At 37.0% G+C, this 137,121-nt stretch overlaps 8 protein-coding genes across 14 annotated transcripts in view; 2 read left to right on the top strand and 6 right to left on the bottom strand.

Moving 5' to 3' along the window:
* pmela (premelanosome protein a) overlaps positions 1–7,963 on the bottom strand; it is an 8,532-nt gene extending 569 nt beyond the window's left edge. Inside the window, exons 1-12 of the mRNA XM_083534127.1 lie at positions 7,793–7,963; positions 6,313–6,408; positions 5,883–6,029; positions 5,345–5,485; positions 5,050–5,211; positions 4,078–4,380; positions 2,996–3,478; positions 2,548–2,706; positions 1,891–1,993; positions 878–1,080; positions 638–728; positions 1–267 (exon numbers count right to left, since the gene is read on the bottom strand). The exon at positions 1–267 is cut by the window's left edge and continues 569 nt beyond it. Coding sequence (XP_083390253.1) covers positions 114–267; positions 638–728; positions 878–1,080; positions 1,891–1,993; positions 2,548–2,706; positions 2,996–3,478; positions 4,078–4,380; positions 5,050–5,211; positions 5,345–5,485; positions 5,883–6,029; positions 6,313–6,408; positions 7,793–7,847 — 2,097 coding nt within the window. The 5' untranslated portion in view covers positions 7,848–7,963 and the 3' untranslated portion in view covers positions 1–113. The remainder of the gene's footprint in view (positions 268–637; positions 729–877; positions 1,081–1,890; positions 1,994–2,547; positions 2,707–2,995; positions 3,479–4,077; positions 4,381–5,049; positions 5,212–5,344; positions 5,486–5,882; positions 6,030–6,312; positions 6,409–7,792) is intronic.
* Positions 7,964–23,701: 15,738 nt separating this feature from the next.
* On the top strand, positions 23,702–36,619 carry mmp19 (matrix metallopeptidase 19). The gene is made up of 9 exons (XM_083534232.1): positions 23,702–24,117; positions 24,286–24,377; positions 24,857–24,990; positions 25,712–25,921; positions 27,658–27,903; positions 28,148–28,273; positions 28,370–28,534; positions 32,127–32,254; positions 33,092–36,619. Exons 1-9 carry the CDS (start codon positions 24,022–24,024, stop codon positions 33,326–33,328), a joined length of 1,434 nt encoding a protein of 477 aa, XP_083390358.1. The 5' UTR covers positions 23,702–24,021; the 3' UTR covers positions 33,329–36,619.
* LOC310721979 (transmembrane protein 198-like) lies at positions 32,818–57,205 on the bottom strand. Of its 2 annotated transcripts, none has more exons than XM_083534261.1 (6): positions 56,930–57,205; positions 44,111–44,322; positions 42,470–42,744; positions 40,097–40,397; positions 39,254–39,334; positions 32,818–38,221 (listed from the first exon to the last, which is right to left on the bottom strand). In XM_083534261.1, exons 2-6 carry the CDS (start codon positions 44,256–44,258, stop codon positions 38,160–38,162), a joined length of 867 nt encoding a protein of 288 aa, XP_083390387.1. In that variant the 5' UTR covers positions 44,259–44,322; positions 56,930–57,205; the 3' UTR covers positions 32,818–38,159. The 2 variants fall into 2 exon arrangements, with proteins under 2 accessions (XP_083390387.1, XP_083390386.1); XM_083534260.1 differs by having other exon boundaries at positions 39,186–39,334; positions 56,930–57,199.
* Positions 57,206–63,882: 6,677 nt separating this feature from the next.
* On the bottom strand, positions 63,883–90,923 carry timeless (timeless circadian clock). Of its 2 annotated transcripts, XM_083533946.1 has the most exons (31): positions 90,673–90,923; positions 90,385–90,459; positions 89,760–89,887; positions 88,681–88,834; positions 87,788–87,902; positions 86,225–86,287; positions 85,909–86,010; positions 85,013–85,168; positions 84,744–84,877; positions 81,954–82,041; positions 81,482–81,658; positions 80,860–81,077; positions 80,660–80,763; positions 79,930–80,099; positions 78,287–78,409; positions 77,226–77,377; positions 75,971–76,068; positions 75,711–75,834; positions 75,009–75,210; positions 74,521–74,660; positions 74,129–74,214; positions 72,052–72,172; positions 71,521–71,603; positions 68,621–68,769; positions 68,296–68,515; positions 68,133–68,201; positions 67,659–67,777; positions 66,911–67,154; positions 66,764–66,809; positions 65,670–65,758; positions 63,883–64,547 (listed from the first exon to the last, which is right to left on the bottom strand). In XM_083533946.1, the coding sequence occupies exons 3-31, from the start codon at positions 89,842–89,844 to the stop codon at positions 64,420–64,422; spliced, it is 3,759 nt and encodes a 1,252-aa protein (XP_083390072.1). In that variant the 5' UTR covers positions 89,845–89,887; positions 90,385–90,459; positions 90,673–90,923; the 3' UTR covers positions 63,883–64,419. The 2 variants fall into 2 exon arrangements, with proteins under 2 accessions (XP_083390072.1, XP_083390071.1); XM_083533945.1 differs by lacking the exon at positions 90,385–90,459.
* Positions 90,924–97,476: 6,553 nt separating this feature from the next.
* Positions 97,477–110,872, bottom strand: prph (peripherin). The gene is made up of 9 exons (XM_083534230.1): positions 110,023–110,872; positions 106,255–106,315; positions 103,272–103,367; positions 102,922–103,086; positions 102,395–102,520; positions 101,299–101,519; positions 99,017–99,066; positions 98,799–98,872; positions 97,477–98,224 (listed from the first exon to the last, which is right to left on the bottom strand). Exons 1-9 carry the CDS (start codon positions 110,538–110,540, stop codon positions 98,165–98,167), a joined length of 1,371 nt encoding a protein of 456 aa, XP_083390356.1. The 5' UTR covers positions 110,541–110,872; the 3' UTR covers positions 97,477–98,164.
* Positions 110,873–125,046: 14,174 nt separating this feature from the next.
* LOC310721953 (tubulin alpha-1A chain) lies at positions 125,047–127,480 on the bottom strand. 2 transcript variants are annotated; one of them, XM_083534221.1, is made up of 4 exons: positions 127,340–127,480; positions 126,615–126,837; positions 126,368–126,516; positions 125,047–126,271 (listed from the first exon to the last, which is right to left on the bottom strand). In XM_083534221.1, exons 1-4 carry the CDS (start codon positions 127,340–127,342, stop codon positions 125,291–125,293), a joined length of 1,356 nt encoding a protein of 451 aa, XP_083390347.1. In that variant the 5' UTR covers positions 127,343–127,480; the 3' UTR covers positions 125,047–125,290. The 2 variants fall into 2 exon arrangements, with proteins under 2 accessions (XP_083390347.1, XP_083390346.1); XM_083534220.1 differs by having other exon boundaries at positions 125,047–126,516; positions 127,340–127,467.
* Positions 127,481–129,603: 2,123 nt separating this feature from the next.
* Positions 129,604–133,239, top strand: LOC310721952 (tubulin alpha-1B chain). Of its 2 annotated transcripts, XM_083534219.1 has the most exons (4): positions 129,604–129,742; positions 131,475–131,697; positions 131,785–131,933; positions 132,030–133,239. In XM_083534219.1, the coding sequence occupies exons 1-4, from the start codon at positions 129,740–129,742 to the stop codon at positions 133,008–133,010; spliced, it is 1,356 nt and encodes a 451-aa protein (XP_083390345.1). In that variant the 5' UTR covers positions 129,604–129,739; the 3' UTR covers positions 133,011–133,239. The 2 variants fall into 2 exon arrangements, with proteins under 2 accessions (XP_083390345.1, XP_083390344.1); XM_083534218.1 differs by having other exon boundaries at positions 129,607–129,742; positions 131,785–133,239.
* A 1,162-nt stretch (positions 133,240–134,401) lies between these two features.
* suox (sulfite oxidase) overlaps positions 134,402–137,121 on the bottom strand; it is an 11,908-nt gene continuing 9,188 nt past the window's right edge. For 2 of the 3 annotated variants that reach the window (XM_083534172.1, XM_083534173.1), the window contains one exon: positions 134,402–137,121. This exon is cut by the window's right edge and continues 509 nt beyond it. In XM_083534172.1, coding sequence (XP_083390298.1) covers positions 136,161–137,121 — 961 coding nt within the window. In that variant the 3' untranslated portion in view covers positions 134,402–136,160. The other variant, XR_014532242.1, reaches the window with a different exon arrangement.

Genomic DNA, 137,121 nt, shown 5'->3' with positions numbered 1-137,121 from the left:
ATGCAAAATGAACATTAGTCACTAATTGGACATGTTACATATGAATGTAACATTAGCACAAATATAAGTGTGTTTGTGTGTGTGTATATGTGTATGTGCATGCGTGTGTGTGTTTACACCACTCGTCCCTGCAGCAAAGGGCGGCTCTCTGCAGTGCTCTGTCGGGTCAGGAAGTTCCACATTAACATTGGAACAGACTTAAACCCAGAAATGCCCATGATGCCATGTGTCGAGTCGTTTTTGAGCACCTGGTATGACTTCAGTCGCCTTTGAATGTGTTAATATTAAAGGGTTAGAAAAATTATATATATATATATATATATATATATATATATATATATATATATATATATATATATATATATATATATATATATATATATATATAAACACATTTTAAAATGTTTTGTAGAACTAAAGGATGTAATTATGGAATTAAACAGTATTTTACAAAAAAGAAATGTAATACCAGTTATATTACTACTTCTAGTACTACTTTCTTATATTCCTCCTTCCCCCCTTCTCCCTCCTACTACTACTACTAATAATAATAATAATAATAATAACAACCATACGTATAGCTCCTTTTTATCATTTAAAAGCAGTAAAAAGACATAAAACAAAAGACAGTACTCACCTGTAAGTTAAGGCAATTGTGGCTACAGCACAGACAAGCACAAGAACGCCAAGTACTGCAGTGGCAGCACCAGCTGAGGAAGAGCCTGAATCTACATTTATAAATGTGTAAAACATAAAAATATTCATATTAATATTACAGTAAGGTGGATAAATATATATCTAAATTAATTACTCACTAACAATTAGAAACAATTTAAACTAAACGTAATGATATATACAGTATTTGACAAATCCTTACCCACAGTGACACTGAGCCTCGCAGTTGCTACAGCAAAACTGACATCATTAGTCAGAGATACATTAATGCAGAAAGTTCCAGACTCATTAAAGAAGCGCCTCAGGATCATCTGGCACTCAGTTGGAGTCACAGCATTACACTCTGTCTGCACAGGACTGATGCAGTCTGAGTCCATCACCATGGTACACACTTCACTCGGCAAGCTGAAAATATTGATCAAATATTTAGTATTTTGAAAGTATTATAAATAAGATACTTTTACTCATTTTAAGCTTCACATTTTTTTAATTCTATGTTTAATTCTACATTTGCATAAAGCCTCCATAGTTGTCCATGGCCATGTTGATTAGAGTATTAAAAACTTGAAAAGTATTCATTTAAGGTACATTTATAACAGATAAAAATGTGCGATTAATTTGATAAAATATTTCAATCTATTGATAGTCCTTGATATAATGAAACAGATAAATAATACGATGAGTTGTAACTGTGAGTATAGTCTCAAAAGCTTACATTTTCTAATCTCAAAATGTTTCTGGACCTTAAATTTAACTAATAAGCATAAAATTCATCTTTTTAGAATCATGGGCCCAAGTTCCAGGCTTTCTGAGCTGATGCTACCTGGTTTAAGTTATTTAGCTAAAAGTCCTGGATTTATTATTATTTATTATTTATAATTCATGGGATTAAGATCATGTTTCAAGTTCCAGTGTTCCTGGCCTAAAGTAATTAAGTAGAAATAACTGGGTATAAGTTCCTTTCTTTAGGTTTTTTAAGGTCAAAAAGCAAGGTTCCTGTAACAGACCTAGATTCCTCAGTTTCTAAAATGTTTATTCTGAACCAATTTCCAAGTTTGTCTTTCCACTTCCTCATTCTCTCTTTTATTTTCAATTTCTCATGCCATTGTGGTATTTAAAATTTTAGGGATGTGTTTTTTTTATTAAATACATTTTGGTTTAGAGGTAACTGTAAAAAAATATTGGTTAAGGGTTCATGTGAAATGTTTTCCTGACCTTCCCTGACAGGTGACGGTGAGATCCACAGCATTCTGCTCCACATTGGTGGCCAACACGGCAACATTACTCATCTCCACAATCTCCACACTCTCAATTCCCTCTAAGGAAAGAACGATAGACAAACAAATGTTATTAAAGGTTAGAATCTACTGCATTAAAGCTGCTAAATGTTTATATAATTCTTATATAATTGTTAAAATCAGCTAACTGTGCAAAAGTTACACATTTCATCTGAGAGAAAAATAGGTATTTAAAGCCACAGTTATTTGCTTGGTAAACACAAATTTTAATTTCTATGTAATTTATACTGCCTGGTTATGATTGTATTTTGCACAATGGGATGAAAAGAAAGAACCCTGAGGCAAATCCAAACGAAGAATGAGAACATGCTAAACTCCACACAGATCGTAATCTTAGGTTACCATGGAGCTATGAGGTGACATTAACATGATTGTTACTCAAATGAAAGTAAACCCTAAAGCAGAACTAAATATTGTGATTCATTATGCATTGACCGGGTATACAAGTCTACATGTTTAAAAGTAAATGTCCAATCATATGTAGCTATATTGTTGTACTCCTATGCTCAAGCATATATTTACAAGTCCAAATCCAAAAGCTTTGGAATGCTGAGTAAATCTATGTGTCACTTACGAACAACATCCAAAGTTAAGGAAAAAGAGCCATAGCGGTAAATCATGCAGTTTCCCTCTGCTGGAAGTTCTGGAGCTTGACGCTTTGCAATAAGCAGAGCAGCTTGTGTTTCCTCTGTCTCATTCTGTGTTATTGGAGATATGGTGGAAATAACAGCAACTAGATAAAAAAAAAAGTTGTTAGCAAAAAGGTTTTTTTCCCAATTCAATACTGTCTTATCCAGACCACAGAAAGTAGGTAGTGGACAAGTGATTATCATTAGCATAAAACCCGCACTAAATCAATAACAGAAAACCTCTTGATTCAAACAAATACAGTATATTAGTGCCATATTTTCTTTTCCCAGATCAAGAAAATCTCATTTGTGTTGAAATCTCCTTTGTGGTAATTACATTTATGATCTGTATATGAAAAGTGTTTATTTAATAAATCAATAACACATCCTCACCTGTAGCAGTATCTGTAATTACATCAGCTTCAGAAATGACTTCATCTGGGGTAGCATCATTTACAGTTTCCACAATCTCAACCACTGGTACTATAGATGGCACTGTTTGAACAACTGTAGCATCTGTGGCCACATTATTAAGAATAACATCAGCAGAAGGTGCTAATGTGTCTGGCTCTCCAGTGGCAACTGCTGCAGCTTCCAATGCGGCATCAGTCACAGCTGACTCTGCTACATCCTCCTCGTTTGGGGTAATAGAAGCAGCAGCATCAACAACTGCAAGGCCTTCGGTTTCTACACTGCCATCTGTAGGTGTTTCACCAGTGGCTGGAATATCAGAAACCTGATCTGCAGCTGTATCTGCGGCTAAGTCGTTAGCTGCTGCTGGAATTGCAGAAATTATGCTTTCTTGCTCAAGTACAGGCTCAGGGGAAGCATCCATATTAGAGGGTTGTGCAGCTGGAGCTTCTGATGCCACTGTCACTGCTTGGGCTATGAAGAAGGGCAAAATACGGACTTAAGTAAATGTAATTGATTTTTAGAGGATCTAAATTTTTAATGTGTTTGGTTAATTTAAATAAACTGAGCCTGAATTCAGATTGACCACACAAATAGTTTGACTTTGCAATAGTAAGAAAGAAAAATGTATATATCAATCTTTATTATATTAGCCACACCTACACAAAACCCAAAAACACCCCCTCAATTTTCAACTACCTGTTACTTCTCTGTTCATAGAGTGATGTCAAATTAACATTTGAACTATAAGCCATAAGTGTAAAGATCACCTATAACTACTTTTAAATTAGTTTATAGCACTATTGGCTTTAGATCAGTTAATATACAGTAATAATATTCATAGTACATAGTACAGACCATACAAATTGTGTTTCATAATCAATGCTAGCGTTATCACTAACATTGGATGGCTAAATGGTTGCTAGGCTTGTGGCTATTGTCTGCTGTTTTTGCTGTAATGCAATTTCACACTCCCCCCATTAAATGTCATGAACTCTCATTGCAGTGTATTTAAAGTCTTATTTTAGTCCTTGCATGATGTTACAGAAGGTGATGTAACTCACCTGCAGTTATAACCCCAGTGGTTGGATTTGGGACACAGCCACTTGAGATAGCAGCCATCAGCACAAGCTGTGGAGTAAATGAACCAGTTGCGAGGTAAGTGTGTGTAACAGAGGGTTGACGGGAGATAAGTGTTCCACTGTTGTCACCAAAGTCCCAGGTAAAGGTAAGGTCAGACCCACTGAGGTACTTGCTGGGGTCATGGACACCAACGTTGAAGGTTACAGGCCGATTCTGGATAAAGCTCTGATCTGTCTGGTTAACATCACCAGTCTGTGACAGAGTCACTATGAATGGAATCTGATCTAAATTAGGAAACAAAAGAGTTCAGGGATTAATGGGTGCTTATGTCTAAAAATTCCTGTATGTGTATTTACATTAGATTTACCTGTAACATCTCTCTCATTTGTATTAGTGCTACTTCATACATCTTTAATATATGTTTTATTGATTCTATATGGCATAGAATTCTAGAATTATACTTCATGACAGCGGGAATATAGGGCACTGAGAATGGGAATAAGAGAATCCTGACATTAGAAATAAGGGACCATGGGAATACAGTAACCTCTATGATTTTAGAATGGGAATACTGAATGGCATAATATAGAATAGTGAAATATGGAACACTGGGAACAGGAATATAAAGTACTGGGAACATAGAACACTGCAAATAGGAAACTACTGTAGTAATAAATTGGAAATACAGGATACTAGTGAAATATGACACGTAGCTTGATGGAAATGTCAAACTCTACTAAATAAACACAGGAATACAGGACTCATAAAATATAAACTCATAGAAACATAGAGTGGTAACAATAATAAAACATGAGGCCCTGTTTGTTTATTTTTCATTGTAAAAATCCCACATTGTTGCTTTAATTCTTGATTAGATACAAAAAGCCTTTGCTACAATTAATACTACTACTGAAAATAAATCCATCTTCTATATTACAAACACACCCACACACCTGTGACAGAGAACTGTGTCGACGCATATCCAAGAGGAATAAACCTGTCTTTTCCTCGATAATGATAAATAACCACCTCCATGTTGTAAGAGCCCAGTGGTATATTGTCTGTTCCAATAGTGAGGGCAGAGGAAGGACCACCAGCCACCTGCCAATATCTACCTTCAGAGATGAAAGAAGGAGTCATGCAACAATGTTCAATATAATGTCTTAAGATATAAGATTATTTATCTGTGTTCCAATATTAGTTATTTCATTTTACATATTTAAAATGTTATGAATATGCATATCTTACCCCAAGTCTTCCACACAAAGATGAAGCGAGGTCGCCTTGCCAAAGTTGTAGTGAATGGTGTTCCATCAGGAAAAAATCCTGTCCATTCTTGGGTAGTGTTGAATTCTGGGTAAACATGTTCGCCCTTGGTGTACTGGGTTTCTGAAAGCAAATTAAAAAAGAAAATATATGTTGAGGGTAATCAGGAATTATCACTAGTTAAATATTAAGGTCAAGATTTTAGGCACTGAAGCAGTAAAGAATTTAACACTAACTGATCATAAATTCCATCAATTTGCATACAGTAGATATCACACTATAGATTTAATTTTCCCCACACAAGATATTACATGCTTAATGTTCACAGGAAATAAAATTATAGGATTCATCATGTTTTTTCTGTTTTGTAAAGGTTACTTTTACTTTATATGTGGTGCATGTGAAAATGCAAATATTTTTATAAAATATGTATAAAAGATTTTAGATTAAATATTTGAAAACTAAATCATTTAAAATGACAGAAAAGGCTTTATTAAAGTACTGTATTAATTGTGCTAACCATTAATAGTGCAGTTTTGGCTCCACACCACTGTCCCATTAGGCAGTACTGTTTGATTCCCAGGTGGAAGAACATTGATATTAAATGTTGTTTTGGCTCCGATCAGGGTTGGGGCGTCATTTTTTACGTCAAATGTTACCTGTCCACCTGTAAGAAATATTAGTGTGATTAAGCTATCTTGATCTTGAATACATTTCTGACTTTTACATTACAATTAATTTTGAACAGAGGATAAATGATAAATCAAAGATAATCAATATATCAACAGCTGTTAGTTATAAATGGTCACAATGATGTGATGTATACGTAGTAACCCGATCAAAAATGGTACATATGAATTGAAAGATTAATTTGAAGATATTTTTACAATTTACAAAGTAATATTCTGGTTCAATACATAAAATACATTACAATCAGCTCAGCCCCACACCTTTCCAACAGTCCCTGTATCGAGGGTCACCATCTCTCCACACTGGGTACATTCGTGAATTCCATGAACGGTAGCGTGTAAAATGGGTTCTGGCACCTGAAAGAAAAAAACAATACAGTCAGAAATTGCTGTAGTGAAATTGTGATACAGTGAACAGATGAGACACACTGATTTTGAATTTGTAATGGAGAGAAGAAATGCAAACTTCTCTGTACATTTGTCTTTTAAAATTCACAGTTCACAAATTAGATTATATAGAGTAAATTATATAAAGAATCTTTAAAAGTCTGTGAAAACTATCCATTTTCTAATAGAATCTTTCAAGTCCTGTAGCGACTCTGCCTTCAGATTATACATTGACCTAAATGAATGTGATTGGATAACACACAAGATCCCTGACAAACAAACCAATGTGACACTAGACAACAGAAGAGTATGTGTACAAATTGATGCATGGGTGTCTACAGCATAATTCTATGATCCTTAGGAAGGATGTTGGTAAATTGACTGGCAATGACTATGAATGAGAATTAATTGGGGCAAAAATTTAAACAGAAAGGTACAGGTAATAATAGTCTCATGTATATATTTTTGCTTAATGATAAAGAAACAGCTTATTAATTTTGATTCGAGAACTACTTTTTAAAAACACATTTTTGGTTAGAATTCAATCGTTTGATTGAAAACATTATGCATTCATAATAGAGCATTCTCATTAGACAGGGTGATTATTCAGACACTTCAGTAATTTAGATGAATCATAAAGTTAAGAGAAGAAAAAGAGGGATGAAAGAAAAACAAAAGCTGAAGGGGGGAGGGGGACGGGGACACAACATGTTCCCGGCTGTGAGAGTCACAAGTCATGTCCAATCCTTTTCTATCCTTCTCATGTGATTCTCAGATGACTGCTTACATTCATAATCCCAACTTTAGGAATAAGAAAAGCCTAATACAACCAACTGAGATATATATATATATAGTGTGTGTGTGTGTGTGTGTGTGTGTGTGTGTGTGTGTGTGTGTGTGTGTGTGTGTGTGTGTGTGTGGTGTGTGTAAAAAAAGAAAATCATGAATAAAATGAAATAAATACAAATACAAACAAAAAATATCTTAAAACTTTTGTAAAAAATTTGCCAAAAAGTACAAATAACAATAAAATCACAATTGTAACAATACAATTTGCTATATCTCACTGATTTTAATCATATCAGTGTTAATTACAAATTAATTAGAGCTTATTGTCAGCTTTGCATCTTTGGGTGTGCAATAAATAAAATGCATAGAGATGTAATGAATACAATATATATGATGCATCTTTTAATATAGAATGATTGAAAGAAATAATACTGGATTCTTTTTTGCTCTTGTCTATTGATTAACAAGAACTGTAGCTTCTGTTCTGGTAACATACAGTTTTGTAATGTAAGCATTATAGATTTGAACTTATATAAAAAAATATATTTTATTTAGTGATACTCACTTGAAATTGCAGCCAAAGAGAGGGTCAAACCCAGGACTGTAAGAGCTGTTCTCATTCTCCAAGTCTTCCCCCACCCAACAGGTTCAATCCTCAACAATTCTTGAAACGCAGCCCAAGTCAAGAACTTTGAGGAGTGCCAAACCTTTTTTAAATGAGCCTGAGCCTTTTTAATCAACCAAAACTCCTGACTCTGACATCATTCACTGGATTATAAATGGAGACTCCACCTATTGCCCAAAGGATTAAGATAATCGCAAATTTTATTTTTGCATTTTAATAGCAAAAATCAGTCGCAGGAGGTGTTAAGACTGGATTGGATCAAGTTTGACTAGGGAATTAATAGCGCAGAGAAAAAGAATGAATGGTCCCAGCTAGGTTGGTGTAATTGGGCTGAATGGTACATACAAGTAAAAAAAAAAAATTTACTTGAACACTTTGTTTATTATTAAATATACACTCAGTGCATATTTATTCTATTCTATTTTATATTTCATCTTTCTACAAGTTTAACACACAGGAGGTGTTTGGCCTGAAATATTAGCATAGATCCACAAAAGTTAGTATGTATTCATAAACAATTACAGAAATGGCTTAATAAGAACTACATTCATAGGAATGGACACTATATTTAAATAAATAAATATATAAAAATAAAGTTATAGATATAAATTCTGCAAATTGTACCTGGTTTCTTTTTTTATATTATTCATGTTAATGTTCCATTCAACTAATAGCCATCATGTTAAAAGTGCAAAGGCTGTAGCCAAATCAAGAATGAGTGAAAGAATAAAAAAAAGTTGTCATGGTGTGCTGATACTATAAAAATATACAAACAAAAACTAGAAAAATCAAATGTAATAAATAACAAATACATTCATTCATTCATTCATTTTCTCCCGCTTATCCGTAATTCGGGTCGTGGGGGCAGCAGTCTAAGCAGGCCCCCGCCTTCGACTGCTGCCCAATCCTCACAGCACCGTCCCTTACGGTCCCTCCTGCAGGTGGTGAGCCCACGGGAAGGCAGCCCCACGTCACGCCGACGTCACGGACCTTGATATTTCCCTCGTAAGGGACACCCGGAGCATAGAGGGTTAAGGGCCTTGCTCAAGGGCCCAAGAGTGGCAGCTTAACAAATACATCAACAATGCAATTTGTGCAAGGTATGTTAAACTGAGGCAATGAAAATTTTATTTTCCAAATAAATGTGCAGGGTTGCAATACAACAGTCTTGGTTGCTTGCATTAATGTAACACACATGAAATAGAAGTGCAGAGTTTACATTAATAAAATCTAAGTGTTTATGGAGGAAATTAGAGATAATGATGGGTCATTGATATTGTTGACAAGGTCAGTTGCGGAAGGAAAGAAACTCTGTTTTTTTTGGTGTTTGGGCTCAGCCACAATCGTAGCTGCCAGCTTCAGGGTCCTGAAAGTGTACAAGTTGTGTAAGATGAAAATTGTAGGCAATCACCTTCTTAGCAGAATGAATGACATGCTGCAGTCTGCCTATGTCTTTATCAGTGGCAGCAGTGTTCTAGATGGTGATGGAGGATGTGGGTATAGACTCAATGATGGAGGTGTAGAAGTGCACCATCATTGACTTTGGTAAGTTGAACTTCTTCAGCTGATGCACGAAGTACAATGTCTGGTGTGCTTTTTATATTCATAGAGCTGATATCTAGCTCCCACTTGAGGTCCTGAGAGAAGATGGTTCCCAGGAAATGGAAGTAGTCTACAGTGTCGGCAGCTGAGTCACACAGAGTGACAGGGGAGAGGGGGAGGGGGCTGTTGTTTTTTTACAATTCTGAAACTATTAGGTCTTTATGAAATAGTGTTTAATAAAAAAGAGTACTCTAATTCCAGTTTGGAAATAGAAAGTCCCCAAGTTTCCCATTTATGATTTGCTTAACTGCATGAGTAATATATTTGTTAAAGTTTGAGCACTTAAACGCAAATGTGCTCATCAAAATACATGTATTCACAGACAATTAGGAACAGTGGCAAAACAAAACAAAAAGGTTATGAATAGTCATCGAATTAGGAATGTAAATATACATGTGTACTGAAGTAAAAGTAAGCTTTCACTAACATGCCACCAAAAAGTCCAACAGTGATCAAAAAGTCCAGCATTATAGTTTTGTTTTCTTGCTTATATGGCAAAGGGCATGTATATTACCTAATGTATGTGTTAATTTACATGCCCTTTGCCATATAAGCAAGAAAACAAAACTATAATGCTGGACCTTTTGATCACTGTTGTAATAGTGTAATAGTTAGGTGTAATAGTTAGGTGTCCACAAACAATGGTGTGGCATGCTATACCAGCAATTATAGCATGCCACACCATTGTTTGTGGACACCTAACTATTACACCCCTATATGGGTTTTCCCAAACTGCACACAATTACCCTGAGCAGTGGTCCACAAGCGTTTTTGCATCATTGACCAGTTTCACGCAATATAATTTTTCCACAATCCTGGGGTGGGGTTGTCATAATACACAATAATGTGCATATGATATCATATAGTACATATTATAGGATTAAATTATTACACACACACACATTATATATATATATATATATATATATATATATATATATATATATATATATATATATATATATATAAAATTATTAATTTAAATACAACTTTAAAAAATCTTTGTGTGGCACAAAACCAAATGATCCATGGTCCAGTATAGGATTGCAGCCCATTGGTTGAGGACCCCTGATCTAGAGTCTCTTTGTGTACTGCACCTTTTTACTTTTTTATTGGGGCATAAACAATAGTGTTGTGCAGGTAGCTTTCCAGCAGGCTTTATTATAACAGGAGGGGGACTAAATCTGAAATGGAATTCACATATGGCTGTGATGGTTATGTGTCCACAGACTTTTGGTCATATAATGTATACATTTCTACAGAGTTTGAAAACAGTGTGATTGTCTGAGGTTAAAGCGTATTGTGTTAAAAGATTTTGCACCTTGCATATACAAAAAGAATGTAAAGGCACCATTCTACAGACATCTATGCATCTTTGCTTTTTTTATTCTAGTAATTACTTTAACTAACCTCATTGGAACCTTAAAAGAAAAATCAAGCTCAGTAACACATGCCTTAGTGTATTGTCATGTTAGCCTATGTACACAAAAACAAACATGTAACAAAATTTATTACACCAGTAATATATATGACATAGCATCATACTAATATATTATTTATCATATTCAACCTCATATTCATACTAATTATTCTAAATACTTGGAGCTGTGGTGATAATGGCTCAATGTGTCTGCAAGGTTTTGAAATGAAGAACTCCATTATATAGAGTGAGGAATGTGGGATATGTGTCTCTGAGTCATGCTGCTTGAGAAGTCTTGCGGTGAAACCCTAGAGGCTGAAAAGAAGCAGGTCACGAGATGAGAGTCTGTCGAGGTCCATCAATGGTCTCTTTCATCATTTCACATTTTGCTCTCTATCTTTCTCATGCAAAACATTTTCATCTAACATTTAGTATTAGTTAGTACATCTATTTTACCTCATAGAACTGAAAATAAATAATATATATTTTGCAATCCCTATACCATAATTCACGCATGTCCTGTATGTCCTTGTTGACTACCATTCATTCCCAATTTGTTGTTATAGTAATGCTGCACTTCTGTGAAGCCTCTCTACAAGATTATTGTTGTGTCGGCACAGGTTTTTTCCCTAAGGAGAATTCTTTAAGTTACAGCATACATAGGCATTTTATACAAATGTGTGCTACAGTGGGAGCAGCTTAGGGAAGAACAAATGTGATCAAATGGCTACACACATTTGACCAAACAGTGTGCATATATTACACTATACATTTATTCAAATTACGTAATTATGCAATTACTAATCTGCCATAGATTATCTGAAATATTCAAAAATACATCCGTGTCGTGTACGTGTTATTTATGTAATACAGAAAGAGAGAGAGAGAGAGAGAGAGAGAGAGAGAGAGAGAGAGAGAGAGAGAGAGAGTGTATCTCACAAAAGTGAGTACACCCCTCATATTTCAGCAACCATTTTATTATATGTTCTCAAGGGACAATACTATAGAAATTAAACTTGGATATATTTCAGAGTAGTCAATGTGCAGCTTGTATAGCAGTATAGATTTACTGTCGTCTAAAAATAACAAGTGTCAATATTATGTGTGAGCACCATTGATATCTAGCACTGCCATTGATATCTAACCCTCCTGGCATAGAATTCACCAGTGCTGCACAGGTTACTGCTGGAATCCTCCAAAATGACATCATAAGCTGCTGGATGTTAGACACCTGCCACTTTTCCACCTTCTGCTTGAGGACCAACAGGTGCGGAATAGGGTTTAGGTCTGGAGACATACTTGGTCACTCCATGATCTTCACCTTCAGCAAGGCAGTTGTCATCTTGGTAGTGTGTTTGGGGTCGTGTTCATGTTGGAAATCTGCCATTTGGCCTAGTTTCTGAAGGAAGGGCATCAAGTTCTGCTTCAGAATGTCACATTACACATTAAAATCAATGTTTCCCTTAATTAAACCACAGCTTCCCAGTACCAGCAGCACTCATTCAGTCCCAGACAATGATGCTACCACCACCATGCTTGACTGTAGGCAAGACACAATTTTTTGTTACTCCTTACCAATGTATTGCCACACATGCTGGACACCATCTGAGCCAAACAAGTTTATCTTAGTCTCATCAGACCACAGGACATGGTTCCAGAAATATATGCTCTTGGACAGGTTGTCTTTAGCAAACTGTTTGCAGGCTTTCTTGTGAGCCAGCTTCAGAAAAGGCTTTCTACTGGGACGACAGCCATGCAAACCGACTTGTTGCAGTGTGTGGTGTATGTTCTGAGCACTGACATGCAGACCTTTAGCTTCTGCAACCTCTAAATCAATGCTGCAGCACTCATGCATCACTTTTTTTTTTTTTAAACCAGCTTCTGCACCTGATGCACAGCACGAGAACTCAACATCTTTGATTGACCCTTGCGAGGCCTGTTCCGAGTGAAACCTGTCTTAGAAAACGTGGGTATGACCCTGACCAGTACTGTAACTCAGTTTCAGGATGTTACCGATCTTATAGCCTAGACCATCTTTGTGGAGAACAACAATTCTAATTCTGAAATCCTCAAAAAATCTTTGACATGAGGTGCCATGTTGAACATCCAGTGGTCAGAATAAAAGAATTGTACCTAAAGCACCAAATTTGCTCAAACTGCTCAAATACAATTTACACAAATTTGTATGGTCTTGTCAAGTAGACAAAAACATGATGAATAGGATGTGTGGCCTTTCATGGTTACATAATGTACAGTCACTTTTGTTGCCAGCTATTTTGACAATAATGGCTGTATGTTGAGTTTATTTTCAGAGGATAGTAAATCTGTACTGTTATACAAGTTGCATATTGAATACTCTAAAATGTGTCCAAGTTTCAGTTGTATAGAAATTTCAAATCTATATATAAAATGGTTGCTAAAATGTGAAATAAAATAGGAAGTACGTTTTCTTTATTAGAGATCAACACTAAATATACAAGAGAAAATAAGAGAGGTCTCTTAAAATGAACAAGTAATTTGTTTCCTTTTTAGAAAAATGTACATACATATACAAGTGATAAAGTTATAGTTATAAAAAGTCGGAATTGCGAGAATTAAAGTCATAATGGCGAGAAATAAGGTTTAAGGTTTTTTACTGTCAATGCCACTAAATGTGCGAACACAGATAAATCAAAATACTGTTTCTCCTTTTTCTTCAAGTGTTTACATTGTCAAAGCAATGATTTCAATGTGTGTGTGTGTGTGTGTGTGTGTGTGTGTGTGTGTGTGTGTGTGTGTGTGTGTGTGTGTGTGTGTGTGTGTGTGTGTGCGTGTGTACTAGCCTGTAAAATATACTGTACTGTGCATATAATAGTCTTTCTTAAATTCATTTTATGTAGATAAATGCTTTGAGTCTGTTTTTGGTAAATAATTTAGTGGGTGATGATGGCCTCTATCACAAATTCACACTAATAGCAATTCTGTTTTTATTATATAATGTATTATATAATACAATTTTTTTTTTTTTAAACTGCAAATAAAAATTTAATCATGAACATGATTCATTATTAATTAATAAAACCATCTAAAACCACCAAAATACAATTTTATAGTATTTAAAAAAATATTAACATTCAAAGCAATATTTGCATGTTAAGGAAAGGGATTCACACACACACACACACACACACACACACACACACACACACACGCACACACACACGCACATACACACGCTTCACAGGGTCATTAGCTGCACATGTGACTTTTCATGTGCTGATCATCCAAATAGTTCATCTTGCCCTTTCCATTCACCCTATAAGGCACCTGATCAACCTCACACAGTCTCACACAAGCATTACCACACACACACACACACACACACACTCACTCACATGTGCAACTTTCTTTCTCACACACAGCTAACCGCAACTGAAAAGCCTCATATACCTCATGTGACCACAAGTTGGTTAATTACTGTAAAGTGTATGTCCAATAAATGATTTTGATGAAATCAAGTATATATCAGACTGAATATGTTATTTTACATGGACTGTTTATTACTATTTATTCATTAAAAAATTTTCATCAGAATCATGATTTAACTAGAGCTTATCCTGCAAACTCTGGACACAAACTGAATGGGAGGTCAATCTATTCACATGCTCATTTATAGGAGGTGGGAAGAACTCTCTGGAATGACCCTCTGAGTAAAAGTCCAATATCCTAACCACTGAGCTATGATGCTATACAGAGAATTTGCACACAAAAAATCTGATTACATTTTTAAATGCATCCTGCATTTATTTTTTGTGCCTAAAGGTTTACCATCTATAAAGTCTTGCATTTAAACACAACTCTGCAGAGTGTGAATTAGTTTAAGCATTACAGGAACAGGTAGGTCTTCACCCGTTGCTTGAAGTCTCTAGAGGAATTTTATTCCACCATCTCATTGCCAAAACACAGAAGAGCCTTAAAGTATACTTACCTCTTACCCTGAGAGAAGGTGGTACCAGTCGAGCAGTGCTAAAGGATCTCAGGTAGCGTGGTGCAGTGCAAGGAGCTGAGGTAAGAGGGTGCTGGTCCTTTTGGCTTTGTAGGGAAGCATCAGTGTTTTAAATTTGATGTGTGCATCTACCGAAAGCCAGTAAAGAAATCGCAGCAGTGGGGTGGTGCAGGTTGAACACAAGTTACGCAGCTGTGTTTTCATTTGCAGATCAGTTGTAGTCAACAAATAGAGTTTAAAGGTCGACCTGCGAGCAGACAGTTGCAGAAGTTCAGTCTTGAAATGACAAGAGACTGAACAAGCACCTGTTCAGCCTGTGTGGACAACAATGGTTGAATCCTTCTGATGTTGTAGAGATGCAACCCGACAAATACGAGACACATTACCAAAATGTGAGGAGAAGGACAGTTGATTGTCTATAGTTCCCCCATGGTTGCAAACGGTGGCTAAACAGAGTTATGAAAGTTATTCTGAGACCCTGACTTGGAGATGATTTAGCTTGGATGACCAGTTCGGTTTTGCTGGGGTTGAATTTTAGTTGATGAGCACTCATCCATGAAGAAATGCCCATCAAGCATGCCGAGATCCAAGTGGAAGCTGTGGTATCTGATAGAGGGAAGGAGAAGATGAGTTGACGGTAATCAGCATAGCAGTGGTAAGAAAAACCATGTGAGGATATAAACACCTAGAGAGTGAGGCACCTGAATGTAGACATGAGAGTCTTATGGCTTATGGTTGAGAGTCGAATGCTGTTGAAAGGTCTAGAAGGATGAGTACAGATGACAGTTCGGATGATCGAGCAGCATGTAGTTTCTCAGTGATCACCAAAAGTGCCTTCTCTGTAGAGTGTGCTGCTTTGAAGCCAATCTGGTTTGGATCTTGGAGCTTATTCTGTGACAGATTGAATGAAATGAGAGAAGTAATATTTAGTTGTAGTTGTAGTCTGTAGTTGATGTCCGATGGATCTAGAGTAGGTTATTTCAAGATGGAAATAACGCTTGCACACTTGAAGGTAGTTGGCACATGGCCGGATGCTAAGGACCCATTGATGATCAGGGAGATGAACGGCAGGATCTCTTGTAAGATGGTCTGAAGTGTAGTTGAAGGGATGGGATCCAGCGGGCAGGTGGTGGGATTGCAAGATTGAATGACTTGCAGTATCTCTTCTTCTGCTATGGTTGAGCAACTTGACAGCAAAGAAGTAGGGGATTTCTGGATGTGTAGTGTAGGCATATTCAGGGAGGAAGTAAAGGTCTGGCAGATTTCCTCAATCTTCTTATCATAGAAGGAGGCAAAGTCTTTGGCAGTCAGGCTGGATGAAGCTGGTAGAACAGGGGGTTGAGTAGTGAAGAGATGTTGTGGAACTTAAAAAGAATCTTGTGAAGAGGCCTCAAGCTTGTCCTTGTAGAAGGCAGTCTTAGCAGAAGTCACATCCAAAGAAAATGAGGTCAGAAGTGCACGGTAACATGCGAGGCCTGCGCCGAATTGGGATTTTTTTCCAATTCCTCTCCGCTGATCTAAATTCTCATACTTTAAATTCCTGCGCAAAACTTCTGACAGCCATGCGGCAGGACAAGAAGTCTTCTTGGGTTTAGTAAGGAGGGGACAGAGGAGGGGAAAGAGAGAAGATAAACATATCAGTGGCAGAGTACAAGGATAGAGAGGAAAAGGAGTCAGAAACATATAGAATACTGGAAGCAACAGAGAAGGGAGAGATTTAGTGGAGGTTACAATGGATAAGAGAAAATTGCTGGAATTTGTTTTTAGGTAGGATACGGAAAGTAATTTTAAAGGAAACCAGGTGATGATCAGAAATAAAATGTATAATTTCATATACTCTCTAACTGTATGAGCAACATTGCTTGATACAGGTAAAACACAGGTTACCAAAATTATTGTAAATATTAACAACAATAAAAAAATGCAGGTGACATACTGAAACAGACTTTGCAGACTTAGACATTGCCACACAAAGTTTACATCTTTTCGCTAGTTTCAGTGTGCAATTACTAATGTTTGCCTTTGTAGTAGAAAATATATTTACTTGCTAGTAGTAGGACTTTGGTTCAAAAACTGTGCCGGTTCTGTGTAATTATCAAAAGCCAGTGTCACAGGCCAGTAGTTATTATATTACTGTAGTACAGTCATAGTTTAATTTAGATTCATGAGAATGACTTCATTACCTCATATAAATTGCCATTTCTTTCCAGTACATTTGCACTTTGAATAACTTAATCATTTTGCTTGACCAATACAGAATTTCCCAAACTGTAATAAAAAAATATAGTCTGCAGTGTGCAGCTTAATGTTACTTAAAAAACATTTTAAAGAAATGTATATCAATCAAATGCATGTACAATGTAAAACAAGTAATTCACTTTTAGATTGATTGAGATTGATGACTTTTAAATTAACTAAGCTCTACAACATCATACTTCTCTGTTACGAACAAAAACTAAATCTAATTAAAAACTTTTTTTTTGTTGAGACCATACGGTGGAATCCCAGCAAAGCCACAGCTATCTGCAAAATCGCCCATAATTTATTTTCTTTGTCAGCAAGCTTGATACTAGCAATCATTTGCATCTGTGAGCTTATTTATACAAAACAAGACATACAGTATAGTGTTTTTCTCTTAATGTGTTACACTGCCCTGTCAGCATAAGCAGCAGTTTACAAATAGGCCTGCACTCATGTATTTCAGAGAAAACATGCATTAGCCTTTACCCATGCCAGGTAAGCCAAATTTCACCTAACTAATAGGAGGTAGTAGTTAGTAGGTGAGAAGTGGCAAGATCAGTAATCAATTTTGAGAACAAACCTTGACTTCTTCATTCATGCTTGTCAGTTTTTCGGTGCATCAAACTCTGTGAGGTGAGGACACACCCTGAATAAGATACATTCCACAGGGCACCATGCACACACATTCACATTTGGGGTTAATTTATCATAGCTAATTAACTTACTCCTACTCTGCAGATTTAGAATGAAATTATACAAAGTTCATGAAAAAAGCAAACAGTCGATTATTCATAATATGCTCAAAAGCCATGTCATCTGACCCGGATTTCAACCAGATTAGTATTTTTATGACCAAGAAAAAAGGTTTATATATATATATATATATATATATATATATATATATATATATATATATATATATATATATATATATATATATATATATAAAGCTCAAATACCACTGACTGACTCACTCACTCATCAAATCTCAAAAACCACCGCACGGATTGCAATGAAATTTGGAACATACCTTCCTCTTGGGTCTTAGGTGCTCACTAAGAAAGGGTTTTGAAAAATTCGGCCTGGATCGTGGCTAACTCGCGGAAAACGCGATTTCTCACGCATTGTAAATTCTTTGAAATAACATTACGGATCCTAATGAAACTTACTACATTGTTTCTTATTAGATGTTAGATGCACGATAAAAATTATTTTCACAGTAGTTTGCCCTGTATTGGTACAACAAAGGGGTAGTACGTTATTTGTTGACGTTACGTTCTGATCTCTGATCATCCAGTCCTGCTCAGTGCTTACTGCTTATTGCCATATTGCTTAGCGTTCTGCCTTCCGTAGCGAAGCACGGGTACTTTCAGCTAGTTTATTATATAATAAATAACATTGGCAATGCTCACACACAAATACTATAGACAGCACATTATTCGTTAAGATGAAAATCTGTACAAGATATTTCATGTGCAAAAAGACTTTTAAAAAAAGTACTGTTTAAAAGTCTTAGGCATATGCAAAAAATGTTGTAAAGTAATAATAACCTTAAAATCATGAAAAAATTTTATGCTTATGAAAAAAGTCCATATTTGGTGTGGCAACATCTGACATGTTGGAGATAAGATTTGTAAGATAATATCTTACTTTCAAACATTTTTTCTTTGCAAGATAATGTTTGGGATATTTTTTGTACACAATCTGTAAATCATAGAATAATAATATGCACAAAATAGATTTGCACAAAATAATTTTAAGGTTAATAAATGTCTAAAACAAGGGTTAATTTGGCATTTCAATGCTAAGACTATAATATCATGAAAATATGCTCTTCAAATTGTTTTTGTACTTTTGAATAACAGTCCTTTATACTTCTTAGCCTATGCGACATAGTGTCAGCATACTTGGCTGATCCAAATTGTAGCTGATTTAACAGCATTTAACATTACAGAAGAAATGGAGTTCCCCTTCAGCAACTCGAGCTGTGTCAACAACGCTTTGGGAATGCTTCTGTGTTGTCCATGCTCTGAATTACATGTGTAATCAGTCCAATGGAAAGCGCGGCGTCACCGGCTGTGTAACGTCACAAAAAGAAAATTATTAAAAAGCACATCGAGTGAAACCGGTGCTAGCTTCTGTTTGTTCAGTATGCGCTCTATATGTGTTTGTCATATGGTAAGTGGTAAATGTCTAAAAAAAATAAGAAAATAAAAGCAAGCAGCAAGAGAAAGCACTCTTTTCCTGTGTGTTGCTTGCTTGGGAGCTTTCTGACATGTACTTAAGTAAAAAGTAGTTATTACTTTTACCTGTTTTAGTGTCACACTGGTAACTGGACCTTACATCATGTGGATGGATAAATGGATGGATGGATGGATGGATGGATGGATGGCTGGATGGATGGATGGATGGATAGATGGATAGATGGATAGATGGATAGATAATTATTGTTATTGCATTGTACAGGGAACCTTTGCTATGTTTCCACACGGACAGTTATTGAAGTGAAACTGGAGAAACTGCATCTCTTCAAGTCAAGTCAAGAACCATAGACATTTTACAGATTTGAATGATGTATTGTTTTTATCTGTACGATCAATAAAGACAGTAATTTGAGTTCGTTTCGCCATTATGAGGGAAAAACCCACAAAACCGGATTTGGTGTTTGGTTTGAGACTTAGCACAGAAATTAAACAAATCTTTACTGATTAAAAATGTATTTTTCGGTGGAGTTTATTTCTTTATTTTATATCGAAGTAAAGATAGGATGTCGTTAATAATTGTATGTTTTGCTGAAGGTTTTTATTTCGCCTCTTTCATATTTGGTTATTTATTTATGTATTTATATATTTTTTTTAAATGGTTAAAACAGAAATTAGCGCTGAATTGATAGCGCTTTAATACAATTTCGTGCCGTTTAAAATAATTGTTAATTTGACAGCCTAATATATATAAATAAAACCAAAACGAATTAAAAAAGTTGTTACCTGATGAATGTGTCCAGTCATGTTTACATCACTGACTCCCTCTGTCTCATCCACGTTAGCTTTACCCTCTTGTTGCTTTCTGCCCTGCTCATTCTTAGCTTCATAAACTAGTCTATGTCTGTGGTGAGTGAGAGACAGGACATTATACACCAGTGGATTGAAAAAAAACGCACAATAACAGGAAATCTGTTGGTGGGCTGAAATGGGCACGCAGTGAAAATAAAAAATATTGACATTTCACCAAATCAATGGATTAAAACTAAAGTAACGAGCCGGTTTTAAAAATGTAAGAAGTAAAAAGTACAGATATTTGTGTAAAAATGTAATGAGTAAAAGTAAAAAGTTGTCTGAAAAATAAATAGTGGAGTAAAGTACTGATACCAAAAAAATCTACTTAAGTATAGTATTTGTACTTCGTTACTTCACACCTCTGCGGGTCAGTGCCCCAGGTTGAAGAGACGCTGGCTAGCTATCTCTCCCCAGGTGTCTCATTGTCACTTAAAACCCTGGCGCTGCCCACCAAGCCCCTTCAGAATACTTTGGTGCCAGTGGGCAAGGCTAATGCCTCACAGTGTTGCAGTGTTGCCTATCAAGCTGACCTGCTGCGAAAGCTGGATGTGGGGGGCATCTCGGGCAGCCAAGAGGTTCAGGAGTTTCACCATCTGGCAGACCTGGCTGTGAGGGCCACTAAAGAGACCGCTGGGGGCGTTGGACAGTCTATGGCCACCCTCCTGTCTGCTGAAAGGCATCTATGGCTCACCGTGGTGAATCTTTCCAACAGGGGATTGCTGGATGCTCCTCTAGTGGCAACAGGCCTATTCGGTGACTCCTTCAATACAGTTGTCGACAGGTTTCAGGAGGCCAAGAAACAGTCGGCGGAGATTCCAAGATCCACCGAGCACCTCCCGGCCTGGGAGGTTTAGAAACAGAGCATCGCTAGTCGTACTCCCCTTACTAGGGACCCTGTGCCGGATGCTCTGGGCTAAAGTCATGGTCTTATTTTCAATAAGAGGACTTAGGTCAAGAAATTCTGACACAGGATATTCTGGTGATTTTGCCTCCTTATACAGTGCCGGCCCTGGCACCCTCAGGTTCAGTGAGTGCCCTCCTCGGTTTCTGCCCGGTACCGTAGTGGACCTGGAGGACTTGCCGACTCTCAGGAGGCCCCTAGAGCTGCACCAGGCTGTAGCTCTGGCTCTTGGCTTACCAGAGGTCAGTCGAGTGAATGATTCCCTTAAGAGACTACCTGGCAGCCTGGGAAGCTTTGCCAGATGTGTCTCGGTGGGTCCGGACTGTAGACAGATTCTGGTCTCTCCACCGAGGTTATGGACACCATTCTCCAATCCAGAGCTCCCTCCTCGGGGAGGTCATACACTGCAAGATGCCCCCTGTTCACGGCATGGTGCGATCTGCACCAATTGGATCCAGTTAACTGCCCGGTTGGCCCAATGCTGGAATTCCTTCAGGAACAGTTTGCCAAAGGGGTTGAGTTATGCCCCACTTGCAGGGCAGTCGCTGTGTAGAAACCCATTGGGGATGCGTTTTTTCTGCCATGCCCGGAGGTTGAGACACAACCTACAACCTAGAGTGCATAGCATGGGACTAGGAAAAGCTTAAGACTGTGTCCTGTGTGAGCACTGTGATTAAGTCTGTGGAGCAAGTTAGAGCAGCTGTTCCTCTGCTATGGCCCTCTGAGGAGAGGTCTCCCTGCGAACAAGCAGAAGCTCAGGAGATGGATTGCGGATACTATTTAATTTTCTCATACGAGTCCTCTGGTCACCCCGCTCCGTTCAGGGTCAGAGCACATTTTACCTGGAGTATGGCTACCTCTAAGTCTTGGTCTTCTGGAGTTTCTCTCCAAAACTTTTGCAACTGATTACACATGTTATTGAAAGCGTGGACAATGCGGAAGCATTCCCAAATCATTGTTGATGCAGCGTCTTGTTCCCTTGGGGAACCATGGTTACATACGTAACCTGGAGACGGTGTGTGTTTTCCCAAAACAGTCAAAAAAGATTAACATTTATTTTCAAAATTGGGAGCTTAACTCTCCTGTTTGTACTTACCACTCCTGTTTTCTGCACAGGCAGACAGCTGAAACTGAAACACTTTGTGACTCATGAACTTCACATACTCAAATCAGCAGGAATTAATCAAGCTCTCAAACACACTTTTGTTACTGCACATAAATATGTGGTTTAAAATGACTTATTTGTGTTCATCCCCACAAGTTGTGTTTAGCTCTGTGAGTCAGATAAATATCCTGTAAGCTTTATGGTGTGACGGCAGCAATGTGGACTCGGGGGTTTTGAGGAAAATAAATGCTGAGGATGGCAAATTTAGTGGCCATGATTCATTACAATACTTTTTTGAATGATGCAGATATTCAGCTAGTGAACTCTGCAGTGCCCTGGACAATACAGTGATAAGTTGGTTGTAAGAAAACACAGCCTGTTGATATGAAGCATTGTACAAATTAGAAAAAGCATTCTCCCTGTGGCAGACCACACAGAAACAGACCTCCCCATTTGGATTGTGTGCAAGTACAATACTGCTGCGTGACCTTTATTACTTCCATCTAGCAATTACAGAAATACATGAAGACTAATCACCAGATTTTTTATAACGATGATCTGAGGCTGTATATTCCAAGAGTATATTCCATGAACACATATATCCTTGAATACTGACTTGTACTTCTGTATTTTGCTGCCATGTTTAAGGAGGGAGATAGCATACAGAGACCCAGAGCAGTTGATTTACCTCCATCTAGAGGCAGTTGGCTCACAAACCTGCCTAGGCTCACTTCCAGCTTTTTGTAGATCAACTGCAGAACCATGGGGAAGAGGAAGGAGAATAAGTGTTCAGATTCTGCTTATCTAGTTCCACTGTACGTTTTAGTGTTGACCTGCAGCTAGCATACACAAACCCACTTGAACATAGCTTGTTAATGAGGTCAGTCCAGTCTATATATGCAGAAAAATCAGTAAAACATGCACTGCATGAAACCTAAAGAAATAGTTTTGGGATACAGGGAACAAAGAGTCTAGCAGAGAAGAAGAAATTGTATAAGCTAGAATCAGAAGATTAGAAGCTTCTGTTTATTCTCTGTTGGAGCAGTAATGCAGATTTTTTTGGGTGGTTGAACAGGTGGATTGAACTCAGCTATGGCTTAACTGTGGCTATTCTGCAAGTCTGAACATACAGAGAGGTTTAAATAATAGCACAAGTCACATATGGAACCTATTTAGTAATGACGCTTGGGTAGTTCCGTTTGTTTAAGTATGGGTTTTCTTGTCGAGTTCCATGGTGGAGGCTGGAGCTGCGCTTCATGGAAATTACAGCCTTAAAGACCAAATCAAACAAGCAATGCGAATGCAGCTACTTTAGCTGAAGTCACAGTGGACTGAGCATAATGTGTGGAAATAAACCTTTTTCAGTTGGCAACAAGGAACAGACAACCATTCCACGTTTCTGTGAGTCGTAACACGTGGACACAAGCGCTAGTAAATCTCTCTCTCAGAGCTCCCTGGCTCTGTAGTCTTCCTGCCTTTTCTCTGCCAGATAAAAACATTGGCTCAGGTTTCCTGGAACTCATTTACGAAAGTTTCCGTCAAAGAGAAATGGACTGTTTGCGTAAATCAGTGCAAAACCAGGTTTATGCTTTTGCTCTCTCCAACTGGCGAGGCGGCATGTGGAGGAGTGTACCAAGGAGTGTGTAACATTTTGCAGCTGTTCATTTCTTGTGCATAATCGCTTGTAGTCATAGGAAATGCATCACTGCAGCTCAGCAGATTGCGGATGACTCACTGTGCTCTTTAACATATAAACCGCTGGAAGAACCGTTCACTTCTTTAGGCTGCACATTCTGACTGGCTCTTCTGTCTACCCAAAAAACACTGGAGTATTTGTCCAACTTTGGATTATTGAAAAAATGAAAACCGTGCTTTTACCAGTATTGCTTTTTACAGTCTTCTATGCAGTGTCCTCTTCAGTACTGCAGAGACGGATGGAATTTGATGAGGCAATGGTGAGAGAATAACTTTTGAGGTGTAATGTTTTGGATATCATTACTGCCTTACATGATTGTTAGAGTGTTTGCATGAGTATTGGTAGATGAGTTGTGCAAGCAATTATGCTTAGAAGGGTATCTCTCACAAGGACAAGGTTCTCTCTCATGTGTGTATGTGCAATCCAGACTTACCTGAGGCGGTTTGGCTACCTCGACACTCCACTCGACAAGGAATCACAGGCTGATGTAAGCGACGAGGCTATTAGAGAAGCCCTGAGGTAACACAACAAAAATGCTTGAATTTCCCAGTGAACATAAATACTATAACCGTAATTAGCATTGGGACATCAAAAAGACTAACAATCAATAATGAAATAATTATTGGGGAAAAAACTTGACAACAATATTATTATAGTATTTAAACAGATAATTTACATTCATGGTTATTGGCAGATACCCCTACCAATTATAGTCAAACAACTGAGCAAGTGAGGGTTTAGGGCCTTGCTCAGGGGCCCAACAGTGGCAGCTTATTAGTGAAAGGAGTTGAACTCCTACACTCCTGCAAGCAGTATGACCTTCTGATTAGAAGCTCTTAACCACTTAACCAGCTGACTAACACCTTAACCACTGAGCTGCCACTCTGATGCATGTCCCAGCATTTTAAGATATAAAGATATATATTAATCATAAAATTAGTTTTTATTGAATCAGGTGTTGGTAATTATCTAAATATTATTGCCCCTTCTTTTGCCAGGCTTTTTCAGAGAGTGTCAGGTTTGCCAGTAACTGGAAAAGTTGATACAGCAACAGTGCTGAAAATGAAGCAACCACGCTGTGGGGTTGAGGATCCTTTTAATCAAAAATCCAATAAATATAGGCGTTTTGGTGGTAAGTGTTATCTTCCGTAAGTTTCTGTGGATTGTTGATTGACTTCATAACATTTATAACATTTTCACAAAACAAAGACCACTAACCATTTCCATATAAAATGCCTTTTTAACCCTGAATCCTGAACATTTTCATTAAAGGCTGTGATGCAATACGAAATATTCGTTATACTCAATTAGGTAATGTGACGAGAATCATGAAAGCCACTAATCTTTTTCCTGTAGAAACATCACATTAATGTTATTAGACTACTTTGTATTTTACTTTTACTTTGAGATAGAAATGGCATTCATGTGAGTTAGGTTAATGGCATTTATTTTTTATTTTTTTGCAGTAATTAAGGGTGCAAAACAAACATTTTCTGCTCTAAATAAGTAAAAAAGTCTTTGATAATCTCTAGACTTTAATATAGTAGAGAAAATATTTATATAATATTATGAGAATGCAAAATTTAAGTTGTTGCTTAATTATAACTGTTTATTTAATAATTTTTTGCTTGGTGTTGCTCAAAGCAAGATTCACTCTCAACTAGTGGAATGTTATCTTGTAGATTCCTGTGCTAGATTCCAGGAAATGACTCATGTGGAAAAGTGTGAGCCTTTTTATTTGTACCTGTTGGCATTCTCAAAGCTGTGCACTGTAAAAACGAATTTACAAAAAGAGAACACATTGTTTTAGGAGGTTTTTCACAGTTTTGGTTCGTCATGTTTTCATTTTTTAGGTATTTGGAGAAAAAGGAATCTGACATATCGTATCTATAACTACACACCTGATCTGGGGAAGGCGGCAACACAGAGGGCCATTAGACTGGCTTTTAAATACTGGAGTGAAATCACTCCATTAAGCTTTAAGGAGATTGAATATGGCCGTGCAGATATCAGGATCTCATTTCATGCCAGGGATGGCTGCCTAGCCCCTTTTGACGGACCAGGTATGTCTCACAATGTAACCAAATATAAACATCATACTTACAAAACAATTTGGCCAAAATGTAACATATAAAAAAAATAATAATAATTAACTAAAGAATGTACAATTTTAAGAAAGAATTTTGAATTTTATGCCTGCAACACATCTAAAAAGAAAATTTGGAATGGCGCATCAATGGCTGGAAATGTAAGTGTTACTAATAAGAAACAGGACTAATTTGGCAAATTTGTACTCTGTGATAAATGCCAACAACAAATAAAATTCTTAAATTCTTTATGGAAACCATCTTTCAGAGTAAAGAGGAGAGGGACCATCTGGCTTGTTATCAGCATTCAGTTCAAAACCCGCATCTCTGATAAAAAAAAAAAAGGCGTTGCATATTTTTAGCAAGTCAGTGCTAGACTGCATCTATTACAAAAGCATGGCTTCACAGTAGGAGAGTCTGGGTGCTGAAATTTTCACCTACTAACCACCTATCAAAAAACCAAAAATATGACAAAGAAAGACTTAGGATGGGTAAACAGTTGGAATCCTGTATTAGACACAAATGGGGAAACATTCCTCACCCACAACTGCACCAACTCCTCTCCTCAGTTCCCAGATGTATACAGAATGTTGACTGTTAATAAATTAAAAAAGTAAATTTCCTCAGTTTAAACATTTGTATGTTTTCTTTGTTATACTGCGAATAAAATATGAAACATTTATTTACAGTTTACACCGTGTATTAAACAAATTTTTTAATTGTTTACACCCTTAAACCTTAAAATTGGTATACTTTACACTTGTTTTAAAATATACAGTTTGACTCAGTAATACATTTTGCATTTTATTCTTTAATAAAAAAGCAGAATAAGTCATTATGATACTGACCTGCTGTACACTCAGTTTTACATGCGGCTTCCCTTACCTTTAATCTACATTAGCAAACCTCAGACACCAAACATGGTTTGGCTAATTTGCTATATTTGTTGAATGGGAATTATTGTATATATTTTATGTCACTATTTTACTTTATTTTCCAAATGAGCATTTATGTTATATTTTTAACATTTCCAGATTTGTTCTGTATATAATGGCAAAGGTGTAGACATTCAGAAATTTTGCTTACATATGTTATTGGAGGACCTTATATAACTCTTCTTTTTAGGGATTGCATAAAAATGTCACACTAGAAGTGGAATAAAACTATTTAATGGTACAGGGTGTTGTTTTAAAAGTCTCTAAAATGGGTTTATTTTACAAAACCATTTGACCAAGGATTTAGAGAAGTAACACTATATTATTTCAAAGTCGGTCAGACGTCTCGGTTGGAAAAATGCATAAGCACCGGAGTTAGCTGCTTTCCACAAAACCAATGTTTCTTAAACGATGAGCTCAGACAGTAAGCTAGTGCCAGTGGCTAACCTCTGATAATCTCTATTAAAGGATGAGGTATAACGGAGCAAAGTCATTTCCTACAGGGGTACTATTAACCTACCTGAGGGGCGAAAGGTCACTTGTTTAAGGCCACAACCATCTCAAGATATAAAAGTGGAACCCATCCTCCTTTGACTCAGTTGACATACAGTATAAACAGCTGAAAGCAGTAAACCTACAGTATACCTGATATGCGTAGCTATTTTCTATCCTATATAACCACATCATCAAAATGTAATGAAACTGCACAATCCGACAACATTGTTCTGAACTAAATATAATTTGAGGTTAATCATCTTAATCTCATCCTGTCTGTAGGTAATGTACTTGCTCATGCTGAAGCTCCTCCTTCAGGGATCATACATTTTGACGAGGATGAGTTCTGGACCGAAGGCAAATACTATGGTTCTAACCTGCGAATTGTGGCAGCTCATGAGATTGGACATGCGCTTGGCTTGGGTCACTCTCAGTACAGTGATGCACTCATGGCTTCATATTACTCTGGCTATAAAATAAATTTCAGACTGCACCCTGATGACATCAGAGGCATCCAGGCATTATATGGTAAGGTTGATGTTTAAGGTTTAGTACATTTTCATATAAATGCAAATGTACTATATTGAGGCACTCAGACACATAGTCGTCTCAAGTAAACAGCAACAAAACAGTTACTCAAACACCTCGTTTGAAATTTCACAATTTTATCACACCTTTTTAAGTTCCAAAATATTCCTAGACATTTGTATGGCATCTTTATCATCTTGCAAGTTTTAGGCAAACCTGACTGAATTCCACTGTCTCAATCCAGGTAAAAGAATCTCGAGCAGCACCACAGAGGAGGGCGTTCATGCCGTAGATTCCACAACCACATCACCTGTCCCAGGAGTTGATGTTCCTGATCCATGTGATGCCAAACTTGATGCCATTATGCTAGGTAGGAAACTGAACCCCCAGTTAAACTGTTAGTTTTTAATTTGCAAAACAGAAATCTGGTTAATCAAGAGTCAAATATTATCTCGGTTTGGGTCAGGTCCTTGGCGAAAGACCTTTGCTTTCAGTGGGGATTACATGTGGACAATCACAGAGATGGGACATAATGCTCCAATAAAGATCAAGCAGCTGTGGAAAAGCCTGCCAGGGAACCTGAACGCTGCTGTGTACTCACCAAGAACCAACAAGACTTACTTCTTTAAAGGTAGCACATACTTGTGTTTTTACCACAGAGCACAATTGTTATGGCATAATTCAAACAAGCTTGACAAAAAAGACAGTCAGACAGTTAGACAGACGGACAAAAACACTACACCTTTTGTCATACAATAATACAAAATGCAAAATCTTAAAATTTTTAAGAATCTTAAAACAGATCACTGGCCAGAAAATAAGCAAGAATTAAACAAATACATAAAATAACTATTTTTGCCCAGTTTGATTATTTAAGGATACCTAATCATCACTCTCACGCTATCACGCTCTATGTGCTCTTTGAACATCCCATTCTAGATGTAGTCTTCCCTGTTGTCGTGGTAGTAACCTTCTCTATACTGAGACGGTGTTCCAGGAGATTTTGGAGCGTGACCATTTACGTAGCCACAGGAGCATTAGTTGGTCAGCATAAATGGTTCATTTCAAAGGTGCTCATTGGGGTTGAGGTCCAGGCTTTGTGCAGGCCAATTGAGTTCTTCCACTTCAGCCTTAACAAACCATGTCATCATGTTGTTCGCTTTGTGCACATGGATAGTGGTAGCTCAGTGGTTAAGACACACATTGTCTTCTGAGACTTGAGCAAGGCCCTTAACCATCAACTTAAATCTTAAATAGGGTGTCTGCCAAGTGACATAAATTTACCTGTAAATTTTCATGCTGGTTTGGGTCTCATAGTTCCAATGAAGGAATTCTACAACAATGTGGCAACAGTCTTACTAAGGCTTACATATGGGTGTGATGGTCTGGTGTCCACAAGCCATATGACCATAAAGTGTCAGCTGTTAAAGAGAGACAGAGAGGCTGAAAAAAGTGGACAGACTTTGTCTTAAGTCATCAGAACAGCTTCAGTGCACTTTGGCATAGACTTTGTAACTGCACTAGAGCAATAAACACTGTTCCTCCAAAAGATATTTACTTAGTCTGTATTCTGATGACAGCCCTGTCTAACACTCTATTCCAAAACCATCCTACAGAGATTCATCTGTGTGGAGATTTAATTGTAGAAATCATAGCATATGATATATTATACTTATGATATATTAATGATATGGCATTTATACGTTTTCAACAAGAAACAAATGTTTGCTATTTTGTTGAAGAAATTACCCATTACAAAAGTATACACGGATGTACAATACTATTCCCATCAGCTTAACTCGGGATGCCGTATCACACAGGATGCTGTAAATAGTTAATATTTTGGAGCCCTGGGAAATTTCAAACCCTGGGAAATTTGCCCAGGCTATGTTCCCGTACTCTTCCAAGGCAGTTTATATGATTTTTATTTAGACAGAATAATGACTAACAGATGTGAATCACTAAACTCTAATGACTCAGAGACGTGCCGGTACAGAAAGTGTGATTCTCCTGACTGACTAATTAGCCAGAGATGGACGATTGTTATGTGCCAGGTCTCTTTTCTTGTAAGAGAAATATTTATACAGGAAAAATGAAGAACCTCTAATGGACACATATCTAACAGACTAACTCCAAAATAATGCAATATCTGGGAGCTTCCTACAGTGGGATTACAAATGTATAAAATATTTGCTTCAGAGAGGCAACATCTGTTGACCTTTAGTTGGTAGACAGACAGAGGTAAAAAGTACAGATAGATAAAAATAATAACAATAATAATCTTCTTCTTCTTCTTTCGGCTTCTCCCATTAGGGGTCGCCACAGCGGATCAGCCGTCTCCATAGCATTTTTCTACCGATATACCCCATGTCTCTTCTCCTCCCACTCCACCCTGCCTGCACTCTTTTCTTCACTTCTCTAACACACTCTCAATTACGTTGCACTGTTGACCCCAGGTACCTGAACTCCTCCACCTTCTCTACCTCTTCTCCCTGCAACCGCACCACTCCACTGCCCTCCCTCTCATTCACACACATGTACTCTGTCTTACTCCTACTGACTTTCATTCCCCTTCTCTCCAGCGCATATCTCCACCTCTCCAGGCTCTTCTCACCCTGCCCTCTACTGTCAACCTGTCCATCACCACTGCAAACAGGAAAGGGCTCAGAGCCGATCCTTAATGCAGTCCAACCTCCACCCTATACCAGTCTGTCATTCCTACTGCACACTTCACTGCTGTCACACTGTCCTCATACATGTCCTGCACCACCCTCACATACTTCTCTGACACACCTGACTTCCTCATACAATACCACAACTCCTCTCTCCACCCTGTCGTACACTTTCTCTAAATCCACAAACACACAATGCAGCTCCTTCTGACATTCTCTATACTTTTCCACCAACATTCTCAAAGCAAATAACAACAACAATAAAAATAAACAAACAAACAAACAAACAAACAAAAAAGTCTGGAGACAGACAAGCAGACAGACAGAAACCACCATACAAATAGATATATAAAAATGAACATGCAGACAAACACATAGAAAGAAATAGATACAAATAAATAGACTGATGTATAAGAATCTGTGCATTGAAGCTGATGTAGCTTGTGGTGGCCAACACCTTAATAAGACACTGTTTTATTTTTTTTCTGTAGAAAGACAGTCAGCCAGACAAACAGAGACAAATAGACAGACGTGTATATAAATTTTATATATATATATATATATATATATATATTATATATATATATATATATATATATACACACACACACACACACACACACACACACACACACACACACACACACACACACACACACACACACATTACTGTATAATCAGAGTATACAGTAGGTTTACTGGTCGGCGCTATTTTGTGTATTTTTCCCACACTGTCTTGTGTTGTCTGCAAGGACACTTAGTCCTCCTAGCTTTATGTTGTGTGTTGTAGCTCTATGTTGTTTTATGTAGCACTAGGGTTCTGGAGGAACTTTGTCTCCTTTCACTGTGTACTGTTTCAGCTATATATATATGGTAGAAATGACCATAAAAGCTTCTTGACTTGACTTGAGATAGACGGTCATTATCCAATTGTTTGTCTACCTATTTACCAATACAATGATTCTATGACAAAGAGACAGATATGAGACTGATATTGACCGACAAACGGTCAACACAAAGTTGATGGCACACAATTGTATAGGATATTTGGATGTGGTAGCATTAGATTTTTTAGTTCACTAGGAGACCCAAACCTGTTCTAGCAGGACAATGCTCCTGTGCACAAAGCCATCTCCATGAAGATATGATTTGGAGTAGAAGACCATGAGTGTCCTTCTGTAGAGCTCTAAATTGAAAAGCTGACTCCACCCCAAGCCTCCTCATCCTACAACAATCTCCAAAATCAATTGGAACATCTTCCTAGAAGAGTGAAAGATATTATAATATTAAATGTGCACTAAATGTGGAATGAGAGGTTTGAGAAGCACAAACCAATCGTATGGCTAGGCTTCAAACCTTTGTCGATATAATGTATTTTAATATACAACCAGCAACACTCTTAGTTTAAAAATAATAATAAATCAGGTTTTTTGCTATTGTACTATAGGTTCGGTATAGTTTTGATTAATCCATCATGTATACCCAGACCTTTATTGCATTTGTATCTCAGTTCCTTAGATTTTTTTTTTATTAATCTCTGCTTCTTTGCAGGTGATAAAGTTTGGCGCTACACAAACTTCCGACTCGACTTCGGCTACCCCAAACAGTTGACCAGAATCCCAGCTAACATTGATGCTGCCTTGTACTTTGAGAAGAACAAAAAGATTTTCTTCTTTAAGGTAAAGCAAATGTGGTCCTATCAGTTCCTACCTGATTTATATGATTAAATAAAACACATGACCACAAGGGGGCAGACACGTTACAAGGCAGAAAAATCACTATGCCGTTGAGCTTTCAGCTGATTCTCCAGACGAGATTATTCACAGAGGTAATAGTCTGTATATAATTCACTAAAGGCTTTTTATGCTATTGTTGCATCAGAATCAAATTTAAAAAATACTTTCCTAATTGTGTGATATTTAAATGAATCATTCAAATGAATATTTGAATACAACTCCTTACCTAGTAGTTGTATTATTTTCCTTCGGCGCTCAGTTTTTCACTTTTTTACAAAATCAAAATCAAATCAAATTCTTGGACAGGATTAGAAATTAGTTTATTAGAGGGACAGCACATGTAGGACAGAGAGGCCCGATTGGGATGCTTTAGACATGTGCAGAGGGGGTACATGGGGTATATCAGTAAGAGTTGGTTTAAAAGAGGCAGATGTAGAGGATTGAGAAGGATGATCCTGCTGTGGCGACCCCTAATGGAAGCAGCAGGAAGAAGAAGAATCAGAGAATTTATCTATTATTGTATTTTATTTTGTATTTTTAAAAACATACATCAGTTAAAACAAAAATAATTTTTATATAGAACAATAATTATTTATTGTGCTGTTATAAATAAAATAAATTAATAAAAGAAAAATTAGATGGCGACCCCTCGAAAGTTTTGGCGACCCCTAGTGGGGTGGGGGGATATGACCCCCTGGGTTGGGAACAAGTGCACTAGATTATTTTGTAGTAAATGTTATTTTATATCTGTACTTATTACTGTATCTTTTCTTCCTCCAGGGTTCAGGGTATTGGCAGTGGGATGAAATGATGTACAACGACCTGAGCATTTACCCCAAACCCATTTCCCGCCTCTTTACTGGCATTCCATCCAACCTGGACGCCGCCTTTACATGGACCAACGGCAAGGTGTATTTCTTTAAGGGTGATAAATATTGGCGCATGAACGAGAAGCTGATGGTGGATTCTGGTTACCCACTTAGTAAACGAGAACGGTGGATGAGATGCACCCAATGAGTTTCCTGAAGCGCTAAAAAGAACTTTTAACACTTTAAAACTGCAGAGAAGTCAGGGACATGAACACTGAAATGTGCAATGTGTAGCCATGCTGTTGTAATTTACTCCACTTTCCTGTGCGTTCCTTCACTATATTGTAATCTGTTGAACAGACTAGAGTAGATGTGTCTATATCAACTTGTGTCTAATTATTATAGTTAATAATAGTGTTTTAAAAATTCAACATGTTTATCAGATTCCAGGAAAAATTGCAATGTGTCCTTTTGATAGAAAACATGGCCCAAAAAATAGAAATAAACAACAGCTTTCTCCAAAAATCAGTTGTAAATATAGTGACCACACTACAATGGTTAGTGCTAGAAAAGCTTCTGGGTTACAGGTCATTGGCATGTCTACAGGTGAGTCGTAGTGAATGCTGTACAGATCATTAGGGAGAACAGGAGTCACAAAATTGTCTTTAATGAACTTGTGCATAATTGATTGGCATTTTTGTTTCTTATTTATTCATAAAGAGAAATAGTGTTTAAAGAGCTGAGGTCTGTCAAATACGGTCTATTCATACTGCTTTATATACAAAGGTGCTAAGATTTTTCTTTTTTTTTTTTACTCTTTTCCCCCATTTGGAAATGTACCGATTGCTCTTTATTATCACAAAAGAACAGTATATAAGAATACATAATGCATAGGCTTGGTGTTTGGTGGGGGATGTACAGTATGTATTTCCTCTCCTTGTGTTCCTGCTTTATGTTTTGGAGAATGCGATTATTAATGGGCATTTCGGTTTCTGCGGGTCAATTTGCTCAGTTTAAACTTTCACTTTTGCTAATTGCAGGGACTGTATTGTACTGTCAAAACACTGAGACAGAGGGAAAACATATGAGTACTACACTTCTTATTCACATGATCACATAGCAAAACAGCTGCAGCCAAAATGGACAAATAGCAATATATTAAAGACTTTGATCAGCAGTAAAGTTTGCAAAACTGAGACCTCAACTGCTGCCTTGCACAATTCTCAGGAGCAAAATGGGTCATTATCAAAGCTTTGTTTCTATATTTTATGCGGAGACAATAAAAAAATAAAAAAAAAGTTTTGCCATCAGAGTTTATACCTTTGACCTATATTTTCTTATACAAATGTAGACTTTTTGCATGTGATAAAACTACAGATATGTTCTGATCATGTCCTGAGTAGATCACTTTATAATGCTCTGACTGATTTTGAAGCAGAGCCACAAACCTTTTCAGAGATGCCTCTATAAAAAAATATTTAATATTTTTTTAATTACTATTATTATTTGAGGAATTTTATAACTAGTAATTCTCTCCAGTAATTAATTTACATTTACGGCATTTAGCAGACGCCCTTATCCAGAGCGACGTACAAAAGTGCTTTAAATCAGTTAAGTAATATTTGATATCAGACCATGTTTTTCAATGTTTACATTTGTAAGCGGAAATAAATTTATTCTGAGATGTTTCTAATTACTGCAATGTAATTAAATATGCATCCTGAGCAACACGTATATAAAGAATCAATTTACTTTAGGTGCAGTTAAAATCTGAAAAAATCTAAAAAAGTGAATTATTGATATTGTAGTTTGTCTTTTAATTTATTTAAATTTAAATTGAAGGTGTTTAGTTTTTTTTTAATAAACACAACAGTTGGTATGCTTTATATTTTTTTTAACCATTATTGCTTTACATACTTTACAGTATTACACTACAGTACAGTTATGATTGTCATTACTTTTATTTTGACAGCACACATGCACTCACACAGTCAGAGAATGAGGTCATTGATATGGCTAATGGGAAACAGCAGATAAAATGAGGATTTCAGACCTTTGCATAGTGCTAGAACCTCGTACCCCAAACCCACAGTAAAGCTTTGACTAGGATATTTTCCTTTTTACATTGATTAATTTCATACATATTTTTATGCACATAAACCTTTAAGGGGGAAACCAAATCCGACTTAATATCAATTTTCTCAGCATTGTTTAAGTTTTAACAACTTAAGTTTTCAAAATTGAATAACAAAATAAACTTTACCTGCTTCTCTTAATGAAGGTTCGAGCTGTAAAGCTGTATTGTGTTTGGTTGTTCCTACTAACCGGTCATAAATCAACAGAACAACAATTCTGTATTCAGGAGTCACATGGAGTAACAGGCACAATATTGAGCAAAAAGAAAATGAAATTTTCCGACATTTTGACATAAAACAGACTGTAAAGTGACAAATGAGTTCATGCTGTAGCTTTTTCCTTTAGCCAATATCTCATGTCCTTAAAATGTTGCACTCAAAGTTTTAGTAGGTTTCAAATCAAATCAAATCAAATTTTATTTCACATACACATTTGTCATGTTTCTTGTCTCAGTTTCTACCATAGTGTTACCAGAATAAGATCTTACAAAAAGAAATGAGATCACAATCTTATATAATAAAATATTATATAATAATTGGTACATAAAAAATGTCTGAAGGATAACCTTTCTTGAATCAATCAAATAAAGTATAGTCATGCTAAACTAGCAAGAATTAAATTATACAGATATTTACAATACAAACCAAGACTGAGATTAATGTAAAGTGTCTAGTATATTTAGTTGTCTTTACAGTAAACAATTTGATTATTGTGTACAGATTATTTTTAATGGTAGTGAAATGACATGTTCAGACATATTGAACAGGTCCCAAAAACAAGAGTAAAACCTGGTGTGAAATCATAAAAGGGTCATTTTCTAGAGGGATAACGGAAGCATCTTATACTCAGACCAGAACAAAAACACAGAAAGCACAAAGACTGGTCGTTTAGAGTCATCTGACCTGAAGGCACTGATAAACACAGCTTTAAGTGCAGAAACTCACATCTCCTACTAACAGTCTCTAACGGCTCTTTACATTAAAAACAGAGATACAAGCAGCTCCTATGGTTTAAAAAAAAAAAATGGGAAGATGAGAAATTAGTTTGACAAATATTTTAAGCAGGTAATAACTGTACTGCAGATTCCACATTTCTTTTGCACTCATGTCCAGACATTGCCCTTAAAAATAAAATAAAAAAGAGCTGATCAAACAGTTCACAAAACAACATTTGTGGAAAATGACAAATGCATTTGATCAACACTAAAAGACATGTAAATCTATTATACACTATTGTACAAACCCACAGATCGAAAGAAAATAAAATGTAGAGACGAGTCATTCCACAATTCTCCGAAGGATTTCAAACAGAGTCATAAACATTATCCCAGATGCATGTTTTGTGTGTGTATTCTCTCTCTCTCTCTCTCTCTCTCTCTCTCTCTCGCTCAAACAAATATTACCAATAAGGTAGACCTTTCAGGCAGGAGGAACAGAGAGAGAAATCCTAGATTTTAATGTATCTCCTAGATGCCCTCCGTCTTTTCACACATTCACATCACTTTCCCCTACATTATCGAATTTACTAATACTGTATTTCCCAGAGTATAAGATGCACTTTACACTGCTTGCAATGTTTAAGGTTGTTTTGTTATAAAGCATGTTGGTGTACGTTACATTTGTTTATAGTGCGTTCATCTCGGTAGCTGTAACTGATCCTCAAATCATGTCAGCGTAACAAGTTTCCTACTTCATAAAAACTGCTTACCTGAGTGTAAACTAACATGACGGAGAAAAAAAAAAACGTCCATAGCTCACTGTTCTCAGTCAAACATTTTGTAGTATTTGCTTAAACGAGATGAACACAATAATTATATTCACTTTACTAAAATTCTCTTATTAATTCAATGAATGGAGTTTTTTTTTATTTGGGTACAATTTGGTCAAATAACTTTAAGAATATCACTTCACCGTATAAATCACAATATGTGCAATGGGAATCAAGAAAGCATCTTATAGTCATGGAAATACAGGAACTCTTTTACCAAACCTAATTATCCCAATAGCATGTAATAAGTAGCAGGTTGAACGTAAATATTGTGATGGCATGCCATTCTAAAAAATAAATACTGTTTAATTGGTTTGCTGGTTATTAGTTGCCAACTGATATTAAAAGTCCATTTACACTCCAGATAGAGTGATCTAATGAAGTCCTAACAATTTGAATATGAAAAACCTATTTCTCCCTACAATTAGGTCCAGAGTTCAAGTCCATCCAGGACTGTTTTTTTTTTTTTTGTTTGTTTTTTTTAAACCCATAGGCTTTATAAAAAAAAAAAAAAAAAAAAAAAAAAAAAAAACAGTCACACAGTTTTAAACAGAGGCTGTCTTCAAGATCAGATACTTACTTCAGTCATTTGATGTTATAGAGCCCTCTGTAGTCTGTAAGCTAAATTGCAACTGCTCACCTTCTACAAACATCACAGAAATCACAAATACATTCCTGCTGAAACGGGGCAGAGCTGAGCAGTTCTGTTCCACCAGTGGTGAAAAAAATCCACTGTGTAAAATATAAATGTACAACTGGTCACACACCATGTACAGATTTCTATCTGTCGATGCTACTCACTCCTATTGCTTTCAATTAATAAGACAGTGTCTAATAAGAATCAATGATGAAGCCTTAATTTGAATCAGACAAAACTGTATTAAAGTTTTAAAAGTAATAAAAAAAAAAAACAGTTCTTACAGTTGAGTTTTGGACCTGACCAAAATCTCAGTCATACCATCTAAATTTACTATGAAGTACCACACAATCTTGTTTTCTTCAAATCTCGACAGCTAGTCCGATAACCACTGAGGAACGCAGTTCATATTCAGGTGCGTGATGCTGCTGTGGTATGTGTGAGTGGAACTGTAGATCCAGTATCATAATCCATATCCACCATGGTATGGTTAGCGGTACTAAGGCTGCTCACGGATGTGCCGGTGCCCATCTGACGCTCCCGGAGAGTCTGGAGGTAACTCTAAAGGATTCAATCAGACAAAGGCAAAATAGCAAATTATTAATAGGGCTGTCGTAAAATTTTCAATTAAGGTACATTTAGAACAGATAAAAAATGTGCAATTGAGTTGCATTTAATCCTGAATTAACTCACGACAATCATGCGATTAATCGTGATTAAATATTTCATTCGATTGACAGCCCTGATTACTACATTAATAATGAATGTATCCCTCAAGATTTACAATTAGGTACATTGGATGTGGAGGTATGGTGTGATTTTATGCGATGCGTAACATTAAATAATGAATAATAATGATGAATTGCTTAGTGGGTAAATGTGTATAAACTATTAATGAGACAAACAATGTCTTTTGAGTAAAAGATGATTTGAAGATACAGTTTGGACTATAAGAACCTACAGGCTATAAACTTTACTTATTTAAGACATTTGCTTTGTAGCTCCAGCTCACAACTAAAGAATTAAACCTGTATGATGTCTGATCACCCACATTTTAGCTAAAAGGTTAAAGTCTAAATTTCCTTTCTGGCTAAAAAATTACTCTCACTGCACAGGTCTCATGATCAGTCAGTTGGGGGATTTTTAAGGATCCAAACCTCCTGAGCCTCTGAATAATGTTAGTGTACAAATCTCTTCCCTTGAAATAAATCTCTGATTAACACAAGAAAATCTGTTTGGAATTTTGCATTATTTAAACAAAAGTACAAAAACCTTAGCTGCATTCTAACAAGATTCAGAAGATACGGAAACTAAAGTTGCTGTAGGAGCAGGAATTGGACAAAACATAAATGAATGATCACGTTGCAGTACTAATCACTGCTATAGTGGTTGAAAAAAACTCGTGTGCAAAACGTTCTGTACGCACAGCGTGGTCAGCTACAGTCGAACATCTAAAAACTATTCACATATTCACATTTGAAGAGAATAAATAGATTCTCTTGAATCTATTTCTATTGAAACTAACTGGAGCTAGAAGATCTCCAGCGTAGCGTTTAACAGGAGTTGGTTTACGGCGATACGTCCCCTCCTGACCTGCAGACAGTTGCAGCTTTTTCACATCTTTCTGTCTTATTCTCATCAGCTGCAACCTCCTCTGTCTTCTGTTTATGATCACTGAAAAAGAGAGGAGTAAACTGATAAGATGGTATTTTATAATAGGTATAAACAGTGTAATATACACACACACACACACACACACACACACACAAATGAATATATACATACACACACACATGCATAACATTATGACCTAATATTGTGTTGGTCCCCTTTTTGCTGCCAAAACAGTTCTGATCCGTCGCTCATTAACAGCATTAACCAGCAGTTTGAGCTACAGGAGCTCATCTGTTGGATCGGACCACAGGGACCAGCCTTCGACGTCCTTTGACGTTATTAAAAATAAAAAAGGCGGAGTTAACGACATACGTCACCCGATTTAGCCAATGAAAGTAAAGAATGAGGTGACGTGGATCTTTAACTCAGCCTCTTTTTTTTTTTGTCATGGGACACTTCAGCCAATAAACAAGTAGAGAAACTACACATAGGCTACGCTACTGCAGAACTCTATACTGTACAGTACATGTACTCTATAAATGTGATAGTGTACTTTATTTCTAAGAATTTACACAATTCATATCGCTATATTCTTGCAAATGCTTTCTGTGTGTTTAAAGTGTGTACTAGGATGATTTACAGCTTAAACAATAACAAATAAAAAAGCATTTTGGGGTGGCGTCCGTTTATTGCGTTTTTTTATATGACCACCACGATAAACGGGGGATTACTATATATATAAAAAAACAAGCAAACTGCACTAAAAGTAATTTCTAATCCGTGACATAATTAACTAAAATGCTCAGTAGTATAAACCAATACCTTCAGTGTGAGAAAAACCTTCAGCTGTGAGTTTCCACTGCACTAATGCTCCCATAATACTCAGCATAGGCCATATGCCCAGAATGACCCAGCTGAACCAGCACAGAGGTGCAGACCGGGTGAGACGCAGACAGTCATAAATGTGTGTGACCAGCATCAGCAACTCCACAAAGTAATCAGCACACACTGTCATGATGGCAGCGCCAAACACAGCTGTGGAGATGATTGTGAAAAGCTTCTGCCACTGAAGAGTTAAAACGGCACACAGCATCCCAGTGCCAAGGAGGACACCTACAGGTACCTATATTACACACACACACACACACACACACACACACACACACACACACACACACACACACACCAGTAAATACATATAGAAACATTATGTGACCATGATGCAATATGAACACTAACTTATTAATACTTGTTTAGTTTATTTGCTATTTGGTTCGATTCAGGTCTACACTGTGTATTTTTGAACCAACCATAATGCTATCTACTAAGAGCAATGTAGGAACAAATGGAGATATAAACACACACAGATGTGTGATGACAGAAAAGGGCCTCAATTGTCAAGCTGGTTGTAAACGGACATTCATAAATTAAGAAAGAATTTGCATTAATAAATAAATTGTGAAACCTAGTGTTTCTTTTTAAAATTCATTAACTAAATACATATTAAACATGAAGAAAAAAATAAATAAAAATCCACAAATGAAGACAAATTATCAGAAGAAATCTTGTTTTAATGCTGTACAATACTTTGACACTTTATTAGAGCCAGCACTAAGTGACTGATCTGGTATTTCTCAGTGTGCCATACACTCCTGAGTGTACCACCATCAAGCTTCATCTGACACACGCATGCCTTACTGCTTTTCCCAGCATTTCTGTTCACAAGACTCCTAGTTGACGAGTCATTAAGTCACACAAAATACCAGCTGTCTCCATAATCATTTGCTGCTTAAAACAGAATTGAGCAGTTTTGCATGCACTGTCAGTTGATATGAGGAATTTATCTATTTCGAAACGGAAGTCTTTTACAGGACACTCACATTTGTTTTAGTTGGCACCAATTATGTGCAATTACTTTAATATAACATTTTTTGTTTGCATTTTGAACAAAATGTAAACAGATCAAAGCATTCCAAAGAAGAAAAAAAAAAGTTTAAATGGAATCCTATATAATGCCCTACAAACTACAGTACATAGATTCACAAAATGGGTAGTGTTCCAACAGCTCTAGGGTCTCAGGTTCAATCCCAAGTTTAAGTTACAGTTGGTGTGGAGTTTCACATTGTCCCCATTTGTGCAAGTTTACTCCCACATTCCAAAACATTGGCCACACCAAACTGTCACAGGTGTGACAGTGTGACAGTGTGACAGTGTGTGTGTGTGTGTGTGTGTGTGTGTGTGTGTGTGTGTGTGTGTGTGTGTGTGTGTGTGTCAGAGAAAGAATGTGCCTGTGTGTGTTTGTGTGAATGCCCAATAAAAGATGAGGAATCACATCCAGAGTGTAATTTTAGCTAAAAACATGATCTACAGTACATTGAGCATGTTTAACAGTGTATTGTGTCTTTTCTTACAGAAATATGGGTGTGTTTACCTGCTAAAATTTAAAGTAGAAAATTCATTCTGAACGTCCTCATTTTATCTCCGTTATAATATTGACATATTTAACAGAAAATGACAGTTTTATATATCTAACTGAAAATCATGCACACAATTATTATTAACATATTTTTTAAATCTTATTGATTTATGTTATATGCTGTTATAATTTGTTATTTATGACAGTTTATGTTTTATATCTTGATATCTTGTAGAAAACTTTTTACGGAGCTTGGAGTGCGCATACATTTATATATAGCTCAAATAAACACGAACACTTTTACTTGAAATAAACATTTCACATACTTCAGAAAGTGTATAGTGCTTGGACCTGCTAGACAAGCAAATGTTCAGTTTTAATCAAAAGCAACGCAGTTTATTCAATTACCAACAAGATTATTTTCCTCTACATGTAAATAACTAAAGTATTTGTATTTTCATCTGAAAGTTGTAAACGATATAAATTCATACACTTTTTAAAAAAATTTTTTTTATTGTTGATGCATTTTTGAAAGCATACCCACAAAGTGCTGGGTGTGTAGCGCGGAGTGTCATTTGAAGTTCCAAATGTAGATAGCAAGCTATAAGTAGAGGCTGGACATACATTTTGAAACTAACTCATCAACCCTTGGCATATTTCAGAAAGCACAGTGTGCCCATTCCCACAGAGTGCTGGGTGTGTAGGATGCAGAGTTTTCTCTGAGGTGTATTCTGCATGGAGTGTGTTGGTATATTTCAGGCGGTGCATTGTGTGCTTACCCACAGGGTGTTGGGTGTGTACAGCTGGTGTGTGAGCAAAAGCCCAGCGATGGCAAGGAGCAGGCCAAGCAGGATTCCAGTCATAAAGAGGCCAACGCTGCGCACTAGCATAGTGACGAGGCCACACAGAAGTCCAATGCCCAGGCCAATGCCAGCGCTTGCCTCTATGCTCAGCTGTGTGTCCAACACTCGCTCCTTATAGCACAGCAGGAAAATAATCACAGAGCCAAACAACAGACCCGACAGGAACATGATGGCTTTGAAGCAGCGATAACCTGCAAGAGACATTTAAGATTAGTGGCTGGAATTATATTTTATACTTTGTTTGTCACACAATGACATGCTACAACATATTCGAATTGTTGCCTGCATTGCCAGGTCTTGTGTGTTCTGGGCTTTTGGTATATTACTAGGAGTTTTTTTAATATAGCAGGATGAATATTCTTGAACCTTTTAGCAGAATCGTGTGTCCTAAGAGCTGCATCCTCAGAGCAAAACCTCATCTCCGTTTCATCCAAGTCTCAACTTAAAATAACTCGAGGTGCATTTTGGATTGATGGTTAATTGTCTGATGTTCTCTAGTTGCTCTCTGGTTTAACAACACACACAATTAAGTGAAATGAAAGGGAGCGGTTGCCTTAAAAACAGCACTAGTTCCCATAAAACAGAAAAATGCCTTCCCCACACAAACTCCACATTTTATTGATTTGAATCAGAAACGTCATTATTTTAGTATTTTATACACAGAGATATTTGGATATTCCGAACGGATTGTGCTAACAGGTTTCGCAAGTGTGCCACTTTTAAGGTCCAGCGGCTGGTCAGATACGTAGCTCGTGGGATTACAGACAGCCAGGTCACATCGAGCACCATTTAATACACTTCCATTAACAAACTAAAGAACAATGAACTAATTCAGGTTTTTCTTATTAAGTCCATTTTCTAATAGTTGTGACGCTGAACACCATCTGCTGCTCTAATGCAGAGAACCTTTCAGTGTGCAAATATGTGCTGTCAATAGAAATATTTGTTTATTTAATAATTATTCATTAGGATTAATTGTGTACAAAGGAATTCACATTTGAAATGTTACTATTCATATCATTTACTTTATACTAGTGCAGACTGAAAGTGGAATTTGGTTTATTCATTATACAGTTATGCATAAGGGAACGGCAGAAAGCAGCTGCCTATGTGGCAAACATTTTCATAACAGGTGATTTAAAGCCAATATGTTACTAATGCTAACCATCCAAATACATATGTTTGCATTGCACCATGACCTGCTATGCTTTTTATATCATAGTAGCCATTTAAAGAGATACCGATTAGTGGTCAGAGTGAGCTGATGATCCTTCTCAAAGAATTCGCTTTAAATGCGGGTTTGCCCAAAATAAGGGACTTCGGAAGACAGCTGTCTTTTTAGGGCCCCCCCAAGCAGTGCAGTCCAAATACTACCTAAAAATCCGGACTACCCAAGAAGACTTATTCTGAATAAACATGGCAGTGTCCAGAATGAACTATAAAAGAAATCATCAGCACACCTCTAACTTTGCACAAGACCACTTCGAAAGGTTTATTTTATTTTATTGTTTTAAGTCACTCAGTTTTTGTAAACGAAATCTTTTGATCTCAACTTACCAAAAAAGCAGTAGATGATTCCAAAAAGGCAGCATGTAGAGGAGATAACAGCTGGGACAATTTCATAGTTCCTGACAATTTCTAACAGACATGGATCTTCAGGGCTTTTTGACGTCTCATCAGAGACAAGCCCGTCCGCATCGGCCATTTTAACTGCAGAAGGACGTCCAAAACAAAGCAGGAAATCAGCTATGGTCCTGAAGTCATTGGGACTGAAAACAAAACAAAAAAAAAATTTTTTTATTAGTCAGACACAGTTTAGTCTGTTGTCAAAAGGAATGTCACTAATTACATTCTACACTAGTATAGAAAACATACATTAGGACAAAATTATAACAGTAAATGATGTTGCATTACAAAATGGTGCAACCTTGAGCTAAAACACCCAAAATGCTCAGTTCAGGAAGCTTTTTTTTTTTTTGGCTGTTGTATAAACAAAACAATGGGGGTCCGAGGTACTGCTTATCATTCTACCACAAGCAATCTGAAGACACACTTGCTGACTTGGCATCCTAACCAGCAACAGTTATCTGATTAGTCAGAGGAAATCTACTATACTATAAACAATGGCACCTGATAACATATTGCTCTCTCACATCCACACAGGGATTACCCGACCCGCACCATAATACCATCACAGGCAACCTAGCTCCTTTTATTGACAAAGCACTCAAGATCTCAAGACTACTGAAGACGGAAGCAAACCTATATAAGCAGATATTTTACTCATGCAAATAATTATACATTGCTAATTAAGGTATTATAAATTGCATTTCTATTGCAAAACATTTACAGTTGCTTTTTCATGAGAAACATCACAAATTAAACACAAATCTCAAACACTGTAACCATAAACCTTACTTAAGATTCCCTGTGAATGGAATTTGTTCCTGAGAAGGTGGCATTCTGTATTTCCTGCAGTAGGAACCTGATTTTTAAATCAGTTGAGAATTCACAAAATGAACACTAGCTTTAACACTAAAATATACCGAGTCATCACAAGCCAACCGGAACAGCTGCAAGAAATTCCCGCCATTTATGTAAACCAACTCTCTCCACAAGTTCAGAATCTCACAGAGGGTAAGATTGAATGACTCCACTGGTCATTGTACATGTTTTACACACTTTTAACCCATATCGAACTTGAGTCACTGTCCCTTGGGGATGAAGCTTTTAATGAGAGGTTTATGCATTGCAGCCCTACTAAATCAGATAAAATATCATCATACAGTGTGTGGACTGTACTTGTTGACAGTAACATTGAATGAAGGAATAATACACGTTTTTTGCAGTGTCATGGCAACTGACTAAGTTGATTCCCTTCCCATGTAATTGACCATGGCCTATTTGTCCTAAAGATACATATCTTAATCACCCATGTTTTATGTTTCCGGGAATTCAATTCCCAAAGCACACCTCATCAGATGCAATAAGCATTACTTCCTGATTGTCCTCTAAATGTTTGGTGACTGGTATTTTACTTGTGCCCTCTCAGTTGCTCTCACAGATAGAAACTCGCAGATAGGCACATCTGGCTCAAGTAGGCTGCAATTATGGCATTTCAAGAGGAGAAAAAAAACAGCATTTTGCTTTAAGCAGTCCATGTTCACATAGTCACCCTTCAGCATGAACATTCTATTTATGAACTGAAACTTTTTCAGTACTGGAAACTAGAAAACAGATTTACTAGATATACACTTAGGAAATGTTAAACATGACTATAAATACGGATGAGTACCGAGTATTTTTTTGAACCGCTACGTAATTGGGTCAATACCAAACTACCGATAATTTTCAGGACAAACGGAAGTTATTGATACTTTATTATATCTTCGGCGCTATGGCAAATTAGAAGCTGCTAGTCATTTTCCGTAACTGAATGATGTCACCACATGGCCGTCGTTATATATAGTTGATTGTTGGAACTATCGGCAAAAATCCATACAGATAGTTTTTCCAGGTAGCCTCTGTTGCAGGACTGGCTGAGAAGGTCCCGTCATTACGAGAGCGGCCTCTAGAGGTGAATCACTGATGCCACATGCTGTTTGTTTTTACACGAGTCTGCGTGCTGCACAATGAGAGCAGAGAGAGCGCTATACTAAATGTATTATTTATATTAAACAATTATATTTATTAACATAGAATATTCATATTTCATACAATTTGCTACTAAAGCTGGTACTAAAGTTCAGCAGTAATAAAATAACTTCATTTTCATGTCTTTTTGCACCAAATTATATAGTATTGATAACAGCATCGATAAGCAGTATCAGTATTGATCAAACGTAAACGATACCCATCCCTAACTATAAACCAGATTAAAAAAAGAAAACACATACAACTCACAATGTTCCACAACATGTAACAAGGTATTTCCAAATTCCACATCCCCCACTTTACTGTTTGTACTGCCGCCACACTGATTTAAGAACCTACTGGCATTATTGAGTTCAGTGCTTCCTAGTGCCAAATCCAAAAGTCCCAGTGCCATACATGGCTTACGTTTTAAACAAAACTAATAATTAATGATTTGCTCATGACCAGGATCAGGTAGGTTTTGATCAAACAAATCAGGGAGTTCATACTTTCCATGGGAGATTGTAGGTTTAAATCCTGACCATGCCACATCTATAACATCTATAGTCAAGGGACCAAAATATGCTGTGCTCTCCGGGTAGGAAGGATAACATTTTGTCTTTGTTCCATTAAACCAGAGCAACACTGGGCAATCAAGTCATATATGTTACATCAGTGTTACTCTGCCCTGTGTCACAACATGACCAGAAGTTAGAAAAAAAAAATGCAGTTGGTTTCATGTGTTTTCAAGCACATTTTCACCCACATCTAGTATGACAATGGTGTTCCAGCATGACAATGCCCCTGTGCACAAAGCGAGAACCATGAACATGTGCTTTACATGGGTTGGAGTGGAAGATCTTGAGTTGCCCACTACAGAACACTGACATTAACCCATATTGAACACTTAGGTTGCAGTAGTACCTAATTTTTGTAAAAACCCTTACGGGTGAATGAGCACAAATCCCCACATTCACATTCCAAAATCTAGTGGAACATCTTCGCAGAAGAGAAGAGGACAATATAACAGCAAATGGGGTTAGAGACATGGTTAGAGTAGTGTTTATGGATGTAGGGGTTGGTCATATAGTAAGTGCATTGCACTTGACAGCCTTTTCACCATTTTCTGAATTCAGTCCTATCACGTCCTAAAAACAGTTCTAAAACAAGTCTCCTGCTTACTATTTAATCCAAGTCAAATCATTATTATATATTTCTTTTTTAGATCTTTTTCTATTGACATCACACACCAAGGAAAATTATGAAAGATTAGTGAACTCGATGCACACATAAAGAAACCGTTTGCAAAATTTGAGTACAAAAATATAGAGAAAAATATAAAAAAGACAGTGAATTAAAGCTTTTAAAGACGCAACCGAAGAGACAAACATACATTTCCAACACTTAGTGGGTGTTCTCTAAACAGCTGAAAGAATTCTGTAAGGAAAGGCACTGAAACATGAAACAGTTGCCCCACTGAATCAACTCATTTAGAAAAAGTGCACATTTCCAATTCAAATACACAAGAATGATATCTTTCAGCCAATCAGGATGTAGAAAAAGCTGGCATTTTTTGAACACTGTGCACTTGTCCAATCGTCATCATTCCTCGCACTTTCTCAGCAGGCGTCCAGCTTAACGAACTGACGGAGATCAAAGCCTTTGAATCTCCCTATAATGGCTTCATTCTCCTCCATATATAGAGAAAGAGAGAGACCCACACATACACGGTTTGCATATTAAAGCGAAGCCAAAGAGTAGGAACTTGTCCAGGGTTGTACGTGTGTTTTTTTGCATTACGATAATGTCGATTCACATATCAGTTTGCTTTGCATTCAAACATTCAGGGAGTGACGATTACAAAGCGCATGCTGAAAACTCTGGATGCTTTGTGAAACTAAATTTTTGCCGCAGAAAAGTACTGAACTCTTTAGCACTAGCTTCACGGCAGCAGCTTTGCTAGCAAACGATAAAATCCAGATGGTTGAGTAGAGGGAGAAAAAAAGAGTCGAGAGACTGAAAGATAGCAGAGCCTGACTCAGAGCTCCACTCCATTTTGAGAAAAAGGCTCTCTTTTTCCACTCAGCCCTCATTCTTATACAAATCACGAAGAGAGTGAACTCTAAAGGAGAGGGAGTGAAAAGGGACCGAGAGAAATAAAGAGATTAAAGCCAGGCGTTGGCCGTTCATTCTTTGAGGAAAACATGAATTTATTGTAATCGGATCATGACAGGATGAGATCATCGAGCCTTATGAAAAGAGAGAGGGAGCCCTTTTATAACCCCCACTCATTCGCAGTGTTTACATGGAACTTGATCCGTTGCACGTCTCGTTTAGCCAGTTTGCGATATGGCTCTTGCTGGCTTAACAGATGTTCCATTTACACAAGTTTATTAAGAGCATTTATTTATTTATTTATTTTTTTTTACTTTAAAACTGAAAATTCTATGATGCTAAGGTAATACCATCTGCCAATTTGAGATCCCCAGTGGTACCAAACCACATATTTATAAGTCTGGTTATTTAGTCAAAACAGACTAAACAAACTTCAAATTTACTGAAAGTCTGTTCAGAAACTGGCCCACTTGCCCCATGTTCTTCATCATGTATGAAAAGAGACATTTTGGTTGAACCTTTTTATACTGTATACGAGTAGATGTTTGTGTATGGCAGGGGGGTAAAGGAAGTGAGCACACAGTCACCTGAGAGTTAGAATCAGAATAACAGCTGGCTGACAGATTTCCCATCTTGTGTGTAGCTTGTTTTGTGCATGTGGGGACTGTAGGGGAGCGCCTGTGTGTAGCCACATGGCGGTTTTAGTTGTTTCGACTCTATAGGCTTTTATTTAAATCTTGCATGGCTTTTCCGAAAACTCTTTCAATTCATTCATGAATTGCATTATAGCATTTATTATAGCATTATAGCAACACCACAAGCCTTCGAAATAGCACCAACATGCACGCCAACATGCACAGAAAGCCCTACTTATAATATTTTTATCAACTGTACCTCTAGTGATCATAGAGCTCCATGTAAAAAATATTGCTAGATTTAAATACATTATAGCTACATCATCATGGTATTATTAACTAATAAGTTAACTGAGCTTCCATTAAATATTTACTAAGAATAAGCAGCTACCTAAACACTGCACTGCACAAACCCAGGACCTCAATCCTGCTGCATCATGTGTGGAAACCAAAGCAGGAAAATGTCGAAACGTTATATAGTTAATGAACGTTTCCGTTAACCCTCTGTGACTTTTAATCAGGAAGGTGGCTTCAATTGTGACCCCTGACCCTCCTCTCCTGATCCCAGGATGCTCCAAGCAGGAAGCAGGTCAGCTCTGCTTAACCTTTCCCCTCAGACACGGGAAGTTAAACAGGAAGAGGGGAACATGCAAGGGAAAACTTCAACCCACGATTCATGAACACATTGCCTCTGATAAGCACTCCCACAGCAGCTTTTCCACAAAAGAAGCCAGTTACAGTAGATATAAAAATGTAAGGGATACACACCCCTGCAAAAATAGCAAGTTCTTTTTCAAGATGATGAGGAGATGTAAAATCAAAAAAAAAAAAACCTTTTTTCTACCTTTTGTGAAAGATTTATAATCACACTCAAACCCATATTAAATGCCAATTGGTGTGTGTTTGTTTTATATATATATATATATATATATATATATATATATATATATATATATATATATATATATATAAAAAAACATTGCTATAAATTTAGATTTAATGAAAAAAGATCTAAAAGAATCGTACAAAATTAAAAAGTGTATCAACTAAGAGCACGCAAGATTAACAATTTTTTTTTATTATTATTATTTCTCCTAAAACGATTTTATTTTGCGATTTCCCTTCGAGTTTGTTTCCTCTGAAGATTTCTTCCTCATGCCATCTCAGGGAGTTTTTCCTTGTCACAGTATAGCCACAAAATTAAAGGAACAAACTTATAGGCACTAAAGTTAGACATTCTTTTATACAACTTTATATTCTCCTTATATCTGTAAAGTTTTTTACATATTTTACAATTATTGACAAATAAACATGAATTGAGTTGATTCAGGAAATTCTATAGAATTCAAATAATTTGTGACTAAATTAGGAGTTTGTGCACAATTTACTGAAATATAATTAAAGCTTATGCAAAGATTATGATGTGCTTTTATACATGACTGGATAATGCTTCTTTCTTAAGCATAGCATAAGCTAAAGAAAAAGCATATCTAATCCCAATAAACCAACGCCAAGTTCAGACTGGATTAAATCATCAGAGGAACATCTGTAAGGCCCTTGTGACAAAAGAAAAACTACTGATCTATGTGAACTCTATTTAAATAACTTGTGCAATTCTCCTGCACCTCATCCCTTTTTAAGGAGTGTTGTCTGATTCCACAGACACACAGGGAGAACACACTCCACATACACTCTCATGGGAGCCATTTGGTTACAGCTGTGGCCTTGTGACAGGTTCTTATTTAAAGCAATTTATGGGTTCACTTCAAAGTTGCAAAGAACAGCATGCATTCTCTGAAATGTAGCGGAGTAAAAATACACAGTTACACATTATAGTGTAGAGAGTTTCCCAAAATGATAATACTCCGCTAAAATACAGATACTGTACTTGGAAAATTGGTATGGTATAAAAAAAAAAAAAAGTGAACAGTGTAGCGGTGAAAAAAATACTTTATTGCTTTCCACTATGGTGAGTTTCTAGTGAATTGTACGGTTTGCATTACATGGTCATATAATTATGCTACATTTGCAACAGAGACCAAAGAGGCACTGGAGTAGAAAATAGATGCTGCCTTTTTTCTACACCTTGGGTCAAATCCATGGTTTCAGCGACATGTTTTTTTTTTTACGCAGTTAATGATTACACAATTTTAAAAAACATCAATTTTTCTTCCTGTAATTTTTTTCTGTATTTGTGGCAGTGGTGTCTCTGATATGCACCCTAAGTTACAAAGTATGACCAGTAACAGTAGTCGAACATTTATTTCTACCATAACTGAGATAAGGGTAATTATAGAACAACAACCAAGTCTGGTGGAAAAACAGTAAGATATTTAGCTTGTAATTTTCAGAAGCCAATGAAAAACACTGAAATGGATATGATCTCGACATTATGTGGAAGGTGATAAATGACAATGGTTTACAGTAGTGTATCAGCGATTAGTAGCCTGGTCACCAAGGACAAGCAGATTTGATAGAAAGCACTATTTATTTATTTTTTATAGATTTTTTTAGCAAATCAAGGACGCTAGGACAGTAAACATCTGGTGAACGTTGGGTGGACCTTCTATTGAGAATAGCACAATAAGTTATGCTAAAAACTTTAGATGACAATATATTCATTTGTTTTCATATTTAATTAGTAATATTGCTGTCATCTAGCAAACTAGCACAACATATTACATTACTTTAGCTGCATTAGCAGTAGTTTTCTGGCCTACGAAAAACCGGGGATTGGGAATACACGCACTTCTAATGAGACACAAAGAACCTTGGTGTAATAATGGTGTGTCCTGGATTTGGCGTGAAGTGGAAACGTTTTTCAGAGGGTCCTCGTGAGTTGCGCTGTCTGTTGTATTTATTAGAGACTGGAGGAAACGCTGAATCGCCACTATTGTTCCTCACAGATTGAATAGAGAAAACCTACTGAGGAGCTGGCCCACACTCCAACCGCCTCTTCTGTCACTCGTTCACAAACAGAGAAAGAAAGAGGGGAAGACAGACAGGCAAAAAGAAGAAGAGACAGGCAAAGTATGGCTTTGGCCATGACTGCTGATCAAACCATTTGAGTGAGTGAGTGAGTGAGAGTGAGAAAGAGACAGAGAAAGAGAGAGACAGAGAGAGAGAGCTCTATCCAGTACTGGACTGTGATCTAAAGACACTGTGACAAACTTTTTCAGTAAGCAGAAGATAAACTAAACTATATTTTGGAAAGCAACACAGTCCATGTTGAATATCTCTACATGTACCGGACGAGGGATAAGTCGTAAAAATGGCCTTTGGAGGAGTCTAGGAATACAAATCAAATATATTTAACATTTGTTCCAAAAACCCTCCAATTGTCTGTACTGTACAAAGACTATGCAAATAAGACCTACACTGTAAAAAGCACCAAATCTGACCGCACACGACCCCCTCTCTCTCTCTCAGACACACCGATTCTCCCTACAGCTAAAGCAGTGAACAATAGTGACCTTTTGCGAGGAGGCTTGAGAGCTTCTTACTGCGAATGAGAGGAAACACGATAAAGGGTGTTTTGTTCTTTACTCACATGTTCGGCACACAAGCAGAATTCAGAATCCAACTGTACTTTCAAGCTCAACAGTCGGAAACACACCTGTGAATGAGCGGACGTGCTGAAGCATGAACGTGTGTTTGAGTTACACCGGTTATGGAAGAAATGAAAGGAGTCAAAATGGAAAAGATGCATTGATGTGACTGCCATCCACAATGAGGATGCCATGGTTGCAATAAAAACCTCAGACACTCCTTTATGAGCCATTATACCTTATATGAACTACAGCCGAATTGAATCCGTTCAGATAATTGACTAAAGTTTGACTTAAATATTTTTTTTATTGTGGATTGTTGTTTGTTCTGTTTTGGTTGCCTTTCCAAAAGCATTCACACCTCTAGAATCTATGATTATAAGAGTGCAAGAGCAAAGCAGGGGAAACACCTCCCCTCCCCTCCCCACTACACAACACAACCCTTATTTCATTCAGGAGGAGACTGGCTACACAGGGGTCATATCGAGGCTATGCTGCTCCCATGAGCCCAAGATATTTCTATAGTTATTTATTCATTTAATAATGTGTCTTTCTGGAGAAAAAAAAATCTATTTATTTTTTATTATCGTTTACCAGTTAGGAATGAACATGAACACGACTGTCTAGGTGACAACCTATTTTAAACATGGTACATGTATTGTTACATGACTGAAATTTAAAACAGAACCAGAATGTGGATAGTCATGTTTGTTTTTGAGATGTGAGAGCTGCTGGGTTTAGAAGCACTGACACACACACACACACACACACAAATCTAGAAATGCTAAACGTGACAGATTTGGCCAGTTTCGCTGCAGTGCTGAAGACCATCAGCCCCTCAGGTGGTCATTTGGCAACACCTACTTCAGACACCCAAATCCATTTAGTAGCCAATGCCCAATTCACAATGCTCTTAATCAAATCAGCTGGATGACGATTCAGTCATCTGAAGTAATGGATAAGTAGGAGCATAAGCTATTAAGGCCATTTCGGCATGTATAATGAGTTCCAAATACTATTTACATGCATACATATCCTTGAAACTAGTTCTTGAAAGTTTTTGAACACTAGAATTTTCTAGATTTCAGCTTGATGACCTAAACCTGGAAAATGGACAAAGAGAACACGGCTAAGTTTACAGGTTCAGGTGTGCAACTCGGCAAAACAATCCTGGCTATCAGTCCCACACCTCATTATAGAATCCATTTCATAATCCATTTCTCAATGCAGAAAAGCTTCAGCTTTGGGATGTTGGTGGGTTTTCCGAAGATGAGCCGTTTCCTTAGGTCTTTTCACAACATTTCAAAATCCGTCTGATTTTGGATTGACAATCCAAACAATCGGGGAGAAGGCTTTGCAACCTTTCCCAGCCTAATTAGCATCAACAACTCTTTTTGTGAGATCGTCTGAAATCTCCTTTGTTCCTTCCATGAACATCTTTTGAAGCTCAAACTCTGATAGATCGCTGTGCTCAATCACACCTGATAGACAAATCACTGATAATCCACTTCAATTTGCTAACCACGGAGGATTAAAAGAGAGACATTCGGAAGTACCAGGACAAAAAGTTGCCCATGTTGTGCTGCACTGAGTAGTAAAAAAAAAGAAAAAAGACCACATTGTGTTTTTTTTATTTTTTTATTTTTTTATTTTTTTTAATGAAATTTTATTTCACATTCAACACTGCATGTACTCTAAAACCAACAAAAAATTAGTTATAATGAAAGCCAGCACAGGCTAGTGATTTCTGGCCACTGTTGTGAATACTGGAGGCAGTGTCGTGTTGGGGCAATAACATCAACACCATAGAATAAAACGTATATCTCAAAGACAACTTTGAATTACGGTGGGAAAGATATCCGAGCCAATCCAAATAGTTCAAACCGTGACCTACACAACAAAAGCACGAGGCCACGTATATATGCAAAGTAGATACTAACTTGCAGAACACCACATTTCTGAGAATCATACATTTAAGAAAGACAAAACGTGCTACAGCTCCTGGGTGAGAAGGGAAACAGACTAATTTGTTGTCAGTCAGTAGCCTCTTATAACAACTTTATTTTTAGTAGTATCTGCTTGGATCTGTGTGAACTTTAAATCTTAAAATGACGAGGTAAGATAAAGTTAATCCTGAATAAAATGCTGTAAAAGATCGGTTACACTTCAAATACTGGCCTACATGAAATTCATAATGTGTCATGGGTATCATTTCAAAATGTCAGTTCAGTTTTGAATTTTTTATTTTTTTTCCGACCAACAAAACGAAACAAATCCAGATCCAAAAACTTTGATTCACCGTAAATGCAGCCATTCATTCAAAACAGGTTTGGTATCCCAATTTTGCTTTAAGCTAAATTAACACTGAGCAGTGTTCTGTGCTTACTTGCAAAAACAGATACACCCAATACAATACTGGCAGTAGATAAACAGTGAAAATCCTCCAACAAGAGATCTGCGATAAAGGGAGCACATTCTGTGATCGATCGCCATTATCTGGGCTTGTTTTATATTAAAAAAATAAAAAGAAATCACAAACAAAACCACATTTCAAAAGTATGCCTAAGGCAGTAAGGAAGGTTTTTTTTAGGCTGCTATTGTGTTTTGCCATGGTCACTAGTGTAACTATAGCTGTCTTATGAATTTGGTCTAATCCTCTTCCTGTCTCTTCCTTGGCTTTTAAGTAAATGTCGCAGCAGCAGTCACACTAGGATATTAATGCCAGCATTTTTTCCAGCATCTGCACTCTGTTTTCACAATGGCACTGAATTGGCCACTATTGAAAACGTCACAATATGCATGTTCAAAACTGAACCCAAAAAAAGAAAGTTGCAGTAGTAGCTCAGTGGTAAAGTTGTTGGGTTGCTGATTGGAAGGTTGGGGGTTCAAGCCCCGGTATCACCAAGCTGCCCTTGAACAAGGCCCTTAACCTTCTGTGCTCCAGGGGCACTGTATCATGGCTGACCCTGTGCTCTGACCCCAGCTTCCAAACAAGAAGAAAGAAAAGAATTTCACTGTGCTGTAATGCATATGTGACAAATAAAGGCTCTTCTATACCAAAAGCATTGTATCAGACCTGCTCTGGAATTATGAAGCTTGTGTTCTCAAAGTGATTCAGGTTCTATAACAGACTGCTTATAAGGTTTCTCACACTGTATAACCCACCGTCATGTACAGTAATGACTAAAATAACACTGCTGTGATGCAAACCTGACTTTGCTGGCATTTTACTCCTGAAAACCCTTAACCTGCGTTAAATATATAATATATACTCCTAAAACTTTGATGTAAATCGATAAGGAAAATAATATATTATTCAGTGGATCAAACACCATATGAAAAGAGTGTGTGATCTCAGCAGCTACACCACACACACACACACACACACACATCACAAAACAATAGTTTTGGACAGGAAATTCATGGGCTGTTGAAGTACATTTGAGATAAGCGGAAAATGTGCGCAGATTCGTTTTGTACAAACAAAAACACTTTTTTATATCAAAGTGTAAGGGATTATTGCGAAACAAAGACTTAAATAAAAAGGTATAAGAATATGACAGCAACATCTGGTTTTGTCTACAAGTCCTCACTGGCCTCTCCCCTGTTCTCCGGCCAGGGACGGACTGTCTGAGTTTCTACTCCAGTCCTCCAGTTAGGACCATCTGCTCCAAACCAACTGGTGGTAGTTGCATCTGTGTGTAGGTGTTTCTGTGTGTCTGTGTCTGACGGAGGGCGTAATTGGAGAAGCAATGTGACTTTACCACAAGACCCCGAATTATCTCTGGACCAACACAACAGTATATCCTGACACACGCTTGGATGAAGGTGCATGACTATAAATCACATTACATCACAGATTACATTACAATCCCATGAAGACTTGATGCCACATGCTTTTTTTTTACTTTCACCTCAATTATTTACATATGATTTAAAATGTAGGATTACTGTATAATATATAAATACATACACACAAAAATATATACAGTTTATACAGGATAGAAGAAATACTGCAGGCGGATATACGTTGTGTGAAGTCATGAGCTGCAGGTTTGAGAAAGATGTTCATCAAAAGTGTGTGTATGTATTCCTATAAAAACAACTTTGGAACTATTTTAAATACCCAAAAAAACTAATACATGTATTATATATATACATAAATAGGAGCAAACATGATTAATGCAGTGAACACCAAACTCCTGCCTTAATATCTGCTGTATAACTACACCGTCTGGACGCCAGGTCATAATTAAACACACGTTTTGTTTCTCTTCCTTTTTTGTATTTTTTGCAAGGAAAATATGTGAACACAAACTTTTCGAAGCAAGTGTTTCTCAAGCTTTAAAACAAGTTAAAATAATCATTTTCAAGATGATAAATTATAAGCAATATAAGATCCAGCCTCAATTTCAGAGACTCAAACGGCTGAGATGTGAACTTACCGACGTGGAGCTCCTGTAATCGATAAACCAGAGGAGAAAAACGCCGAAAAGCTGGTCCTCAGCCCGACCTACAGTGCTCAGAGTCTTCAAATACAATTAAAAGTACAGAAGGAAACACCGAACTACTAATGAAAAATCAACATGGTTGGCTTTTAGTTTCTTCAGTGTGAAAAAGTTTGACAGAGCTCCACTCAGCGTCTCCACTTCGGTTTGAAACGATGCAGCGCTTCAGCTAAGCTAATCCCAACAGGGTTGCCAGATTGTCTTAATCAACTCCTTGGTTTAGCAGGCTTTGAAATTTGACCCCAAACTGGATCGGACTATCATATAAGAAACAGTGCAGCCATGAAAGATGGGTATAGATAATGTAAAGTTACATTGCATTTAACATTTATAAAATAATTGCTGGGCTAGTACTGGGCGCTGTAGCTAACCCTGTTCAGGGGAAAAGTAGTTAGAACGGTTAAAAGTCGTTAGAAATCACCACATGACGTCACATCTTTTGCCTCTCAAAACACATTGGGTAATACAGGGGGCCCCAACCACAGGCTGTGGATCATTTGATACCGGACACAATAATACTAAAACTTTTTAATTCATTTTATTTCCATAATATATTGACACGTTCTGCACGTTGTTTTACTAAAAAAAACAACATTTTTTTGCCTTGATAAATTGAGTTTGCACTGATTCTGCATTATAGTAAGTCTTATTTTCATTGTACATGTAACTAAATCTAATCCTATGTAGAATATGAACAATATGCACGTTGATGCCTGTGACAATATAAAGGCCCCGCGTGGAACACGGACAGACCTGGTCTATTGAAAAATTATCTTGCGCAGAACTGGTCGGTTATGCAAAAAGGGTTGGGGACTGCTAGGTTAATACGAGATGAATAAATGTTACTCTCTGTAAACTTGAAAGGGCAAAATAAATTGGTCAGAATGTCACAAAGAGTAAGGATTATTATTTATTTTCTATCATATCGGACACTTTTTGTAACAATCCAATTTCTCTTTGAAGTAAGTAAGTAAGTAAGTCAGTCAGTCAGTCAGTCAGTCAGTCTCTGTCCATCAGCATCCTTAGAAAGGTGTATATGGTAAAAGTTTTCTGCTTGTATCTGTGCGATGTTTAACAGGAACCAAACTGGCAGTCACAACATCACAGAAACAGTACGGTTCATTCTGATGTGAAATGCACAAACACTGGCTATGCTTACTTGCAAAGATGATCTGATTGCACAGTCAGAATAAACTGTTTATATGCATCCAACCCAGAGTTATGCACCTACAGAGAGTGAGTTTGAATGTTAGTGTTACTACAGCAACATGAAGCGTATGAGTTCAGTCAGTAGAGTAGTCCAGCAACTGCACACATAATCCATGAAAACAATATTAAAATCATTACAAAGTAATTATTATTAATGATGCAAAACATTCACTAAGCACATCACATCTTTTTCATTATAAACATATTTAATGTGTTTAGTTTGTAATTTTCCAATAACACACAGTTGACTGAGTAAAACCAATGCATCTTACTGTCAGTTCTTTTGTATGGTAAGCTATTTTCTATGAATAAGAACCATCTGTTCTGGGGTGTGGCAATTTGAAATAGACACAAATAAGCCATTTGTTTAGGTTAGCCAGGTAAAGGTTTCATAAAGGGCATAAACTCTTTATTTTAATAAACAAATCTATGTAAATAGCAGAGAAACAGGCAAAGGCAGAAAGATATAGTATGACAGTCAGGAGATTCATCATGTGACTAAGGATTCAGGAAGGCTTTAAGCTAGTCAAAAGAAACATGAGGTTTTCAAAATTAATGAAGCTTTTCTTCCTTTCAACATTCTCTTTAAAACTAAACATGGTGGTTCAATGATTAAAACAGTAGTCTTGGGATTGGAAGGCTGTAAATTAAAATCCCATTACAACCTCCCTGGTTCATACAAAAAACCCTGATCTGCTCAGCTGTATCGTGATTTAGTAGCTAGTTTTGGATAAATGTCTTAGCCACATGAGCAAATGAAAAAAGGTTTATTACTCAAAGCTTTTCTACACAGTGTATGCTGGTAACATCTGGTGGTCATAATGTTGAAGTGCAACTCTTTTACTGCGTCTTAATTAGTGCTGCTTGATGTTTTGGTAATAGCGGATAAATGGTGTTACAGTGATTATGAAAAAAGCATCTCAAAAAGATTAGAAGACTGTGTGGCCAAAAGTTTGCAGACACCTGACCATCACATCATATATACTTTTTGAATTCCCTTTTGAGATTTCAGAATGAGGCCTTTACTTTTCACATACACTGAACAAAATGATAAACGCAACACTTCTGCTTTTGCCCCCATTTTTCACGAGCTGAGCATTATCACACAGCATGATGCCACCGATGTCACAAGCTTTGAGGGAGCGTGCAATTAGCATGCTGACTGCAGGAATGTCCATGAAAAATAGGGGGCAAAGACAAAAGTGTTGCGTTTATTTTGTTCAGTATAGTTAACTTCTCCTTCTTTCCCTTTCTAATTCTCATCTCATACACATTTCCGACCTTTTGTACACCTTGGACTTATCTGTATCACAGCTTGTAAATGGGGTTGCAGTTACAGGCAACCTGTCTTCCAACCCTGTCAATAAACTTTTATCAATTACTAATGCATTGTAAATGTTTTGCATTGAAGGCATTGAACTGTGGCTCCGAAGGTCATGAGCTCAAATCCTTATGCCATCTCGGGGAGTTTTTCCTTTCCACAGTTGCTCATCAGGGACAAACGTACTTACAAAGAAAATATTTACTTTTAATCGCCACATTATCTGTGTAAAGCTGCTTTGAGACAATGTTCATTGTTAAAAGCGCTATACAAATAAAAATGAATTGAATTGAATTAAATTGAATTGAATTAAATTGAAATTCCAGCCACACCAACCAGACACTCCTGGGCCCCTGAGCAAGGCCCTTAACCCCATAGATGCTCAGTTGTATAAATGAAATAAATGTTAATTCTGGATAAGGCTGTCTGCCAAATGCCATAAATCTAAATGTAATGTGTTCAGGAATCGAGAGAGCAGTCTCAAAGGCTTCCTGCGCAAGTCTTGATGTGGAGGAGATTAAAAAGGAGTTAGCTGCTTTCCTAAATGTACAAGAAGGACATTTCATGGTAACATCACCACCTAACAGTTCTAGGGTCCCTGGTTTGATTCTAAGTTAATGTTTGCATAGAGTTGCTTGCATGTTCTCCCCCTATACCTGTGGAGTTCCTCCAGAATCTCTGGTTCACGTCGACCTCCCAAAAACATGCTAGTAGGTAGATTAGCAATGTTTATGTACACGTTGCCCTGCAATAGACAGGCATGCGTTCCTGCTTTATGCCAAGTGTTCTTAGAAGAAGCTCTGAATATAGTATAGAAAGATAGTGTGACAGTAACAAGGCCAGATCCACTGCTGTTAAGTCCACGAGAGGCAAAGTAAAGAATTTTTGATCATCGTTAATTTATAATTTATTACATTTTAATATTTAGTATAGATATTTAGTAGGATTACAGATAAATTAGTAATTTGCAATTCAAGTATAAACATTCCAAAAAAATAAATAAAAATGAAGTACCAAACAAAAGTCCTTAAAACACAACCATATTACAATACGCTGTACTATAATCATACATTGGTGCAGAAGGTTTTTGGAAACTCCCCAAGACAATGCAAATAAAATACAGCTCGATTTGGTGGAAATTTGCTCCATCAGGCAACAACGACTAAACTCAAAAAGAAATGATTTTTCCTCTTCAATCCTATCACATTTCTCAAACCCTGCCTTTCCCCAATGTCTCGAAGGTAAACGTGTCAGAATGATGTAATCCATACACATTACATATTTTTTTATCATCTTTTAGTTTTAAGATACAACCAAGCTGGTTTATTTCATCCATTCATGTTTGTTTGTTTGTTTGTTTGTTTTTAAGTATATGGGGTTTTGATTTTGCGTTAAACATGAACATTGACCAAACAAAGAGAACAGAAACACAAAAAAAACCCCTTCGACAAGATAGCAAGAAAGACAACAAAACAGAGTTTAGACAAGAAAAATAAAACACACATAATTTGACTGTACAGTAAAGTATAATATTAGTTATTAGCTTTTTTTTTTTTTACTGCATGTATTACTTTTGTAGTACTGGTTTTGCTCGTTTCCCATGAGGGGCACTGGATGTACCTTGTCAGAGTGTGAGTTTAATGCATCAAACATTAAAAATGAAATACTGAATTTCCCAAGAACATGCTACTTTGTTGAACAAAGCCATCCGAGTATGTGTTTGGGATCAAACCAGTTTCAAGCTCCAGTATCCTAACAACAAATATTAGACACTGGGTGTAAGTTCTACGCAAAAGTAGTACAAAATAAGCAGAATGTACAAGAATCGAGCTACTCAGCTCTACATTAGTCATAATTGTGGTATGTGGGGAACCAAAAAAAAAATGGCGTCCCCAGTTTTTTCCTGTACACATAGCAACAGCCTAAACACCGCAGTGAAAGTATTTCCCAGCACTTGGGAATCCCTCACAGCGCGAGACAGACATTAAGCTTTCAGAGGGCCCTCCCTCTCTGGTGCTTTACACACCCACTTGCGGATGCGCCACGGTGCAATTGTGGGATGAACATCTGACCGGATGCGTCTTAGTAAGAAGTGTTAAACTAGATCCAGATGTGTAAAATGAGAGTCTGCCCCTTAACAGCTGCAGAGCCAGAACCCTAGCGTTTGATTAGAAAAAGAGCTGCCCCCATCCCCCCCTTTTCAGCATCTATTCGATGCTTTGCTGCAGTGTAAACTTGAGAACATTCATTGGGAAGATTTTTTTTGAGTATCATAACAATGTAATGAAATCATAGATTTGATTTTAAATGTATTACGGTGTGATAGGAGTGATATATTAATTTCAATTGAAATAACTTAACAATTAACTTATATAATACGTTTAATATAACAAACAGTAACCCCTTAGTGTTGCTTGCAAGTGTGTAAAACATTTAGAATTTATTTCTGGAAAAAGAAAGTACAATCTAAAACTTCATTAGATCTTCAAAGGAGTCCTAAACATAGGCTAAAAGACCCCAATTAAGAACCAAAATAAGTATTAGACTTATGGCTGTGTGTGGTAAATGTATGTTACCCTTTGCTTTAACATAACTGCACAGGAACGTTTCGAGTAAACGTTTCTTTAATTATTATTATTATTTTTTAGCATTCTTTATGCATGAACCACTTTCTTTTGAAAATTGCTTCAGACATACAGTATGTCCTGATATTTTACTTTAAAATTTGCCTTACAACTTGGAATTCATTAATGATAGCAAACTATACTGATCAATTACAGCAAAACAAGTCCAAATCATAACACTATCACCACCATGTTTCACAGATTACATTTATGCTGCACTTTGATTTCTATGAAAGGTAGCACTTCTCATTTAAAAAGATCCTTTAATTCGAGTCTCATCAACCCACAGAATATTTGTCCAATAATCTTCTGGCTTGTCCATTTTTCCTTTTCGGAAAGCAATAACTTTTCTTGCAACCGTGTCAGGCAAACTGATGTTCAACATTTCGCTGATGAAGGACTCATGAACATTAGCAAGTACAGGAGATTTGTTTAATTGCTTAGCAGTGACCCTCAGATCCTCATGAACATGCAGATTACATGTCTAGCTCTTAGAGCGATCCTTGCTGGCTGACCAATACAGGAAAGGGTAACAATAATTAAAAATAAAATCAGAAAAAAACAAAACAACAACAACAGAATAACCACACAGTCAACATTATAGGACAAATAATTTCATATCTTGCAGTTTAGGGTTTCTATATAATGTAGATTGAGCATTTAGATTTCTTGTAGCCAGTTACATTCTTCTTAATTCATATTCAATTAAATACACTATTGGACAATTCATACATGCACTGGTTTAATAAAAATGTCAAAAATTGCAGCATAATCTCTTCACACACAACTTGAAAACATGTGTACTATAAAGAGAAAACTGGCAACACTAGAGCCATTTAATTTTTTTTTATAGCTAAAGATATAGCTATCTGGCCGCTATAGCCTTTAGATTTGTTTTACTCTAAACACACACACACACACACACACACACACACATATATACATATATGTATGTATGTATATAATATATATATATATATATATATATATATATATATATATATATATACACACATACAAACACACACATATATACGTATATATATATATATATATACGTATATATATATATATATACGTATATATATATATATATATATATATATATATATATATATATATATATATATACACACACACACACACACACACACACACACACACACACACACATACATACACACACACACACAGTGCTACCTCGATACTTGTGGGTGTTACGTTCTATGACCCCTCACGAGTAACAAAAAATGGCAAGGTTTTGACTCTCTCCTTTTGATGGTTCCTTTTTCAAGTGGAATTGTACATGTACTGTAAATTCAACAAAAATTTCAATCAATGTTTTATTTACCACTTTAAATTAATAATAGAATTTAATAAATTAGTTTTTCAAACATTATGTAATTTATTAGTACAAACTCTTTGAAATGTTACTCCGACTTACTCTTAGGCCGGTTCCAAATGAAAAGTCATGAACTATCGAGGTCGCAAGTGTCAAGGTTCAACTGTACTATATTTATTTATATATATATATATATATATATATAAAAAAACAGATGTACATATACTACATATTTATCTGCACAATTGTTACTATTTGTACTTCTGGTAGATGCTAAACTGGTTAAATTGCTGTGTACCTGTACTTTGCAATGACAAAGGTCTATCTGAAAAATCGGTTGCTGCAAGTTGAACTTTTAAAGGCAAAACAAAGACCATGCAAGCAAGTCAATGAATAATGTAAAGACAAGGTTTAATACATTTTCTTTCATCCAAAAAGCACTATTTTAACACTTTTACTTGTCCCATTTGGCCTTCTATGAGTGTTGAATATGGCCTGGACAGAGTTGAGAGATCCTGTTGAGGCCAGCAGCTGGAGCTCTGTCTGGACCACAAACATTTCAAAAGTCTAAAATTAAGACACCGTGTAAAATTAGTTCTTAGTTGTTATAGTTCTAGAAACAATTTTAGTACAAATGTACAAAAACTGCACCTGAAAACAGCTTGCAGGTAATCTAAGCAAAATAACATATGAACTAAGACTTTGAAATAAAGAGCAATATCTAAACCTGATTTACATCTGCAGCATTACCCCCACAAACTGCACTTTACTACTGCTCTAAAAACCCAACTGCTCTTACAGTTTTAAATTGTCAATTTGTTTAAAAGTGGACTGTGATATAAAATAACAGATTGCAGTAAGTTTTTGAGGTGGTTGTGGATCGTGTGCATGGATGTGTGTTGTGGAAGTGGCTGGTCCAAATTCACAGCTTCTAGTCATCTTCCTCGTCGTCACTAAGGACTCTGTGGCGCCTTCGCTTAGCGGGAGCAGAGCGAGTTTCCTCGTCTGACTGATCGCCTTCCTCGGTTTCAACGATCATTTTAGAACGAGGGGCCTCGCCTGCGAAACAACAAAAAAAAAAAAACAGCAGCTGTAAGACAGACGATTTTCCCAATACAGGATGAAAACAGTGGGGTTTTTTTTTTGCCTTTGAAACAGAATGGTTTCAAAACTGTTTCCTTGTAATTACTGAGTTCAGGTGTTTCAATCACACCCATAGATGCATAAAATTAAGCACAGGCACAGGCATGCACACGCCGTACACCAACACGGACATTAGATGGGGAGGTACTGAAGCGCTGAGTAACTTTAAATCTGTAAGTGCTATTGTTGTGCAGGAGCAAAAACAGTTTAGCCACGAAGCAATAAACCATGCAAAATCACAGAACCAGGTCGATGAGTGCACCTAGCGCACAAAGGGGAAAAAAAAACTTGTGGTGCTCTGTGATGATATGCTGCATGAACGCCACATGGCATTACAGCATTATTTACGCCTCATTTATTTGACTTCTTCTCAAAGGTCATCGCTGAGGTCTGTCCTCCTTGGTGCTAAAACTTCAGCTTTGGAGGTATTCACACTTGCTGATGATTAATGGAGAATGGCTTTTTTATTTTTGCACAAATAAATACTAAGAGTATTTCATGTTGTTATTTATGTGAGGTTGTATTTAACTAATTTTAAGACCTGATAAGCATCTGGTGATTTATGCCCTGATGCATAAAATCTCACACACACACAGACACACGCACACACACACCTGAAGGCAATTTATATACAGTAATCCCCCGTTTGTTACGTTCCAAAACCATCAAGCATAAAATGCTATATTATGTATACATTACTGTACTCTAACATTTGACTTCATTTTATTTATTAATCATTATATTGTTATTAATAAATTTCATTATTTTAACACAAAACTCCAAAAAAACTATTCCCTAGAAGTTTTTTGGTCTATGGTGCGATCCGCGAGAGACCGGGAACATCAGCCAAACAAATTAGTTATTTGCCAAATGCCATTCTGTGATAAACCAGACGGTTTAAATTAATAGATACATTTATTTAGATAAATAGACGGTTAAATTAATGAAAAATAATGCAAGTGCAAAAGTAAGAATGTACGCCATGATCTGATGGCTAATAAAACAAACAAAGGGCTAAACTGTTATATTTTACAGTACCTCTCTCATCCTTATCATCTTCATCATCGTCATCACTGTCCAACACACGACTCCTTTTTCCCGATGGTTTAGATTCAACAGCAGCAACGCTGAAACACAGAAACCTCTTGTTAAGAAGTGTATGCGTACGTCTCAAGCTTTATAGTTCCTTTCAGGTCATCAGATTGAATCAGCGTTGAAGCAATTCCTCAAGTAAATTAGAATACAAAAATTAATCGAGGCAAATTATTTGCTTCGTTTATTCAATTGAACTACACACAAAGCATACAAACCCTACAACTGTAACTATTTGTACACACACACACACACACACACACACACACACACACACACACACACACACACACACACACACACACACACACACACACACACACACACGATTTCAGTTCAAATGTTTTGCAATTACATGAAATTAAATTTTTTTCAAGTTTGTGTTTTTTTAACAGCTCATCGTTTCACTGCCAATCTCTTACTGATATTAGAAATATCAAAATAAAAAAATATAAAATAAAAAATAAAGAAAAAAAATACAATTAAAAAAACCTTGTCTTCTAGGAATCACTCTTGTCTGATGAATTTTCAGAGCCATAATAAAACATTTCATGGCAAAATCTGCATGTAGCTAGGAAACCAGATAACATCGGGCATCTCCGCAGTACTCATTGTACAAATGTCTGGGTTGATACAATGACGATATTCATGGATGTGTCGTGAGATTGTAGTGCACAGCAAATCAGATTTGTCCTGGTATGTACAAAATAGTTTCTACTGTCAAATTCAGCACTTAGGACACCTGAGTGCATTATATGCACAAAGCTGGTCTCTAAAATGTACAACCTCATAGATTCTTTAAACTCAAGATGTGTGAGATCTGCACTCAAACATGACATTTTCTACTTAGCGCTGCTGCTCAAGGATTGACTGTTTAGATAATGTCATAAATGTACAGGGGTTCCTAATGTGGATGGTGAGTGTACATTGCATATTATACATATTACAAGTAAAAACATGATTTTTGTAGAGCCCTTTATTAAAACTGTGCAAAAATAATAATTTGGTGATATATTTAAAAAGGTACACAAGACACCTACCACTGTGCTCCACTTTTAGAAGTGGCTTCCACATCAAAAGAATCTTCTGGGGGGGAAAAAGGAAAAGAAATACAGCTTGTTTTTTTAAAAGTGATTCTGTTTTAAGGCATTAACGTTGTTTTTAAATAGCCTACAATTATGACTTACTTTTTGTGTCTTCAGAGGAACGCTTCCTCTGGCGGGAAAGCAGCAGGGCTCGGAGTGCATGAGATCTGAGCTCCTGCGAGTCATGGCCTTCATCATCGTTCTGATCCCGTTCGGTGTCCATAGTCACCCCTGCTTCAGTTTCTTCTTGATCTTTTACCTTGTTTTCCTCTGCCTGGATAAGAGATGCTGCAAAGGTCCGTAGCTGATAGATGCTCATAGTTGCAGGGATTCTCCAGAAAGACTCCTGGACATTAAATGACATTATTATTCTACAGGACACTAATATAACAATATTTGGATGAGGAAAAGAATCGTTTTCGACTATAAATGAAAAATAAAATTAAATACAGAAAGTCACAACTGATGGGAGTAGAGTTAGAGAGAGATTAAGAAAAAGTAAATGTTTTAACAGTAACACTAAACATCCAACAGCTTTAATGACACATACACTAGAGCTGTTAATTGTTTAAACAATGAAATCAGATGTGAAACAATAAACAGTCATGTGATCTAATATTAGTTGTATATATTGGATTTGAAGTCTGGAAAGACAGATGCATTCTAATATAGTAATTATTCTAATGCATAATCTATTTAGCTTAAAAAAAGGTGTAACAAAAACAAAAGAATTGGCCTTGCCATTACAATACTTTTAATAAGACATAAAATAAAGTTGTTAAAGTTGTTGCAAAATATTGTTTTGTGCCTGGAACTAACAGTCAAATTTCCAATCAAAACCCTGGTTAACCTGTTCGTCTGCTGGTGCACGGATGCCAATTTTGCGAAGAAGCCTTTGAAACTTTTTGTTCTCCATGGCGTCTTCGTTCTCCTCAGTCAGAGGAACAAGTGCCACAGGGTGAGAAACACCTGAGGAATTCAACAAGTCACAAAGTCAATAAAAATAAAATTAAATAAAGATTACATAAATTATCAGACGCTTCATGAATGGAATAAAATGCTCTATCAAAAGTACAAGCAAAATACCACATATCCAAATCGAGGTGTTTTTATAGAAGAAAAAAAAAAAAAGATATAAAAAAAAAAACAAAAAATAAAAACCTTTGCTTGACTATTTACTTACTTCATCCGTTAATTTTTTTATAATACATTTGGGTTATATTATTTTCAGCATCTTTTGTCAGGTTTTTGTGCATTTTACAAAACAAAACAATTTTTTTTTTTACCGAGTATTTTTACTTTTTAAATCTTAATGTATAATTACCATCTTCTTCTCGATCATCTGCTGCTCTGTTCAGACAGTTCTGAAGCCACAAGATTGGCCCCGACATGCCTGTTTACAGTGAAAACCAACAGAATAAAAATCTGTCATGTTAACTAAATTAACCAATTACAAACAGTTCTCTCTGCTCATTAGTGCTATTCACCTTCTCCCCGTAAGCACCGAGCCATCGTTCCCACACTGTGGTTTTTATCCACAACACTCTCTCGCCTGCTGACTTTCTTTTCTCTGACTTGTCTAGTCTCTTCTTGTTTTCTATCATCATCATCATCATCTTCCTCATCCATTTCATCATCATCTTTCTCATCTCTGTAAATCACATCTCTGGGTTCTTCACTCTGTTCGGCAAACAAGTCTTCCTCGGTCTGGTATAATGATAAGAACATGTTAAACTTGTTAAAAAGATTAACAAACATCGAAGAAATATAGATTAATATTCCATTAGGAAACATAAATGAATCTTAATATACCATTCCCCCGCGTTTCGCAGCAGTACTGCGTCGCCGTTTCTTATAAAGTTCCTTGCGCTCAGAAACCAGGCCCATGCTGATAATTTTATCCGAAACTCGTGCCTTAGAGCGTTTAGCTGTCAGACGCTTCAGAATATTTCCCAGCACATCTACAGAAAACAGAGGGCAATTTAGAAAAAGACACTAGTAAGCTATCAACATTTTTGGCAAAATTAAATAAGCACCTTGCAACTACAAAACTAGTGGCTAGAAAGTTAGTGGCTCTTATTTTAGAATAATGCAAATACAGTGTAAATCTTAAGACAAATCACAAATGAAGTTAGAAAGGAATCTCAAACAGGTTAACACGAGACACTGCAGGTTGAACATATAACTGCTTTTAAAAATTCCTTTAATTAAAGAATGCTTTAGACTAACACACTGGTTACCAACCCGGGGGTCGCTAGAAATTTGATCGAGGGGTCGCCAAGTGCATCCTGATACAGTGGTGTGAAAAAGTGTTTGCACCCTTCCCGATTTCTTACTACTTTGCATGTTTGTCACACTTCAATGTTTCAGATTATCAAACTAATTTACATATTAGTAAAAGATAACACAGGGCCACGTAGTTTTGGATTTTGTTTTCCCTTAATAATAATAATAAACAAACACTTTTTCACACCACTGTATGCATGTATGTATGTATGTATGTATGTATGTATAATAATACTTATGCGTAATAATTAATTATTAAATTTAATTTAACAAAATTAAACAGCATGATAAATAATTGTATAGAAAAAGTTAGTTATTGTTTTAACTGATTTAGAACTTAGTTTTAAGAATACAAAACATAATATACAATAATAGATTCATTCCCTGATTAAATGATGTTAATAGATTTTAATTTGCCCTCATTTGTTTATTAGTTAAACAGCAGAGCCTGAAAAGAAAAGTCTGTCCTTGTAAACTCTTTTTAAGGTAATGAGTAAAATGGAAATTAAAAAATTTGTAAAATAGTAAAATTGTTTGATACAAACGCGATTCCAAAAAAGTTGGGACACTGTATGTTGTGAATAAATAAATTATGAATAAAAAAGAAACGCAATAATTTACAAATCTCATAAAATTCTATTTAATTCACAATAAAATATAGATAACATATGAAATGTTGAAAGTGAGATGTTTTGAAATGTCATGCCAAATATTGGCTCATTTTGGATTTCATGAGAGCTACACATTCCAAAAAAGTTGGGACAGGTAGCAATAAGAGGCTGGAAAAGTTAAATGTACATATAAACAGCTGGAGGACCAATTTGCAACTTATTAGGTCAAATCTTAGTGTGGCAGTGTCTCTCAGAAGTCAAGATGGGCAGAGGATCACCAATTCCCCCAATGCTGCGGTGAAAAATAGTGGAGCAATATAAAAAAGGAGTTTCTTAGAAAAATTGCAAAGAGTTTGAAGTTATCATCATCTACAGTGCATATCATCATCCAAAGATTCAGAGAATCTTGAACAACCTCTGTGCGTAAGGGTCAAGGCCAGAAAACCACACTGGTTGCCCGTGATCTTCGGACCCTTAGACGGCACTGCATCACATACAGAAATGCTACTATAATGGAAATCACAACATGGGCTCAGGAATACTTCCAGAAAACATTGTCGGTGAACACAATCCACCGTGCCATTCACCATTGCTGGCTAAAACTCTATAGGTCAAAAAAGAAGCCATATCTAAACATGATCCAGAAGCACAGGCGTTTTCTCTGGGCCAAGGCTCATTTAAAATGGACTATGGCAAAGTGGAAAACTGTTCTGTGGGCAGACGAATCAAAATTTGAAGTTCGTTTTGGAAAACTGGGACGCCATGTCATCCGGACTAAAGAGGATAAGGTCAACCCAAGTTGTTATCAGTGCTCAGTTCAGAAGTCTGCATCTCTGATGGTATGGGGTTGCATGACTGCGTGTGGCATGGGCAGCTTACACATCTGGAAAGGCACCATCAATGCTGAAAAGTATATCCAAGTTCTAGAACAACATATGCTCTCATCCAGACGTCGTCTCTTTCAGGGAAGACTTTGCATTTTCCAACATGACAATGCCGGACCACATACTGTATCAATTACAATCATGGCTGCGTAGAAGAAGGATCCGGGTACTAAAATGTCCAGCCTGCAGTCCAGATCTTTCACCCATAGAAAACATTTGGCGCATCATAAAGAGGAAGATGTGACAAAAAAGAGCTAAGACAGTTGAGCAACTTAGAAGCCTGTATTAGACAAGAATGGGACAACATTCCTATTCCTAAACTTGAGCAAATTGTCCCCTCAGTCCCCAGACATTTGCAGACTGTTATAAAAAGAAGAGGGGATGCCACACAGGGGTAAACATGGCCTTGTCCCAACTTTTTTGAGATGTGTTGATGCCATGAAATTTCAAATCAACTGATTTTTCCCTTAAAATTATACATTTTCTCATTTTAAACATTTGATATGTCATCTATGTTGTATTCTGAATAAAATATTAAAATTTGAAACTTCCACATCATTGTACAATTTGTGAATTAAAACAAAAGGCAGTGTCCCAACTTTTTTGGAATCAGGTTTGTATTTACATAGAGATTAAAATGTTAATGCTGCTGTTATTTGTTAATCAGGTTTGAGAAAACCTGTTGTTGGGGAAAAAATCATTATGAATAGTTGAAAGTTGCAGCTGATTGTTTGCAATCTGTTGTTTTTGCATTTAGTAAAAACGCATACAACTGACTGTCATTACATTAAATGTGTTTGCTAGTGTGTTTGAATTTGTGGGGTGGTTATACATTTTCTATATTAAAATAGGGGTCTCCTGAAAAATAAATAAATAAAATCTATTGTTACACTATTTAGCGTAGGGACAATAATAAGAGTTCATAACTTGCCATCCGAGTCTTTATATTCCTCAAAGAGCATCTGCAGTTCCTGTTCCTGCTCCTCAGTCCAGAGTACAATATGGGTACCCTTTCTTTATAATAAAAACAAACAAACAAAAAAACAACTACATATAAATAAACAAATAAATGAACAAAGGAGACAGAAATTTGATGTATTCAAATTTAAAACTTCTCCCTACACCATAACCTACTGAAATTAAACTATCATTTAAAAGTCGGAAAATTACTAATTGCTCTCGGATAGTCGATTGGATTGTATGGTCAGGGGTTCAAGCCCCGCTATCGCCAAGCTGCCACTCTTGGGCCCCCTGAGAAAGGCCCTTAACAGTGCTCCAGGGGCAATGTATCATGTTTGATTTTGCATCAACGCTTGGATATGCGAAGAAAGATTTTTAATGTTTTTACTGATTTTTAAAGTACATGTGACAAGTATAATTCACCTTACTTATCTTTTCTGTCATAATGCATGAGTATGTAGTTATTTGTGCATATTTTATTGTCAGGCAAAGCCCCAAATACCTGTCTTTTTTTAGGTCCTTTACGCTGTCTACCAAACCCATAGATACCATTTGGATGACAACCTGGCGTCTGTTGCGGTCGCTGCTGAGTAATGGTAGAATAGTCTCCACAATGTCAGGAACTGACAAACACAAAAGACACGTTATGAAAAATTTCAATTTTTAGATCTAAGATCCTAAAATCAGCATCAAAGTTAAAGTCGGTTACACAGTCATATATACGAAACACATTTAAAAAGAGCTTTTTTTTTTTAATACCTATTATTTTACATTATTATAAACTATTTCAGAGGTAAACGCTCAACCAGGAGTAAGGTTAAACACTGGCTCTTCTGCCTAGAAAATAACTTTCTATAAAGTATCAGCATTACCTAGGAACCTACTGTAGGTGTGCTTATAGAAAATAGAATCACATTTATAAATGAAATTTTAAGATAAGCATTACTGCTGCTTTATCAGTGTAAATTGTCTAATTCAACAAATCTACAGAACCATAACAATCAATATTTTTAGTTTCAGTATTGGCCAAGCCTTTATAAAGGCAGAGGTAAATGGCAGTTTATTTACCAGGTACTTTAAATGCTTGTTTTTATTTACAACAAAAAACACAACATTAAACTTTAACTATACAGCGCAATCCACTAATATCTGCACTCTTGGTAAACATGAGCAAAGTAGACTGTAAAAATGGTCTTTATGACACCATATTAGTAAATAATTTTGTGCTACACCACTTTGCCAAGATCACAGCTCTCCTATAATCACCTACATTCTTCTCCTATAAGAGAATACATAGCAAGGGGATCTGAGACCATTCCTCCATATCAAATCATGCTGATGGACTCTCCCTCTTCAGTTCACCAGACAGGATTTTTATACGATTTGAGTCAAGCTACCTGGATGGATATAGTAGGACCCTGATATTGTTGTCATTAAACCATTTTAATGTTTATTTAAATAATTTTAATTGTCTTGCTGGAAGATCCAACCATGGCCCATTTTAAGCTTTCTGGCAGAGGAATTTAATATTTGTTTACATTTGATAGAGAATGAATGACTTAGCGTTACCTCATATTTATACTACTATAAAATACGAAGTCATTATTAAGAACAGAAAATTGTACGGTCACCGAGGTGTACACACTTTTTTTTTTTTTTTTTTAACAGATCATTGAGAATATACTTCATATATATTTTACACATATCAATTCATAATTGATTAAAACTGTGCAAACTTTGCAGTTTGATTTTCATGAAAATAGAGTATATTTGGGATTTGTAGAGTATGTTTTGTGATCAAAGCTTTAAAGAATAAAGAATTTTTACAGCCTTCTTTGCTAGTGTTTCCCAGGGGTGCCATTGTTAGTGGAGGGCACAGTATAGAGTACTTTGCTGTGCAATGAATTTTAATTTTAATATAACAAATATACTTAAATGTATGTGTGTAGATATATCTTGCATGATTGTCATGATTTAATTTGTGATTAATCGCAACTTAATCGCACATTTTTCATCTGTTCTAAATGTACCATAAATTAATACTTATTACGTTTTTAATACTCTAATCAACATGGGCATGGACAAATATGGATTTGCTTTATGCAAATGCGTGTTTATTATTAGTGAAACATACTCAACATCGAGCATGAAGATAAAACATTCTTGTAAATGATTTCAAGTAATTATGGTGTTTTAAATGACGCAAATCATCAGAACACCACACGGAAATTTTCCTGTTTCCACACGGATTGATTTATTTGCCGGATGTGTGCTTTATGGCGGATTTTGGTGCTTGATTTGAAATTTGGTGCATGATTAGAAAAAATGTTTAGTGATTACAGAAATTTTTTTTTTTTTAAAGTTTATTATTTTGATATCTGAGTAAAGAAAGAACGTCGTGAATAAATGTGTGTTGCGTTTAAGGTTTTAATTTTACCTCATATTTATTAAAAAAAAAATTTTATGGTTAAACAGAAATGCGTGCTGCATTAATTGTTACAATAAAATTGGTGCTGTTAAAATGAATGTGTGTTAAACACAAGATTCATACACAATAGTAATACCAACAGTAGTCCAACCTCCTGAATCTTTGTACTCTTCATATAGCCGTTGAAGCTCCTCTTCCTCCTCTGGTGTCCATTTGGCTTTTTTATTTGCGCCAGCACTGACAAAAAGATTAATAATAATTAATAATAAAAAAAAAAAGCCATGAGTAATTTTTGCAAAGTGTCCTAAAAACTTTTATTTGCCATAAAATAGCATAAACAAATTTTCATGGTATTTTTCAGATTATACTGAGAAACAAAGTTAAAATAATGTATACAAAATAAATAAATAAATAAAAAGTACTATGTAACACTGGTGACAGGTGGTTTACCCTTAAGCCTGCACAGAGTAATTTATTGAAACAAAGACTTGTGAATGCTCAGTTTGTATACTGATAAGGACAAATAAATATTAACACACTTACTCATCTGCACTGTAACCCTCAGTCATCTGTCTCACAGAACCAACATTCTTCCAGAACAGTAGTTCAATGAAGGCTTTGCTGTTCTGGGCAGCAAGAGAGAAAAACCGGTTCACAACATACTTGGCAAAAGTAACCAACTCCTGTGAGAACGAAGAGAAAACAGAGAGGAAAGGAAACTTTTTTATGACCATTCCACAAAGTACATTAAGTGAAATAATTGTGGATTCAATTCCCCATCAGCTGGCCCAATGATTTCATTTTTTTTTTTTATATTTTCAGTATGTTACCATAATTTATAGACTATTAAGACCTTTTATGTCCTCTAGTATAACCTATGCAATATAAAATTATATGTAGTAGTACACAGTTTATGCATTGGATTAATTAAAATTCATTTATAAATGACTGACATCTATTTTTCTGTGCTCAATAATTGCAGTTTATACTTTATACTGTATTAAAGTCTTTTGTGGATTTTGGTAAACAACCTTAAAGGCTGAGGCAGCAGGGTCAGTGAAGATCTTATTGAAAAGGTGGAAGACAGAAAGCTGAAAAAGCAAAGCATCCATCTTCAGGTCTACTGCAACACGGTAAAGCAGTCGGGCAATGCAGTGGTTGGTATGTGCTGTGTTTGTGGAGTATGAGCGCAGCAACACCAAATATGGTCGAACAATGTTGGAGTTTGCAAACCTGATAAGAAAAAGAAAATAATTTTTTTTTCAAAATGATAAATACAGTTAGGAACATTTAAGAGCAAGTGGAGACCTAAATTCCCTTATGCAGATGTTATTATATAGGTATAAAAATATAAGGAGAAAAAAAATAATTTATATATTTTATATATATATATATATATATATATATATATATATATATATATAAAATACATTTTAAAACATTTTTAACTATATTTTTATGATAATGATAAAACATTGTATGATACATAATGTATAGTTTTTTTTTTTTTATATATTTCTTATATTATACTCTGTATGAATGTGTATGTGACAAATAAAATTGTATTTTAATTTCTATTGGCCAACAATTTGTAGCTCTGAAGGAAATGAAGGAAATCAATGATTTGCACTAAACACACAATTGTTCATCTGTAAATAAAATGTTGAGATTTTTACTGCAAAAAATCGAAGTCAAAACATAAATTCTTTAATTCTGAATGCCTCTACACTCACCTCTTAAGAAAATCCAAGAAGTTAAACTCTGTTTCAGACACACGCACAGTCTCAAGTTCTTCTTCCTCATCTATTTCTGCCTCTTCTTCGTCCTCATCCATTGCAGGTTCGGCCTGAGCTGGTCCTGAGCAACACAAAGGAACACATAAAGCAGGCCTGGTTATTTTATTTTCTGGATTTGATATGACTCTCAATCTGAATAGTTCACTAGCAGCTCAGAAGCTCAGTCTAAATGATAGCCTATTTAAAAATTAGCTTACTAGGAAGCTCAGCAAAAAGAATCTGCTTCAGAAGGTCAAGCTCTTCTTCAGGTTCCACCTCAGCCGAACCGAACACATCTCCCATAGGCCACACCTCACTGAAAGTGGAGAGTAAATGGGTTAAGGAGGAATTTAACAACAGGGCTGCAGCTACCATTATTTTAGTAATCGGGTATTCTACCAATTATTCCATCGATTAATCGAGTAACTAGTACTTCTTAGTCATTAAAGAGCAATACTAAATATAGAAGAGAAAATAAGAGCAGTGTCTTTAAATTAACAAGTAAATTGTTTCCCTTTTTAGAACGATTGCATATCTTTGAATATCTGTGAAAACTAAACCAATTTGTATGGTGGGTTTAATAACACTGTATAGTGGGTTTTTTTATGTTTTAGCTTGAAATGATCCCAAACTTTTAATCTTTTCCTCGTTCCTTCGTTTTTTTCTCCCCATTCCCCCATTTTTCATCCTGCAGCGCCTTCTGTGTTGTATGGAAGATGTTGTACAACATCTATCCAGTCCATCACTCCAGGGATCAGAGGCTTAGTTTGATACTATGCAATTCTTTTGATTGTGGCCCATTTCATTTTCAACGTGTAAAGCTTTCTGGCACTACAGAGGGGGTGACGCTGCCCGACTGGCTAATTGAATTGCGAGAAATAAAGTCGGAATTTTTTTTTATGTGGTGAAACTGGTCTTCCATAGTGTTTACCTGTCCAGAGCGCTCCAGACATTAACGGGTGGTGCACCAGTAATAATGATCAGTGGGGAAACTTAGTGCTCCATGTGGAGTTAAATTATCTAAACAAATTATTTGTCTTGAAGCATTTTTGTATTCAAATGGCCCGAGTTACTCAAGGAATCGTTTCAGACCTATTCAACCGGCAATACACAAATAAAAATTAAAGGAGAAATCTGAGAATATTCGAGGAGTATAACCATGTAAACTTTTAAACAAACACTAACAGTACACATTATAATCTTTAATATTTTGCTTTAATGTCTTCAGAATGGCAAAAAGTTAAGCAAATATACCTCAACAGAACAGGCACCATATACCATGTGCTAGCTAGTGGATAGAATATGCATAAAATCTGTGCATATGAATTTACATACACACAACCTGACCAACATGGACATAGTCCATGTTACATACTACTAACGGTATTGAAACTATTAGTAACTTGTCCTATTTCGCTGAGACCAAATACATCTCAGGTTTATTGATGTTATTTAGATGAGAATATGATTTACCGTGCAGCTCGCAATAGCCCTAGTGCCTCCGGCCCAGTCCGGGCGAGCAAAGCATTCTGGATACGAATCATCGCTTCAGGCCGCTGCTCAGTAACAGGAACCTCAGAAGTAGCGTCAAAAGGCACAGCCCCCTCTCGCAGAGCATCTGATAACTGCAATGGTTTGAATTTCCTTTATAAATTGACTCCAATTTAATATAACGTCTGGGAATGCAGAATTCAATCAAATTCTCTACAAAAACATAAAATTCACCAGTGTGCAGGGAAGCAGAGTCTGACAACACAATCAGAAATTGTATATGGTAGTATACTAGTTGTATACTTGTACATGGTAGTTGCAGTCAATTACACTGCAGTCCAGAAGGCCATGAGGTAAATGAACTCTGATGTTGCTTGCACTACTTGTCATGGTCAAATCCAATTTAGCATTTCAGCAAGCAAAACTCTACATTCCTGAAATTTATTATTTACAAAAAAACACATTTCGAAAAATGGATTTTAATTAGAAGTGTTTTTTTAAGGTTCTGACTGGTTTTTTTTATTACCCAATTTGTTTATCCTAAATAAATGGTATGGTTGATCAAAATGTTGCTGAAAGTTTATTGAACAATATTAAAACATCTGAACCATCATTGTGTTTGATGTGAAAGCACATGAAAAACCTTCAGTCTGCCACACTTCCTTTCATTAAAAAGTTAATGCTTAAGTTTTTCACAACAGCATTCTGCTGCACCTGACATGAATTAGGCTTTATTATGACATCATAATGAGGCTTTAAATTAAATTTTTGAGTGAAAATTTTACATGCAAATAAATTTTTATAATTAATACATATATTTTAATATTTTACAATTCATAAATAAATTTTTTTTTTTTTTTTTTTACAGTAATTGTGTCATTACTTGTATGGGACAATAACTGTCTAGCACATACAGTCATACAACAGCACTTATCTACAAATAAAATAGAAGAGTAAAAGTCGACTCAGTCATAGTCCATTCTGCCACTTATTTGATATAAATCTTTACACTTTTTTCCACTTTATCAATTAAAGAGACATACCTGAAAACCAGAGGCCCTGAGCTCCTGAGACACAATTTGCCAAGTTTCCTCCAATGATTCGGGAGTATTCTCAATCTGTGTAGTTGAACTCTTTTTCTTCTTTCTCCTTTTTGTTTTCTTTTTCTAATAGTAAATAAAAAATGAAAAAAAATAAAAATAAGAGAGACATCAGTAACGTTAACAAATCCATTTTTAATAGGGTCATAATTAGAGGTCGACTGAAATAGGTTTATTTACAAATCAGAAGATTGGCAATTTTTTGACTGATTTTTTTTCTTCCCTTCATCTTATTAATTCTTACAATGAATTAACAATACATGATACAGAAAATAGATTAAATTAAATATTTTTGGAACAACACAATCCTCTCCAATCAGTGCACTTGTTACCAGGTTTTGGTGCCCGTGCCTACCGGTAGCCTAAACTGGTTGAAGTCTCGCTAACAATACAGCACAGTTCCAAAATGTTATTCTTATTCTCACTCCAAAAGTATCGTATTTAACCAATTCAATATCTAAAGCTAGATTAAGAATGAATGATAAGGACTTAATGCCCGGGACACCAAGCTGACGGTCAGCCGTTGAAAAAAATTAGGATGGTTTAAGAGCTTCGATCGGCTTTAGTTTTGTTCCGCACCGTTGGTTCTGGTCAGCTTTTCCCGTTTCCCTGTTCAATTACACAATACTGCCACCTGCTGTATGTATATATGTTGTATAGTTATGCTCTCCACTGCAAGCGCAGAATGTACATAAACGTTGTAGTGAGTCAGGTTTGGTGCGCCTGCCTAAAAATCGGCCTAATTTGCAACATAATCAATTAAAAATCTGTCTGATTAATCGGCCGGCTGATCAATTGGTCGACCTCTAGTCGTAATGATACGCCAGACCACAGTCTATTGCTATTTAAATGCGACTATGTGCAATGACATTTAAAATTAGCATTTTAATAATTATGCATATAATGCAGTTGCACTATTTGAACACCAGAGTCCTAAATGACAGCTGTGTAATAAATACAAATAAAAGTAAAATATTCAGAGAGCACACTAGTCAAGCCACTGCATTTCTATTGCAGAGAGCCTACGAGATTACAAAATCCAATATCACAATAGCTCTGTACTGCAGTGGCCGCCACATAGTTACATGAACATATTATAATGATTCAATTGAATTGTAAACCAAAAAGGAATTAGAAATTAGGTGTTTTACAAGTTTACAGAGCTAATTATGTTATAGTAGATCAATTTTTCGTATACAGAGATATCTTTATTTATTTTAAGATATTGTAAAGCAGTATGTTTTTTCTTAAAATTTTAAACTACTGTTTATTTCAGTTTGATACAAATAGAAATGCAGATTGCTTTGCGTTGACAAATTTGGCAGTCATTATTTTTCTTCATTCAAAGTTTGTTCGAAATTTCAAATTGAAATCACGCCTAAGTTTTAGCAATGCTTTCACATGGATTAGTAAATGCTTTTGAGACGGTACATATCTGGAAAAGCCTTCAATCAACCAATAAAATATATATCTAAACTAACTAATCATTTGCAGGAAATTAAGTTAAAAGAAACATTTGTGTAGTCTCTCAATTGCCAATAGCACAGTGAGTTTTCCCATGAATTTACTAAACTTCTTGTAGTCACCTGCACCAGAAGATTGTTTCGGCCCTTGCAGAAACGTTCAAGCATTCGCAAAAACAGATGCGTAGATTCCACCAGATCACGCAAAAACGAACGTGGCTGCATTCTCTCATCATACTTCCGCAAGAGGGTGAGGAAAATCTCCCTGAACTCCATCAGATAGAAGATATTGCCTGAAAGCAGTGAAGGAATAAATATAAGGCACTCAAATATAACATTTAAATTAATGAACTTTATAGTCACCCAATGCACCATGTATAAATTAGTCAAGCAGAAATAACCAAACTGTAGTCAAACATTTTTATCAAGGCTTTGGATAATAAATTCTGTGTAAACTCTAGCCTTTTCTAATTTTTTATTATTTTTCAATAGAATTTGTATTGTAATTATTATCTAAAAACTATTTATATTATTGATGCAACATCTTTCTTTCCCCGCATGAAAGCAGAAATGTAGCTAAACTGGATCACACGCATTGTTAGTGGGGAGTCAGAACTATGAAAAGAAGATAAAAATGTATTCTGCATGCTGCAAACTATACTGAAGCGTTATTAAAGAACAAATATGAAAGATGCTATGCAACAAAAATATATTCACTTAATTTCTCTAAACAAGCTGCTTGTGCTCCAATGCGACTAGCAGATGTTCAATATCTGCAGATGGAAGTCAATAAAATATCAAATTATAAAATAATAATAATTTATATTCTATTTTAACATCTAATGTTTCTTACTTTTGATAACATTGGCGCTCTGGCGGATGTTCTCATCTTTGGAGTGATCCATTTCATTTACAGTCACCAGGAGTTCTTGGTAGGCCTTCAAAGCCAAATGCATCCTAAAAGGTTTTTAAATATACAAAAAAAAAAAATAATAAGCTTCACCTAATTTATTTAAAAGCCACAAAAAGGTTTCAGCAACAGTGTGTTCTGACCTGCGAGACCATGATGTAGCCTCTTTGCGGTCAGTAAGCATCATCTCATAGTAGTTGGTGATGTTCTTCTCTATGAAGTGGAAGGAACGGATGGAGAGGGTCTCGGACACAAGCTCAGGCCTGCAGCCATTGCCACGATTAAAAGCCATGAAAAAGCTCAGAGCCCACAGGTAATATGTCTCATCATGCTGCTGGCCCTTCTCACGAATTAATGACTCCTGGGGGGAAAAAAGTAAAAAAAAAAAACAAAAAAAACAATCAGAATTAAAGGTGTCAAAAAATGTCTTTAAAACAGTAGTGAAAAAAACCTTTAAACAGCTTAAATACTGAAAGAATAATATTAATAAACAAACAAAACAATGATAAAAGCATCAGCAACTACATGCAGATGAAATAAAAACGAGGAATTAGTACAAAATTAAGTGGGCTGAGTTTCCTAAAAGCTTTTTATCACAAAAAAGCGAGTGTCATATTCGATATTCCAATCAGTTTAGATGACCCTCTGGTTAACACTTCATTAAGATGGTTCATAGCAAACAGTCAACCAGTCGTTTCACTTCAGCACTTAATTGAAAAAAAAAAAAATGCTAACAAATTTGATTTGGATGGAAATGGTGGCCACCTTGACAAGGTACATGAGTCTATTGTAGCAGTTCTCTATGAAGTCGACGCAGAATTCACGCAGGAAGATCCGCACATTCAGAACTGAGCGGCGCAGAGTCTCAATCTCTTTAGCCGCCTGTTTACGCTTGGGCACACGCCTCACGGCCTTTCCAGAGTCATGAGTATAATTCTTAAACTGAAGGAGGAAAAGGGAAAACATGAGGGATAAGAAAATAATACCAAATGAATTTGTTTAAAAAATAAAAGAAATTAATTCTAAGAAAATATAATTTCATTCAAAGCCCTTTTACTGTGTGGGAAACTAAAAAGTAGATGCAATGTAAAAAACAGGGATGTAAAGGTTTCAACATAATTAAACACAACTCATGACTAATAATTAAATGAATAAATTCCACCTACACCAAAAGATATATAGTTTTAAATATTTATTTCTGAAGCAAGTGCGCATTTAAGGCATCATGTTTACTCACGTTGTGGATTCCTTGGTGATAAATGACATCATTCTCACCAATAGACTTTAATCCCTGGATCACATACGAGCCTCGAAAACGCGAGTGCCTGAGACAGAAAATGCATGACGTTAGCAGGTCAAAAGATTAGCAGCAAAGCACCAAAATGTGGAAGAACCGAAGTTATTATGTTTAACACCACACTGTGATGTTATTTGCCGAATAGCTGCCATAATAACTTATTAAATAAATAAATGTAAAAATTTATAAATTGACTGTACAGGGTTTTCTTTATGTTTGAAATGATCGCAAACTTTGGAAACTTATAGAATATAAGTACCCTATAGATTCTATAGGGTACTACAGTATAGAAAATAGGGTATACATACCCTATAAAAACCCATTTCTGCCCCCCAAAAAAGTCTGCCTAATTCCAATTTCTTTTCTCGCAATTCGTGCAGCTTGTTGTCGGCCTGAAGTTTGAAGCTGTTGGTGTAATGAACAAGGTCTCCTGCTTCATCTGACTTTTGTTCCATCTCCTCTAGAGCTGATTGTTCGAGTTCTGAGGATCAGGGGCCTAGTTTGATACATTTCTATCGATTGTGGCCCATTTCATTTTCATTGTGTAAAACTTTCTGGCACTACAGTGGGGGTGATGCTGCCAGGAAGGATGGATGGAAGGAAGGATGGATGGATGGGTTAGGCTGAACTATGGATTTTTTTTTTTAGGCTAAACTATTTTTTTTCCTTCTTTTTCCATCCTTCATTCACTCCCTCAATGTGTAATTGTCAGGATTGAACATAAAACGCTAAAGAATCCATGGAGCAATTTTGCCCATGAGCAAAACAACGCACTACAGATCGTATTTCGGCGCACTGCGAATCAGATTTCCGGTCAGGAGTAAGTAGCCACAGTGACACTGCACTAACTCTAGTTTATTTTTATCCACTGGCATTGTTGTGTATGTTTTCAACTTAAATTTTCATAAACAAAATCAAATAAAAAAACTTTTTTAAAAAGGGACAGAGGCGATGACTAAACAAACTTGCGGTCCACCACTTAATACATTCTTGAGGGAACTCAGATTTTATGTTCCACATGTAAAAAGGATTGCACTTGAAAGCTCTGTAACAAAACATTTTGGTACAAAAATGAAACACACCATTGAATGGCAGTTCTGTGGATAGAAATGTCTTGTTGATTACTCTTTTGAGACAAAAGAAAGGCTGTGGTAATTCATGTAACCATTCTGTACGACTGTGGTGAGCAAAAAAGCATCTAAAAACACACAGCATGTCAAACTGTGTAGCAGCAGAAGCCATGTTAGGTTTAATTTTTTGCCAATAACAAAAAGCTGAGGCTGCAGTGGGCACAGGCTCACCAACACTGGAAAGTTAAATATCAGTAAACACATGGTCTAAGATTAGGGTTTTCTGCTGGGCCACACCTTCCTGAATCCAACCCAGCCTTTGGATTGTGGCATCAATGCTGTATTAATACTATAAAGTGATGAGGGGGCAAATAAACTGAGCACAGCCATGCATTTAAAATAGCATCAAGTAATGTTTTAGCAGTATTTCATGCAACTGCCTATATTTATATTATTTATTTTACAAAAATAAAAGCACTAAAAACAGTAAACCCTCAACATTATACATTTGTGATTTCTGTTCTTTTCTTAAGCAGCAATAACTTTCTTTTGGTGTGCAAAAAAATGTTGTAATGTAGAACAATTTGTGTACTGTGTTGATGACTCAGAAAACAAACAGACTGATGCTATCTATGACTAAAAGATTTCAGTACAAACAGTACTAAACTTTCTTTTCGGCTTCTCCCATTAGGGGTCGCCACAGCGGATCCTCCGCACGTTTGATTTGGCACATGTTTTACGCTGGATGCCCTTCCTAACGCAACCCTCCCCAATTTATCCGGGCTTGGAACCGGCACTAAGAGTGGCTGGGGATGGTTCCCTGACCGGGAATCGAACCCGGGTCGCAGCGGTGGGAGCGCTGCATCTTAACCACTAGACCACCAGGGGACCTCAGTACAAACAGTACAAAAAACATAAATAAGCCGCACCTGTCTATAAGCTGTCTACACTAATGTACTTTACACAGGCTTTAACGAAAGACACGGTGTAACGGGTGAAATATGTTGCGCTTTCTTTAAGAGCAGAGCGGTATTTTGGGAATAGCCTGCCACTGCATTTTTTCCGGTATTACTGCGTGTGTTCAAGACGAGGATTATGTCCTTATTATTTTCTGATGCTGATTTCTAAGTTTCTTTGACTAACCCGTAACGCAGTTGCCAAGAAAAATAAAAAAAGCACGAGTTTTGGAAACCTGTCTGTGCTTATATGATTTCTGTTGCCACTGGAGTTAGCGAGATATCCCTTGACCCTTTCGGTACAACGGCTTGTATCTAAACAGTAGCCGACCAAGAAAGTCATTGTTCACTGTCTCTCTCCTTCCTTTCACAACAATTTCTCTCGGGAGTTTATCTTTTGGCATCGTCGTGCGTTTAAAAAAAACTTTTTCTCCCAAAGCCGTGCAGCTCAGAACACAGGTGAGGTGTGTTTTATCGTTTCCATTCGGAAATGTCATTGGTCTAATGTTATGTCGCTCAGTTTTTTGGCTTGAAGTTTGTGAAAGCATGAAAAATTCAAAAATTATCCGCTTCGTCGTTTAAGCCGCGGGGTTCAAAGCGTAGGAAAAAAGTAGCGGCTTATAGTCTGAAAAATATGGTAATTACATTTTTTCCTTGCTTATGCTAAATAAAATATAATTTGAAAACAGGACATTCTAATTTACCTGGTTCCTCTCTGTAGCATGCGGCTTCGTTTCTCTGCCAGTTCTTTCAGTCTGAGAGCTTCCAGCTCATGTGTATCTTTTTGTTTTTCCTGTATGGAGCGGCTCTGCCCTGCACTCACAAGCACCTCAGGAGTCTGCAGAGAGCACAGAAGGCGAACACACGTGTAACAAAATGCATTAGTTTAAAAGTTCCAAAAACAAAAACAGTCTTGGAAAAATAAAATCAGTTTTGGAAGTGGATACAAAGCACACTAAACTAGCAGACATACCTGATCTCTAAACATAAGCGAGATGATCTCCAGCACATGCAGGCTCCACTGCTGCTCACTCTGAGCACTGGCCAGAAACTTCAGCAAATCATCCATCCCACTCATGTGGATCGCCCACAGCAGCTTATCATGAAGACTGGCATCATCGTCTACATTCTGTGATTATCAAACCAGACAATCGAGAAACAGATATTTAAAGTGTAACAACTGGGATAAAGTGGGAACTGGTTGTCACTTAGGACTCAGAAAAAAATAATTTTAACATTCTGTCTTGTTAAATGATGTTTAAAAAAATAATTTTGATAAAAAAAATAAAAAATATCTAGGCAGACTATATGGGCAAAGGACACAAGACCATTGCGCATCCAATTACAATTTATTTTTATTTAATTGATTTAATCTTAGTCCCCCTGCATCTTCTGAGAAGGCTGTGTGTGTGTGTGTGTGTGTGTGTGTGTGTGTGTGTGTGTGTGTGTGTGTGTGTGTGTATGTGTGTGTGTGTGTGTGTGTTTGTATTTGAATCAAGGACGCCAAACGAGCACTAGAAGTTGTAAAACAATAGCAGTTTTGGAACAATATGGGTTTTATAGTTCATCCCAAAAGGGTTTCTTTGTAGTTTAGGTCAAGGACCTTGGCAGGTCACTCGAGTTCTTTTAGTCCAGCCTGGAAAAAAATGTCTTCACCTTCCGCTTTATACAGAGAAATTATAATACAAGCAGTGAAAGGAAATTTTCATGTTACAGCATATAGGCACATTCTAGACAACTGTTTGTTTCCAACTGTATGGCATCAGTTTGATAGAAGATCTAGTTATGGCTAATTTTAGCCATATATCATATATACAACCCTATACACATTAAAGTGTAAAGAACAAGCTGAAGCCTATTAACTCTAACCTTTTCCTCATTTGGATCAGCAGGGACATGCAGCACATTCCTGACAAGCAGCAAAATCCTTTCAATCAGCAAGTTATCCTCCTCCTGCCTCTGTTCCCATTCCTGATAAAGCAAAAACAAAGAAAATCATTATTCACAAAGAGTATTTTTCACATACATTTAAAGCCACAAACTGGTCTTCTTTATTCAGCAAAATAAATATTTTGCAGTAATTCTATATAAAATAATCAGACTTGTTTGATGGAATATGACGCCCTCAGCTACATGAGATCAGCGCTAATTGTACATATTGGATTCCATTCAGCAAAACACTCACCAGTTGCAGCAGGTTGTACAATGTCTCACTCAGGATGGTAAACACTTTCTCATTGGCAAATGCCTAAAAGCAGAATAGATAAATAATCAATATCTAATAATATAGTCATTAGCGGTATAACGGTACATAAAATTTACCGTTCGGTACGTAACTTCGGTTTGGTACAATTTTGGTACAGTTAGAGGGGAAGGAAATGCAACACAATTGCTTGTCCTTTTTTATTATTGCAGTTTATTATTATTAATAAACGTTTACATTTTTGAAACAATGTTAAATAAAATGCCTGATTTGTTAAATATTTGATACAAATAAAATACAATAAATCAAATTAACAGTACACATTTTATTATATTGATTAAATAGAGTAATTTATTAAATTGGTACAAATTAAATTGATTAAATTTATGAAAAAAATACATTAAATAGTTTACATTCATTAGACACCGAGTTTAAATATCTGGGGTCAACAGTGCAAAGTAATGGAGTGTGTTAGAGAAGTGAAGAAAAGCGTAGTATAGGACTGTGGTGAGACCTGCGATGTTGTACGGTTTAGAGTCAGTGACATTTAGTAAAAGGCAGCAGGCGGAGCTGGAGGTATCAGAGCTGAAGATGTTGAGGTTTTCAATGGGATTGATGAGGGGGGACAGGATTAGAAACGAGTGCATGACAGCGCATGTAGGACGTTTAGGAGACAAGGTGAGGGAGGCGAGATTGAGATGGTTTAAACATGTGCAGAGGAGGGACATGGGGTATATCGGCAGGAGAATGCTGAGGATGGAGCTGCCAGGAAGGAGGAAAAGAGGAAGACCAAGGAGGAGGTTTATGGATGTGGTGAGGGAAGACATGCAAATGGTAAATTTGAAAGAGGAAAATGTAGAGGACAGGGTAGTATGGAGACAGATGATCTGCTGTGGCGACCCCTAATGGGAGCAGCCGACAACATTTGTTAGACCCTATTTGGGTAATAAAGATGTGCATTTTTCAAGTGTGTCTTTTACATTTAATGTCAAATTTTCCAAAGCTATGACCAACATAACTGTTCTACTTATTTAAGCATCCTTTAACAAATGTCTTCATTCCTTTCATCCCTCAATGTGCAGAATTGTCACGATTTTCTCCTTTTAATAAAAATGCTTGAAGCTGGACATAAAATGCTAAAGAATCCATATCGCTAGCTAGCTCTATAAATTCTTTCGCATTTTCTTGCATGCGCAAAACAAATCTTATTTCCAGCCACAGTGACACTGTGCTAACTGTAGTTTCTTTAAAAAAAAAAAAAAAAAACAATTGTTGAAATACTTGTTGTGTATGTTTTCAAGTTTAATAATAATAATTATAATTCAAAAATGTGCGAGCCGGAGACTAAAAAAAACTTGCGGACTCAATACGTTCCTGAGGAATCTTAGATTTTAACTACGTTCTGCGTGTAAAAAGGATTCCGTTCCAAACACTTGTGTACTGAACCGAAAGCCATGTACCGAAGAATTTCGGTATGGATACATGTACCGTTACACCCCTAATAGGCACCCTCTAATTTAGTGATTTTATTGAAATGTATCTGACCTCCTTATATCCTTGTAGATAAGTCACCACTTGGAGGAAATGGTGTCGGAATGAAGCGTCATCTGGAATTTTTCCAAAGCAGAGAAGTGCAGGCTGGGTCAAGTTCACCATGAGCCTGCAATCAAGCAGGGTTTTTTTTTTTTTTTTTTACGGTGGCAAAAGTGATATAAAATCAGAAAACAATATAACAATAAAAACAAGTCTTCGGGGGAAACAAACAAACAAACAAAAAAAATAAATTATATAATAATTAATAATAATAATCCACACACACATACACAACAATGTATGCCTTCATTGTTTTAAATATAATTTTATATATCTGCTCTAAGAAAACAACCTATATCACAAACATTTCTAAATAGCCAGTGACATGAAGATAATTTAGTTGACTCAAGAGTATAAAACCCCATGACTGTAAATAAAGTGTTTTGCTAATAGGTTACAGCTACAGGTCAAATTAAATCTGTAAATACAAACACTAATCCTACAAGAACTTGGCAACTGTTCCTGCCCTCCAATTCAATTCCAAATTTACCAAGTACATGTTAGAACACTAAAACATAACATTATCAGAATCATATATAAATTCATATATCAGATTTAGAATACTTGATTGATCCCATAAGAAAATTGTTGGCTCACAGTTCACAGGAAAATTAAAGTGATTAGAGTGAAATAAAAAAATAAAAAAAAGTAAATAAATATACATTTCAAGTTATATATTAAGTGACATGAAATGTGCAGCAGTAGTGAAACAGATGGCAGAAAAAGTCAGACTATGATGATGGTTATAAAAGTTATCGCACATGTAACAATTATTACTGAACTGAAATTATTGCACAATGTATAATATATAATTATCAGTGATTGATTATATACTGATCATGTACCTTATGCAGGCATCAAACAAGGGTTTATCCTCTCCATGCTGGGTTATGATAGGTAAAAGGTCATTCTGGAGGATCTGGCCAGCTCCCAGCTGCTGTCTAACATCCCTTGTTTCATCCTCATGTCTCAGGTAGCGAATCAGGTCTTTTACACTCTCTAAGGAATTAATCACATTGTTTGGTGAAAAATAAAGCAGTGAAAACTTGCGGACTCAATACGTTCCTGAGGAAACTTAGAAAAAATAAAGCAGTGAAATAATGTCACAGTTATAAAGCACAAGGACATCATTAGCTAAATTCAGTGAAACTAAATATACATACATGCATGCATATAAATGAATAAAAAAAGTGTATTTTATATATATATATACACACACACACACACACACACACACACACACACACACACACACACACACACACACACAGTCTTCAGTTCATCAGAAGGTCTTTTAATGATACAAACCAGTGATAATCTTTAGCACTTTTAAGGTGGTTGTTGTTAAACATATGACAAAAACTAAAAATACACTATGAACCTATTTTCAGGTTTGAATGCTGGGAGGATGAAAATTAAGGTGTCGATTTAATGTTTTTTTTTTTTGTTTTGTTTTTTACCGGTTTCTGATATTTTATCATTTTAGATTGTATTGTTTCATTATCAATACTTAGCACACTGACCTTTGGCATGATTAATTTAGGAAACACACGACTGGTATTTAATTAGATTGGTAGTCTTTTGTGACCTGAATTTTCTGTGAATTTAAGTTGATTAGTCTTTAACATAATCTTTTATGGGAATATGTGTTCAGATATGAGGGAAGAATGCACTAAATTGCCTTGCCATCAAAAATGTGACGACTTAAAACTAAAAGGGGTGTTCTATTTACCAGGACGATATTGATATGCATTAGATTTCAGGTTTTGATATTAGAATTGTGTTGAAAATTGAAAAGGTGTTCCACCTAAATGACAAGTTCATTAGGACTGAGAGTCCCAAAGAAAGTGCATGATAAGCAGAACTTAAAAGGAAGTATTCATGGACGGCTTTATGCGACTGAATGTTTTGAAATTTGACTCACCCAAGCAGTCAGGTTCTTTGTGGTATTTATCCCCCTCCAAATACCCGAGAGCACTGCAAGTAGCCAACAGTTCACAGTTCATCATGTACTGATCCACTGCTTTTCAACCCAGAGACTTCAGGCTCCAACTGAAAGCAGGGTAAAACACAGTCAGATACAACAGAGTAGTGGTCCTCAAGCACCAGGGATGCAGACCAGTACCAAGCAATTAATCATTTAATACCAGGCTGCACAAAAACAATACATTTTTTATTCCATTATTATGATTATCGCAGTCTGCCAGGTGTATTATATCGAAAAACGACCACTTCCACCTATGCCAATGTCCCACACCTGTTTTATTTTTATTTTTTTCTAAGCTTCAATAAATTAAGACCACAAGCAAAGACGAGCACAAAACAAACAGTGCTGGAAAATCTCCCCAAAAAGAGGAAACACCAAATGATGAGACAACAGAAGATTTCAAGACTCAAGTAAATCCAGAGTCCTATGTAAATATGTTTATTGCAAGAGTTGATTCTCCTGACACCAAACCTACTCCTGTGTAATATTGATTCTACATTAAGGTGAATTGAGTTACATTTGCATGATGTACGTAATAATTAAAGAATAATATAATATGTACGTTATTATGTTTAGTTCATGGAAAAACTGTCTTGTGTGAAAACTGGTGCTTGGGGGCAAAAACGGTTGAGGAAACCTTGAACAGAGAAAACAGTGACTTTAAAACCACGACTGTTTCTCTAAAACACTTCTAAACACCATCTTAATAGATGATAATTATATACAATTATAAACACAACTTGTTAATAAATGTTGTATAAATACGACAGTATTAGCACAACCGCAAACTGAGCAGAACAGCAGCCTCCATAAACACACAATTAGCATTCAGCTTGGAATTACAACTTACCAGAGCCAACTGAGTCAATACTCTGAATGAACTTTTAATTTATAACTTTATCTTTTAAAGCCTTCTTTTAACGGCTCTAAAGGTTATTTCTAAGACACTACTGAATCTTTAAACACAGGTATTTAGTACGTTTAGCTCCTTCACCCCTCTGGTGGCTTTGCAGCAGCCAAGATTACAGAACATCTCGCGCGCAAAACTCTACAGTTCACAGCGCGCGCCTTCGACCAGCAACCCGGAAGTTGAATTCGGACCCAGTGACGCAGATTTAAAGGGACCTTCACACATCGGTCTGTAAAATCATGACCAGAACAAGAATCCGTATTATTAGTCAAATAAACCCGAGCATACAAGGATTTTTGTACCCGGTTTAGAGTAATCCTATAATGCACATTTAATATACAGGCACTGCACAGATGCACTGACTAAACAAGACATAGACTAGAACAAACATGATTATGCATGACAACACTTGATGACCAAACATAGAAAACAGTACACATTGGCTTATGACAGAAATGACATTATAGTGCAGTGATTGTGAAGTTTGTTAGAGAAGTATATGTGTGTGTTTGTGTTTATGATATCTATCTATCTATCTATCTATCTATCTATCTATCTATCTATCTATCTATCTATCTATCTATCTATCTATCTATCTATCTATCTATCTAATTGTATCATAGCCTCTTCCTTCAAGTTGGTTTGGTTTACGTTGTTGCCAATATGTACAGATTCATCTCAATAAAATAGAATATCAATAAAAAGTTTATTTATTTTAGTAATTCAATACTTAAAAAAAGTGAAATTTGTATATTATATAGATTCATCACACACAGACTGATATATTTTAAGTGTTTATTTCTTTTAATTTGTATGCTTATGCCTTACAGCTAACGAAAACCCAAAATTCAGTATCTCACAAAATTTGAATATTGTGAAAAAGTTCAATATTGAAGACTAGTGGTGTCACACCAGCTCATTAAATCCAAACACCCGCAACAGTTTTCTGATTCAGGCTGCACAATCATGGAGGAAGACTGCTGACTTGACAGTTGTCCAGAAGACGATCATTGACACCCTGCACATGGAGGGTAAGACACAAAAGGTCATTGTTAAAGAAGCTGTTGTGCACAGAGTGCTGTATCCAAGCACATTAATGGAAAGTTGAATGGAAGGAAAAAATGTGGTAGAAAAAGGTGAAACGAAGCCCATGAAGGAATTTTGGGGAGATTCACAAAGAGTGAACTGCAGCTGGAGTCAGTGCTTCAAGAGGCTCCACGCACAGACGTATCAATAGGCTACAACTGACTCATTACTTGTGTCAAGCCACTCCTGAACCAGAGACAATGTCAGAGGTGTCTTACCTGGGTATAAGACTGGACTGTTGTTCAGTGGGCCAAAGTCTTCTTTTTGAATGAAAAGAAAGACAATTATACATTTCATTTGGAAATCAAGGTCCACAATCCAAGAATCCAAGTTGCTTTAGATCCAGTGTAAAGTTTGCACAGTCAGTGGTGGTTTGGGGAGTCGTGTCATCTGCTGGTGTTGGTCCACTGTGTTTTATGAAGGTCAGCACAGCCGTCTCCCAGGAAGTTTTAGAGCACTTCATGTTCCCTCTGCTAACCAGCTTTTTAAAGATGCTCATTTCTTTTTCCAGTAGGTTTTGGCACCTGCCCACACTGCCAAAAGCACCAGAAGTTGGTTAAATGACCATGGTGTTGGTGTGCTTGACTGGCCAGCAAACTCACCAGACCTGAACCCCATAGAGCAGGGGTGTCAAACTCAGTAATTATATTGTAATTATATTTGGCCCGCGAGATCATATCAAATGTGTATTTGAGCTGGCCCGCCAGTATATAGCGCATACACCGCTAATACTACAAATCCCAGAATGCTTTGTTAGTGCGTCGAGACCGCTGAAAAACTCCGCATACTTAGCGCTGAATTTACCCGGAGATTTACCTACTTTAAAGCCCAGAAATGCAGATTTAATCTTTTCAGTAATCCGTTTGTGGTTGACTTGGAAAGGGCACCAACCAACCTCCAAATGGAGCTGATTGAACTCCAGTGTAGAGACACGCTCGGGTCAAAGTACGACTCTGTGTGTGCTGCACAGTTTCCATGTCAAATGCTCTCTGTGTTCGTCATCTAATATTTTTGTGAGCAACTGTTCTCTTTGCTGAAGATGAACAAAACACCACTTAGGAGTGGCTTACTGATGAACACCTTCACTCATGGCCGCAGAAAGTGGGGGTGCTGGGGGTGCTGCAGCACCCCCTATTGGCGAGAGAGAGATTTAAATGTAGGCCTATTAAAAATATTTTGCACAATTTATAAATTCCTTATGAATATTTTAGGAAATGATTTTGACACACGTAGGCTATTAAGTGTATTTTGGATTTTAATTTAATTATTTTGATTATTTTAATTATATTGATTTTTCAAGTTCATTTGTAAAGCTCGTTTCACACGCGCAGGTGATTTTAGTTTGGCTTTCTCTGGCAGCGCGCAAACATAGCCTAAATGCCTTGCCCTTGTGGAAGATAAAATTAGCTCTTCGTACCTTTTACAACAACATGAAGATATCAGAAGAAGAGATCGGTGGTCTCTTTCCTGCTCGTGTTCCACATCCCTCTCAAAGCGCAGAGCGGGAGGCTATAACGCGTCTTTGTGTGGAAATATAAAACTGTTTTTTTTTTTTTTTAATGGATTCAACTTTATTATATTATGTAAGTTACCAGTATTTACTGATATTTATTTCAATGCTTTACAGGCTTTAGTGTGTTGTTTCTTTGGTTTTTTTTTTTATTATTATTATTTCAAAACAACCCCCCCAACCACCGCAACACCGCCGGTATTTGGTCCACTACCACCGCGGTGGCAAAAAAAAAAAAAAAAAAAAAAGTGCCATCGTCACAGCCCTATGTTATTTTTTTAAATGTATTCTAAATAGGCCCATAGGCTCATAGGTTTTTTTTGTCAAAAAAAAAATAATAATAAAAATTCACAGGACCCCCTGTTCAAAATTACTTCCAGCGGCCCTGCCTTCACTCAATCCTGAGGATTTTCTCAGCTCAGAGCCTAACCCCACACATTGCATCTAAGAAGACACTTGCATGATGCAAGTGCATTAAGCGCTTCAGTGCAAGTTGGTATCTGGTATCTGGCTTGAACCAATGTGCATCAGAGTAAATCAGAGTGTAGCAAACTGAGCTTGAATGAATGTTGTCTTTATGCACCTTTTCTACTCCAAGGCATGAACTTTTAATGGTTGAAAGATTGCTTTTTTTAATTGAAGAAAATTATTATTATTTTTGGTTGTGTTGTTGGCCTGTGAACAAAGTTTTACATTTAAAAAGAAATTCGGAAGGAGAGAGAGAGAGAGATAACATTGATGTGTGTTTATTTCAAATTTAATTTCTCATGTGTTTATTATATTAAACTTTGGTTGTTCCAGATTCAATGTTTATGCAAAACTAAAGTTTGTTTCCATATGAAAAGGTTCAACATTACACATTTTGGGAGACGGGAAAACATGCACAATTGCAGTCAATTTTTCAATAAATATTGAGTCCCACTTTTTAATTTTGGCCCACTGTGAATTTGAGTTTTACACCCCTGCCATACAGAATCTATGGGTATTGTCATAAGGAAAATAAGAAACAAGAAACCAAAAAATGCAACTGAGCTGAAGGCCACTGTCAGAGAAACCTGGGCTTCCATACCACCTTAGCAGTGCCACAGACTGATCACCTCCATGCCACGCTGAATTGAGGCAATAATTAAAGCAAAAGAAGCCCCAACTAAGTTCATATACAGTATTAAGTTCTGAGTATGGAGTTCATATACAGTAAATAAACATACTTTCCAGAAGGCCAACAATTCACTAAAAAATGTTTTCTTTTTATTGGTCTTATGAAGTATTTACATTTTTTGAGATGGTAAATCTGTGGGTTTTTGTTAAATGTGAGCCAAAATCCTAAAAATTAAAAGAAATAAACACTTGAAATATATCAGTCTGTGTGTGATGAATTTATATAATATACTAGTTTCACTTTTTGTATTTCATTTTTAAAATAAATATACTTTTTAATGATTTTCTAATTTATTGAGATGCACCTGTATATAATATCCTCATCTGCTTGATATTAGCATTATGATAAAAACATAATTATAGGTATATGTATCACAAATACTATTGAAGTAAAAGATTGAAAAAGTGCTTTGAAACTCTTGCATGAAATAAATCTACACGGATATGCTAGATCACAAACTTAAGATAAATCAGCCTACAACTCTGAGTTGTTGGTGTTTTGAACAAAGCAAAGTTTTTTATGCAGCACAGTTTATATGTTGAGGATACATTTTAATAGGAATGACTTTGGCCAATTATGAGCCACAGTCATTATCTTAACACAGGAGTGTTCAGATTGCATATATAACTGTCAGTAGTATTTCAGAAATAAAATGGACTCTATAAATATATGCTTCTAAATGTATTAAATGTAACATTGATTCAAATAAAACTTTAAACCCAATCTGTTGTGCATTTATAAAGTTTTGTCAAACATTTTTTAAATAGAGGCAAATAGAGTGCACTGATTATTGGAGATGCTCTTTTTTTTTCCTTGTATAGTCTGGTCATACAACGCTTTAAAAAATATAATATTGTAACATAATCATTTAAGATGTGGTCTTTAATTAACTTGCAGCATTATATAATTATTATTTAAAGCAATTTAAAGTCTTCTGTATTGAATTTGTTTAAGGCAATAGCGTCTCCCTGTGGTTTAGATGACATGTCAGTTCTACAAAGTGAGGTAGATGGAGCTTCTTGGAGCTCTCTCTTGAAAAGGAGGGTCCTTGATGGCTCCTAGAAGTTGTCTCCTCCTCAAATCCACGTGGCAAATGTGTACTAGTTCACATGGTTTGCAATATTATCATGCTGGGAATGTTACGTTAGACTGACAAATTTAAAGAGAGGAAGATATTATAAGACAAATGAACTGCTAGGGATAAATATATATAGACATGCACAATAATACAGAACATGTGTCCAGACAACTCTTCATCTGTATGTGAGCGATGGTGGGTGTGATCGCATGTGGACCCTGCACTACACACTCCTGTGCTTGGATAATGGGGGTATCATGAGGTGTGTCTTTAGAGATGGAGTTAAACAGTTTTTTCTGGTATCAGTACTTCACTCTTTATTTTCTGACAACTTTTCACTTTCACTCATTACATTTTTACACAAAAATCTGAACTTTCTATTTCTTTAATTTTTAAACAAGGTTTATTACTTTAATGTTAAATCAATTTGGTGACATGTTCAGTATTTTTTTTCTTCTCTTTCCTTTCTCTTTCCTCTCTTTTCATTCTGTTCCGTTTTCAGCCCATCAACCTTTTTAATCACTAGTGTATCAATTCCTTTCCATCACGCACCACAGATGTAGGATTGTCTATGAAGCTAACAATGAGCACGGCAGAAGGCAACAAGAAGTCTGGGGTTAACGTGGATGAAACAGAGGGGGTCAGTGATGTAAACATGACTGAGAACAGAGACATACATACATATAATAAATTAATTCAAATAATTTAATAATTTATCAAAAATGGTCTGTATGTAACTTTTCACCTAATGCTTGGTGTGGGGCTTATATTTTTATAGGGGCCAATTCTAGACTGTCACATGTATACACAATTCTCAGCCCAAACATCACATATGTCTGCAAATAATAATGACAAATTTGTATATTTGTTTTGTTTTGCATTATTTCACAGAAATTTGCGATTTCACTAGATTTGTAAAAAACCTATACAACTGGTCAGTAGTCTTCTCTGGTGGTGGTGGTGGTGGTGGTGGTGTTGGTGGTGAAGAAGCTTTTAAACATTTGTGGGCTGTCTTCTATGTTGGTGGCATACGACTTGGTTTTTAAAATGTATGGGCTATTCCTGAGGAAGTTTTGGGTGGTATATTCATACTTTTAGTAGTACTTTGACATTGCTGTCCACCAGATCCATAGATTTCCCATCTACATTTGTGAATTTAAATGGACCAAGAAAGACAGGGTTTGTCCTATTTTTGTTGCTGTGCTCAGATATTCTTAGACATTCTGGTCATCATTTGGACATTGCTGTCTGGATTTTATTAAACTATTTATTGTGTCCGTTTTTCTTTTTCTGTTTCGTGCTGCTAAAAATAAATTTACTACTTTATCTCTTTTTTTGGTATGCTAACTATGTATATAAATGTCAGAGAATGTTCACTAAATAATAAAATAATTGCTAGATGAATTGAATATGCTAAGCAATTTTTTTTAGAGGTACAAAAAGGAAGGTACAAAACTGTACCAATGTTCAGAGGTACATTTATGCACCCCTAGTGAAAATGTACATTTATGTCCTGGTTTGAATTAAAATTACATCCTGATATTTTTTCATAGCATTTCAGAGATGTTCTGCTCAACTGACTTGTCCTAAAAAACATAATACTTCGGAGTAAAAAAAAAAAAAACAATTGCATTGGGCGATTAAATGCATAAATGTTCTTTTACAGGTACAAACAAGAAGGTATAAAAACTCTGATAGCATGAGGAAGAAACCTTGAGAGAAAACAGATTTAAAGTGAACCCATCTCTTCTGTGTGACAATGAACAGTACGATAATAAATAGATCTAGAATATTTGCATCATTAGAGTTTTTACTTTAAGTCAGTGATGGGTGTGTGTGTGTGTGTGTGTGTGTGTGTGTGTGTGTGTGTGTGTGTGTATGAGAGAGAGAGAGAGAGAAATAAAACAAAACTTTTTGTTCACTTGGCTTTATTTCCCCTAATCATTTGTTTTTTTTCATTCTCAGCAAGGCTGCAGTAATCACATTGAACTGATCAGACTGAAGTGAATGGGGTGAGACTCCTGGATTTTGTGTCCTATATCATTCTTTTTAAAGCTGCCAGGTGAGGCCAAAAGTGCTTACATTACATAAATAATACCACCAAATTATAACTACAGATAACACTACAGAAGACTAAATGCAGAGAAAGCAGATTAATTGGATATTTCACACCTTGCTATGGGTGTAATTTACGCATGCATGAAAGATGTAGAAAAGTTTTGCTGTAAATGAAGGCCACCAGTGGTGTTTAAAAGGTGACATTGTTTGGTCTTAGACCATGCTTTTTATCAGTATATGATTAGTATTGTCTGGTTATATTTTGAACTGTTTAAATGGAGAAGATACATAAAACATCTGTGACTAAATGTTATGGTTAAGGCTAAGTTGTTAGCACCACTGTGCAGTGATTGTATGCACCCCATTCAGAATCACAGTATTAAGTAAAAATGAATGCCAATATTTTCTATGCACTATTATTGTTTCCATCAGTAGTGAATATCATATTGAATGCTTAAGCAGATTTTTAATTGTATTCTTTATATTTTGTTGATGTCTCATTCCAGCCTGCCCATTCTTGGATTATCGGTTCTTGAACATCTCAGTCAGATTCCTTGGAATCTCGTGGGGTGTCCTTCTCCTTCCTGGACTCCTTCACCACCTGAATAGGAAACAAGATGGGATGAACTAGTGTTGAACAAAGCTGCATTATCAGTATGTAAAATTTGAAACAGGGTGAAAAGCCCTTAAATTCCATTCTTACATTTTTTTTTTCAATATATTATTACTTTAAGCATTTTTTTAATCAGTATAACTGAAAAATAGTGATTAATTATAATCTATATATTCACAATAAGTGATTAATGTGTGCAAATGTGAAAGCATTAGTTTCTAGAATTAGTCTCTACCAATGCAGGTGTAATGACATCATGGTTAAAGGTCATGGACAGGCCATGCTGCCAATCCTGTTACTTTTGATAATTTGTATAGATAATTTTAAGGATAATGGTGTCAGATGAGGCCTAATTTACACAAACTTCTGCCCCTGTAGCATAGAGCTTCAATTACTAAACCATCACTGGGACATGGAAAGAACATAATATCAATAAACTAGAAATGTATGTATACCAAAGCTAAATGGGATCAAGTCATAATATCAAAGTAATATTAATGGATTGTGCAGGAATTAAAATACACAACACTTAAATAATAATAATTAAAAAAAGAGGTCTTACCTCTCCATCACGGGTCTCAACCGTTTTGATCACAACTTTTTTACCATATCCAACATCAGCAGGGAGGTCATAATCTATCCAATCAGAAACATATCAAAAACAAACAGGGAGTCATGAGGTTCAGGTTAAAAAAAACCCATCTAATTGCATTTACGTGAGCATTATAAAAAATAACTTGGCTTGTAGCTAATATTCCGCTTAGAATTTTGTCAACTTACCACTACTGCGCATACTGATTGATGTTACGTTCATGACAGGAATGGCAATTCTGAAAAAAACACAACACTCCTTAGACACATACAGTGAGGAAAATAAGTATTTGAACACCCTGCTATTTTGCAAGTTCTCTCACTTAGAAATCATGGAGGGGTCTGAAATTTTCATCGTAGGTGCATGTCCACTGTGAGAGACATAATCTAAAAAAAAAAATCCAGAAATCACAATATATGATTTTTTAACAATTTATTTGTATGATACAGCTGCAAATAAGTATTTGAACACCTGTCTATCAGCTAGAATTCTGACCCTCAAAGACCTGTTAGTCTGCCTTTAAAATGTCCACCTCCACTACATTTATTATCCTAAATTAGATGCACCTGTTTGAGGTCGTTAGCTGCATAAAGACACCTGTCCACCCCATACAATCAGTAAGAATCCAACTACTAACGTGGCCAAGACCAAAGAGCTGTCCAAAGACACTAGAGACAAAATTGTACACCTCCACAAGGCTGGAAAGGGCTACGGGGAAATTGCCAAGCAGCTCGGTGAAAAAAGGTCCACTGTTGGAGCAATCATTAGAAAATGGAAAAAGCTAAACATGACTGTCAATCTCCCTCGGACTGGGGCTCCATGCAAGATCTCACCTCGTGGGGTCTCAATGATCCTAAGGAAGGTGAGAAATCAACCCAGAACTACACGGGAGGAGCTGGTCAATGACCTGAAAAGAGCTGAGACCACCGTTTCCAAGGTTACTGATGGTAATACACTAAGACGTCATGGTTTGAAATCATGCATGGCAAGGAAGGTTCCCCTGCTTAAACCAGCATATGTCCAGGCACGTCTTAAGTTTGCCAATGACCATTTGGATGATCCAGAGGAGTCATGGGAGAAAGTCATGTGGTCAGATGCGACCAAAATAGAACTTTTGGGTCATAATTTCACTAAACGTGTTTGGAGGAAGAAGAATGATGAGTACCATCCCAAGAACACCATCACTACTGTGAAGCATGGGGGTGGTAGCATCATGCTTTGGGGGTGTTTTTCTGCACATGGGACAGGGCGACTGCACTGTATTAAGGAGAGGATGACCGGGGCCATGTATTGCGAGATTTTGGGGAACAACCTCCTTCCCTCAGTTAAAGCATTGAAGATGGGGCAAGGCTGGGTCTTCCAACATGACAATGACCCGAAGCACACAGCCAGGATAACCAAGGAGTGACTCTGTAAGAAGCATATCAAGGTTCTGGCGTGGCCTAGCCAGTCTCCAGACCTAAACCCAATAGAGAATCTTTGGAGGGAGCGCAAACTCCGTGTTCCTCAGTGACAGGATATAAACCTGACTGATCTAGAGAAGATCTGTGTGGAGGAGTGGGCCAAAATCCCTCCTGCAGTGTGTGCAAACCTGATGAAAAACTACAGGAAACGTTTGACCTCAAACAAAGGCTACTGTACCAAATATTAACATTGACTTTCTCAGGTGTTCAAATACTTATTTGCAGCTGTATCATACAAATAAATAGTTAAAAAATCATACATTGTGATTTCTGGATTTTTTTTTAGATTATGTCTCTCACAGTGGACATGCACCTACGATGACAATTTCAGACCCCTCCATGATTTCTAAGTGGGAGAACTTGCAAAATAGCAGGGTGTTCAAATACTTATTTTCCTCACTGTATATAACAATGTTCAAGGGACATATCTAAATAAGAAAAGACACAAATCAAATATAACTTCTAGTGATATTAGTTTAATCTCACAGTCCTTTAATCATGTGCAAAACATTTGTAGACCACTTGCTTCAATTTTCCAGTCAAATGTTTTATTACGCTCCTTTCAGAAACACTGTTTAGTGAGAAGAATTAGTTGCAGTTTATAAACGTTTTAACTCTGTAAAGCTGCTTTGAGACAAAGTCCAGTTTTAAAAGTTTTTTTTATTGAATTAGTGTTTATTGCATTACCAGTGTAACATGACAGAAACTGTATCATAATTCCTTCGTACTATATTGGTTTAGTGTTTTGATATATTGGAATAACATTTCATACAAACAAATTGGCCATGATGATTTAGAGATTTTTTTAAATTTTAATATATAATATGAAAACCAGAAAATTAAGAATTTATGGGCTGGTTTCAGTACGTACACTTACTAGATAAGGACTATCATTTAATATGCACTGATTTGTTATACTATAATTTGTGCTTCTATTCTTTGTTGATGATGATGCTGTCTTTTGTAATTATTTTACATTTATTCAGTTTATCATTACAATCAGTTACCTGCTTTCCTCTCCTTCAAGTAACTTTCTGTAAGTGGCAATCTCAATGTCCAGGGCCATCTTGACATTAAGCAGGTCCTGATATTCCCTCAGGTGACGAGACATTTCGTCCTTCAGGTGGCGGATCTCGTCCTCCAGACGGTTGATATTGTCCTGGTAATTTCCAGCCTCGACTCCAAACTGGTCCTCCAATTCTCTCATCTGCCTCAGCAGAGCCTCATTCTGTGTTACAAAAGCATAAAATTAATAGTACAATATATGATTATATATATATACGTATATATACTGTGTATATATATATATATATATATATATATATATATATATATATATATATATATATATATATATATACCAATATATATATATATATATATATATATATATATACAGTATATATAATGTGTGTTGCTAGTTAGCTGACTTGTTTTTAGCCCTCTTTTTATGATTTTAAGAATAATTATTTACGGTTAATGTTTTATAAGTTTACAGATACCTCTAATTAGCAACATTACTATGCCTTTGGTCCAACTACCACTTTGTCACAAGCCAGAACAGTGACGAACAGATAGAGTATGCCCAGTTTTATTCCAAAACCAACACTGTTATAGCATGTAATAATATTATTAGTTCAAATGTTATCATGATATACTGTCATAGATGTGCAGTGTCACTGTTCCTTTCATAAAATATCTGTTTCAATCTATATCCAGTTCTGCATTAATGTTACCCAGATGTGCTGATTTAGTTTAAGAAATAATGTGACGTACTCCATACAATAAACAAAGTTTCTTCTGTAGCTGAATGTTGTAAAATTATAGGGAAGCCATCTTGATTAACTAAAATTAGTGCCAGAGATTATTTTAAATTGATAATGTCAACTATAACAAGTATATAAAGTGGATTTTTAGAGGGTTCACTTGATGCAAACCGTGGACCCTGTCTTTTCTAATGAGTATGTTTATTGTATATTGTGTAATTTTTCAATGATCAATTCAAAGCCATAGACTAATAGGGTCACCTAACCCCAAAGTATTACAGTTATACATGTGACTTTAAGACAACACTCGAATCAAATAAAGGTTATCAGAGCTCACCGTGCTCTTAAGAGCATCAACCTCACAGTTGAGGCTCTGAATCTGCCTCCTGAACTCGTTGGTCTCCTGCTTGGCCTGTCTCATGGCATCAGCATTACGCTTGGCAGAGTCGGTGAGGTCAGTAAACTGCAGTGCAAGAACAGAGTTAGTTTGCTGTTGCCAGCATGTATACCATACAGGTTATGTATATGGTTTCATATCATCCAAGCCATTTTTAACTGTTTAACAGAACATATAAAAATGGCATACATTTGAAAAGCTTGAATGAGGTAGGTCTGAATAAAGCCTTCATAAATCAGATTCAAAACAACAAATGTTTTTTTATGTTTACATTTTTGGTGAGACTGATTAGTGTGAGGGTATAATGGGTGTATGTATGCAAGCAATTTTTTTTCATATGTGAAAGATACAGTAGAACTAGTAAATGAATAAGCTTTTTGCCTGTATACAATACACTGAATAACTGCTAATGCTGTGTCTTTAAATATTCCCCTGCTATGGTGTGTGCTGGCCTTCTTGCCCTTCACCTTGGACTTGTACCATTCCTCAGACTCCTGCATGTTCTTTGTTGCAATGCTTTCATATTGAGTCCTGATGTCTCTCAGAGCTGCAGTCAGATCAGGACGGACTGTGGCCTCTACCTCCATCTTCATCTGCTGGGTTTCATAGCTCACTTGCACTTCCTGAATTTCCTATAAATGTAGGACACACAAAAAACATTTTTCATTCTTCTTCCAAGACTCACAAAACAATGCATATTTTGTATTTGATTATGACTGGTTTACGCTGAGATTTTAAGACATCTTTTCTGTTCTCCACTTTTAGATCAATTTTATTTTTCCTCAGTTTCTCTATGTTTGGTTAATTAAAACTTTACCTCATCATGCAGTTTCTTGAGGAATTCAATCTCATCCATCAAAGACTCGATTTTGCGTTCCAGCTCTAAACGGGACACAGTGGCATCATCCACATCCTGCAAGTACACAAACAAAAGATGACATAAAATCATAACAAAAAATATTCATTTAAAAATAAAGGTTGTTAAGCTGTACATTATATTGATAATAATATTAAAGAAATAGTACAGCCAACGATGGTGAAGGAAAGGAGGAAGATGTCTACAGAGACGGCAGGGAAAGGAGAAGTTTCAGAGAATAGAGGTTAGGGTTGGTACTTTAAATGTTGGTACTATGACTGATAAAGGGAGACATTGGAGGTGGCTTTAAAGTGTTCTTTCATAGTGTGGATGGAAAGAGAAATGGTGTAGGGGTGATCCTGAAGGAAGAGTACAGTAAGAGTGTAGTGAAGGTGAAAAGAGTTTCTGATAGGGTGATGAGCCGGAAGTTAAAGGCGTTATGATAAATGTAATCAGTGCTTATGCTCCACAAGTGGGTTGTGAGATGAAGAAGAAATAAACATTCTGGAGTGAGTTACATGAAGTGGTAGATGGTGTACATAGGAATGAAAGATTAGTGATTGGGGCAGACTTTAATGGGCATGTAGGTGAATGGAACAGAGGTGATCAGAAGGTGATGGGTAGGTATGGCTTTAAGGAGAGGAATGTGGAAGTGCAGATGGTGGTAGATTTTGTGAGAAAAATTAAAATGGCAGTTTTAAATACTTATTTTAAAAGAATGAGGATCATAGGGTGACATTTAAGAGTGGAGGAAGGTGCACACAGGTGGACTATATTCTATGTATGAGATGCAACCTGAAGCAGATTGGAGACTGTAAGGTGTTGGCGGGGGACAGTGTAGCTAGTCAGCATCGGATGGTGGTCTGAATAAGATGGTGAAAACTGAAGGAGGAAGACTGTAGTGTGAGGTTCAGGGAAGAGGTCAGACAGGGGCTCGGTGGTGGTGAAGAGGTGCTGGATGATTAGGCAACTACTGCAGAAGTGATGAGGGAGACAGCTGGAAACGTACTTGGTGTGTTAGCTAAAAAGTGAAAGGAAGACAAAGAGACATGGTGGTGGAATGAGGAAGTGCAGTAAAGCATAAGGAAAAAGAGGTTGATAAAACAGAATTGGGATCGACAGAGTGATGAGAAAAGTAGGCAGGAGTACAAGGAGATGCGGCAGTAGGTAAATAGGTATGTGTCAAAAGTCAAAGAAAAGGCATATGAGGAGCTGTATGAGAAGTTATACACTAAGGAAGGTGAAAAAGATTTATACTGATTGGCCAGGCAGTGGGACCGAGCTGGGAAGGATGTGCTGCAAGTTAGAGCAAAAAAGGATGGAGAGGGAAATATGTTGACTAGTGAGGAAAGTGTGTTGAGAAGATGGAGGGAGTATTTTTAGCAGCTGATGAACGAGGAAAATGAGAGAGAGAGCAGGTTGGATGTTGTGGAGATGGTGAAGCAGGAAGTGGATAGGATTAGTAAGGAGGAAGTGAGAGCAGTAATTAAGAGGATGAAGAGTGGGAAGTCGGTTGGACCCAATGACATACCGGTAGAAGCATGGAGATGTTTAGGTGAGATGGCAGTCAGTGAAGTTTTTAACCAGGTTGTTCAACAAGATTTTGGAAGGTGAAAGGATGCCTGAGGAATGGAGGAGGAGTGTGCTGGTACCAATCTTTAAGAATAAGGGAGATGTGCAGACCTGCAGTAACTACAGGGGAATTAAGTTGATCAGTCACAACATGAAGTTAATTGAAAGAGTAGTGGAAGCCAGGCTGAAAGAAGAGGTGACCATCTGTGAGCAACAGGTTTCATGCTGAGGAAGAGCACCACAGACACATTATTTGCTTTGAAAATGTTGATGGAGAAGTATAGAGAATATCAGAAGGAGTTCATTGAGTGTTTGTGGATTTAGAGAAAGCGTACGACACGGTGCCAAGAGAGGACTTGTGGTATTGTATAAGGAAGTCAGGTGTGTCAGAGAAGTGTGTGAGGGTGATGCAGGACATGTATGAGGACAGTATGACAGCAGTGAAGTGTGCAGTAGAAACGACAGACTGGTTCAAGGGGGAGGTTGGACTGCATCAAGGATCAGCTCTAAGCCCTTTCCTGTTTGCAGTGGTGATGGACAGGTTGATGGACAAGGTCAGACAGAAGTCTTCGTGGACTATGATGTTTGCGGATGATATTGTGATTTGTGGTGAGAGTAGGGAGCAGGTTGAGAAGACCCTGGAGAGGTGGAGGAGAGAAGGGGAGTGAAAGTCAGTAGGAGTAAGACAGAGTACATGTGTGTGAATGAGAGGGAGGGCAGTGGAGTGGTGCAGTTGCAGGAAGAAGAGGTGGATAAGGTGGAGGAGTTTAGGTAACTGGGGTCAACAGTGCAAAGTAATGAAGCGTGTGTTAGAAAAGTAAAGAAAAGAGTGCAGGCAGGGTGCAATGTTGTACAGTTAAGAGACAGTGGCATTGAGTAAAAGACAGGAGGCGGAGCTTGAGGTAGCAGAGCTAAAGATGTTGAGGTTTTCGTATGTAGAGGACAGGGGGTATGGAGGCGGATGATCCGCTGTGGCGACCCCTAATCGGAGAAGCCGAAAGAAAAAGAAGATTAAAGAAATAAAACAGCCTCAATTTTTCCTTTCTTTTTTTTTTGCATGGTACAATTAAAATAGCTACCAGGCTTTTTTGTTTGTTTAGGGAGTGGGGTTTTGAGAGGTGTTTATGGAGGCTGGGTAATGGGTTGTGTTGTCTGTGCTTTGACTTGGAAATGATGATATGTTCCTAAACATGCAAGAATATCTGGCAGTTTTGAACTTCTTTACGTTACATAGAATTCATTTCATAAATAGTTTTTTTAGTGTAAACTTTGTGGCTCAGTGGCTGTGTGTGTGTGTGTGTGTGTGTGTGTGTGTGTGTGTGTGTGTGTGTGTGTGTGTGTGTGTGTGTGTGTGTTTGTGTGAGATCATCACCTTTCGGAACAGGACCAGTTGGTTCTCAGCATCTTGTCTTTTCTGAGCCTCCTCATCCAACCTGCAGCACACAATGAGACCAAAATTGCTGCATACACTATTAAACATTAAAAATATCGATAGGTGAAGTGAATAACATTGATAATCTCATTACAATGAAAAAAGTTGGTTTGTTGGAAACATGAATTATGATAAAACATAAGCATCTGACTGACTTTGACTAATGCCAAATAAAGATAACTATATGACAGAGTAGGAGCATCAGGTCAGAGAAGAAAGGACAGCCAGTGAACCCACGGTTTACTGATGCATATGGGGAGCAAAGTCTAACTCTCCTGGTCTGATCCTACAGAAAAGCTACTGAAGCAAAAAAGTGTCAGTGCGCATAATGTATCACAGCTTGTGTATATGGCTGCATGGAACAATCAGAGAGTCTCTACTGATCCCAGTCCACTGCTAAATGCACCTACAATGGCATGGGAGCATCAGAACTGGACCATGTAACAGTGGAAGAAGGTGGACTGGTGTGATTACAGTAAATTTTCTTGCACATCATGTGGATAGCCAGGCTTGTGTGGATTGCTTCCTAGGGGAAAGATGGCATGCGCTATGGGAAGAAAGTCCACAGGCAGATGCAGGTTGATGTGCTGGGCAATGTTCCTCATTCCTTTTAGCACGAGAATGCACTATGTAAATGCTACACCTCAAAAACTGCTCACAAATAGTCTGAGTCCGAACATGACAAATAGTTCAAGATGTTGACTTGGCTTTTACATTCCCGTTATCTCAATCTGATCAAGGATCTGTGGAATGTTCTGGACAAACAAGTCAATTTTCTATAGATTTATTCAGGTTTTGTATTAATACATTAACGCAATTGGTCTAATACATTCTTGTTGCTAGTTTCTAAAGGTTATGTTTTTTGTAAGAATATTTTTTTAACTCAACAAACAGTACAGATTTACAGTACCATAAAAGAGAACCTCTCTATTCAGAAGCATAACTTATTTGCTGTGTCATAGATAGAGGATCACATTTTTTCTTTCAGAAAAAAAAGTGTGTCTAGTCACACCTACTGGGCATGCCATGACTCTAAGGTATCTACTGCACAGACTCAGACAATAGGCATGAACTATGCCAGTTTGTTCCCTCATATACTGTATGTGGTCATTAATCTTACTTTATTAAGGAGAGGCAGGTGAGGAAATGACAATCAATAGCTGCTATAACATTATTGAGAAGAGAAACAACTTGTTTTGCAGATATTTCTCAAGATAAGTATAATGCATTATTTTTTAATAAAAAAAAAAATAAAAAACCTGTGGTGAACTGCAGTAAATAAAAAATAAAAAATAAAGCAGCAAGAGAATAAAGAGAATAAAACACAACGGAAGATGCTATATTGGGAAATAATCCAACTTTGGTTTTCTTGGCCCCTTATTTATAAATAAAGATGTATAATGAAGATTAAATAGACAAATTATTGTTCCTACCATTAATGTGCACTAAAAATGTAGGTGGCATTAAAAAAAAAAAAAAAAAAAGACCTACACCAATAAATTGGACAAATGTGATGACAAGATGCCCCAAGGTCTAAAAGAAGCCGAAAAATGTTCTGGCTGGGATACTGAAAAAAACTGCACAAAATTCCCATTTACCCTCCTCTCTTTTAATTAATTGGTAGTCCCAGTTTGGTTATTTTTCAGGCTTTAATGGGGCTGTCATATCACATCTGTTCTGATGCATCATGAGCCTGCCCTGAATAAATGAGGTTGCAGCTGGTTGAGGGCAAGAGGATCAATTAGCTAATGCAGCAGCCACTAAAAGCATTTGGGCTGGGGGAGAACATTGGGGTCAAGCCAAATACACTAAATCAGGAGTGCTGTGAAGGTGACACATCTAAAAGTGTATTTAGCAATTTAATCAAGATGAGTTAAGTACACCTAAAAGCCTGGCATGACAACATGAGACTTAGACTGGACAAATTACACACGAAATAAGATTAGGGATGACATTGCTATTATTTCTGTCCTGATATATATTTAATGGATCTTTGTTTTAATGTTTATTTTGATACACAGCCATATTTCTTTTTTTTCCTGCTTCTTTTTCTTCTTATTATTTATTGTGAGCTATATATGTTCCTGCTGTTTTTAGCTCAGGCTAAGTCATGCTATGAAACATAAGACGGGCGTGGTCTGTGTGTGTGTGTGTGTGTGTGTGTGTGTGTGTGTGTGTGTGTGTGTGTGTGTGTGTGTGTCTGGTCTATAGTTGACTGTTTATTTAATATTTGTTGCAAAAATATACAAGATTAATTTTAGCAGCCCAGGAGCCAGGATACCCAAAAGCTTTAATGGCACCTTGTATATCAAACTACATTGATTTTTCCTTTGGATCCTTTTTTTCCTTCTGTTTGCATCATTATCTCTCTCTCTCTCCATCTCTCTTCCCCTCTCTCTCCATCTCCCCCCTCTCTCTTTCCACACCCTAAATACATTAGCCGACTCCTGTTGGTCCTGTTAAATGGAATAATACTACAAATAGCTTTAAGTCAAAAGACTGTGGATATATTGCTTTATCCCTGTTCCACCTATTAGTTTTTTCACTATAAAATAAAAAAAGACATATATTGTGTGATACATCATAGTGTTATGAAGAAAGTAAGTTTGTTTTTAAATCAGGACTTTTAATCTGGTTTTTACAATTTTTTAATCTGGCTGAATTGTAGTTCAGTGTTTCAATATATGTATTGAGATTTGTAGTATTTCTTTCTTGCAACATAGGGTCAACACAGTGCAGCTTATCGTGCAATGTTGTGTTCCATTTAGGTTTACTGCTGCTGCAGGATGTTAGTGTAGTATAATGTATGCGTAATTTACATACATATTCGAAAGATATTAATTTTATCACACACAGCTCTTAAAAGCCATCCATACTCCCAAAGTGGCCATTACATAAATCTGGTCCTGTTCCAGCCTCTCTTTGTCTGGTTCCCACCCAGTGCCACGCCCGTGCCATGGTCTGGTTTGAGACAGAGCGTGTAGGATCAGTCTAATGAGCAATATGATATCACCCAAGGATTTGTTTTTATATCTGAATACATCTGTGTATTTGAGCATCAGCCGAGAGCATAGGAGCATATCAGTGATATGACCAGCAGATATCAGAACCATCTAGAATTCCCACAACCACGCCCAAACAACCAAAAAACACCTTTTCATCTGCTCTCCTGCCAGAACCTGCCATGTGGTCCTTCAAATTTACATTTATCTGCTTCAGATATGTTTTGTGTTTTTGTGCTTTTGTATTTATTAATTCATTAGAGTACACAGAATGTTTTTTATTATTAAAAATCACATAGAAGTTGTCCATAGTATAATTATGGGTAGTGTAATTTTATAATGTTATACAACGTGCACCTTTGTTAATCTCCCAAACTTAGGTTAAAGTTATATAAAAAATAATATTCTGTTTTACATTTCAGTATTACATTTTATATCTGTCCAGAACTTTTACATGCATTTATGTGGAAAATGCATTTTTATTATTTTCTGAATTCTTTAATTTTACAAATTTCTGGTTAGTATCAAGATACTAAAAAGTTTCAGTGGCCGAATTATATATACTGTTACACAGGTTAATGTCTGTAAGACTGATAAATGTCATATAGAACAGTATTATCTATTGTTCATGAGATATTTTAAGTCATTCAGGGATACCTTTACCAATGATTTTCCTACAGCTTTCCAAGTTTATTTGATAACTCACCTCTGCTTAAGCAAAGCCAGATCTTCAGCCATGTTATCTCTGTCCACCTGGATCTGATCTCGCTCCTTCCCAATGAGTTCAACCTGTTGGCGCAGCTCCCTCATCTCCTGCTGGCAGAGCTGGCTGGCGCGGTTCGGATGGCCATGCTGCTGTTTGCCCTTGTACTGGTTGAGCTCATGGGTGAGCGCAGAGTTCTGCTGCTCCAGGTAGCGTACTTTCTCGATGAAGCTTGCAAAGCGGTCATTCAGCTCCTGCAGCTCTTGCTTCTCATTGCTACGCATGCTGAGGAACTCCTGGTTGATGCTATCAGCCAGGGAGAAGTCCACTTTTTCATAGGAGAGGCGAGGAACTGATGGAGCCGGAGCACTGGAGCGGACCCGGAAAGTCCGTGTTGACATGGCAGCTGGAGCTGGGCCCAGGTAACGGGATGAATACGAGGAATAGGAGGGCATGGCAGACATGGTAGTAGGTCCACCAAAAGTGCGGCGGTAGGAAGTGCGGCTCGTTGAGTGACTCATGATGGCTTCTTTTTCGAATCACACTTCTTGTTCTAACTCTCAAAGATTTTCTGCTTCTCTGCAGGGATGTCTGGCAGTGGACGAAGCTGGGCAGCAGGAGTAATAGGACATCTAAGTGTAGAACACACAGCTTTTATACCTCTGAGTGAGTCATCTCTCCTCCCCCGACCTTCCAATCCACACAATCTCTCCATCCATTGTCCATCCATCTTTCCTCAGCCACTCCCTCCCCACAACCCTTCTCTTCTTCATCACTCTTTCTTCACCACTCTCCTCCTCACCTCCTTTCTCTCTCTCTCTCTCTCTCTCTCTCTCTCTCTCTCTCTCTCTCTCTCTCTCTCTCTCTCTCTCTCTCTCTCTCTCTCTCTCTCTCTCTCCTTCCGTTCTCCTCAATCAACCCCCACCCTTTTGTTCTGCACTACTGGCACGAGTCCTAAACATCTTCTAGATTAAAACATCATATCTGAACCCGTTGCCCCACCCTGCAGGCTTTAACAGCATCTGCAACCGCAGATTCAACACAATACACTTCTTTTCTAATTCTGATATCTTTTAATGTCTAATAATATACATATTGCACAATTTGCGAATAATGGTGATATTAACCACAAACAAAACAACAGTGAGGTAAGGTTAATTATTTAAATTGTTGTAAGTCTTGGTAAAAAACTGTTTTTTATTTGGTATTAAATGATTCACAAAACAACTGTGGAAAATCAGCTCTTTTTTTTCCTCCCTTTTTGCTTTGTGTGAAAGTGAAAAGTATTGACGTTCTAAGAGCACAGCATAAGGCATGACTCTGCAATCCTATTCCTGAGCACCAGATTGCAAAGTGCTGTATCACATTTCGTTTCTGGCCTCATCCTTGTCCCAAAAAATTTAGATCAAGCAGCTGTACTGATAAAAAAAATAAATAAATAAATAAAATAAAAAAACCTCTTTATAACCTTGAGTGCAAGATCAAACAACAACTTACAAATTTGCCAACCCAGGATAATTATTCTTGATACATGGTATGATGAAAAAATTTTGTATAAGTATTGTAGATTTATTTAATTGATATAATTGATTTAAATATATACTTTGTCACTGTTTTTGTTCATTATCTTGAATATAATATGTCAGGGTGCAGTTAATTGTTTTTCTGGAAATGTGTATAACAAAGCCGGGGTAAAGAAGTATCATGGGAACAACCTTGGTGTTTTTAATTGTCTGTAGTAGAGACTTTAAATAAGAAGGTTCCTATTTGATTCTTTTTATTTTTGAACAGCTTAGATTTAATATAATAAATATATTTACCTGTGCTTCTCAACAATGTCCACACATCTCTGCACTGCTATAGCCTTTATATTTATTCACTGTACATATGTTTACATATATATATATCACATGCTGTAAATATGCTATTTATTTATCTGCACTATTTGCACGATTGCTTCTTTTTGCACTTCTGGTAGATGCCAAACTGCATTTCATTAACAGCATTATCTTCTTCAGCAGTTTGAGCTACAGTAGATCGTCTGTTGGATCGGACGACACAGGGCAGTTTTTCTCCCCATGTGCATTAATGAGCCTTGGCCACCTGTGACCCTGTCAACAAAGTGCATGTTGTGTCATTTGCTAATAGCTGAAGCAAAGCCCAGGAAACATAATTGATACTGTTAATAAATAATGTCAGCAGATTTTTAAAATCTCTTATGTTGCCCACTGATTTTTTGTTGTATAACCTTTACAGACCCACTTCTTCTCCAGAACATCCAAAGGTTTTTAAAGCAGTTAAGGTCAGGACTCTGTTGGTAAATAGGTGGTTCCTCATGATCTCGGAACCACTCTTTTTCAAACTGAGTCTGATAAATCCTGGCACAGATATCTTGGAATATGCCAGTGCCATCCGGGAAAGAAAAATCTATTGATGGGATAACTTGGTACTTTAGGTACTCAGCAGAATTTTATAGCCGGAAAATGTTGCTAAGCCTAGACATGGCCAACAGAAGCAACCCTAGAACATAACAACGCTTCCAGGTGCTTGTACAGTAGGTATTATGTATGACAGGTGCATTGCCTCAAGTGCATCTCTTATTAATCTGACATGCCCATCATAAGGTAAATCTGGCTCATCATACCACATGACTCTTTTATTGTTCCACAGTCTAATTCAGGAAGTGGCTTACTTGTGGCTAGTTAATTTGTTTCAATAAAGAGAATAAAACCACTGCACTAACATGCAAACCATCAATAGGTAGTGATGATTTCATGAACATTTTCAATAATGAAATGTAAAATATCAGGCAAAAAATCCAGACTATTAGTATAAACTAATTGGACAGATGATTTGCTTCTGCTCAATTAGGATAAGAAGAAAGTACTTTTACTAAGACCACATGCAGCAAGAGGTAAACTTTTGGATTACATAGCATCCCTGGATGGTATTTTCTCAGTGTGTACAGCAGTCAAAGACCTTGGTGTGATTACTGACTCTAGTCTTTCTTTGAGGCTCATGTGAATAACATTACCAGGATCACCTTCTTTCAACTAAGAAATATTGCTTACATTTGAAAAATTATGTCTTATAGGATGCAGAACGTTTAGTTCATGCTTTTTTTACATTGAGATTAGACTACTGTAATGTTTTACTGTCTGGGTATTCAACTGTTCAACTAACTGCATAATTAAGCTCCAGTTAGTCCAGAATGCAGCAGCAAGAGTCCTTACTAGATCTAGAAAATATGACCACATTACCCCTGTTTTAAACAGTGTACACTGGCTCCCAATTAAATTTTGCATTGATTATAAAATACTACAACTGACATTTGCTACCTCAAAAAATGAAGAATATAAAGCCCCACACTAAGAAACAGTCTTCCAATTAGTGTTTAGGATTTAGACACAGTCTCAGTGTTCAAGTCAAGGGTGAAAACATATTTATTTAGTCAAGCCTTTTATTGGTAAGTTTTTCTTAGGTAAAGGAGCAGATCGGGAGAGATCATGGATATAAAGTGTTTGGTAAGCTGGAATATTTGGATACTGTCCTCCCCCCACTCTTACGTGTTCACTCATATTTGTTGACAGTGGCATGGTGGGCTGTCCCAGAGATCCCAGAGATCCCTCATGTCTGTGTTTCCTTCTGGCTCTCCCATTTAGTTATGCTGCCATCATGAGTCTTGGTGGAGTCCCCAACTGCACAGTGTCCTTAACTTTTATACAATAATAAGGATACTTAATAATCCTTATTACTTTCTTTTCCTGTCACCCCTCTTCTCTCTCTCTCTCTCTCTCTCTCTCTCTCTCTCTCTCTCTCTCTCTCTCTCTCTCTCTCTCTCTCTCTCTCTCTCTCTCCCGGTTGAGAAAAAAATATTCCTGAGGTACCAGTGACCACTGTTCCTGCCCATCTCCTGCCCGCTTCATCCCGGCCTGCCTCTGGGTGGTGTTCTTTTTGATTAGAGGCCACCAATCAAAAATGATCTGTGCAGCTGGGTATGTTTCACATCTACGGCCTTGTGATCCATGAAATTGCGGAGTAACACAAGAGTTTTGAGGATTGATTTGGACTGTACTTAATGTCAATAGTCTGCATACAAACAGTCATACAGTTTGCATTTGATCATCACTGCACACTTCAACATAGTTGAACTCTAATGAATAGACATTTGGTGCCATCCAGATGATTTGGTGCCACCCAGACAAGATTTGTTCCTTTATGCCATCTCAGGAAGTTTTTCCTTGCCACAGTCGCCTCCGGCTTGCTTATTTAGGACAAACTTATATTTATAAAAACAATTTTATTCATTCTTTATTAGCACAATATCTGTGTAAAGCTTTTTTAAGACAATTGAAAGAAATGAATTGAATTGAGTTTACTGTAAAATATTTCATTCAGAGTCGACAGTTTTAATTGTGTTTTGGACAGTAATTAATCATATACCAGTGATTGTAATGAACTGTTTCAACAAGGGAACAGTTCATTACAATCACTGGTATATGATTAATTACTGTCCAAAACACAATTAAAACTGTCGACTCTGAATGAAATATTTTACAGTAAACTCAATTCAATTCATTTCTTTCAATTGTCTTAAAAAAGCTTTTTTAAGTCTTTTGACAAGATTGTTTAAGAGAGAAGAAGCTACACACTTCTTCAGTTGAAAGGGTTAAAATGATTATTTTCAGCTAAAACATATTAATCACTGCATTATTAACCAGTCATAAATATTTAAATATGTAACAGGTCAGTTTGAATCATTTTAATATTTATGTAGTTTGAAATACTGGTTACAATTACCTCATTATTATGTCATGAACTTACATGAAACATTTGATTTACTCTGATATGATGTGATAGATCTGTACATTTCTTGTCAGTGCTGCAACAGACAGTTATAGATAGAGATGCTAAAATCAGTTCAAAAACAAGAATATTGCACTGTATAGGAATAAAAAGTTTCAGAAACAGAGAATGCTTGTCAGATGAAGAGGGCAATACAGCTAAACATCCAGATGTTGAATTTTCTTTAGGTATTGACTTCTTAGAAAACAAATCTGTCACAGATTTCCCTCTATTATATTACAATACTGGATCATAATCATCCACAAGAGAAGTTAAATCATGGACCAGCTTACAAAATGTCTTACAAAATAGTTTCATTTTAGCTTTAACAATGACACACTGTTGAACAAAACCAATTATCTTTCTCTTCCTTCTTCATTTTAATATAACACTTCCCATGTTACTAAATATAAGCACATACTTTTTCTTGCTGTCTACAGTGATAGCAATTGAGTAATGTTTTATGCTGGCCCACACTTCTCTAGTTCATCTGGCTCACACATCGGAATGGAGATGATTTACAGAATGTGCCAGAATTAAACCTTTACTCCATCTTCATAAGCATGCATGCATAGAGCTAGGCTACAGTTAAGCCAAAATTTAAATGCTGTGTCGTTTTTGCCGAAATTCCCATTGATCTTAAAAAAAAAAATGTATTTGTACATATTGACTCTGTCTGACTCTTTAGTTTTTTCTGTCTGTTCTTTCAATTTAGTCATATTTCTTTCTGGAAATATTTATAGCTGTGCTGTTCCAGCTGCTGATCACGTTATGCTGTGTGGTATAATTGATTTCCTGGGTTCAGCCTTGTGCTATAATCTAATCAACCTGCTCTACTGAAAATGAGCTTCTTCTGCTCCATTGCTCTTCCTTTCAGTGCATTTCCTATGAGTCTGTGACTCAACATTTCCTCAAACACTAATTCTACTGTCCTTCCCGATTATATTTGTGCTATTTACCACATATATCACAATATAAATGTATAAATGTATATTGTAAATGTTACGGGTACCACGTTTTTGCCAAATTAGCATGAGTATTTTATTTACACAGAACACTCTTTGTTGATCTTTAGTTGTTGTTGAGTGGATGCTTGTCACGTTCATATTATTTCGTTTTGGTATAGTTTGACTGTCTTTGTGCTTCACTAATTTATCTGGAACATTTTAATACACTTGCAAATACCTACATCTGTTCTGAAATTATACAAAAACATTTCACATAAATCTTTGTCTCATTTTGCCTATCACAAATCGCATCTTTCTCAAATAAGGATAGTAACTATTTCCTACCAAAAATTCCTTGTACAAATTGCTAATTATTTTAATAATGCACAACTTTTGATACTTTTCAATAACCCCTATAGGGCCTATGGCCTATGTGGTGGATTGCTTTTAAACTATGCTAAGGAATATATTCCTCTTGTCCAATATTTAGGTATAAGGTGGAGTTTTTTTTTTCATTTTTACACATTTATTAGTTAAGATTTACCAAGGATGTTTTAATTATATCCATGTTTTTAATGGTTTTTAAAAAGCCTTGGCTGATTATCAGTTAAATTGTGTATGATGTTTCTAATTTAATATACAGTATATACGTATATATATATCCAGCCATTAGGGTTGCACAAGTCAGTGCACACTTAGTGCCGGTCCCAAGCCTGGATAAATGGGGAGGGTTGCGTTAGGAAGGGTATCCAACATAAAAAAGACATGTGGCAGATCAAATATGCAGATTACGAATCAGAATTTCATACAGGATCGGTCGAAGCCCGGATTACCAATGACCGCCGCAGGTGTTGTTAGCCAACAGGGTACCTGTGGAAATTGGGCTACTGTTGGCCAAAGGAGGAGAAGGAGAGGATTAAGACCTCTACAGAGACGGTAGGGAAAGAAGAAGTGTAGGAGAGTGAAGGTTCAGGTTGGTACTTTAAATGTTGGTACTATGACTGGTAAAGGGAGAGAGGGAGCTGATATGATGAAAGGAGAAAGGTAGATATGCTGTGTGTACAGGAGATTAAGTGGAAAGGGAGTAAGACCAGGAGCATTGGAGGTGGGTTTAAACTGTTCTTTCATGGTGTGGATGAAAAGAGAAATGGTGTAGGGGTGATTCTGAAGGAAGAGTACAGTAAGAGTGTACTGGAGGTGAAGAGAGTTTCTGATAGGAGGATGAGTGTGAAGCTGGTAGTTAAAGAGGTGATGATAAATGTCATCAGTGCCTATGCTCCACAAGTGGGTTCTGAGTTGGAGGATAATGACATATTCTGGGTAAGTTAGATAAAATAGTGGAAAGTGTACCTAGGAATGAAAGAGTGGTCATAGGGGCAGACTTCAGTAGGCATGTTGGTATGGCATTAAGGAGAGGAATGTAGAAGGGCAGATGGTGGTAGATTTTGCTAAAAGGATAAAAATGGCAGTGGTATACTTAAATACAAAAATAAATATTTATTTTAAGAAGCAGGAGGATCATAGGGTGACATATTAGACTTGAGGAAGGTGCACAAAGGTGAACTATGTTCTATGTAGGAGATGCAACTTAAAGGAGATTGGAGACTGTAAGGTGTTGGAAGGGGACGTGTAGCTAGACAGCATTGGATGGTGGTCTGTAAGATGGATTGGGAGGTGAAGAAGAAGAGGAGAGTGAAGACTGAAAGAAAAATAAGATGGAGGAAACAGAAGGAGGAAGAGTGTAGTATGAGATTCAGGGAAGAGGTCAGACAGGGGCTCGGTAATGGTGAAGAAGTGCTGGAGGATTGGGCAACTACTGCAGAAGTGATAAGGAAGACATTTAGAAAGATACATAGTGTGACATCTGGAAATAGAAAGGATGACAAAGATACATGGCGGTGGAATGAGGAAGTACAGGCAGAGAGATGAGGAAATTAGGCAGAAGTACAAGGAGACACAGCAGCAGGTAAGGAGGGATGTAGCAAAAGCCAAAAGCAGGATGGAGCTGTATGTGAAGTTGGAAACTAAGGAAATAGAAAAGGATTTGTACCGATTGGCCAGGCAGAGAGACTGAGCAGGGAAGGATGTGCTGCAAGTTAGAGCAATAAAGGATGGAAATGGAAATGTGAGGAGAGTGTGTTGAGAAGATAGAGGGAGTATTTTGAGCAGCTGATGAACGAGGAAAATAGGAGAGAGAAGAGAGAGAAGGTTGGATTTTGTGGAGATGGTGAAGCAGGAAGTGGATAGGATCAATAAAGAGAAAGTTAGAGCAGCTATTAGGAGGATGATAAGTGGAAAGTTGGTTGGACAAGATGACATACCAGCAGAAGCATGGGGATGTTTAGGAGAGATGGCAGTGGAGTTTTTAACAAAATTGTTTAACAAGTTTCTGGAAAGTGAGAGGATGCCTGAGAAATGGAGAAATAGTGTACCTATTTTTAAGAAGATGTTTAGATTTTCATTGGGAGTGACGACGATGGACAGGATCAGAAATTAATTTATTAGAGGGACAGTGCATGTAGGGTGTTTTGGAGACAAAGTGAGAGTGGCCAGAATGACATGTGCAGAGGAGGGACATGGGGTATATCGGTAGGAAAATGCTGAGGATGGAGCCAAAAGGGATGAGGAAAAGTGAAAGGTCCGAAAAGGAGGTTAATGGATGTGATGAGGGAATATATATATATATATATATATATATATATATATATATATATATATATATATATATATATATATATATATATATATATATATATATATACATAAAATGTCCACCTCCACTACATTCATTATCCTAAATTAGATGCACCTGTTTGAGGTCGTTAGCTGCATAAAGACACCTGTCCACCCCATACAATCAGTAAGAATCCAACTACTAACATGGCCAAGACCAAAGAGCTGTCCAAAGACACTAGAGACAAAATTGTACACCTCCACAAGGCTGGAAAGGGCTACGAGGAAATTGCCAAGCAGCTTGGTTAAAAAAAGGTCCACTGTTGGAGCAATCATTAGAAAATGGAAGAAGCTAAACATGACTGTCAATCTTCCTCGGACTGGGGCTCCATGCAAGATCTCACCTCGTGGGGTCTCAATGATCCTAAGGAAGGTGAGAAATCAGCCCAGAACTACACAGGAGGAGCTGGCCAATGACCTGAAAAGAGCTGGGACCATCGTTTCCAAGGTTACTGTTGGTAATACACTAAGACGTCATGGTTTGAAATCATGCATGGCAAGGAAGGTTCCCCTGCTTAAACCAGCACATGTCCAGGCACGTCTAAAGTTTGCCAATGACCATTTGGATGATCCAGAGGAGTCATGGGAGAAAGTCATGTGGTCAGATAAGACCAAAATAGAACTTTTGGGTCATAATTCCACTAAACGTGTTTGGAGGAAGAAGAATGATGAGTACCATCCCAAGAACACCATCCCTACTGTGAAGCATGGGGGTGGTAGCATCATGCTTTGGGGGTGTTTTTCTGCACATGGGACAGGGCAACTGCACTGTATTAAGGAGAGGATGACCGGGGCCATGTATTGCGAGATTTTGGGGAACAACCTCCTTCCCTCAGTTAGAGCATTGAAGATGGGTCGAGGCTGGGTCTTCCAACATGACAATGACCCGAAGCACACAGCCAGGATAACCAAGGAGTGGCTCTGTAAGAAGCATATCAAGGTTCTGGCATTGCCTAGCCAGTCTCCAGACCTAAACCCAATAGAGAATCTTTGGAGGGAGCTCAAACTCCGTGTTTCTCAGCGACAGGCCAGAAACCTGACTGATCTAGAGAAGATCTGTGTGGAGGAGTGGGCCAAAATCCCTCCTGCAGTGTGTGCAAACCTGGTGAAAAACTACAGGAAACGTTTGACCTCTGTAATTGCAAACAAATATTAACATTGACTTTCTCAGGTGTTCAAATACTTATTTGCAGCTGTATCATACAAATAAATAGTTAAAAAATTATACATTGTGATTTTTGGTTTTTTCTTTTTAGATTATGTCTCTCACAGTGGGCATGCACCTACGATGACAATTTCAAACCCCTCCATGATTTCTTAGTGGGAGAACTTGCAAAATAGCAGGGTGTTCAAATACTTATTTTCCTCACTGTATATATATATATATATATATATATATATATATATATATATAACAAAATACTTTCTGTAGACCAGTTAAGGTTGAACAGACACACATATTTGCCCTATATGAACTCTGGTGTGGCAAATTCATTTTGCAAGAATATAAAGTGCATTTATGGTATACATGCTGCAGACGTTCACTGCATAAGCCATAGAAACTATTAATTAGATGTAGTGCAGCAGGCTCAGAAGTTACGGCTTTGAACATCAATAATTCAAGCAGAGGATCTGGTTTCTTCCTGTGCAGACAACGATCAATATAGTAATCACAGTCTTGTAGGTAGTACTGTTCCTAACTCATATATTCATGTAGTTTATGTTACATAAAATATGCAACAAAAAAATATTTATGTAATATAAATGAACTTATCCATGTCATAATTATTATTAATACATTCTTAATACATAGTACATTCTTTTTTTTTTTTTTTTTTTTTTTTAATTCTGTCTAAAATAATATTCTGCTTACTATAGACATCAGCTCATGATTATGCATCTTGTGATAATCCTTATTTCCTGATTTATGCCTATTCTTTTACCAGGTTATACTAGGTTATTATAAAAAAATAAAAAATAAATAAATGAAATATCTTGGAACTTAGGAAGGTTTTTCAGTTGCATTGTGTGTAACAGCAGAAACCGTGCTGTAATTGTTGAATTCAGTCTTTCATTTCAGGCTACTGTAGATAATATTTCTAGGGTAGCCTTCTTTTATCTCATCTCATATTGGCTCTCTTATATTGGTTCTCTCGATGTCAGAAGCGCTTCTCTTTCTAAGTAACTCATCATATTTTGCCTGAGCTATTCGGGAACCATGTTGAACTTGATGATTCAGTAAATACAGAAACAAGGTTCAGTGAGTTCAGAGTGCATCAGCTTTCCTAGACATATTAAGAGTCACTATTTATGAGAATCAGAAGATATGACCACATTGTCCTTATTTTATCCACACTGCATTAGCTTCAAGTCAGACTTTGGGTTGACTATAATCTACTCCTATTTTACTGTAAAGCAGGAGTAAGATTTTGTACACCAGAAACTATTTTATGTGTATATATACCATATAAAATATAAAAAATTATTTACTTATTTAAGATTTATTTTATTTTCAATTGTCAATTGTTCAATTGTGCCTCTATAGCTACTGCTTACCACAAACAAAAATAAAAAATAATCAGAAAAATCCTTTAACTTGTAAAAATTTTATTTTAAATTTTTTTATTTAATGCAACTAATTAAAAAAAATATTTTACAAAACAATTATGACAATGATAGATTTATATATAGCCTGTTTTTCACATGAAATTAAAAATCAATATTATGTTTTCATTACAGCTCACCATAATGTTTAATTATTAGGAGTACTGGTCTCATTTCCCTGCAATAATGAACTGAACCTGTTGTGTGGAAATGAAACTTTTCTCAAATTGTGCCATATATAATTTTGGTTAATGGCTTTTAAAAAGCAAAATACACAGTAAATAATACAGTGTCATATCTACAGACATTTAAATTCAATTCAATTCATTTTTATTTGTATAGCGCTTTTAACAATGAACATTGTCTCAAAGCAGCTTTACACAGATAATGCGGTGATTAAAAATGAATATGTTCTTTATGAGTAAGTTTGTCCCTGATGAGCAAGCCGGTGGCGACTGGCGACTGTGGCAAGGAAAAACTCCCCGAGATGGCATAAGGAAGAAACCTTGAGAGGAACCAGACTCAAGAGGGAACCCATCCTCATCTGGGTTACACCGAATGTCCATTTGTGGAAGGTATACGATGTTGCGAGGTACAGTGATGATGATCAAAAGCGAACTGTATTCCTGAGTCAGTGTTGGAGACTGTTGACATCAACTACAGTCCAATCCATCCTCAAAGCTCCCGTTCTTACTCCGGAATTTCATGGAACCACCCAAGGCGTTGATGACAAACCTTCCACAGCTGCACAGAGTGGCCTCCAGTCAAAGAGAACACTATCCAGAGGCAGGCCTGGACGAAGTGGGAAGATCCACGGAGGGGAGAGGGGCAGGAACAGTGGTCACTGGAGCCTCAGGAGCATGTTTAACTCGACAGAGAGAGAGAGAGAGAGAGAGAGAAGAGGGTGACAGAAAGAGAAGGATATGGATTATTAAGTGTACTGTTTGCATGAGAGTTAAAGTCACTGTGCAGTTTGGACTCCAGCAAGACTCGCTATGGCAGCATAACTAAAAGGGAGAACCAGAAGGCAACACAGACATGAGGGATCTCTGGGATAAGAGACGACCCACCACACCACCATCAACAAACCTGAGTGAACGCGTGAATGTGAGGGGACGACAGCATACAAATATCCCAGTTCACCAAACACTCTATATCAATGTTCCCTCCAGATCTGAGCCTTTACCTAAGAAAAATCTACTGATTAAAGGCTTGACTGAATAAATATGTTTTCAACCTCGACTTAAACACTGAGACTGTGTCTGAGTCCCGAACACTGATTGGAAGGCTGTTCCATAACTGTGGGGCTTTATAAGAGAAAGATCTGACCCCTGCTGTAATCTTCATTATTGGAGGAACCAACAGATAGCCAGCACCTTTTGATCTAAGTAGGCGTGGAGGATCATACTGGTACAGAAGTTCACTCAGATACTGCGGTGCGAGACCGTTAAGTGCTTTATACGTCAGTAGTAGTATTTTATAATCAATGCGAGATTTGATTGGGAGCCAGTGTAGACTGATTAATACAGGGGTGATGTGGTCATATTCTCCCCAGAACGTTCTTGTGACCAGGTAGCAATGTTTCATTGGCCCGGGACTGAGTTGTAAAACAGTGGTTGGGGACTTCTACTGTAAAGCACCAAATTGTTGTGTGCTGCAGTACCTTTTAGGTTTTATAATTTTTCACAACTACTTTAAAGAAATGGTATAAGCACAGAAACTTTCATGTTGCTCTTCCATTGTGCAAAGTGGCCAGTAGCATTCCTGGCTCACATCAAGGTGTAAAGCTCTTCAAAATCTTGCACCGTCATACCTCTCTGACTTGCTTTATACCTCAGTGGTGGGCCGTAAAATACAACCTATTTACCAGAGGTGCATAGTCATAATTTGCACCGCTCCTCAGAGGCTGTAATCCAGTGGTACCGCTCGTATTTACTGGGCTGGAAGTGGTAAACAAATCCTTTCGCGGGCAGAGACAAGCTAGCTTCGGGGTTGGCCGACCTCCTCACGATGTCTAGCTTTTCTTGAAAATTTATTTTTGAGTATGTTTCTCTTCCTCTTAAGGCATAAAAAAAGTCTAACGCTGATGTATTAATGTGTTTAGAGAGCTACACACGTGTTTTGCCAGTCGAACTTGGCTGTAACAGTTTCCCTCTTACCAACCAATCAGAGGACGGAAAATGCTGACGCTATTCTGGGCCAGCTAGCTAGACTGTGAGGCGAATTTGAAATCTGATTGGTTAAAGAAACAGAGCTAATTCTTAAAAAAAGTCTGGTCAAAATACCAGCAGAATTGACTTTGAAGGCCCTGGGCAGATTAGATTGACAATAGCAGCAAATAGGCTGCAATCTGATTGGACAAAAAATCTAACATCCACATACACTTACTGGAAGCAGTGCAGCCAAGAGAAACACTACGAAATGAAGAGAATAAAATGTTGGGAATAAACTGATACAATACAATTTAATGGAACAAATATTAGAATTTAGGTTGTAATTGTAGGTCAGTGTTGTTGATAGTGTTTAGGCCAGCAGAGAAGGCTTTGCTGGCCCTGACCGCCCGCCATTGTCATACCTACACCCCAAAGCGCACTCTCAGATCTTCCTCATCTGTTTCCCTCGCTGTACCTTCTGTCTGTTTAGTCACTATGGCGTTTAGGGCATTTAGCTCAGCAGCTCCTCATCTCTGGAATCCTCTTCCACAATCAATATGAGAAAGTGACTGTCTGACCACTTTTAAATCATGCTTTATAACTAATTTTTTGTGCAACCTCGCTACTTGTGGTAACGTGAGTAACAAAAAAACGTGAGGTTTTTGACTCTCATCTTTTTTCAAGGGAAATTGTACTGTACTGTAAGTACTGTACTGTAAACTCAACAAAAGTTGTGAATTACTTGTCATTAATGTTTTATTTACTACTTTAAATAAATAATACAATAATGAAATAGGGGTTTTTTGTATATTTTTATGTAATTTATTAGTACAAACTCTGTTTTGAAATGTTACTCCAAACTTTCAAGCCACTCACGGCTTCTTACGAACTATCAGATTTTGCGTGTGTTACTCTAAGTCCAGTTCCAAATTAAAAGTTGCAAACTATTTGCTACTGTACGGTGTCCTTGAGTGTTTAGAAAGGCACCTTCAAATAAAATGTATTATTATTATTATTATTATTATTATTGATGTGTGCATGCATGGTGTGCTAAGGTAGACTGGTGTCTCATTCAGGGTGTATTCCTGCCTTATTAAGTGTTAAGTGTTTGCATAATAGACTCCAAATATATTGTGACCCTGATCAGCATATGGTTCTTATTAAAGATAAATGAATGATGAGTGAATGAATCTCATGTTACTGATATTCTAAGAGTCTTATTACAAATAGGGATTCTGTTTGTGTGTGTGTGTGTGTGTGTGTGTGTGCATAAGGTAAATTTAGCCTTTCAATAACCTCTTCCGAACATCAAAATATCAGTTTGCCAGTTACCTAGTAGCTCGATGAGCTTTCTGGTCAAATAAAATTGGTTAATTACGTTTTATTATATTGTGTCAGTCCAATTAGCTGCATGCATCTAAGAATTACAGCCAAGACAAAGTTTGACCTGGGTACAGTAGTAGTATAGGATAAGGGATAAAGTCACTTCTGACCTTCTTTAAAAGATTAGCAGATCGTTTACCTCAGGCTAGAGAAGCTAATTTTCTAGGACTATTTTCTATGAGAGCAAAATTGATATTAGAAGAATCTTTCTGTCTGACATCAAGGTAAAAATTAAAATAGGCAGGATGTAAAAAAAATTTTGCTTTACATTCTAAACAATCATCTCTATAAAACAAAAAACTAAACAAAAATAAATTGGCAACAGAACAGTACACAATATGAATAATGCAAAGTATCATTAATTATTTTAAAAGGTTTATTGGGTTGTCAATTACACAAAGACAGAATGACCATAATGACCTTCATTGTAATTCAGTTTAAGCATTTCAGGGCTACAGAGAACCTTAAACCAGCTGTACTGTTAATACTTGTTCTGGTACCACATCATACTGCTAGTAAAACACAGTCTGGAGGATATTTGACAGTTCTAACATGGAATGACATACTGTATTAAGACTTCTACACACTGTAATAAATATGGGAAATCTAATATTCCTCTCCCTCTTCCTCTCCTTCTCCTTCAACAGAATCAACACCAACTTCCTCGTAATCTTTCTCCAGGGCAGCCATGTCCTCTCTGGCCTCGGAGAACTCTCCCTCCTCCATGCCCTCTCCTACATACCAGTGCACGAAGGCACGCTTAGCATACATCAGGTCAAATTTGTGATCAAGCCTGGCCCAAGCCTCTGCAATCGCTGTGGTGTTGCTAAGCATACACACAGCCCTCTGGACCTTGGCGAGATCTCCGCCAGGAACCACTGTTGGTGGCTGGTAGTTGATGCCAACTTTAAAGCCAGTTGGGCACCAGTCCACAAACTGGATGGTGCGCTTGGTCTTAATGGTTGCAATGGCAGCGTTGACGTCTTTAGGTACAACATCACCACGGTACAACAAGCAGCAGGCCATGTATTTGCCATGACGTGGATCACATTTGACCATCTGATTGGCTGGCTCAAAGCAAGCGTTAGTGATTTCAGCCACTGAAAGCTGCTCATGGTAAGCTTTCTCAGCTGAGATCACTGGGGCATAGGTGGCCAGAGGGAAGTGAATACGGGGGTAGGGCACCAAGTTGGTCTGGAACTCTGTCAGATCAACGTTCAGGGCACCATCAAACCGGAGGGAGGCAGTGATCGAGGACACAATCTGACCGATTAACCTGTTAAGGTTTGTGTAGGTGGGACGCTCAATGTCGAGGTTTCTACGACAGATGTCATAGATGGCCTCATTATCCACCATGAAAGCACAGTCAGAGTGCTCAAGAGTGGTGTGAGTGGTCAGGATGGAGTTGTAAGGCTCGACCACAGCGGTGGACACTTGTGGAGCTGGGTAGATGGAGAACTCCAGCTTGGACTTTTTGCCATAGTCAACAGACAGACGCTCCATCAGCAAGGAGGTAAAACCAGAGCCAGTTCCACCTCCAAAGCTGTGGAAGACCAGAAAGCCCTGCAGTCCAGTGCACTGGTCAGCCTGTAGTGAAGAAACAATGAAACGATGGTTAAATTGAGTAACATGATGTAGGTTTGAAAAAAAAACAACAACTGTTAAAAAGTTCCAGCTTCTCACCAGCTTGCGGATTCTGTCAAGCACCAGGTCGATGATCTCCTTGCCAATTGTGTAATGACCACGTGCATAGTTGTTGGCTGCATCCTCCTTTCCGGTGATCAGTTGCTCAGGGTGGAAAAGCTGGCGGTAAGTGCCAGTGCGAACCTCATCTGAGGAACAAGATAAAAATGATGATGAAGCAGCAACTTTCAAATTTATTTCTCAACTGAAGGACTAAAAAGGAATGAAGTCACAAACCATTGCTTACCGATCACAGTGGGCTCCAGATCCACAAACACTGCCCTGGGTACGTGCTTGCCAGCTCCTGTCTCACTAAAGAAGGTGTTGAAGGAATCGTCACCTCCACCAATGGTCTTGTCACTAGGCATCTGTCCATCAGGCTGAATACCGTGCTCAAGGCAGTACAACTCCCAGCAGGCATTTCCAATCTGGACACCAGCCTGGCCAACGTGGATAGAGATACACTCACGCTGTGGAGAGAAAGTGACTGATTTAAATATATATATATATATATATATATATATATATATATATATATATATATATATATATATATATATATATATATATATATATATATATTTAATCTTATCATTATTATTATTAAATTCAGATAAACCAGTCCCAATAGAACCACATGCTAAGGCCAAGTGCCACCTATCTGATAACAGAATATGATAAATATTTTTTCACCTATAAACAAATCAGATTTAATTCACAATGCTAAAATGTGTTTGCTCTGTTATATACATACATACTAATAATTGCTCTGAAATCCTTTGTCTGTAAGAACAATAACGGTTTTCTTCAGCCTGACTCCACCCTGCTGTGCGACCAAATCAATTATTCTTCACAATAGCTCACATGAGAGCACATCCTTCATTTATTAAACCACATTCCTATACTTTTAAATAAAAATAAAAAAATGTTTTTACGCACAAACTCGAACCAGAAATTAAACAGAAGACTCACCATTTTGTTGTCTTTACTGCAGATGCTGTCGGAGCTTCAGAGTGACGGACGGTTGACTCGCCTCTGCTGGACAACGGCTCGCAGCGCCAATAGGCAGATCCCTGACGCGCATGCGTGGAATTGCGGGGTCGAGCGTCGGAGCGCAGCTGGAGGAGAGGGACACGCGCATGCGCACAGATGAGACGCATCCTGAGGCGACGGTGTGGCATTTAGACGCAGTAAAAGAAAAGTCCGTTTTTCATCGTTATCGTAATATTATTTCAGTTAATGCTCATAAATTAATTTATTAATGTGTATAAATGTTTGACGTAATAAAATAATGAAAATGTCACGCTAGCTAAGAATGAAAATGTACGCATTATATATATATATATATATATATATATATATATATATATATATATATATATATATATATATATATATATAAATAATAATTATATAATATATATAATAGATTGAATAGATAGACATGTCAAATCTATCTATCTATCTATCTATCTATCTATCTATCTATCTATCTATCTATCTATCTATCTATCTATCTAGTATATAGATAGATAGATAGATAGATAGATAGATAGATAGATAGATAGATAGATAGACAGACAGACAGACAGACAGACAGACAGACAGACAGACAGACAGACAGACAGACAGACAGACAGACAGATAGATAGATAGATAGATAGATAGATAGATAGATAGATAGATAGATAGATAGATAGATTAAAAATGTCTGTTGTTATGTACTATAGGTCTCTTTCACATATATTTATTTTGTTTGCACTGGAGTGCCAGGACTAAATCACTTATGTCCGATTAAAGTACCCGTTAAATTATATATTTATTGGTCCAGTCGGTAAATCAACCCGGTGTGTTTGCGGGGGTGAATTATTCACCAATCTGTTACTCTTTAAAGACAATAATCAAAGTTATGCAATACAACCACAAACAGCCACTGTAGTAAAAATCTACAGTATTTTTCACAAAACCATTCAGCATTAAGAATGCCTTAAACCCAGGCAGGTGTGTGTTTAGGAGAGTTATCATGTCGCTCATGTCCGATCGCCGCCGCCCTTCTTTGTCTGAAATTTTGCTGCAGCGCGCTGACGTCACGGAGCTGCAGTGCGTCACGTGACCCGCCTCTTCTCAGCAGTTCCCGATGAACACGTCTGAACCTTTCCAAATCCACTAAATAATAACATTTAATCGGCCATCGAATTAAATAAAAATCTGATTGACATTCTCAAAAGTGTAGAAAACGTTAAAATGGGATTCACGTCATGTCCTAACAGTATTTAATTGACTGTCCAATTTAATATACGATTATTACAATCAAAAATAAAATGTATAATAACAGGCTGTAGCGTTTGTAAAACTGGAATAGAAATAACAAGCGAATTACATTGTTTATAATAATTACAGGTTCTTAACACTCCCATGTACGTGTAGAGTGAATCAAAAATTAGATTATTTTGGTCGAATGAATGGGTTATTTTTGCATGTTTATAATAATCTACAATAATCTACAATAATACAATAATCATTAAAGTGTAGTTGCGCGTAGGAAAGAAATAAACACGTTTAATAATTAAGATCTTCATTTTAAAGCATTCTTAAACACCTTGTCTTACAATAAACGGATCACTGGGTTGCCATATTGTGGTTTCTCGACATTAATTGTGTATTTAAAGCACCTTGCGCGGTCACAGTGGCCTCAATGGCCCCATTCTTTATTTATTTATGATTGCAGAAGTATTCATACATATCAAAATGTGCAAGAAAGACTCAACAAAACTTCGGCTGAATTCTATAAAATACCTTGTGCTAATTTGATATACATGTCAGTTTATATACTCTAAGATCAATGATTAAAGAAAATGACTTCTATTCAGACTGAAATTAGAGCGTAGATTCTTGCGTAAACAGAATCATTTTTTAAAGTGACCATAAGATAACAAGGGTTTTTTTTGTGCCACCATAGACACCATTGTGTTTGGACTTGTTCTGTACGTTTTGAGGTATCCTGTGCCGTCCTTTTCAGTGGATCAAGTATTACAATTTAATAAGCAAATTATCCCACATTTTCTCACAGTCTTTGGTTGCAGTGCCAAAAAAAATCAGTCTGTCCTGAGCATATTACATTATGTATCGTTTAAGATCACGACCAAGGGCCTCATTTAAAAACCGGACGAATTGCAGACAAAAAACGGGTTATGAACGTGACAATCTGGCAACCCGTGCACGGTGAATTTTGCATAAGCTCCTCCCCTTTAGCGTCATAGACTATTATTAAAGGGGGCGCACTCAGGACTCTTACCGCGGTTACTATCTCGACTCTTGAAGGTCGGTAACGGTAACGAACCTCCCTGACGAACCCTTGTCATATTTATCAAAATGGTAAGTAATCTCACAGAATATTTGTAACACAACTACAATTTTATTTACGGTCGGTTGTTACTTATGTTTTAACAGGTTACGTGAATTAGACAAAAGCTTTTGTATTCGCCATAAAAACGGAAGATAACGGACGTATTTTTGAAAAGTTGTGCGCGTTATGTGGAAGATGTTTGTTTTTGTTGTAATTGTAAAAAGAAAAGGGAATATAGACAGAGCTGGTGCTGATGCTCCTCGAGGGCTTGGCGGGCGCGGGAACCAGTCGGCTATAACGGTTAGAGGCTTCCAAAGAGGAAAGTGTAAAACTACTAATAGGAGCAAAATGTGATATATTGACTTAACGTTCGCATTAAGTAAACGATTATCCGACTGGTGTAATCGGATTTACAACCATTTTCTTTCCTGCCGTCTCCGCGCTGACGTGGGCGAAATCCTGGTCTCGAATCGGCGCGTGCTTCGCGCCTTTGTCTCTCCGGTCTTGGCTGCAGCCGTCAAGTCGTCCACATGAAGCCGCTCTGGACACGGCACTGAGCCGGGACTGCCAAAGAGCATTGGTTTTACATAAACATACGAGTATTCATGAGAAATAGAACAGGGTTTGCTAAGGGGGGGAGGAGGGGGCACAGTATTTGACTGTGAAATGGCCGGAGATTTTATGCTAACTCCAATCTACATTTGATTGGTGTGAAGAACACTGGTCGATTGTTATGCAAAGCCCATAATGGTGGTGTTCCTGGTTCCTCTGTCAGGAGATTTGCATGTAAATCTGATCAGCCTTTGTGCTTATAAGAGTGGCGGTGATCGCCCTGTCACCCCGCTGAGCATATAAGGGGGTCTTAAGGGTAAGAAAGACAGAGGCTCTCTGTGATTAAACAGATGGCATATAGTGGGAGTCCTTGTCTTTTGGGGATTCATGCATTGTGTTTTATCCTCGAAACAAATTCTACTGGGATGTGAGATTTTACATATTTAGACATGAACACTGATCTGTTCATTTGAATATGAAGTCCTGTTGCCAGGCAACGACAGGATTCTGCAAGGAAATGCAAATCCCACAGTCACAGCCGGGTGGAGTCAAAGATGGAGAGGCTGGGGGGAGGAGAAGATAAAAAGGAGAGAGCAGATTGTGGAAAAAGAGGGAGAGAGGAAGGGAGGGGGGATGAGTGGCGTGATCTAGGCTAGACCAGCCCTCTGCGGCATATTGAGGGACCCACGCCTGCCTTTCTCGAGCTTAGACCCATTTCTCCTGTAACTGCATCACCATCACACTCTGGTGCTGCTTCAGTTTCCAGATTGCATTTGTGCATTTAGTAAAAAGGTATATATATATATATATATATATAAAATTGTTGATACTTAAGGGTTAGAGTGTCTCTGGGGCTCTGTGCTGAACAATATGATCATCACGATTTAAAAAGAACACAAATGGTTTCGACATTAATCAGCACCAGAGTGTAATGAACATTTATAATAAATGTATTCTGACAAAATCATATAATATCATGTAAAATACATTTTAAAATGCGCAACAGACTTATTTCTGAAATACCGCATGCATAGAATAAAAAGGGTGTGGCTTTTGTGGGCATGCGGTGTGCTTTTTTTCCAATTCATTTGCCAGTTTTTAAGGTGTGGTGTGTCTTAAGAGCATTGCTTATGTTGACTCTTTTCTTAATAAGTGGTTGAATGTATTTACCTTTACTCCAATAGTAATACTTTTTTTCTCTATTTGCAGCGTGAGTGTATCTCTATCCACGTTGGCCAGGCTGGTGTCCAGATTGGAAATGCCTGCTGGGAGTTGTACTGCCTTGAGCACGGTATTCAGCCTGATGGACAGATGCCTAGTGACAAGACAATCGGTGGAGGTGACGATTCCTTTAACACCTTCTTTAGCGAGACAGGAGCTGGCAAGCACGTACCCAGGGCAGTGTTTGTGGATCTGGAGCCCACTGTGATCGGTAAGCAATAGTTGGGGCTCCATTCCTTTTTAGTCCTTCAGTTGAGAAATACATTTGAAAGTTGCTGCTTCATATCTTGTTCCTCAGATGAGGTTCGCACTGGCACTTACCGCCAGCTTTTCCACCCTGAGCAACTGATCACCGGAAAGGAGGATGCAGCCAACAACTATGCACGTGGTCATTACACAATTGGCAAGGAGATCATCGACCTGGTGCTTGACAGAATCCGCAAGCTGGTGAGAAGCTGGAACTTTTTAACAGTTGTTGTTTTTTTTTTTCAAACCTACATGGTTATTCAATTTAACCATCGTTTCATTGTTTCTTCACCACAGGCTGACCAGTGCACTGGACTGCAGGGCTTCCTGGTCTTCCACAGCTTTGGAGGTGGAACTGGCTCTGGTTTTACCTCCTTGCTGATGGAGCGTCTGTCTGTTGACTATGGCAAGAAATCCAAGCTGGAGTTCTCCATCTACCCAGCTCCACAAGTGTCCACCGCTGTGGTCGAGCCTTACAACTCCATCCTGACCACTCACACAACTCTCGAGCACTCTGACTGTGCTTTCATGGTGGATAATGAGGCCATCTATGACATCTGTCGTAGAAACCTCGACATTGAGCGTCCCACCTACACAAACCTTAACAGGCTGATCAGTCAGATTGTGTCCTCGATCACTGCCTCCCTCCGGTTTGATGGTGCCCTGAACGTTGATCTGACAGAGTTCCAGACCAACTTGGTGCCCTACCCCCGTATCCACTTCCCTCTGGCCACCTATGCCCCAGTGATCTCAGCTGAGAAAGCTTACCATGAGCAGCTTTCAGTGGCTGAAATCACTAACGCTTGCTTTGAGCCAGCCAATCAGATGGTCAAATGTGATCCACGTCATGGCAAATACATGGCCTGCTGCTTGCTGTACCGTGGTGACGTTGTACCTAAAGACGTCAACGCTGCCATTGCAACCATTAAGACCAAGCGCACCATCCAGTTTGTGGACTGGTGCCCAACTGGCTTTAAAGTTGGCATCAACTACCAGCCACCAACAGTGGTTCCTGGCGGAGATCTCGCCAAGGTCCAGAGGGCTGTGTGCATGCTTAGCAACACCACAGCGATTGCAGAGGCTTGGGCCAGGCTTGATCACAAATTTGACCTGATGTATGCTAAGCGTGCCTTCGTGCACTGGTATGTAGGAGAGGGCATGGAGGAGGGAGAGTTCTCCGAGGCCAGAGAGGACATGGCTGCCCTGGAGAAAGATTACGAGGAAGTTGGTGTTGATTCCGTTGAAGGAGAAGGAGAGGAAGAGGGAGAGGAATATTAAGTATATTTCTCACACCCGAATCTCTAGTATGCACATCTCATCATAGATTTTGAAGTTACACTAGCCTAGGGAGCATCATCTTGCTTTCTTCTTTGTATTGGTTTGTCTGTTAAGTTTACAAAAAACCTGGTGCAGTGCTTAATGGTACTGTCCCTCCATTCTTACTGTCCCACACATTCCATTTTCTTCTGACTGAGTGATGCGCAATAAATTTTTGAGTTAAGCTTCAGGTGTGTAATGACTGTTTTGTCTGTATGTGGTCCAAACCAGCACCAAATGCAAATATCTGTTAATCTCAACAAGGCAGATTAACACAAAATCTCTGCATACATGTGTATAGTAATATCTGTATAATAGTAATAATGTGACTAAACCTAAAGAAATGTAATACAAATATTAATTTGTATTTAAAAATAAAGGAAAATGATAGTTGTTCATTAACAAAAAAATAATTACTCTTCGAACGTCACCTATAAGGTACATTTTAAATTATGTAATATTTTATTCATGGTTCTCTGGTTTCCTCCCCAAAGCCATGTATGTTGTCAGATGCTTTGCTAAATTGCCACTAGCTGTGAATTGTGCCCTGCAAATGACCTGATTGGGGGGGGTAAAATACTCTACCTGGTTCCTCCGTTATAATCTGGGATATAGATTCCACAGTCTTGAGCAGCAACCTTTTAACCATAATAAATATATTAATTATTCAAATATAGGTATAACGGTATAAGGAAATGGTATAATTGGTGAAGGTATTGTTTTGGTGTTTTGTTTAGGAATTTACCTGAAAGGTTCCCTAAAAAAAGTTTTTAATAGATTATTTTTAAAATCAATAAAATTTGTCAATGATGTGACATGTGGAAGGAAATATGAGGTTGTGCCCATTACAGAAAAGGAATCCGTGATGCGGTGGTGTGATTCAGCCCAACATAAAGTGCTTTATTTGATTATAAGGGCACTGCAGAAAGTGATTTTATACCACATAGATTTGCAATTACAATTCAAATTTTTATTTATTTGTCATATAAATGTTGAATAAACACCTCATTATAGACAATTTCCCAAAATGAAAGCTTTTTTTATTTTTATTGAATAAAAATAAAATTGATTTATTTGACATTCCCACTGAATGAGCCTCTCCTGTAGAAATGATAATGTATTTTCTGTCCTGTCAGAAAAGGAGAATTTAACAATGCTAAGGTACTCTATAAATGTGCCTTATAAAACTCTAATCATCACAATTCATTTGCCTGAAATACTGCTACTTTTATTGCAAACAAAAATATACATTTAGTAAGTGAAAAAGTGAAGACCTGTCTAATACTGAGCCTTGTAGGACAAAGAAATGCAAATAGGTATCCAGTTGTGAAGAACAGTTAACGGATCACATATCCTGTAGAATAGATGTTTATTTTAATATTTTGTGATTGCATTATTTAGTCCATCAAAAAAATAAAAAAATAACTTTTTTCATAAATACATTTTCCGGTCAAAATGAAATGTTACGAAGAAAAAAAAAAAGATGGAATTTTCTGAAAATTCCCTGCAGAAGCATGTGTGACAGTCGGAGACTATATAAAAAGATCTTAAAAGCTTTATAAAGACGTTGACACAAGAAAAAAAAAGACACAAAAAAAAAGGTTGTCACACAAAAAAGTGATTTCGTTTGGTTCAGTGCTGCTCTTTATTTTTGTGTAATGTACTGTGTGATTAAAAAAAATTGAAATAGTGCTTCTAACCTTTATAGCGTTCCTTAATAATAAGCCTTTTGCACAGTATTGTATATAATACACTAAATCAACATAGTGACATCAATGAATAAAAACAAAGTAGCAGGCAGACAAACAGATGTACAGCATGACTTTTGCTTGCATTAGTGGTGAAAATATTCGGAAAATGTTCTTCACTCAGTCATCAGCAAATGACAAGCGTCAACTAAATAGCTACTTTTCTACTATAAACATAAGTGAGGTTGTTTCTCGAGCTATCTGTGATGATAGAAAGCAACTAGAAATGTTTCCATTTTCAAATGTGACCTCGACAAGTAATCATCCTGGCACTTGGTACGCCGAGGAAGAAAACCCCATTCGGAATTCAAGTGGTCTAATGTTTGAACAATAATAGCGAGTGCTGGCACAGACGACACAAAAACCTAATCCGAAATTAAAATTTACATTTGGTTTTTATGATCAACCCAAACATTCGATATTTTTGGGCTCATTTGTAGACACGACCTTTTTACCCACGTGCATGCTGTATATCCAGTTCAGTTTCTCTTTTGCTGTTGAAATGTTCTCCACTCTTTGAGGTTTGAGGTCAGGGCTCACTAGTTCACTCACTCCAACCATGACAAACCATGTCTTTATGGACCTCGCCTAGGGATACTGTCACGCCGTAACAGGTTTGGACCTTCAGAAATCCTAATGCTACAAAATAGGATTTATCTATGGTAAAAGATTTTAGAACTTATGGCTAACATATAGGTGTGATGGTCAGGTATCCACATTTTCAGCTATAAAGCATATGCTCTATAGGGAAAATGTGTAAAGTGTACCAATCTATAAAGAGAAAAGATGCATATTTTTATGCAGTTCCTAATTGTATTCAACTTTTACAACAAAGATATGTACAAAAAAATATCAATTACCTTATTCGGCAAAAATGTTCAAATTCACCTAACTATGTATTTTATTCGAAAACATGATTTAGAAGTAAAGCTGAATGCCATTCAACTATAACTCAGAAGGATTTAGTTAAAAGGCCCAACAGCAGCTGTTGGCAGTGTCAGAACCCGAACCCAGAACGATCCTGTCACTTGCCCATGACCATAATTGTTCACTTTTTATTCTTCTAAGCAAATCTAGCCTGCTTGCACTGAATAAAAATTAAATATTGGGTGCAAAATTCCCATTTGTACAAACACATGTGACTAAGAAAGAGAAGCTGAAAAAAGCGGCAGGAGGTAAAACAAATACCTAGTTTTGAGTTGTTGCGAATGCAAAGTTGTAAACTCAAAACCTCAATCTTAACCAGTTTTGTGGTCATTGAACAATGCTAATACTGTAGACTGAATCCAAACTTTAGGCTGCCATGATAGAACATTAGTTTTCCGGATTAACGTTTCACTTCTCTGGGTTTCCATTCAAATCCTCATTTTACTTTCACTCTGACTTGATGCCAAGCGTTGGTAAGAACTCCTCTCAAGTTCCAAATAGGTGCCACAGAGTCGGGTTGGGTATTGTAACTACTATCGACCGCTTTGCAAACAACCTCGAGCTCTGTCGATTCCATACCTTCTGGTAATGGAATTTCTATTTCCCAAAGTTTCCAGGCCCAAGCTCGACCAGGTGGAGGAGAAGGTGCAGAAGATTCTATTTCTTCACTGCTCTGAAGTTTGGCCACATGCCATGTTTTTCCTCCATCCAATGACACGTCGACCCTCACCACCTCCCTTCCTCCACCGCTCCAGGCGTATCCTTTAACTGTCACTTTATCCATGTCTCTGTCTATTGAGGATCCATCTGCCAGATTTGTGATGGCTGACTGTACGGGAAGTTCCTGGATAGCAGGAGCTGATTTAAAATCCACTGTGTCCCAATCAGTGCCTGGTGAAAAGCCTTTATAATCATTCTGCTGCCAGTGACTCTGACTTTCCTCTTCGCTAATGACTATTTTGCCAAGCCATTTGATGTTTCTGGCTCCAACAACTCCCGGAACAATGGCCCGAACAGGGAAACCATGATCTGCGGGGAGATCCTCTCCATTCATTTTGTATGCTAACAGGACATCACCCTCTTCACTCATAGCCTTGTTTATTGGGATTGATGCTCCATATGGTGTACCAGTGACATCCACATCTAAACCTTCAAACTGCACATGCAGTGCTTTAGCTGCCACCTCTGGACTAAAGCCATAATGGTATAGAACATCTCTTAGATATGCACCTGACCATTTAGCATTACTGATTGCTGCAATTCCCCAGTTTAGACCTTTAACCTGCTTTACTTTGTTCATCTCTGAACGTCGGTTCCCAGCACATTGGATGGTTGCTGTTAATGTACGTTTAGGAAAAAGAGTCTTAAGATCGTCCAAAGTCAGAGATACAGTACCA

This window comes from Silurus aristotelis (genome assembly GCF_946808225.1).
Source record: "Silurus aristotelis genome assembly, chromosome: 28".
NCBI classification, from domain to species: domain Eukaryota; kingdom Metazoa; phylum Chordata; class Actinopteri; order Siluriformes; family Siluridae; genus Silurus; species Silurus aristotelis.
Note: the sequence above shows the minus strand (reverse complement) of the source record. Positions and strands in the feature narration are given on the sequence as shown.

What these genes read in the sequence shown, in the direction of transcription:
- mmp19 (XM_083534232.1), top strand. Translation starts at nt 24,022, where the DNA reads ATGAAAACCGTGCTTTTACCAGTATTGCTTTTTACAGTCTTCTATGCA. An exon ending in TAAATATAGGCGTTTTGGTG is followed by an intron (nt 24,991 to 25,711) that starts GTAAGTGTTATC and finishes TTCATTTTTTAG; the next exon opens with GTATTTGGAGAAAAAGGAAT. An exon ending in AAAAGATTTTCTTCTTTAAG is followed by an intron (nt 32,255 to 33,091) that starts GTAAAGCAAATG and finishes TTCTTCCTCCAG; the next exon opens with GGTTCAGGGTATTGGCAGTG.
- prph (XM_083534230.1), bottom strand. Translation starts at nt 110,540, where the DNA reads ATGAGTCACTCAACGAGCCGCACTTCCTACCGCCGCACTTTTGGTGGA. An exon ending in CTGGCTTTGCTTAAGCAGAG is followed by an intron (nt 106,316 to 110,022) that starts GTGAGTTATCAA and finishes TGTGTGCTGCAG; the next exon opens with GTTGGATGAGGAGGCTCAGA. An exon ending in TTGAGACCCGTGATGGAGAG is followed by an intron (nt 98,225 to 98,798) that starts GTAAGACCTCTT and finishes TTTCCTATTCAG; the next exon opens with GTGGTGAAGGAGTCCAGGAA.
- LOC310721979 (XM_083534260.1), bottom strand. Translation starts at nt 44,258, where the DNA reads ATGGCCGATGCGGACGGGCTTGTCTCTGATGAGACGTCAAAAAGCCCT. An exon ending in ACACACCCAACACCCTGTGG is followed by an intron (nt 40,398 to 42,469) that starts GTAAGCACACAA and finishes TGTGTAATATAG; the next exon opens with GTACCTGTAGGTGTCCTCCT. An exon ending in AGGTTTTTCTCACACTGAAG is followed by an intron (nt 39,335 to 40,096) that starts GTATTGGTTTAT and finishes TCTCTTTTTCAG; the next exon opens with TGATCATAAACAGAAGACAG.
- LOC310721952 (XM_083534218.1), top strand. An exon ending in TCTGGAGCCCACTGTGATCG is followed by an intron (nt 131,698 to 131,784) that starts GTAAGCAATAGT and finishes CTTGTTCCTCAG; the next exon opens with ATGAGGTTCGCACTGGCACT.
- timeless (XM_083533946.1), bottom strand. Translation starts at nt 89,844, where the DNA reads ATGATGAACTGTGAACTGTTGGCTACTTGCAGTGCTCTCGGGTATTTG. An exon ending in TCAGGGCCTCTGGTTTTCAG is followed by an intron (nt 77,378 to 78,286) that starts GTATGTCTCTTT and finishes AAACCATTGCAG; the next exon opens with TTATCAGATGCTCTGCGAGA. An exon ending in CTGCTGCCTCAGCCTTTAAG is followed by an intron (nt 74,661 to 75,008) that starts GTTGTTTACCAA and finishes TCGTTCTCACAG; the next exon opens with GAGTTGGTTACTTTTGCCAA.
- LOC310721953 (XM_083534220.1), bottom strand. An exon ending in TCTGGAGCCCACTGTGATCG is followed by an intron (nt 126,517 to 126,614) that starts GTAAGCAATGGT and finishes CTTGTTCCTCAG; the next exon opens with ATGAGGTTCGCACTGGCACT.